The sequence below is a fragment of the Cylas formicarius genome, unplaced genomic scaffold (genome assembly GCF_029955315.1).
Source record: "Cylas formicarius isolate icCylForm1 unplaced genomic scaffold, icCylForm1.1 PGA_scaffold_10__41_contigs__length_53128322, whole genome shotgun sequence".
NCBI classification, from domain to species: domain Eukaryota; kingdom Metazoa; phylum Arthropoda; class Insecta; order Coleoptera; family Brentidae; genus Cylas; species Cylas formicarius.
Genome location: NW_026844214.1, coordinates 37,949,971 through 38,092,054, shown reverse-complemented (window position 1 = coordinate 38,092,054; position 142,084 = coordinate 37,949,971). Strand labels below are relative to the sequence as shown.

Below are 142,084 nucleotides of genomic sequence, written 5' to 3'. Positions count from 1 at the left end.
GGCTCCAAGTTAATAATTGTTTACAGGTTTCGAAGCTTTCTAGGAATTCTTTATCATGAACGACTTTTGCGTTCTTTTTAAGACATTTAGTTAATGGCTTTGTTATTTTAGAGAAATCTTTGGGGAATTTTCGATAGTATCCTAATAGTCCTAAAAATTGTTTGATTTCAGTTTGGGTTTTTGGCACTGTAATTTTTTTTATTACTTTTATTTTTTCTAGGTTAGGTTTCACACCCTTTGGGTCATGTCCTAAATATTGCACGTTTTTTTGAAGAAATTCTGACTTGTCAAATTGAATTTTAAAATTACTAGTCTATCAAATACTTGTTCAATACGCTCTAAATGTTCTTGTAATGAAGTATTAAATATTATTATATCGTCTAAGTAGACTAAACATGTTTCATTTTGTAAACCTCGTAACACATTATCCACTGCGCATTGGAATGTTGAAGGCGCGTTCTTTAATCCAAAAGGCATTCAAAACAAATAACTAAAATTTCAGATTTTCACGAAATTATATATTTTTTCATGTCAGAATATATAATTTTACGAAAATCTGAACTTTTAGTTCTTGTTTATTTTGATAAATGAATTTTCATCAAGTAAAAGCCACCTCAGTTCAATTTTTAAAAGGCATTCGTTTAAATTCGAAATGTCCTCCTGTTGAAAAAGCTGTTTTAGAGACGTCTTGAGGATCTACCTCAATTTGATGGAACCTTAAGGTCTAATGTAGTAAAATAATTTGCTTTCCCTAATTTGTCTAAAATATTGGTGATGTTCGGAATTGGATATACTAACTAACTAATAACTAATCTCCATTTCTTTTTTCCGCTAGCAACTAATTTTTTTGGAACTATCTAAATTGGACTATACCATGGTGAAAAGTTTTATTGAATTATTTCTTGATTTTAGCATATTAGAAATTTGTGTTTTTACTTTTTGTTTATGAATATCGGGAAAACAGAATTTCGGGAAACGTTTTTGTAAAAATTGGGGATTCATTTTCTAATTTAATTTTATGAGTTATTTGATTAGTAAAACTTAATAGTATTCCTTCACGATAAAAAACGTCTCTATATTCATAACAGATTTTCTTAATTGCGTCTTTTTTTGGTTACAATTACTGATTTTTAAATTTTGTTTTAAGAGAGTGTCGGTGGTTATTTTTTGATAGTCGCAATCGATTTTCTCACACCTGTTTACGTCTAATAGGTTTATTAGGTCAACTTCGATGGGTTCAGAGAAGTGAATTTTCTACTCCATTTTCGAAGTTTAGATAGTTTAAAATTCCTACTCCGTTTTTCTTATTTACTGGGATTTTTACAACTTGTTGTGTTGTTGGTAATATGGTTAAAGTGTAATTAAGATTCTTTGCATTCACATTCCTCTTCCTTTTCGAAAGTTATAGGAATTTTAGCAAAAGGGGTTATTAACAATTTATTCGTTAGATTTATTGAAGCGCTCAGTTGATTTAAAAGATCAATACCAATTAAGCCGTCGTATTTTGTACTGAATTTAAATAAGTAAAACTTGAATTTTAAAAATGTCAAATAAAAGGATTTCTACAACTTCGTCATGATAAGTAATATTATGAGCTGTTTGAATATTAAAATTTTCTTTGTATATATATGGATAGTAAAATTTATAAGCAATTTCGGGATTAATTAAACTTTTTGAACTACCTGTATCAATTAGAAATTTTGCATTTATTTGACGAATAAAAATATAGGGTAGAGCATTTAATACTATATTTTGTCCGATGTATTCTGGTCCGATTAAAAATTTGAATTTTCATTAAATTCTAAGTTTTTTCGTTCACTTGCGTTTCGGAATAACTGGACGTATTTGGATATGGGTTTTCATAATCTACAGGGTTTTCTAGAAGATGGTTGTCAGGGTAGTCGGAATATTGGTAGTTTTCAAAATTATCGTCAATTTTATAAAGGTGACTTTGATAATAATCGTAAAGATGTGGACATTCGTTTGTGAATATACGTTGGGCATGATTGTTTAATTAGGTATTACCTGAAGATGTGTCCATTAGAGACAGTATTTGGGTTATTAATAAAATTAGGGTTTCGGAACAAATTACTCCTTTGAGTAAAATTTGGTCTTTGGTATAAGCTCTATGGTAAATTCATAGGTCTTTGATTTTGATTTTGGAATAGGGGTGCCCTATTTTGAAAAAGTGGCGGTCTTTGTTGTAATAGATTCGGGTTATTAAATTGGAGAGGTTTTTGGAAAATATTTTGTTGAGTATTCGTAAATGGTCTCATAAGAAAAGTTGGTCTTTGCTGGAAAATGTTTGGTCTTTGAAAAATGTTTGGTTTTTGTAAAAAAGTTTGCGGTTTTTGTATAGTTATAGGAATTTGTTTTTCCTGTGGTTTACAATGCATTTGCGCATTTAAGTTATGTGTTCTCTGAAGAAATTTTCTTGTTCGATTACCAGACTCATTGCATCCTCAAGGGATGTTGGTGAACGTAATCTGATCATAGTTTGTAAATGTTTTTAAAGCGAGATCTTAATAGCTATGTCGTTTAACTTCTTTTACAGCTTCGTCGAATTCGTCTATGGGAATTGTGTTTAATTTTGTTAAAAGCAGACTTCTTGCATCCTGACAACGAATTCCGAAATTATAGGGCGATTCATCTCTACGTGGGGATAAAATTATTAAATCTTGAATAAGGCAATCAATACTACGTTGGTCTCCGAATGTTAGGTTTAATAAATCTTTTATTTCATTTCAAGTTTTTAAATCTGTACGTGAACCGATTAGAATCAAAGCCCTATTAAATTTGACAATAACGCTCTACAGATAAAACTACTTGTAGTTGTATGGGAATTATTAGTGATGAATTCTAAGATCAAGCTATCACAAGAGGATAGAAAAATGTTGAGAGTATGCGGATTTCCGTCATAAAAAGGAGTAGATTCTAAACATAGCCTCAAAAGTTGATAATCTGCGGGTGGCATATTTGTTTCGGATAATTCGTCAATATCGCTATCTGGTAAATTTGGTAAATTTTCGTTTTCGTTTTCGAAATGTAGACTCATAAAATTTTACGTATGAAAATTGATAGAGGTATGAAAAATATATAACTACTAACACTTAAAATAACATTTAGAATATTGGGGAAAGGGTTGTTTAATTTTTTTTAAAGGGATTTACGAGCTAAAACTTACAGTAAAATGGTTTTCATGTTCTGTTACTTGATTGTTGATTCTTCGTTTTCTATTTTCTTAATGCTACGGTGCCTATAGGATCGGAGCATTTTTGTTCCTTCCCAGGTCTTCCTATTCTAACGGTAACTCGAACTGTTATTTCTTCTGCCTCTGCGTGGTGTCCTTTTTCGAAAGTTTTTCGTTTCACGATCCGATGTTCCCTCGAACCGTTACACTACTTTCAAGGTGCATTTCCCGATAGACCGTTGACAGGGAATTTAAATGTTCGACATACTTAACTCGGAAAAAATCGTAACGACTGCGCCAGTTAAAGGTTAAAAGTTAAAGCAACTTCATTCGGTCACTGGAACCTTACAATTGTGCGATACAACATAAGAGTCTAACAAATATTACGGGGCTCATATTTATATATTAAAAGTGATTATACAGCACAGAGATTAATAAATACAATATAGTCATTTATAGGCATATAACTAGCGTGCGGGAAGCGTCACTTTCCCACATCTGTTTCGTTTCGCACTTGGAACATTTCCGGGGTTTTACCGCACGGGTTTGAGAGCAATCGGATGTTTTCCACGCTTTGAATTTTGACGTTTGTCAATTCTGTACCCAATGTACCCAAAAACTAACGGTCGTAAAAAATGTATAGTATGCAACACGTTCGGTAAACTTTTTTAGTCACTCGTTTATTAAACACTCGCTCCACTAGTGTCAAATAAATTCGTGAGTCAAATGCCGTTTACAGCACTTGTTACATAATATACTATTTTCTACGACCGATAGTTTTCAGTCAGAATTGACAAAAGTCAAAATTCAAGGAATGGGAAATATCTCCGAAAACATCCGATTACTCCCAAACACGTGCAGTAAACTCCCGGAAATATCCGAAGTGAGTTAGATTCGTGGGAAACGAAACTGACGTGGTAAAGTGACGCTTCCCGTACGCTAGATCGCTGTGTAACTAGGTATTTTAGAGAGAGGAGTAGAAAAAAAATCATTTCCGCGATATTAGTGTAGTGGATTTGGGAGCAACCAGATATTTTCGGAGATTTTACCGCACGGCTTGATTTTTGACCTCTGTCAATTCTGACAGTCATGTCAGTGAATGTATCTGTGTTGTTTTTCAAAAATGTATCCAAAAACTAAGGGTCGTAGAAAAAGTGTAGCATGCAACACGTTCGGTAAACTTTTTATTAAACACTCGCTTGTTGCATGATATACTATTGTACCAAATTATTCCTCCTTACTCTAACGTACAACTTTACACGCGATTTTTTTTATTATGTAATCAGCCACCTTCCATACCTAAACACTAACTCTAACAAGAAAAACTTCGTTTGCACATAGTGTATAACGTAATGAAATTAATTAATTTAAATTATTATTTTATATAAAATTGTCATTATTATTCTATCTTCCATATTTAGCTAACACGATTTCGGAATATTAATTACTGTGTTCCATAAAACTGACAATTCTTATGCAATAAATGTAAGGGTTATTGCCTGTATTATTTCAACGACACAAAAGAAAATTGTTAAATATTCCTATACACGGAATCTCCAAGAAAGTGAAAATATTAGATTACTGTAAGTATAAAAATGTTGTAACATCGCGTATTGTCTATTGTCTGTGCTTAAGTATGTGTAAAGTATATAAAATATAAATGAAATTGTCATCAATATCGTGTACCAGTCGTGTTCAGACCGCAAAACTGTTATTTTTTCAAAATGAAATCGAACATTTTTGTCCTAACCTGTTGGGGCTTCATTTTTGGTGTGATCGGTTCGCCCAAAATTCATTCGGCGGCAGAAGGGTGAGTACATTGAAAATTTCCGATAATTTTTTTTAATTTTTGTTCGTGCGTTAGGTGCTCAGCAGTAATGTTTTTCTATGCAAACTTATTTGCATTTTTTCGTCAGTATTGAAGAATAATTTAACAAAAATTTTACAATAAATTTAATTTAATTAATTGAAACTTAATTGTATAAACACGTCTTTTTTTCTCAATATCTCTTTGGCTATTGGGACAAAATAATTAAGAACCTAACGAAAATAAAATTATGATAGTGTCTACTTTTATTTGTATTGACAATAATCGATCGCCTGGAAAAGTTCATTTTCAAAATTTTATCAAAAAAATATTTTATACAACCTTACTTTCAACGTCATTACAATAATCGCGGGTCAGTACAGAATAGGTACACCATGTGCCAAAGAAAAACGATCTAGAAACCTATAGGAGATACGAAATAAAGTTTCGTACAAAAGTTTCTTGGACTCTCTCGAAGACTTAAAATATTATAATAAAGGGTGCCGCAAAAGTGCCCCACCCCCCGACATCAACTTTGTTATTTTAAATGGAACACTCTGTATATTTCTACATTTTTGGACTCCTTGGTTAAAATAAAGGCCACTTTGTTAAGAAATTCCTATTCGAATTTTGCTGACAGGTCCGCATCAGCTTATACAGGGTGTACTAAATAAGTGGTGTGGTATTGATGAATCCAATTAACAAAATCTCAAGGTTTTCAAATGGGACACACTATATTTTTATTGAGATATTAATTCCAGGACAAAAAATAAGATAAGTTTGTAATTTATGTTATATTTAAATTTGACTTACTTTTTGAGATATTCGAGGTTTAAAATAACACCCATATAAATTCTTGTTAAATTTAAAACTGATCCCCACATTAGGTCACTTGTTGACAATAATAGGTATTTTTTAAATAGCAACTTCTTTTTCAAAAATATAATACTCCAGATATACGAATAAAACCTATTGCTAACAATACAGGGTGTCCATTAATACGTGAAAATTTTGAAAAAGATCGACTCTATACTACACGCTTTAACAGATTTAATAAATCTTTGGAATTCATATTTAAAGACACATTTAATAGTTAATTATCTAACTTGAATGAAAATACCTAATAAATAAATAATTAAACTTTATAGGCTAACTAAAGGTAAAAACTTTGTATAAATAAATCTATAAAACAAAAACTGAACTAAAAAGAGTTCGTTAATTCGATCCATAAAGTTTAGTTAAAAATGTTCACCTTAAAATGCTCCTTTCATCTGGCATCAAAACAACAAAGAAATATTAAAATATTTCAAAATGTAGTTGGCTAGGACATCACAATCTTTTTTTGAGGCATTAAGGTATAAAAAAACTTTGACATTTCTGTTTGTTTTTGTTGTTTTTGATATTTGTTTTTTAATAGTATGGAGTATTATATGTTTAAAAGAAGTAGTATCATGTCTTTGCTATTAAAAAAATACTTAATATCGCCAACAAGTAATGTGGGCAGCTTTAAATGCAACAAGAATTTATACCTCGAATATCTCCAAAAATAATTAACATTTTTGTCAAATGAAAGTTTCAGTTTTGCTAGAGGCTATAATAGGTACATTCCACAACGTCTTGTCACTTGTAGAGGACTAATCAAGGATGTAGGGGACCAAATTACGGAAGAGGATTTTTACTCAGAAGCGGTAGCTTATACAGGAGAAGGATCCCGGGCCAGGTCGATTAAGATATTAAATGTAAAAAGAGTCTTAAGAAGGAAGAAAATACTTGCTATTTCTGGCGAAACAGTAATGAAAACCATCCCCACAAACGATTATATTGTAACATTTGAAGGCAAATCATTACCCCAAACTGTAAATATTTTTAATAATGAAAGAGAAGTGGAAAAATATGTTAACACGGTTATAATGTGCGTCAATTGTTGCAGATTTGGACATGTCGAAAATAATTGTAGAGGCAAGCCTCGTTGCGGTTTTTGTACAGAAGATCATCTTATGTTTGTTTGTGAAAAAAGAGAGCAAGCAATAAAAAAAATGAAATGCCCTGCAGATCAATCTGACTAAAACGTGTAAAATTCCAAATTGTGAAGTAAATCCAAAACCAAGCTGCGTAAATTGCAAGGGACACCACACTGCTACTGATTGGGGATGTCCCGAATACAAACGGCAAAAATAAATTAACGAAACCATGAGCTTCTACAACCTTTCTTTTTGTGAAGCAGCTAAACTGCATCCACGGCAAATTAATGCAAAACAAGGCTTTACCCGAAAACCAGAAGATTTTCCTAGTTTAAATAAAAAAACTCAGAATAAAACTCCTCATCCAACAAGTCCTCGGGGCTGTTCCTCATATACATCAGTACTTAAAAGAAAACGGCCTGACACCCAATTTATTAAAGGGTACGATGAAGTGCAAGAAGAAAAGTCTCATCTATACAAGTAGGTGAAAACTCGACATCAGAGTCGGAAACGGAAGTAACTCCTGTAGGAAATGGCTGGGAAGAAGTATGCAACAAGTTTGAAGCTTTCAAAAAAGACGTTATGTCAATAAAGGGTATAGATGAAAATTGTGTCAACAATATCAAACAATATTTTGGTTCATTTGACCTACGGAGGGGGGGGCGGCTGCGATGGCAGCGGTTGACCTACAGGAGTTAGAAAAAGAAAAGGTAATCTTATCACTAGTTTTAATCTAACAGTAGTTTTTACGTAACAAAACTAAGTTTAAGTTTTAGTCACAAGCGTTTTATAGTTGAGCTATAATGAATATCGTTCATTGGAACATTTGCGGGGCTGAAAAAAATGAAGATGCTATCATTAGAGTTATAAGGGATTTTAAGGACGTTCGCCAAACTGGTTTCAGAAAGGATAAGGGAACTTTCGACAATCTTGCAGTTATCTCCTCAGAGGTCCTCTGCCGTTTGGCTCGCAATCAACTAGCAGCAATGGTGACTCTGGACATATCCAATGCCTACGATAATATAAATGTTGACTTATTGACCTCGGTGTTGGCCAAAATTGGAATCGCCAGAGATTTGACTTTGCTCATTAAAGATTTTCTCACGAACAGGAAGATACAAGTTAAAGATCCATCTACTAATACATTTGTGTCAGGCAGAACCACCAGCAAGGGAGTTCCCCAAGGTTCCCCTCTTTCTCCACTACTATTTAATATTTACATCAATTCAATTAAAGAAACAATTTCTGAGAACATAACACTTTTACAGTTTGCGGACGATACCGCCTTGCTGAGTACTGGTACTGATGCCCAAACAATAGTGAACAATTTGAATAGAACTTTGCAAAATATACATATTTAGTCTTTGAATGTAGGACTTGAGATTAACCCCAATAAATCTGCAGCTATATTTTTTTCCAGAAAGAATTACAAGGTTAATTATCTCCCCAGACTTCACCTCAACACTCGAACCATAGCATGGAGAAATTCCATCACATATCTAGGAGTGATTTTTGATCCAAAACTGTCATGGGAGCCACAAATTAGAAATATGATACATAAAGCTTCAGGTGGGTTGAATATGATGCGATTTATAAGTAGAATCTGGTGGGGGGGCACATCCCTCTACCCTTCTAACTTTTTACAAAGCTTATGTCAGACCCCATTTGGACTCTTTTTTGGGTGGTAGCTCAAGAAAGTCTATTGCTCAACTTAACAAAATTCAATTTGAGGCACTGAGAATAGCTCTGGGATATATGAAGTCCACACCTACTAACATACTGCTAGGGGAAGCAAGTGAAATGGATTTAGAACACAGAAGATACATGCTAGCGGCTAAATCATTATTGAAAGTTGCCAGTTTAGTGGACAGTGAAACCTTAGCTGCGGTTAGATGGTTATATCACCTATAATGAACACTATTACTTTTTTCGGAAAAAGAGTATTCCTGCATTTGTGGATGCTTTTGAAAGAGTTGATTCACTGTTAGATACACTCTACAGGAGTTTATCCCTGTTTCTCTTGTCCACTGCCGAACCTTTTAAGCTCTGTTCAAATCCAAGACTTAAAACTAAAGAAAGATAATAATAACTCCAAATTATTTGAAATTAAGAAGAGCGAGACTTGGACCCCTGATTTTCATTTAATTTTTACAGACGCCTCAAAAGATAAAGAAGGCCGTGTAGGTTTTGGCGTTTACAACTACAATACGAACCTTAAAATGGGACAAGGCCTACCAAGTGAACTATACATTTGCTCTGCTGAGATTTATGCTATTGGTCAAGCTCTTGATTGGATTGAATTCAAGGACATCAACAGAGCAGTCATCCTTTCAGACTCCAAAAGTGCCCTCGAAGATATCAATAAAACTGGGATGGATGCAAAGTCTAGCTACCTAACCTTGCAGGTTAAGAATAAACTTTTTACCTTAATAAAAACGCAAAATAAGGACATCCAATTATGCTGGATACCAAGCCATACCAGTATAAAAGAAAACGATATTGCGAACCAGATCGCCAATGCTGCACGCCTAGAACCACAGGAAAATATAAAATTGAGCTTTAGGGAATTCTTCCCTAAATTAAAGCATAACATCTGGAATGCTAGGAGCGACAGATGGAGACATATAAGATTAGGGAAAGGAATTAATTTCACCTCACATTATTCTACTCCGCCAACTAAACCCTGGTTTCATAAGCTCGACCTGAATAGAAGAGAAATCACAACTATGTGTAGACTGAGAAGCAACCATTGCTGTTCTCCGGCTCACCTAAATAGAATCAAAGTCAAACTCTCCGGAGACTGTGAATGTGGAGAACTGGAGAAAAATCACAACAGTTGTATGAGTCACTCATTAGTGCTAATTTTCCTTCGCCTCTGCATATTAATTCCATTTTATTTCACCGCACTCAGTTGGATTTTGCTGCTAGAATTGTTTGCCGCTTTTTAGATGCATGTGGATTAAAACTTTGAATATTGTTTTCACATTTTCTAATTCTTTCGTCCATTTTTTTTCCTGTATAGCCGTCCAGTAGGATGATGGTATCACCCAGACCCTCTTCACGGAGGCATCCTCCATGGAAATAGTTTATTGCACACCACTACCGAGAAGCTGGCCGAATTGCCTTGGCAGCAGTGGCCAAACAAAGCGTAATTAAAAAAAAAACCAAGGCTTCCAAAAATGCCAAAATATGCAGGATGTTCGATTGAAAATAACAAAGTTGATGTCGGGGCGAACACTTTTGGGACACCCTGTATCACAAAATTATAATATTTTAAATCTTCAGAGGAATCCAGGAAACTTTTGTACGAAACTTTTTTTGGTTAGTTGTTGGTTTACTGGGTACACGGTGTACATTTTTAACCAGAAATCTTGATAACCTAAATACATAAAATTTAAGCAAAATACACAAGTCCGTTGATGTCAACGAGTTTTCATATTACTTTTTATGTAAACTGTACGTAGAATGAACATTATAACAATTTTGGTGTATTGCATTGCAGCAATTTTTAGCCATTCCTAAAACGATTTTTTTTGTGTGGGGTGAGTAAGTGCAAGATGCTTTTTCATGGTTAATAAAATAAATATTATCGATTAATATTACCATTTAGATATTAGTCATTTTGTTAAATTGTAGTACTTAAATGCTTATTAACGAAATGTTTTTAGGGGATTCACACCAAGTCACCGATATTACGAATCGGACATCCTTACTTTCGACAAACCATACAACACAACTAATGGTAACAAACGTCATGCAGTCACCGAACCAAAAAAAGAACCGAAAGAATCTAGATTTGGGGTAATTTCTTATGGTAATTCACCCACGGGTGGTTACGACAACGGACTGAGCATGCCATTGAAAGTCGACTTAAGTGGTGTTGTAATTGGGGTGTTTATAGGCTTGGGTGCAGTTTTACTGATACCAAAAATTGCTCATCTATTAGCCGGAGGTGGAGGCTTTGGCAGAAGTAAGGAGGATTTTGAAATAAGATAGTTCTAATTTATATCAATGGTGTTTTTTTAGGTATAGATCACGATATATCCTCAGTCACGAACGTATTGTCACGAATCGACAACTCATTAGCTGCACATGACATAGACAGTACGTCTTGTGCGCAAAGAATTATGTGCACGTTCGTAAGCGATGCGATGAAAAATAAACACGGCGGCGAGTCTCGAACAATCGACGAACTGATACTTGGATTTACTAGGTAAGTCATCGAAATATATGTAATAAGCAAAAACACTATGATTGGGATTTACGACCGATACGTCTTGAAACGTGAAAATTCACTCTTATTCGATCTTAATAAATAAAATAAAAAGTTATAATTATGCACAATCTCATTGAAGACTTTACCGAACTAGCAAAACCTTGTACCCAATTATATATCCAGTTTTACGTGTATAAGATTTGACGGCTAAGGCTATCTGGTCCATTTTATCAATACAAATATTTCTTAAACGGACTTTAATTAATGAAGGTGAATGTTACAACAATACCAATATTTTCAAAATCGTGAGAATTATAGGAAAACAGACAGAAACTATCAATTTTATTAAAAATTATATCGTCTTTTTATCTGTAGTAATGGAGAATTTTAGCATTATTTATTGAATCGTCAATGTTTCTAATAAGACCTTTATTTTTAGTAATCCATTATTTTCTTATATGTTGAATGGCACGGGGATTAAAGATGCAGTAGACGTCGGAAAGCTTCAAGAGGTGGAGAAATGTTTATCGACCTATTCGAAATGTCCACTAAACAAAGAAAACGTCTTGAAAATCATTTCCAGCTTGCTACCAGCCCGTTAAAAAATTGATGGAAACATAATTTGTAATTCGCATAGGTACCTATGCTTTTTTGTAATTGTGTTTTTAATGTAATTAATTGATAAGCAATTCAATAAAATATTATTACATACATATTTCTTTATGAGATCTTCTACTGGGTAATACATTAGTGCGTTGAACATTTATAGCGCCCTTATTTACAACAGTAGAAAAAAATTAATACAATAACGTATATATATATATATATATATATATATATATATATATATATATATATATATATATATATATATATATATATATATGATGATGATGATGATGACACTATATTCCGGGATATCATCCGTTCGCTTGTTGAACTAGGACTGGAATCCTGCAGACGTTTCGCCAAAATCTCACTTCGCATCTTCAATGCTCGCGCTCCGAAAACACTCCGAACATTGTGTTCGCAATGTAATCTTGGTATGTCTGTCGCATGTATTGACTTCCCTTTGAATCTCCGCGGTAAACCATACGTTAGGACCTCACAGTATGTTTAGTTGTAGTACTTTATGGCTTCCTACGAGGTAGTAAAATGGCAACGTAGCATTTTTTGCGTATTTCAAGGCCGTTATTTTAGGCGCACAATATACTGAAAAGGATTCATTTCGACCGTATTTGCGGGTAACGGACCAAATTTTGTGACTTCCCTTAAAAATGAATGGAGTACTAAATTAATGCCTTCTCTGGTTTTGGATAAAAACAAGAAAATGTTGAAAAAGATATGATGAAGATATTATAAACACAATTTGAATATTGGCAGTTTCATTATTTTTCTGTCTTTAATAATAATAAAGGACTTTTATTATACAAAATAAACAAATATAATTTTGAAAAATTTTCTTCCGCTTGTTCGCCTTGACAAGTTTATTTATACACAAAAGCTGCTTAGGCACATTAACTTCAATAAAATAAATGAATTAAAAGGAAGGAAGGAAGGAAGGAAGGAAATATCATAGATTTTGCGAGATCAATTAAATAATTAAATGCTGATAAAGGTTATTTTCAGACATTGTTTATTTGTATTGGTTCATTTTCAGTTCTTAATTTATACTAGAGTTTAAATATATTACTGCTCTTTTAATTTAATGAAATAATTTTTTTAAAAACAAATTCATTTTTTGATTGTAGTATTTTAGCCGGAAATTTATGAACTATTTTTGAATAGTTCAAAATAGTGTTATAATATAGCCCGAAAACGACGGTTTGACGTATATACATCTAAGCTAAAATGCAGTCTTTGCTGCAAATACTTTGGAATATGGTTTTCTATAATTATGAAAAATAAGGTCGCAGAGTGCAAATATCGTGTAAGATGTTGAGATACCTTATGTTAGTCTTAATCAATAGTTCTGCAGTTCTGGATTTTTGTTTGCACTTTCTTGCTAAAATGTAATAATCACTTTTTATCATTTTATCTTTCTAAAAATTGTCAAGAAATTATTATTTTTTTGTTATCTACACCATACTGCTCTTAAATTGACAAAACCGCTTTTCAATATTTTTATTAGAAATACTTTATTTTTTCATTTTAAAAACACCGCATAATGCTTTTATATGGGAGTATCTTATGTCAATATAAAAAAAGGTATAGAGACATTCAATTTTCTGTGAAATAAAATTTTTTAATTTGGACACAACATTTTAGGGGTAACGGGCCACTGTGTTCCTGTAAAAGAAAATTTATGAAATGTATTGGTTCCTGTAAATGTGTAAAATCAATATGTAGCAATAAGCGAGACAAAAATGATCCCTGACCAACACGAAGGGTTTTTTTTTAGATTAACTTTTTACTTCTACTTAATTTTAGTTGTTATTATGGATAAAATTTTAATTTTTATTCTAGCTTCCATGTACACTTATGTACTATTGGTTTAATATGCAATGTTGCAATGTTAAAAATAACAAAACAGTATCATCCCTATCAAGAAATTCGACTATGAGGGCAAATACGTATCACATTCGCTACGAAATGAATGAATAGTTCAAAATAGTGTTATAATATAGCCCGAAAACGACGGTTTGACGTATATACATCTATGCTAAAACGCGGTCTTTGCTGCAAATACTTTGGAATATGGATTTTTATAATTATGAAAAATAAGGTCGCAGAGTGCAAATATCGAGTAAGATGTTCGGATACCTTATGTTAGTCTTGGGCAATAGTTCTGTAATCGCTGAACTCTGTTAAAGTTAGTTTGCTTTAAACACTCACAGCAATTTACTTGTCACAGGAGGACTGAAAGCCCACAAGACTTTTTTCTACATGTGTCTGAATTTGATGCTTTATGAAGTTTTTCAAAATTGTGGACAGAGTTTGCAAAATGTTTAGTGGAGTTGATTAAAAAAGTCTGAGTTGTTTGCTTTATTTAATAAATCCTGGAACTTAACATAAAGGAGCCATTGAAGCAGTAGTGCATCACACTAAAACGGAAACGTCCAACTATTTATCCTTTGGTCCGCCAGGAATGACGAAGATTTGCCAAAATATTAAAATGGAAATAATTGGCATACAGAATGCAGAATTTAAAAATTAAGGATTACAAAAAGCAAATAATTTATATTTTTTAACTAGTCATCTTGTCTCCAGCGAAACATGTAATGCCAGCAAAGAAACGGAAATACTTAATATTTGTCAAGCGATCATCTTTGCAAGTTCAAATGGAAAAAAATATTAATATATATATATATATATATATATATATATATATATATATATATATATATATATATATATATATATATATATATATATATATATATATATATATATATATATATATATATATATATATATATATATATATATATATATAAAGAACTTGTTGAAACCATGCACGTTTGTGGTCACTCAATATCTTACACGGACAAGCGTCGCTCGAGAAGAAATTCAAATTTATTTAGAAAGCGATTACGTAACTGTCTCTAGACAATTGACGGTGAGTTGGAAAATTTAACATGTACTGATTACCGAAGCAATATTACAAGAGTATACCTCAGTTCTAAACACCTGTCGATGTAAAAAAAGGCAGAGACATTCAATTTTCTGTTAAATAAGATTTTTTAATTTAGGCAAAACATTTCAGGCGTAACGAACCTGTTGTTCCTGTAAAAGAAAATTTATGAAATGTATTGGTTCCTGTAAATGTGTGAAATCAATATGTAGCAATAAGCGAGACAAAAATGATCCCTGACTAACACTAAATATCTCTAATTTATCGGTCACTGAAACAAATTCAGACTGAATGAAGAGTAAAAAACGAAATGACAATTTTCTTTATAAATCAAAAACCTATTATTTTTGCCGAAGATATACGCTAATATTGGATTGGAATGGGAAGAAGGATTTTTTTTAAGATTAACTTTTCACTTCTACTTAATTTTAGGCGTTATCATAGATATAATTTTAGTTTTTATTCTAGCTTCTATGTACACTTATGTATTATTAGTTTAATATGAAGTGTTGCCAATAAAATATAATACAAATAATTACTAATGTCAAATATAATAAAACGGTACCATCCTTATGTAACAAGTAATTAATCAAAAAATTCAACTACGAGAAAAATACGCGTATCATATTCGCTACGAAAGAAGGTCTACAAGCAAAAACGATCCTAAGCGCTCTCCGGAACCGCTAAGTCGTTTATTGCTTGACCGTCCTCGCAAATCTGACCCTTTCTAGCTGCTTCGCTGGTGGCCTTGATATTGACGACATAGCTTTACATTCTAATAATTAAAAAAAAACGGTCCATCCGATTGAGGTTTTTGAAAAAGTAACAGATTCCAAATAGTTTTCATGTTACACCGAGGTAAACGATAAAATAAAAATGAGTTTTCAAGGCAAGCGTTGATTCGTGTGTGTAACTAATACCTTGAGCAATAAGCTGGGACTTCCGCTACGTGAAGCGGGCGGCCTAACATCCACTATTTTCGGGACGTATATTATAAAACTTTCGATGTATATATGATGAAGGGTGCTTAAATATATGGTTTCGCATAAGAGGGGTAATTATTTTTCTTTTCAAAATTATTGGACATCAGAAACTCTTTCTCACTTCTGCCATATACGACTCCGCGATGATGCCAAGTTTCTCATATATACAAGAAGTGACAAGGTATGTTTTACTGTTAGACTGTATATTAAGGAAGTCAAAATGAGTAAAGAGTTTCGGCTGTATATAGAATTCGCTCGATATTGCAAACGTGGTTCACCCAAAACTAAATCCGTTGAACGTTTGCACGTCACGAATGGCTCCGAGTGCGTTTAAATTTAATTTGCTGGCGGTCGCTTTGTGACGTGCCGCGGATTTAATTTTAGAGGAGCTACATATTTTTTAAAAAGATGTCAACTTTTGCTAAGATTTTATGAGAATAGGACAGAACAGTAATAATTCTGACTGAGTTTGCAATGAATTTTAGAAATCAATTAGTACCAAACCTTTTTTAATATTTTTTGAGTATTATTTTGGTTTATTTAAATTTTTATTATCTAAAGCTAAATAAAAAGGATGAGTATAATTAAAAACTCTCTTTTTTATTGGTCGAGGTATTAGTTACACACACGAATAAACGCTTGCCCTGAAAACTCATTTTTATTTTATCGTTTACCTCGGTGTAACATGAAAACTATTTGGAATCTGTTACTTTTTCAAAAACCCCAATCGGATGGACCGTTTTTTTTTAATTATCAGAATGTAAAGCTATGTCGTCAATATCAAGGCCACCAGCGAAGCAGCTAGAAAGGGTCAGATTTGCGAGGACGGTCAAGCAATAAACGACTTAGCGGTTCCGGAGAGCGCTTAGGATCGTTTTTGCTTGTAGACCCTCTTTCGTAGCGAATATGATACGCGTATTTTTCTCGTAGTTGAATTTTTTGATTAATTACTTGTTACATAAGGATGGTACCGTTTTATTATATTTGACATTAGTAATTATTTGTATTATATTTTATTGGCAACACTTCATATTAAACTAATAATACATAATTGTACATAGAAGCTAGAATAAAAACTAAAATTATATCTATGATAACACCTAAAATTAAGTAGAAGTGAAAAGTTAATCTTAAAAAAAAATCCTTCTTCCCATTCCAATCCAATATTAGCGTATATCTTCGGCAAAAATAATAGGTTTTTGATTTATAAAGAAAATTGTCATTTCGTTTTTTACTCTTCATTCAGTCTGAATTTGTTTCAGTGACCGATAAATTAGAGATATTTAGTGTTAGTCAGGGATCATTTTTGTCTCGCTTATTGCTACATATTGATTTCACACATTTACAGGAACCAATACATTTCATAAATTTTCTTTTACAGGAACAACAGGTTCGTTACGCCTGAAATGTTTTGCCTAAATTAAAAAATCTTATTTAACAGAAAATTGAATGTCTCTGCCTTTTTGTACATCGACAGGTGTTTAGAACTGAGGTATACTCTTGTAATATTGCTTCGGTTATCAGTACATGTGAAATTTTCCAACTCACCGTCAATTGTCTAGAGACAGTTTCGTAATCGCTTTCTAAATAAATTTGAATTTCTTCTCGAGCGACGCTTATCCGTGTAAGATATTGAGTGAACACAAACGTGCATGGTTTCAACAAGTTTTTTATATATATATAAATATTTTTTTCCATTTGAACTTGCAAAGATGATCGCTTGACAAATATTAAGTATTTCCGTTTCTTTGCTGGCATTACATGTTTCGCTGGAGACAAGAAGACTAGTTAAAAAATATAAATTATTTGCTTTTTGTAATCCTTAATTTTTAAATTCTGCATTCTGTATGCCAATTATTTCCATTTTAATATTTTGGCAAATCTTCGTCATTCCTGGCGGACCAAAGGATAAATAGTTGGACGTTTCCGTTTTAGTGTGATGTAATACTGCTTCAATGGCTTGCTCCTTTATGTTAAGTTCCAGGGTTTATTAAATAAAGCAAACAACTCAGACTCTTTTAATCAACTCCACTAAACATTTTGCAAACTCTGTCCACAATCTTGAAACACTTTATAAAGCATCAAATTCAGTCACATGTAGAAAAAAGTCTTGTGGGTTTCAGTCGTCCTGTGACAAGTAAATTGCTGTGAGTGTTTAAAGCAAACTAACTTTAACAGAGTTCAGCGATTACAGAACTATTGCCCAAGACTAACCTAAGGTATCCGAACATCTTACACGATATTTGCACTCTGCGACCTTATTTTTCATAATTATAAAAAACCATATTCCAAAGTATTTGCAGCAAAGACTGCATTTTAGCATAGATGTATATACGTCAAACCGTCGTTTCGGGCTATATTATAACACTATTTTGAACTATTCAAAAGATCCTCCTCTTATATAATTGTAAATATAGTTCATAAATTTCCGGCTAAAATACTACAATGAAAAAATTAATTTACCTTTAAACAAAATTATTTCATTCTTTAATAAAAGAGCAGTAATATATTTAATTAAGCTCTAGTATAAATTAAGAACTGAAAATGAACCAATACAAATAAACAATGCCTGAAAATAACCTTTATCAGCATTTACCTATTTAATTGATCTCGCGAATTCTACGATATTTCAGGCTTCTTACTCTTTATTTTATGTTTTCCTATTAATTCATTTATTTCCTTGACGTTAATGTGCCTAAGCACCTTTTGTGTATAAATAAACTTGTCAAGGTGAACAAGCGGAAGATTATATTTGTTTATTTTCTATAATAAAAGTCCTTTATTATTATTAAAGACAGAAAAATAATTAAGTGACAAGGTGTGCCTTATAGTGAGATTATATATTCGGGAAGTCAGGATGACCAAAGAGCTTCTAGTATATATAAATTTCGCTGAATATATGAAACATGTTCAAAAAAAATTAAATCCGTTGCATGTCATGAATGACTTCGGGTGCGTTTAAACGTAATTTTCTTGTAGCCGCCTCGTCACTTGCAAGGGGCTCACTTTTTGATGATCTGCATATTTTTTAAAAAGATGTAAACTTTTGCTTCATGAAAAAATTACATAACAGTAATAATTATTACTGCACTGAAGTGCACTGAATGTGTTGTAGCCAAAAAGTAACAAATCTTTTATAACATATGGTATTGTTTGGGATATATTTAATTTTTTCATAACTAAAAAGAACTTACTTATATTAAATAGCAGCCGCTAGTAAGCTAAATAAAAAGTTTGAGTATCTTCAAAATACTTTTTTTGGAAAGAGGCATAAACTTCTATAATTTGATGTCAAGATAAAAATTTTAGAAAGAAATTTTACAAATTTTAGAATCTTAATTCATACTTCCTTTTAAATAATGCGATCAAAAATATTGATATTCATTTGATTGCGTCAACGTAAACAAAACGCAAACAATCATTTCAAACTGAAATTGTTTTAATATATATTTTTGACTCTTATAATGAATTCGTAGACACATTTTTAAAAAATTATTTTATAATAGTTCCACCCCTAAAAAATTCATTTGAACTCTCTGTATATTATTAAAAACCTTACAAAAATTACGAGATCTACAAAAACTTCATTAAAAGGGCTAGATTACATTTGTGTTTTTGATTTAACTTTAATCAAAAACTCTGGAGTTCTACAGGCTGGTCTGAGTGATTATTTTCCTATTTTAAAAACATAAATGTGTAGCAATTTTACACTGTCCCTAAGAATGCAAAACCAACTGGTCGTACAAAAATCGTATGGTGCAGGGGGTGGTGGGAGTGAATTTTATAATAAAAATGACAAAAAAATATTATTATGTTGTTGTTATGTTGTTTGTATGTTGTTACAACATACAGCCATTAAACTGATAAAACCGCTTTTCAATATTTTTATTAGAAATCTTTTTTTTTCATTTTAAAAACACACCGCATAATATCTTTAACGAATACACGCTTGCCCTGAAAACTCATTTTTATGTTATCGTTTACCTCGCTGTAACTTGATAACTATTTGGTTTATCAAAAAAATGCTTTTTATAAATCATATGCATTGAAGATCAACGAATCAGCTACTTTTTCAAAAACTATAATCGGATGGATCGTTTATTTTTAATTAGCAAAATATGAAGCCCTGTCGTGAACATCACGGCCGCCAGCGAAGCAGAGAGAAAGGGTCAAATTCGCAAAGACGGTCGGGTAATAAAAGACTTGCGGTTGCGGCGGCCGCTTAAGATCGTTTTTGTTTGTATACCCTCTTTCCTAGCGAATGTGATACGTATTTGCCCTCATAGTCGAATTTTTTGATAGGGATGATACTGTTTTGTTATTTTTGACATTGCAACATTGCATATTAAAAAAATAGTACATAAGTGTACATAGAAGCTAGAATAAAAATTAAAATTATATCCATAATAACAACTAAAATTAAGTAGAAGTAAAAAGTTAATCTAAAAAAAAAACCTTCGTGTTGGTCAGGGATCATTTTTGTCTCGCTTATTGCTACATATTGATTTTACACATTTACAGGAACCCATACATTTCATAAATTTTCTTTTACAGGAACACAATGGCCCGTTACCCCTAAAATGTTGTGTCTAAATTAAAAAATCTTATTTCACAGAAAATTGAATGTCTCTATACCTTTTTTTATATTGACAGGTGTATAGAACTGATGTATACTCTTGTAATATTGCTTCGGTTATCAGTACATGTGAAATTTTTCATTGAATTTTACATTATATGGCAAAAGTTTAAAGTTTCCAGGTATAGTTTCATTTATTGAAATTTGTGTGTAAGATACTGTGTGACAACAAGCGTGGCTGGTTTCAACCATTTTTTATGAGTTGGTCTCCTAATAGGTTAAGAGTCCCAAACCAATAAGCTTAGGGGTATATTCTTTTTTCATTTAAACTCATCATCTTGACAAATATTAAGTATTTCCGTTTCTTTCCTGGCATTACATGTTTCGCTGGAGCCAAGAAGACTTGTTAAAAAATATAAATTATTTGGAATATGCGTTTTGTAATCCTTAATTTTCAAATTTTTAAATTTAAATTATGCCATTTATTTCCGTTTTAATATTTTGGCAAATCTTCGTCATTGCTGACGAAGCAAAGGATAAATAGTTGGACGCTTCCGTCTTAGTGTGATGCACTACTACTTCAATGACTTGCTCCTTAGAAATCCGTTTCAAAAAATTTCTAGGTTCTTCTAGGTATAGATTTCTTCTTGGAGAATTCACTAATTCGATCCACAAAGTTGCCTTTAACTTTTTTAACCAAAAATCCCAATGTGCGAGCTTATTTATTGTTTTACGTGATTCTGTCAAATAGCATGAAGCATTTAATTTCGTATTTCTTCGAGTTTTAATTTTGTTTTTGAATATTAGTCATGACTTGTCAGAGCTTTTGATTTTTTCTGGCAAAATACGCAATTTAAAACTCGTATAGGTTTTGTAACAGTTTTTATGTTTTTAATTTTTGTTTGGATATTTGTTTTGACGTTATGAGCTTTCCGCCTTATTGACAAGGTACCCATAATTGGAAGTTAAAAACTTTTCCTTTAGTGTTAGCAGGTTTTTTCGTTAAATGCTTTAATTTGATTGTTGAATCAAGTTCGCAATTAGAACATGTACTGATTTTAATATCCATTTGGATGAAAATTATAACTAATGCGTTATTATTTATCATTCTCACGCAAAAATAAATATATTTTAGTCACATTAAAAACTACTTCACTCCCTCCAAGAAAACTATTTTGACACTTAAAACGTAGACATAAAAAATAAATAAAATCATCCTCGTTGCGAAAGTGGTTGTACAAGTGCACGTCAGAAGCGCAAAGTCTATTGCCGTCCTTGCAAATCTGACCCTTCTTCGCTGCTTCGCTGGCTTCCGTGATATTCACGACATGGTTTCACATTTTGCTAATTAAAAACAAAAACTATCCATCAGATTGGGGTTTTTAAAAAAATAACGGATTCGTTGACCTTCAATGCATATCGTTTATAGGAAACACTTTTTTGATAAACCAAATAGTTTTCAAGTTACAGCGAGGTAAACGATAACATAAACAAGAGATTTCACAGCAAGCTTTTATTCATAAGATACTCCCATATAAAAGCATTATGCGGTGTTTTTAAAATGAAAAAATAAAGTATTTCTAATAAAAATATTGAAAGGCGGTTTTGTCAATTTAAGAGCAGTATGGTGTAGATAACAAAAAAATAATAATTTCTTGACAATTTTTAGAAAATTCACTCCCACCACCCAATGAACAGCACGATTTTTATACGACCAATTGATGATGCATTCTTAGTGTACAAGAAATGATAAATAGTGATTATTACATTTTAGCAAGAAAGTGCAAACGAAAATCCAGAACTGCAGAACTATTGACTAAGACTAACATAAGGTATCCCAACATCTTACACGATATTTACAGTCTGCGACCTTATTTTTCATAATTATAAAAAACCATATTCCAAAGTATTTCTAGCAAAGACTGCATTTTAGCATAGATGTATATAAGTCAAACCGTCGTTTTCGGGCTATATTATAAGACTATTTTGAACTATTCAAAAATAGTTCATAAATTTCCGGCTAAAATACTACAATCAAAAAATGAATTTATTTTTAAAAAAATTATTTAATTAAATAAAAAGAGAATATATTTAAACTCTAGTATAAATTAAGGGGTGTAGGGGTTATGTCGGAGAGGTAGTACCTTTTGTTGGGGACGGTCACTCCAAGCGTCGTAAGACGAGCGGAGGTCTCAGACAACTGGTCCTCACGAGACACCCAACTCTCACTTGTTGGCTCCAAGCGCCACACCCCGGCACACTGTGTTGACCCACAGACTAAACCAAGTGAGGGTAGCCAGATATGGTGAAACTGCAGCGTCTGACCCAGAATGGGCGGCTGCAGACAGCGTCTGTTCCTCATGTTAGGGGCGGCTGATAAAAAAATCCTGGAAAGCAACGGGAAACTACCTGGATCATATATATTCCCCAAGACATCACAAAGGATATACAAAAACAAGCAACGGCCCTCAGTCCCGGGCACCCCTTAAGTGGGGAGAGGGTGCGAAGAATCCCCCGGTTTTCCAATGATGTCCTAAGAATAAACAAAGAGAAGAGAATTGGCACGTGGAATGTGCAGAGCATGTACCAGGCTGGGAAGGCGGCAAATATAGTGAAAGAGGTGAAACGGCTACAAATCGACATACTGGGGTGCAGTGAGACACGATGGCCGGACTCGGGACACTGCACTATAGATGAACACCATATATATTTCTCCGGAGACCATACTACCAGAAATAGAAACGGAGTAGCAATAATCCTGAACAAGCAAACCAACGAAGCTGTAAAAGGATTTATCCCCATCTCGAGCAGAGTTGCAGTGATAAAAATCAAATCAAAACCATTCGATTTGAATATCATACAGTCATCATACGCACCTACGACCGAGAGCAGTGAACAAAAGATGGAAGAATTCTACGAACAGCTTAGAACTGCCCTCAAACATACGAGGAGAGAAGAAGTTAATATGATGTTGCGAGACATGAAAGGAAAGGTTGAGGATGTGGTAGGCGAATTCGGGCTGGGGGTGAGAAATGAGTGGGGAGAACGCTTAATAGAATTCTGCGAGGAAATGAACTTTACTATTATGAACACCTTTTTCAAACTGCCCTCGAGAAGACTGTACACCTGGAAATCCCCAGCGGATAGCAGCCACAGAATCATAAGAAACCAAATTGACTTTATAATGATAAACCGAAGATATCGCAACACAGTTGTATCCTGTAAAACCTACCCAGGCGCAGACATACAATCTGTTGTTGGCACGCACTAAACTCCGATTAAAGAAAATCGTCAAAAAAAGGCACTCAAGACGCATTAACGTACGGAAACTCCAACAAGAAAACATACTACAGCGAACCAGAGATAAAATTAACTAACTAGGCAATATCTCACAAACAAGCAATCACGGAACAGAAATAGAAGACCTTTGGAATAGAATAAAAACATCCATAGTCTCCGTCACGGAAGAAGAGCTGAGGCAGGATAAACAGGCGAAGAGACAGGAATGTATGACGGATGCTATACTGGAATATAGAAACAGGGATACGGAAAAATACCGAGAAGTGCATCGGAGAGTTCTGAGAAAGATCAAAGAGACCAAGGAACAGTGGCTGCAAGAAAAATGTGCTGAAATTGAGATACTGCAGGCAAAACACGATAGTTTTAACCTCCACAAGAAAATAAAAGAAGCAGCAGGACGATTCCAAATACGGAATACAGGAGTTCTCCTCGACTCAGACAACAACACCATCACCGAAGTCGACAAAAAACTAGCAAGATGGAAAGAATATATGCAGAAACTCTTTGGAGAGGAAAACGTAGACAATGTGGCTGCAACGGTTAACACTGAAGGACCTACCATCACACAAGAAGAAGTGGAAGCAGCTATCAAAAGGTTAAAAAACAACAAAAGCCCTGGACCAGATCAAATACATGGAGAAGTCCTGAAGCTACTGGACTCCGAACAAATAAAACTGATAACCACCTTTTTTAACAAAATCTATATAGATGGCCAACTGCCAAAAGACTGGCTGATGTCAACATTTATCCCGCTACCCAAGAAAGCGAACGCAACTAAATGCTCAGAGTACAGAATTATAAGCCTGATGAGTCATGCTTTAAAGGCCTTCCTCAATATAATACAAGCACGAATTTACAAACGACTCGACGAGAACATAAGTGCTAATCAGTTTGGCTTCAGGAAAGGACTTGGCACTAGAGAAGCCTTGTTCGCCATACAAGTGCTGATCCAATGAGCACGGGACGTCAATACAGACGTTTTTACTTGTTTCATAGACTTCGAGAGGGCTTTCGACAGGGTTCGGCACGATAAGCTCATCGCAATGCTACGAGAATCAGGAATGGACAACAGAAACACGGAGATCCTAGCAAAACTATACTTACAACAAAAGGCTATGATTCGAGTAGAAAACACAACGTCAGCAGAATTTAGCGTTGGAAGGGGAGTGCGCCAGGGCTGCATACTGTCGCCTCTCCTGTTTAACGTGTATTCAGAACATCTATTCAAGGAAGCATTGGATGATACAGCGGACGGACTTGTAGTAAATGGTCGAATTATAAACAACTTGAGATATGCGGATGATACCGTTCTTGTGGCCGACACTGTCGAGGGGCTTCAGAGATTTGTGGAGCGGGTGGCGACTGCATGCGAAGGATACGGTATGAAGATAAACTGTAAAAAAACACAAATATTAATTATCAGTAAAAACGATATTGGAAACCTACAGTTTACTGCAAACAACGAAGCCATCAAAACAGCAGAGACAGTTACATACCTGGGCTGTACTTTGAACAAAGATTGGGACCACTCTCGAGAAATAAAGTGCCGAATCGAAAAAGCAAGAAGCACATTTAACAAAATGAGAAACATACTCTGTAACCTATCCCTCAGCGTCCGCACTAGAATAAGGGTCCTGAACTGTTATGTTCTCTCGGTCCTCCTTTATGGGACAGAAGCATGGACCCTTACCGATGCCTCGTGCAAACGTATAGATGCCTTCGAGATGTGGTGCTACCGCCGCATCCTCAGAATTTCGTGGGTACATCATGTGACAAATAAAACGGTCATTGAGCGCATCGGAGGAGAAATGGAATTCCCAGAAAACATCAAACGCAGAAAACTGGAATACTTTGGACACATTATGCGCAATGAGAAATACCACCTACTCCAACTCATCTTACAGGCGAAAATAGAGGGTCGACGATCGGCAGGACGCAGACGAATATCGTGGCTGCGGAACCTATGTGCATGGACTGGAATGACATCAACAGCCCTATTCAGATCCGCAGTAAACAAAGTAATATGGACCAACGTGATAGCCAACGTCCACAGAAGACCGGCACTTTAAGAAGAAGATAAATTAAGAACTGAAAATGAACCAATACAAATAAACAATGTCTGAAAATAACCTTTATCAGCATTTAATTATTTAATTGATCTCGCGAAATCTACGATATTTCAGGCTTCTTACTTTTTATTTTATATTTTACTTTTAATTCATTTATTTTATTGAAGTTAATGTGCCTAAGCAGCTTTTGTGTATAAATAAACTTGCCAAGGCGAACAAGCCGAAGAAAATTTTTCAAAATTATATTTGTTTATTTTGTATAATAAAAGTCCTTTATTATTATTAAAGACAGAAAAATAATTAAACTGCCAATATTCAAATTTTGTTTATCATATCTTCATCATATCTTTTTGAACATTTTCTTGTTTTTATCCAAATCCAGAGAAGGCATTAATTTAGTACTCCATTCATTTTTAAGGGAAGTCACAAAATTTCGTTCGTTACCCGCAAATACGCCGCAAATACGGTCGAAATGAATCCTTTTCAGTATATTGTGCGCCTAAAACAACGGCCTTGAAATACGCAAAAAATGCTACGTTGCCATTTTACTACCTCGTAGGAAGCCATAAAGTACTACAACTAAACATACTGTGAAGTCCTGACGTATGGTTTACCGCGGAGATTCAAAGGGAAGTCAATACATGCGACAGACATACCAAGATTACATTGCGAATTGCGCCAACGATCCACGCCTGAACTAAAATTGATAATGTACGGATAAATGGTCGACCTTGGGGCTTCATTAGAAAATTTTGCAGGAACGTTGCTAAGGCCCTCAAGGTCATACATAGGAAACGTTGTGACTTCCGAAATCGGAAGTCTCCACGTTGTAGATGAAGTCACATCGTTAATTGAGTATGTATTTTGGAAGTTGTAGAGTACGTTTCTCAAAATATATATATTTATATATATATATATATATATATATATATATATATATATATATATATATATATATATATATATATATATATATATATATATATATATATATATATACATACATATTAAACGACTTTATCAAGCCCAAAATCGCATATCTCGCATCTATTGCGAAGCCGGACAAATTTTTGCGTGGCCTAAAACGGGCGTCGTAAATTTTCGTGTGTATAACTAAAAATACCAAGATATAGTGACATCTATTAAAATAGCAACTAGGCTATGGGATTGAATTTAGTGTTGTCTACACAATGCAGAAACCTGTTTGCCTGAATGCTCAACCCGAAGCCATATATTTAAAGTTATTTAAACAAGGCATGGGCTTCCTAATGGTGTTACACATCTCAAAATATACACGTGTAGTTCACAGAGATCGCCACCAGGTGGTGCTTCCAAATATACACGTGTATATTTGGATCGCCCGATGTATATAAATGTCCTCGCTTCTGCGAAGCCAGGAAAAACGGCAACATTGCCAATTTCTTTGGGTTGAATCAAACGTGATGTTATAATTTCGATGAAATCAAAAATTATTCGTCGTCTTTAGATAAAATCAAAAAATATGATCAATCTTTATTTTTTAGTGGCATTGAAAAAAAAAACATTAATAAATCATTTTGCATATTAGTCTCATCATCATTAACTTTTGATATACTAATTTTGGCCAAAGAAGAAATTGTTTACTCACTGACATTCAGATTGGATTGCAGCAATTAACGTAAAATTAATGAAAATCAAATTCGTTGAATACAGGTTTATTTATCTTAAGGTGAAAGACAATTTTTGTTTCAATTGTTGATCACTTTGTATCTAAAAGTATTATAAACCAAAGTTTTTATCTTTACCCAGTCAGTAATTGTTATATTATTCCGATATTTAGCAACATACTCTTCGCACTCGTGTTTCTTGGGAGTTATTTTTTCTTCTAAATGACTTTTAAAATAGTTCAATACTAACTTTTTCTCTTTGCTGTTCCATTTAGCGCGACCTTTATTTTGAGATGATTTTTCCGGTACGTGTAAAACGTCTTCTGCACAATTAGTTTTTTCGGTTTCGTGATTACTTTGTTGTATGTCTTCTGAAGACATAATAAATGTTGGTACGTTATATATTTGTTCAGATGATTGGGGTTTCTGATTTATTTGTGTAATTGATGATTCAGTATGTTTTTTAGTTGGTGCGTCATCGTCACTAGATTCTAAAATAGAAGCTTCTTCTTCAATTTCAATTTCACTTAAGCATTTTCCTTTAAACACTTTTCCTTTCCCTTTTTCTAGCAAAAGGAGAACTTTTGCGACTTTAGCAGTCTGAAAAATGTCTTGAGGCAACCTTAAATTAAAAAAAATATATATTGAACTGATGTGGCTTTTACTTGATGAATATCTATTAAACACGATTAAATTAGAACAAAAAATGTTGAGATTTTCACAGTTAATTATTACCTTAAGACAGCTGTAACGACAACACCGTTCCTTTTTCAAATACAAAATATGACGATACTCTGACAACTATATAAACAATAAATTAGTAATAAATTCTTAATTACCGGTGTGTATGACTGGATTTAAGTGAATTTCATACGTTCGTTAATCCGTTTCTTAAATGTTCTACCTGTTTATCCGATATAACATGATCCACATATCAACTTGTAGACTCCGGACTTTAGAGTTTTCCGTGATTTCGTATGAACCCTCTTTGATACATAAGATTATAACAAAAAACAGTTTCAAATAACTCGGAACTCTATCTATCTCTTATTAAATGCCGAACCCAAAACAATAAAATAAAATTAAAATATATATATATATATATATATATATATATATATATATATATATATATATATATATATATATATATATATATATATATATATATATATATATATATATATATATATATATATATATATATATATATATATATATATATATATATATATCGGACAAATAGGTAGAACATTTACGAAACGAATTAACGAACATAAAAGAGCGTATAAAAAAGTTCCGATTCTAACTATGCCATTCATTTAAATTTAAACAAAAAGTAAAAAACTAAATTTCATGGAAGCTATGGAGATTAATAAAATGCGATATTCGAATTTATTACTTAATGACCAAATGGATTTAAATGCGTGTCCGTTGTTAAATTTTAAATTTATAACCCTACACCGGTAATTAAGAATCTATTACTATCTGATTATATATATATAGGTGTCAGAATGTTGTTATATTTGTATTTGATGCACGCGACACGGTGTCAACAGCTGTCATAAAGCAATACATTGTCTGAAAGTTTTTTGTTCTAATTTAATTGTGACAAAAAAAATGCAGACACAGAATTAGGCATAGAATAGAAAGAAGTTGGTTTAAAGTAAATAATTATGTTTGCATTTGATTATATTTTAGTTAAAAAAGTTATTTTTAAAATTAAGTTGCTATAAAATCTCAATTACTTTGAGAATAAAAAAATGTATGGACATCAATAATCACTCACTGAGAGAGATTGAATGAAACAATCAACCTATGTTCAATATGATCACGATTTTAACAACCACTAAAAAGTTTTATTAAATAACTCACCTATAAAACTGAGCATGAGTTTTTCGCGTGTGTCCCATAAAGGTTGCTACTTGCTCTATTTGATGCAGCTGCATTGTCATTAATTGCAAAGTCGTAGCAATATGTTTTCTAAATCGCGTGGAGGTGAGAAGTTGAGGGTGTTTAGCTCCACATTTTATAGCTAAGCGTCTAATGACATTTGCTCCAGAAATCCATTTTTTAGAACCAGGAACTGCGAATATATATGGGTTTGATTTTGGAATAAAATCGGTCATATCCCTATTTTTTAAAAGGCAGGATATATATTTTTGTGTTCGTTTTGAGAAAAGGATAGGAACAGGTCTCGATCCTTTACCTCCTGTTACCACTCTTTTAAATTGTTTGGATATAATTTTTTCCACGGTTGTTAAGGATTCGGTAAATGCTTCCTGATCTAAGTGGTTATCATCCTTCATATACGTTTCTACTTCTCAATAGATGCGAAATATGCGATTTTGGGCTTGATAAAGTCGTTTAATATGTGTATATATATATATATATATATATATATATATATATATATATATATATATATATATATATATATATATATATATATATATATATATATATATATATATATATATATATATATATATATATATATATATATATATATATATATATATATATATATATATATATATATATACAGCAAATGATTTTGACATCCAGTTTCTTGTAAGTGGAAGGATGCTACGAATGCCCGACGCACTAATGCAAAACCCTGGATATTTTGTAATTATTGATTTCCAGCTTAAGTTAATTTTCAATAGATTTGTACCAAAAACGTTAAAAGTTGCTAAACAGATATACCTAAAAACCCCTAAAATGAAAAGTAATTTATGGTGCGAAAGACTAAAATAATTTCGCCAATTGACTGCCATTTACTGCGGTTTTCCCGAGGACTTGTGGTGATTTATGGTGATGTGCCCAGGATTTAAAAAAGATATTTATTATATAACTTTTGGGTTCACATAACATATAGAATCAGTGAGAAATGAATTGAACATTTCCCCTTCTTAAGATATAATACACGTAGGAAGAAACAATCTAAAGAAAATAAATTTATAGAAAACTAACTTTATTAGCAAATTAAAAAAAAACTAACTACTGCTCCTAACATAATCAAGCCGCCAAGGAATACTCCCATTTCCATTAAAGTATGTTTTCAAATACTCTCGGAAGCTAAATGCCTCATTGGTAAAATTTCTATTACCGAATCGTAAATTGATAGTGCCTAATGCACAATCTCGTGGAATTTCTTTCCTCCAGAGACCAGGGGTAATGATTCCATCCACCTCTCTGTCAACAAATTCATGGCCGCAATAAATTAGTGTGTCACTTTCTTGTAGCTTAATAAAATTATGTAGACAGGCAGTTGCCTTTACTATAGCATCAACAGTTTCAGGATCTGCATTAATCACACGGTGATATATTCTAAATCTAGCAGTTAAGATACCCAGCGTGTTTTCAATTATTCTTATTCCTCTAGACAATCTGTAACATATGATATTTAGAACAGTTTCTCAAAACTCTACAATTCTCAATGAAATTCAGTAAAACACACAAAAGTTAATTGAGAACTACTAACCTATAATTAAACACCAACTGGTCTTCTGGCATCTTGAGTTTTCTCTTTTTACTATATGGCCTCATTAAATGAACTTGCAAGGGAAAAGCTTCATTGCCAACAAAGAAAAATGGGACATCATCATTTGCATTTGGGAGTTTTTGCAGATTAGGTATATTCAAAGTTCCATTTTGAAGAAGTTGACCAAATTCAGACTTTTTTAGCACCCCACCATCACACTGTGACTTATAAGCACCAACATTTATGTGTGTAAGAAAATATTTTGAATCGCAAACAGCTAAAAGCACAATAGCAAAATTATTTTTATAATGCAAGTATTGACTTCCAGTGTGGGATGGTGCTTTTATATGTACATTCTTTCCATCAATGCCCCCCAAGCAGTTGGGCAAATGCCACAAATTATTGAAATCTTCTGCTATTGATAGCCACTCTTGTGTAATAGGTAATTTTAAAACCCTTGGTGAGAGTACTTGCCATAAAATATTACAGGTTTCAAAAATTATTTTACAAATTGTTGACGGTGCAATTTTGAAAGTATATCCTAAACTAGGGTAGCTATCTCCAGTCACAAGAAACCTTAATGTTACCATCAACCTGGTAGCTGGGGCTATTGCTTCCCTCTGTGAGTGTTTTACTAAATAAGACCCACAAAGAGATAACAAATATTCAAAAGTAGAGGCAGTCATCCTAGAAAAATTAAAAAACAATTCTGTATTGCTTAACCCCAATTCCTTAACTAAATTATCAAAAAGCACGTGTGGTTTTCGCTTCAAATATATATCTCGCACCCACATTCTCCTTTTATTTCGCGTTTCATTGTATCTATATTTTCTAGATAAAACATATGCCACAACTGAAGCACCCCCGAAAACAGTAATCTTTTTACTATTATCGTCCATTTTTTGTAAATAATATTGGTCTTACAAATATCACAGAACACAAATACTAAATTGATTATAATCTTATCATGGACTAACACAAATGATTCGTATTATAAAAAGATATTTTTCTATTTACCTGCAACATAGTCGCATATACCGCTACTATTGCAATACTTCTAGACTAAAAATGCTCGATTTCTTTATTAATGTCTTACTATTAATTGTGTCCATTTTGAACCACATTTCGCAAGACCGAAATTGGGTAAGTAGTTGCAGCTGCTTGCCTAGCTGAGAAAAGAAGTTTCACATCTATTTCCGACTGTATATAAATTGCTTGTCAAAATACGTGGCTGAAAGGTTTAAGAATTTTTTTGTTGGGCGTCAGTGATCTGTAAATAAATATACACAAGTATCCTATGTTTTAAATTGTATCAATATCAATATGGGACTTTGTAAATGCCCTAAACGTCGTGTAACGAACCAGTTCTGCTTTGAACACAGAGTGTGCGTTTGTGAAAATTGTATGGTAACAAATCATCCAACTGTAAGTACATAATACTCAGAAGAACTCAAAAAATATCGAATGTGTATTGTTATAGTGTGTGGTACAATCCTACCTCCAGTGGTTGCAAGATAGTGACTACAATTCAATTTGCGAACTGTGTAGTAAACAACTTAATGTGGAAGACTGTATAAGATTAACCTGTTATCGTAACCAGCCATCTAGATTGGTACATTTTTGAAGCATTCATATTACATATTTTTAGATGTATTCCACTGGTCTTGTTTGGATCATTACTCAAGACAGTTGCCTGCTACAACAGCACCAAGAGGTTATACATGTCCTTCATGTAAAAGCCCATTGTTTCCACCCCCAAACCTAGTAAGCCCTGTTGCAGATGTACTGAAGGAAAAGCTGGCAGGAGTAAATTGGGCTAGAGCTGGTTTAGGACTGCCCCTGGTAAGAAAGCAAAACCACAATCAAGGACAATTAATGCACAAAACACACATTTAGTTATCAGAAGACAGAGAAATAAAAACCAATATCAGCCATATTAACTCATCACTCTCACCAAGTTCAAGAATAGCAACTAGTCCATCACATTCAATAGTTAATGTAGATGAACATGGACCATTTAATAGGACAGAAAACTATCACAACTCTTCTAGCCGGAAATCTTTTCGTGATATCCGGGAAGCAAAATCTATGGGCTTTGATCATGATGATGATAAATATAAAAGAAGGCCAATTTTAGAACTCATTAGTACTTGGTGGAAGTAAGTACCAACAAGATGTGTATATATATATATATATATATATATATATATATATATATATATATATATATATATATATATATATATATATATATATATATATATATATATATATATATATATATATATATATATATATATATATATATATATATATATATATATATATATATATATATATATATATGTATAATTATATATATATATATATATATATATATATATATATATATATATATATATATATATATATATATGTATAATTATATATATATATATATATATATATATATATATATATATATATATATATATATATATATATATATATATATAATTTTTTTTAATATTTTTAGGATAACATTTGGTGCTCCATTAAGATCAAGAGCGGGAAGGTCAATATATAGACGGTACTGTTTGTTGGGAACTATAATAGTAATAGGAGTAATTTTGTTTTTGTATATGATGTCAAAACTTGGAAGGTACTCCACTGAAAATGATCCCAATTTAGATGTAAACCAAAATTCATTTATTGCAGTCAAGGATAGCTAAAATATGTTAATTTTAAGTTATAAATAGTGTATAGGTAAGTGTAATGTTATTTAATTTTTTGCTGTATCACTACATAAATTAAAAAGTTTCCTTTAGTGGAAGAAAAGCAGCTAGCATACCTAAAAAACAGTTTTTAGACTTTCTGTATCTAATAATAATGACATTAACATTGCTAGTTTTTTTTAATAAAGGATGTGGTAACAGTACTATTTTTTTGGATCCGGCTGCAAACTTATAACACACATCTGCCAGGGTTTAACCAAAATATTTTTTCATAAGCAAATAGAAAAATAACTTGAAATAGTGTTAATACACTTTTTGAGTTGCCCATCTGAACAAATGATACTGATGAAATAAAATGTCTAGAAATCTGCCGCCAACATAAGTAAATAATTAAGGTGATACTAGTCACTATGCTGTCTATTAGATTATTTCACACACCAGATAGTGTAAAAGCCATGTAGTTACTATCCCGACCCATGCTGATAATTTTTGAGGCTACCATGAAAACAAAACCATTTCAACCAAGAAGATCTAAGAGTTCAAACAAACCAGTAAGATCTTGCGACGTTCCACAATGAACACGGCCGATGGCGAGTTCATTAATAAAAAGGTTTTCCCTTTGGATATGGCATTTTTTCTGCAGAATTTTGTCAAAATATGGCCCGATTCCAAATTTTCAGGATAAAAACCAGTTAAGTTTGTGAAGATCGCTGTTTAGAAAGAAAAAGGCGCCAAGTGCAGATTAGTGTTAGATACATTCGCGAAAAATCATTTCCTTTTTTACAAAAATGTCATAGCCACTCTTGCATTCTAGATATATTGTTCGTAATTAACTTCAAACATAAATCACTTCCCTGAGGTATAGAAGAAATATATCAGAATGTAAACACATCATGGAATTTTTAAACTGAGTAATGACAATTTAGCGCATTCTACCTAAATAAATTAATATCTCTCAAAAGTACTCTTGTTTTTAGTTATAGAGATCGCGAACATTTTCCACAAGCAAAGTAGCACGTTTAGGTTACTAGGTACAAAATTTCAATTCTACAACTGACAAGGATTAATTTTTACCGGTAACATATGACACTGACAGATTAGAATAATTTTAAAATCGAAATTACCTTTTTTTTCCAAAATTGAGTTTAAAATGTTTGATAGTGTAAAAATGGAATAGAGCGAGAAACGACTCGAAGACTCAAAAAAAAACAAGCAAAAGTACTATACCCTGTGAAATTACGTTTGAAATGCCAAGTTTGTAAGCCATTTCATATTTTAATGTTGGGTTTGTGGTGGAAGTAACATTTTATTTTTTAAATCAAGATATCGCAGTTCACACGCTACAGAAACTTGCACAGCTAGTCCAAAGTGTTCCCATGACAGAGAAAAATTTCCCTATAAAGAATTTCCCCCTCCTGCTCCACCAGGAGGCGAAAATGCGTGGGATCTGCAATTTTGTAGATGGTGGGGATGGAATTGGGTACGCAAGAAGAAAAGTGGAACCTCACTGGAGAATACTGATCAAACAACTAATAATGAAGCAGAAACCAGCGATAGACGTTTCCAAAAAAGCAGTTTATTTCAATCGCAATTCCAATCCAAACACAAAAGGTTAATAAGGTGCACAATAGAATAGGAAGGGACGTCAAAAGCTGTATTACTATAAAAATAACTTTACCAAAAAAAAGAACGGCAGTGAAACCCGCACCTTTCTATTTGCAATTAATAACCAAGATACGCCACTGTAAAAATGCCCTGTCTCAGCGTATTACCCCAAGAGACCTCAGCAAAATTTAGTTATGTTTTATAGCTCAACTTTTTTATTTTCAGTATTTTTCAGTTCAGTTTTCAGTTTCTTTAAATTGAATGAAAAAAAAAATTCAGTTTAGAAACAAATTTTGGTCAACAATTTTTTAAAACATCGCCATTAGAAGATTATTGTGGGAATAACACTGGAGTTTAATGTCTTTGACAATTGCTAGTTTACATCTTAAGGCCGCCCAATGGTTTTTACTAGTGCGGTAATTTGAAATACAAATTTATGCAAAACAACACACTATTAATCGGATCAGAAGATTGAAAGTAATTTGCTAACTTGCTATACATGATTTCGGAATCCTAACTAAATTCTTTACATAGAACTAATATTATAGCAGCTCCAAATCATAGATATTAACAATTTAACTATGTATATTTAAAATACCATAGGCTAATTTCTCGAAAACGCAACGGCGCAACAATGTACGTACACTTCTGCGAAATATTCCTTTAGGCAGAAAAAATCTATACCACGCGTACCACCTTTACCAATTGGCCAAGAACATGATAGGAACAACAACTGTCGATGCCACCAACATAGGAATCAACTGTCTGGCCGTGTAACACCGCTCCCGACAAAGCGTGAATTGAAAGAATTATGCAAATGTCTCGTGTTCAAAAAACCATCCGGAATTCTACCTTCACCCGATATGCAACATTTATACAATACACCGTCCAACAGCGTGCTTGCTATAAGAAAGCGCACTTATACCATGGATGACCAACAAATAAAATCGTCTGTGGACAAACAACTTTACATTGATCATAAAAAAAGAAAGGTAAATAATATTTAATAAAAAATAACTACTGTATACATTGAAGAAATTTATATTTATTGCAAAACGGTAATAGATGCACAAAAGATATATGAAATAGTATACAGGGTGAGTCAAGAGTTATCTTGTTGGTTTCAAAAAGTTATGTGAAAATGGTTAATAAAAAAGTTAAATAAAATCAAGTAAATAAAATAAAAATTAAATTTTGTTTTGAATATTTTAATTTGTTTTAAAAAAATAGTTTTTGTCACACCTGCAAAAAATTACGATCGCATCATTACGTTTGAAGCTTGATCACTCATATTTGATATTAGCGTTTGGATATATTATGTTTTCTAAAAAATCTTACAAAAACTTACTTACAACTTTTATTAATTTTTAATACTTTGCGATTTATTTTACCTTTATTATATTTATTTCTGTCTCAGACTATTGCTATAATATTAGTTGAATATGAAAAACGGAAAGTGGTAGGTAAATCGAAATACGAAAATGAATTCAAAATTTTGCTTGCAAGTTCAAAATAATCCCCAGGTCAGTAGCCGTCAAGTAGCTAGCTTATGTGATACATCCCAATGTACCGTTAATCGCATAGAGATTAAGAGGCCGCTCCAAATATATATAATTATATAATTAGTAATATTATAGATAAAAGATTCAAGATATTCTTACAGATGGATCATATCGCCAACTTAAAAAAGATCCTGTCACCCTTCATGACTCTAAAATTCACAATCCATTATTACCCCTTTGACCTATTGTTAGCACCATCAGTTCTCCAATATTCTCTAGCAAAATTTCTAGCTTTGCAGAGAAAACTGATAGTTTCGTACTTAGTTCCTTTCACTTCATTGAACAATTAAAAAGCATTACACTAGGTACACAATATATTCTGGTTAATTTCGACTTAGAATCCATTTTTACTAAAACTCTCAACATTTCAGATACATTAAAATCCGGGAGCCTAGGACCAAACCTTCTCATCTTAATTGAAAAATGCTTGTCTGGAACATATTTTTCTTATAACGGTCAAATTTTTGAACAAATGTCGGGAACAGCTTTCCATTATTATCGGTCATCGCGAATATATTTATGGAAGGCTTTGAAACGAAAGCTCTCGACACCTTCAATCTAAAACCAAAATTATGGGAACGCTACGTCGATAATACTTTTCTTATTTCGCATCATGGTCAAGAAACCCTAGTAGATTTTCTTAGACATTTAAACTCTATATACCCTAACATACATTTTACAATTGAATCAGAAACAAATAATAACCTCCCATTCTGAGATTTTCTTATCAATAGAAAAGCAGACCTAACATTGTCACATCACCATCCGTCCCAAAAATCATCGGTATCAACCCTGTTGTTTACAGAGTTGTAAAACAGCCCGAGTCACTGAACCCAGAATTAATTTCCACATTAAAGATATTAAGCGTTCCGCCACAAAATACACTTGACCACAACGATCCAATAGCAATAAGGCCAAAAGCAATCTCACACTGTTGTCCTTTCTTACATTCAAAACATCACTTGCCACATATCTAAAATTCTAAAGAAATATAAAGTGAAACCCAGATTTACCACTTGTCCAGAAATCTCTCAACATCTTCGATCCGTCAAAGTCAAAATTGAATTTAAGATGCCAGGAGTTCACAGCATTCCATGCATATGTGGCAAAAATACATTGTTGAGACCGGACGCAAAATATCAACTAGGCTCAAAGAACACGAAAGAGCCTTAAAACTAAGACAAATAAACTCTTCAGAAGTTGCCGAACACAATCACGAGACCGAACATCAAATGTTATTTGACAAAACTAAAATTCTTCCATGTAATCAATTCTTCTACCAACGAAAAATCGGAGAGTCTATAGAAATCTATAAGCAACCTAACAATCTTAACCGCGACTCAGGTCTTTACATGTCACCAATATGGGAATCAGTCATCCGAGACGGAGTTTATGCCTCTGATTTACCTCCGTCCCCCTCAAACAATATATAAGAAGGTACAGAGTAAAATGCGAGTCCGTTTCAGTTAAGCTCTGAAGAAGCCAACATGGTGATTGGCGAAACATCAGCGAGTTTGTTTCAACAAAAACAAAAAAACTAAAAAAAGTTGAAGAATTTCAAAACGAATTCAAAACAAAATTTCATTTTGTACGTCACGCTTTTTTTAAATATTTTCTCATAACTTTTGAAACCAATGAGATAATGAACCTTACTCTATCGCTGACTTGTACAGAGGATTCAATTTTAACAACTGTTCATGTTAAAGCAAATACAATTCAATAGAGGAATCTCGCCTAGACAGTAATAACCATAAATAAATTAGACAATTTGTATTTTACAGATGGTTTTAACATTAACTTTACCTTTAATTTAAAGACAGCCTAAAAAACTTTATTTGAATATCAATTGAAACTAAATTCATTAAAATTTCATTTTATTACAATTACCTACCTACACAGCAAGAATTTTGAAAGTGCAAATTAAAAAATTTGAGTTTTAGATGCGTTCATGGAATAAAAATGGTCATACCAGCTCAAGTGAGGAGGTTATTGCCGGGCCGACCTCAATTTACCGTCCACACTCCAGTACCGAAGACAGCGTTGAATACTTGACCGTAAAGCTCCAACAGATCAAGTCGAACATATGTTGTCCTTGTCGCGAATATTCCTCAAAAAGGGAACAGGAACCGGTAAAACACACCACCGAAATGCAAACATTACGAGAAGCACAAGAAGATAAAGCAATACAGACAATTAATAGTGAGCAACATAATACCGTAGAAAAGGTTTTGAAATATAATGGGAAAAAGAAAAAAACAATTTGTATAATGCTGTGCTGTTGTGGAAGTTGTTTACAAGCTCAAGGCGACAACAAAATAAAGTCCAACAAATCAAAAGAAGATGCATTCATTACGGATGTTAGAAAAACATCTTGCGAAATTGGCAAGGGATGCACAAATCATATGTGGACAAAAAAATGTGTATCGGATGAAGCAACAACTCCATTTTATAACAAAGATTACTATGAAAGTCCTCTTACTGGAAAAACTTACAGCCTGGGGCCAGTAATCTTGAACAACAATGAAGAGCTTAAACTGCCAGAACTAGTTGATGTTAACGAAGATTTGGAGTGTTTAAAAAAACTAAAATCAGTTGCAAAATCTGAAGAGGAACATCGTGTGATGTTAGACGCTGTATGCGATGCTATACTTTCAGAACACTCACAAGCAAAATACAACCCGTATAAATTATTCAATGAATTAATATGCGAAGACAGTCAGACGATTCTAAAACAAGACCTAAAAAATGATGAACACAGTGATTTTAAGAAAAAAAAAATAAATTTGATTTTAAATGGGTCCCCACGACTTAGAAAACCATCTTATGGGATACCAACACTTAGAGAGCTTAGCGATGAGAACAATAACAGAGAAAATAAGGAGAATAAAATTCAATTCCCAGAGTTTCAATTCAAAGTTACAGATCAAAATTCAATCTATGAAAAACATGATTTTGGATCAACTAGTCCGGTCTATACCACGCCAATGCATGGAGCGTCGACCAGTTTTGCATATCAAGGGCCCGATCAAACCGAAGTAAAAATAAAAAAACAAACTCCTTCCAAATATCGCGTCCCAAGGTGGAGCATAACCTGTCCAAAAATTGAAAATGAAATTGGAAAACATAATACCACGGGCGACCAAGATATTGCTGTTCAACGTATTGACCACAGTGCATTAGAAGTGACAATAAAAAAATTATATAAAATGTCCTCAAATTCGTTTGAACTAGATTCGAACGTTAACGACACTCATGAGCGAAAAAATTATAGTATATTTTCGGATATGAACACGCCTTTGCAACTTGGAAACAAAGATGATGAAGACAGTTCAATGATTAATAAAGAGTTTCTAACACAACAAAATAAGAAGTCAGGATGTAATGCCCAGAAATCTAATACGAGAACCAAATCCGCAAATACATTGGCAGGAATCTCAAGACATTATACAGGATCATCCTTGATTCCAGTGCGAAAAAAAAGTAGTATGATAACGAATAAAAAATCTATATTGAAATGGTCTTAGTGTATGAATTCGAACCAAATGAACAAATAAATGTGAAAACGTTAGCGAAAACAGATTTTATTTATATAAAAGAAAACAAATAACTGTATTTATCCATACAACTAAGTACAAACTTGAGCAATAACTTTTTACACAAATTCCCTTTTACTTTTTATGTGACAAGTATGAACTATTAACTCTTCAGAACTTAAAAGTCGGGCTTTAAGACAATTTAAAACTTTGTACAAGCTATATAATAATACACTTAATACAATCAGGTTTATGTTATTAACAACGAAATTAAATTTAATCATAAAATCGCGAGTAAACTGATAAATATATCACTCTGTGGCAATTTGACCTAAGACAATATAAAAAAAAGCCATTTTTGGGCACTTTTAATGTGTTAATTAGTTACTTGTAAGCACGCAAACTTGAATGTATTTCTTACGATATACACCTCATCCATTTGAGTCTCGAATAAAAGGTTATAGAATATAAGTTACCTCTCTTTAGATCTAATTTCGGTCTTAGTTCAAAGAACGCCTCAATCTCAAATACGTTCTTAACAGTGCAATGGATGTTAAATGTTATCGATGACCCAAAAAACATCAGGCGGCTCAGATATCTTTAAACGGCCGAATCTAATGGGAGGTTTTAAAAAACTTGAGCTTTTTACATTTCAAATATAATTTTCTAAGTGTTGCGCTCTGAATTTAATTCTTTTACTCTACAAATGTTTAAATCTTGTTTGGCAAATGACAAACAAAAGTAAATTTGGACTATTGTATATAATAGTATGAATTAATTGAAAGGAAAACTTTCACAAAGAAACGTAAAAGGAACAGTTGAGAAATATTGTTTTAATATTTGTCCAATATTTTCATGATATGGCAACTGCCTAAATTTACTAAAAAATATATCATCCAACACATACATACTCATATATTTGAAAATGGATAATCGTGTACATTATTACATTTTGAGATTCTGAGTGAAATTTCAAACAGATTTTATGTATAATGTCCTATACCTATACCTATGTGTGCCTGTTTTGAACTATTTACCCTTAATTTTTTTCTTGCAAAATTGTACATTTTGTAATTTCTAAAAATTAGATCCTCATATTTGGCAAAATGTTAAAAGAGGCTAAAGCTCATGTTTTTGTTATTGGTGCTGTCTACTTGTATACAAGTTACCCAAAATTAGACCACAAACATTCACATTTTCAAAGTAGCAATACTCGGGTTTTTCAAATGGGACATCCTGTAACTTTAAGTGTTATCAAGTCTGGAACTTATTTCTCTATCAAACTACAATAGGGTCACCTATACCTATTCCAAATAATATTAGAAATAATTAGGTTTTTTGATAAGTATCGTATTTGTTCGTCTGAACATTATTCTTTCACGTACTTGGCTATGCGAAAAAATATTATTTCTATACTAATTAATAGTTAGTTGTGATGTTTGACAAGAGAACATAATAATTGTTTTAACCATAACCAAGTACGTGAAGGTAAAATGTTCAACAGAACAAATACGATACTCTCAAAAAACATTTTTAATATGTTTCGGAATAGATACAGGTAACTCTAATGCAGTTTAATAGAGAAATAAGTACTGGACTTAGCAGAAGTAAGGTAAAATTTTTCGCAGATTTAAAAAAGGAAAGTGAACTAGAATAGTAATTAATTATGCAGTTAGGATTTAGGGGCCGTGCCGACTGATGCGGCGTTTCCCAGATTTATCCTTAGTGGGGGAGGCAACCAACCTCCCCTAGGCCTAACTTATAATACATTTAATATCGAACACCATAAATATAGAGATACAGGACCTTTTTGATTATATTAGAAAGTATGTACCCCAGTAAAAACAGTGTTAACTTACAACCAATAAAAATAGGTAGGGAACTTAAAAAACAACGAGGGTATGTGAGCCCAGTTGCACAATGCAAAAATTGTTTTCGCTATGGTCATTTTGACACAACGTGCCGAAACAAAAAAATACGTGCAAGATGCCAAGATGAACACAAAGAGTGCGATTGCACAGCTAACGTGCCCAGAGGTACGTTCTGCGAGCAACATCTAACCACTGATAGGACATTCACATAGATCCAAAGGCGAAATGCCATCAAGGAAGTTATGGCTTTAAAAAACTTACCCTACTTTGAAGCAAGGAAAAGATGCGCCCAAACACTCAAGGAATAAATATAGTGCACATAATACTAGATTTATAAGAAGTAGCGAAGAGTTTCCAGCAATTAGATTTAATTCAAATGGACACAAAAATCAGGTTGAACGACGACAGTCCGGCAATAAAAGTCCAACACAGAAATCTTCGTACAGTTATATCATAAAACCGCCTAAACGCAAGCCAACATTGTCGCAATCCACCCAATTGGAAAAAAATGATGAGGGAGCTAACATTGCCATCACAACACAGAGCACTGTTTTCGACTATATAAAAAGTAATAATGACACATAAAGGTCAGGTACAAATAATAGGGATAGCAGAGAAAATTCAGTGAAATCTATAGCCCTCCTGGAATTCGTAAAGCAAGTTTTAAGCTAAACCAATCTAGTAGAAGAAAATAATGTGCAAGCATTTCAGAAAATAGATTAAGTAGTACCTCCGTTTTCGAAGTAAACTTCTATATAAAAAAAAAGATGACAATCGCTATAGTACCATGGAATATTAATGGCATTAAAAGGAAAATAATGCACCTACAAATTCTAGTTAATGAAATTAAACCAGAACTAATTTTATTAAATGAAACACACCTTAAGGAAACAGTCAGCCTAAATTTCAAGAATTACACGATCATACAACAGGATCGAGCAGACGGATATGGTGGTATATGCGTACTTATCAATGAGAATTTTTCATACAAGAAAATTAAACATACTCTTAGACGCTCCAGCAAATACACAGCTACAAGTTATAGAAATAGGAAACTATAATACAGTCAATCAATATATTTCAAATATTATACCATCGGTAATAAATTTTGTAAACTGCTGAAGCTAACTGAACATCCATCACTCATAAAATAAATAATTTGAATGCACAACATACAATCAGTAATCAAGCAAATAGGACGAAATTTGTTGGAAGCTTTGGAATACAGCGATGGCAACAGAATATGGCTAACACCAAAAGAAAGTAGTTGTAGTTTGGAAGTAGTAATAGTAGTGGTAGGAAATTACCCAAATCTCACAAGACGCGGCAAACAATTGTAACTGGAAACAATCCCGTTCAACCCACAATTAAACCAATTAATAAGCATACAAACACGGAAATGGGACACAAAATTCGCAGACTGGAAAAACTATAAACAACTTATAGAACAACAAAACACAAGAAAACTATGAAGAATAGTTAGATACAACAAACAGGGCAGCCACACAGTCAATTCCAAAGATACACAGACAACACGGTCAAACTAAATATCTTAAGAAACCAGTTTGGTGGGATGATACCTGCGAACAACAAATCAGAGCAAGTATGTTTTAAGACATAGAAGGATTGCCGCACAAACAAGAAGAGCACTTAAAAGAAAGAAAAAACAAGAGTTTATCAATTTCTTTGGAGATTTAGATCAGACAGCCCCATAAAAACCATATGGTCAACAGTAAGTAAATTCTCTAATAACTACACAAGCCCCACACATAGGCTAGAGTCGAACAATGAACGACTTGCTGCTGCAATTGAGAGAAACAGACTAGTAAGAAGAATGCAAAACATGGAATGCCGCAACAAAGAACCAGTATACAAAATTAATACTGAGGAACTCAGAGTAATATTGCATTGATATTATTATTTTTTTAAATTTACCCGACTACCACCTTGAAAAACTATGCACAATCTACAACAAAATATTGCAAGCAGAAAGGGATATCCCAACTCAAGTGATTGCACCAATTCTAATACACAAATAATGATCCAAATAACCATACCAGCTACAGACCTATAATGCTGGAGTAACGTAAATTAAGAGAATGCAATTCAAAATAGCATAGACCGGGACTAGGACCGTTAGAGGATTGTATATATTTACAGAAATATATAAAGCATTTACAGTCGGTGAAAAAGTGATAGTAGTTTTCTTGGATATTAATCAGCTTTCGCTAGGACAGTTCGTCCTATTTTACTGAGCTATCTTGATGAACTACACAAAAATGAAAATATAATCAAATACATAAAAAATTTACTAAAAAAGAGGAGAGTGTTAAACAAATCACCAACAACGTATGTACAGAATCTAGATGCACACAAGCAGAGGTTTAACACAGGGGGTCCCCGTCGAGTCCCTTATTGTTTACTTTATATGTGGCGCCGTTAATACCACTAACAATATACCAGGTATGACTAGACACATAAACAAATTAAATAAAGTGAATATGTGGCTAAAAACTTGGGGATCATCTTTGCTAGGCAACTCAAATGGACAGCACACGTGGATCGCTGCACAACAAAGGCACAAAGGCACAAACCTTACCAGAGTTTGATGGGGAGGAGACCCAAAAACACTATTATTGATATAAGGGAATTGTTAGAAATCATTTAGAGTTCGGAGTGCAGTGCATATTTCAAACATCAAAAGGAAACTGGAACAAATTCAATTGAAAAACACTATTATTGATATATAAGGGAATTGTTAGAAAACATTTAGAGTTCGGAGTTGCTGTGCATATTTCAAACATCAAAAGGAAACTGGAACAAACTCAATTGAGTACAATATCAAACTTTAAGAATAGCTTTAGGTTGTATGTGGTCCACACAGATAAAGCTAATCTTATCAGAAGCAGGAGAGACCCCTTTGGAACTAATAAGAATATGGCTTGCAGCAAAGTTTTCAGCCAAAAAATAGCAGCAGAACTTTGGTCATTCTACGAGATCTACTGATGCCTGAGCCGTCCCTACTGGAACAATCATCAAACACCTGCGTTACTGGAATGGCTTAATTTAATTTTCAATAAGTATGAGTATATTCATAAAAGTTAAGTATTACCATGTTTCCAATGTCCAATTATAGACCGAACATCCTAAATTAAAATTTTAAAAACAAACTTCAATAAAGAAACCAGTTAATAAACAAATATTTAAACAGTTTATTGAAGAAAATTTAGAAGGATTTACATTAGCTTATACCCACACATCAGTGAAACTGGAGGACAACTCTTGTGGAATAGAAATATCCTGCAAGCATCCCAGAACAAACATATTGAGGAAACTTAACAAATATACACCGATATGCTCAACAGAAATACTTGCTATAAGGGAAGCAGTAAAAGAAGAAGTAAGAAGAAGTATCAAATACTTTGAATAAATTAGCAGTGATTTCTGATTTATGGAGTGCTATCCAAGCAATAGCAATCAATGATATTTCCGGACGCAGTGCTTACATAATGTTACGCACACGACAAGAAATTATGTCCAATAGGAATAAGTGCGATATCAGGCTAGTGTGAATACCTAGCAATAAAGCAATAAAGGGCAATGATATGGCGACAGACTAGCAAACAAAAGTATGTTAGATCAGAACGTGCAACAACTCAACAATAATATGCTATGCAACAAGTGCGGTAAACGGCAACGTGTTGCATACTATACTTTTTCTACGACCGTTAGTTTTAAGGTACATTTTTGCAAAACAACACAAATACATTCACTGATATCACCGTCACAAATCTCCGAAAGCCTTCGATTGTTCCCAAGCCCGTGCGAAAATATCCCGGAAATGTCCGAAGGGACTCGGATCCGTGGGACAAGAAACTCACGTGGTAAAGTGACGCTTTCTGCACGCTAGATCGGTATTTTACAGAAGGGAGTAGAAAAATTTCCTTTGTCTCGATTTATAACTCACATAAAATAGACATGTACCAAAACTGGTCACAAAACAAAGGCAAAGGTTATGGGAGAATCCAAACCACTCCGCAAAAAATAATAAGACGAGAACCAACCATTGCTGTATACCCGTTCACCTTCATAAAATCGGAATGAAAGAAACACCTAACTGCAACCATGGACATGAAACTGGAGATTTATACCAGGTTATATTAGGTTGCCTGTGGAAGAGGGACAACAAGTATTATTAATTAAATTAAATTAAGAAAAACACCAGGATCTATCAACATAGAACATATGTTTACAAATCCAGCATCTAAGAATAAAATATGTAATGAGAAATAACTTAAAAATTTAATTAACTAGCAGGAAATTCACTTAGCTTGTAAATAATCGCAACTTGTAGTAGCTTATACTTGAATATAATTAAAAATGAATATACATGTATAATAATAATATTTAGACATAGCTTATACAGCTTAGAAGGTAACCCAACTCCATTGTCCTGGCTTATCCTGTGTGTAATGGCTGGATTGCCACAAGGTGAGAAAAGTTTTATCGTAACCCTTACACCTATTCCTTTATTAGCCGCACCATGAGAGGCACCTATGATACACCTAACATCGAGAAAAAAACTGGGCACCCCCCACGAAGAAGAAGTTGACTTGATACCTAATTCTTACAGTTAAAAAATGAAAAAACAAGTTTCGCGAATTTGAAAATGTTTTTTGGACATCCTGTATTCAACTAGACAGCAAGAACAACAACAATTTCTTACTTACATACTCTTGCTTAGTTATTTAGTCTCTTTTTAACATTTTACCAAATTTGAGGATCAAATTTTCAAAAAGTTATAAAAATATGCATTTTCAAAGTTGGTTACACTGGAGAAAAAAAAATTCAATATATGTAGCGTTTCACACAGAATCTCAAAATGAATAAGAATGAAACGAAATTGTCTTTTTGTTAGTTTGTTTACACTGAGTAATAATATTTATCATTGAATTGTGCCAAAAATTTATATTCCACTGAACATTAATTCCTATTTATAAAAACATTCTGTAATTAAACAATGCATTTCCATTTTACTTGATTAATGACAAAAAGAACTAAACAGGAAAAGAAGGATCTACTCTCTGTCGACACTTGAAGTTGGATCAACCAGTTATCAGATTTATTTTTTATTTTGGATGCTTTGAAACATATAAAAATGCTAAGGAAGAGTAGAAAAAGAGAAACGCGAAGATCGGGAGCTTATTGTCTTGTTTATGTTCTTAGTGACAGTAAACCCGCTATTTTTACAACATTTTGCACTAACAAGATTTGTTAAAAAGAATAAAATTAATCAACAGCTTTTTAATTTATTTAAAAACAAAAAAAACTTTCTGTTAGCTTCAGACAATTTGATTTATCTTTCGTAAAAATTAGATCAATAGAGAACTAGCGTTATTGTTAAAATTAATTATCAGCTATCAACTTAGTTTGGTCAGAATATGACCTATTGTACTTAAGATGACTTTTTACTAGTTGCCCATTCGCCAGTGCCGCCATCAGGGACAGTTCACCGGCTAACACCGCCCCACATACAATTCTAGCTAACTGCTTAGCATTGTCACCCGGATTCTCCATGTGAGGTCCTTTGACTCCCAACATTTCAAGACACGCTGATTGGGCTGGAAGAACTGTACCTACAAACAACATTTATTTATTATTGGAAAATTTTTTATGCACTGTGATTGTCAATTGAAAAACTTACCTCCTCCAATAGTTCCTATTTCAACAGATGGCATTGTACAAGAAATGAAAAGATCATTTCCTTTCTCTCCACATGGTTCCATAATCGTCATACAATTGCTGCTAGCTACATTCTGTGCAGCATCCTGTCCAGTTGCAATAAACACTGCTGTTACTATGTTTGCTGCATGGGCGTTATATCCTCCTGAAGTTATTAATGGCTTAACTTTAATTATTACTGGAGAAACTGTTACATTAAGCAACTCAAACATTTATGATAACAGGCGTTATAATAATCATCAAGTTAGTATATTCCAGTCAACAAAACATGCAATATACTTAAGTTAATACTAGTATTAAAACATGAAATTCATAAATCTTATCATAAAAAAGTACAAATTAAAAAAAGAATTAATAATTATTAAAATATAAGAAATAACAAACAAAAATTACCCAATTAATGTTATTCTTTTATGATATTTCATTATCATGAGAAAACAGAATATCATTGTAAAAATGATTTTTTTGAAATTTTTATGAACAACTTCGTTAAGCAAAATTATTCTAATTATCAATTAAATTTTACCTACCAAATGGTATATAAACTAACCTATACTTCCAGCTATAGCTGACCCAACCATGTTTTTGGATATGTTTAAGTCTATGAGTACCGCTGTTGTTGTTTTAAGTACAGAAGACACAACGTCCGCGGAAATGACTGCTTGACATACTACACTTTTTCCACGACCCTCGATCCAATTGATCGCTGCAGGTTTTTTGTCTGTGCAAACATTACCACTTAGACTTAATATTTCCATTTCTGGAAATTCTGTTTGCAAAAGCTGTAGTGCTTCTTCCGTACCTGGAATTTAATATTTTAAAGGAGTTTGCTTATGCAAATACTAATACTACTATTATAGCTTATTAAAAAACTGATAGTAACCCTTAGATATCATATTCATTCCCATAGCATCACCGGTTGTGGCAATAAATCTTATAAACAAGTATCGTCCCGCAATATGAGGTGAAAGTTTTGCCAATTTAGCATAACGACTAGTAGAATCAAAATTTTGCTTGATCAAGTTGAAGTTCTCCGGTTTTCTAAGCCAATGAATTGCTTCAGTTGCTCTGGTCACAGATTGAAATCTCACTACTGGAGCCCTGGTCATGCCATCAGCGACAATACTACTTCTCACCCCACATTTTTCCAGAGCTCGGCAGCCTAAAACAAAAGGTATAAGAATTTATCCTGTACAATATATTTTGTTGATATGTTATTACGAAGACCTTACTGAAGTCGAAACTTAACATAACACCAAAAATTAACCACGATCAGGATCACCGAGAATTATTTACTATGTGAAGAATGAATATTGCCAATATTCCAAACTTGTCGCAATGTCGCCTGTTACCTCGCGCTATATTTTGGCTCATTTTTTTATGCGATATATACACCAGCATGAGAACTTAATAAAATAAAATTTATTTCCTGGTTTCTTTAATACAAATAACAATAATAAATATTGTTTTTATGAGTATGCAATAACATGATAACATAATATAACGTTCTCTTAATATTTTATTTTTAATTATTTGATTGAAAAACAGTTTAGAAAATAAATGCAAATGTTTAATTTCACAATTGGCTAGCTTTCAATTTTTTTTTAATTTGAGATTTTTTATGATGAATATGTAATCTAATTTAATATTGTTGTCTCTGTATTTACAGGAGGCACGTTTAAACCACCCAATTGTTCAGTTTGTAAAGTTTGTACTTATTTCAATCTTAGCAGTATGAAGCAAAGGTACTACTTTGGGTCCTAGCAACTCAATTGATTCAGTAAATGAGCTGGTAAAAGCTTTTTAAGGAATGTACAGGTCACAAATTTTTATTGGAATATAATATTGTTACTGCATTAAATTTGCAGCGCGATTACAGTTCTCACATCCACAAAATCAAATATCAACACTTCAACACGCAACATACCATTTTAACAAAAAGATCGCCCACTGCACAATTTAATATGCAACACCACCTTAAAATTTAAACACAATGAAAGAATGGACCCCTTATACTTGATAGATAGGGGATACACTCTACATAAAGTGCCAAAACTGCTATAAAGAGTATGGTAGTGTAGATAGGGATATCAGCAATGTTTAAGGGCAGATGGAGTCCGCCGCTCTGATTATCGTCGATAATGTTCAGAATTATACCTGACAATCCATCCATCAAATTATAAAGTCGTATGAACAAAAACATTAAGTCCTGCTTAGAACTATAATTAGTCAAATGGTAATCAACTCCAGCTACAAGTTTTGAACAATATAAAAAGATTAAATTATAAGTAATGTTTAATAAAAAAAATTATAAAGTTATGGTCAAGATTATACTTATTTCTCAAGCACTCCTATGATCGACTACAAAAAAGACAAGTTAAACAAGACAAGGCATTTTCTGAGGAACAACTATAAACTTAACCTTTGCCTTTGCTGAAAGTTGTGAAATTTGAAATTCATAAATTGGGTATGCTTAAAAACTAATTTAAAGGATATTACCCCTATTTGTACTGGCAACTAAACATCCTTCAGTTGTAGCCATTGGAATGTAATATAATTTATCATCCAATAATAAAGGTCCGGCAATTCCCAATGGAACTGGGACATAGCCTACAACATTTTCACAGCAGGCCCCCATCACTTTGCTGTAGTCATAATTCTTATATGGCAAAGAAAAAAATACACCATCCATCTTCATTTGGTGGGTAATAATCTTTCTTCTCAACTTCACTCCTCTTTCAGGATTTTCAATGGCCTTTTCTAAATTGTAGGCTGGTATGTGTTTTGTATCTACCAACATCATAATTTCTCTATCCGAAAGCTCCCTAGCGCCAACTGTACGATAAATCTCCAAACAATCTCTCAGATTCCGACTTAAATTTGCTTCATCATTATTATCATCATATAAATTTTGCAACTCTTCCGTTTGAGATTCTGCGTGCAGAGACACGGTTCTAATGTGTCTTCTATTGGGTAAATCTTTTTGTAATTCAAAAAGAATGTCATGGCCAAACTGTTCTTTTAAACTGTCCTTGGGTTCCAAAAATATGAACTTAATCATCAATGTTATTAAGAGAATAAGAATTACTATGTGATCTGCACTTAAAACAAATTGTCTCATAATGGTTGCAAATAAAGAAGGGTCTTGAGCACAATTTAAAGAATCATCTATGCTATTAACTGATTTCCGATATTTGTTGTCAATGGACCAGCGACTATGAATATGCACAGCAAGTAAACCAAAGGACATAATCAATTTTACCCGTTGCACTGCAGGATTGGCTTTCTCATTCTCTTCTAAGAGCTTTTTTTTCACCATTTGTTGATTTTCCCCATAAAAATTAGATATTCGTGCTAATTCCAACATTAAAGACAAACATGCTGGATAGAATGTCATAAAAATTGCATAATTAACAATTGCCGAAAGACAAGCAAAATATGAGAGCATTTCTAACCTTCTTACCCCTGATAAAGTACCCACTCCAATAACCAATGTCTCTACTATAGTGTCCAATGTTATTGTAGGACCTAAAATTGATACACCACTAGCAATCTGCTTACTTATATCTTGTTGATTTGAAGCTGTGAGGGCAAATTGAGCAAGAGTCGCAGCTTTTGATAAGTCGATGAGAAGTAAAAAGAAAAACAAAGCATCTTTTAAATCAACAAAATCAATCCGAAGGAAGTTTAAGACAGTTGAAGTAAAAACAAAGCTTGAAAAAACCACAAACAATCCAGCAATTCCCAAAATATATTTTGAGCCCAACTTTTGCAAATTTCTAAATTGATGATAGCTGTAGAGTATGGCAAGGCATCGAATTATTGTCATCACAATCAAATCTGCTGCCTGAAACTGTTCATCATAGCATCCTACACAGTTTGTTGTCTTTTTTAGTACATTTGGAACTTGCTTTTCCAAAGCTAAAAAGTAAGTTGTCAAAGTTATAACCGCCACTATTACTTCCCATGGATGTGTAGCACACAATTCTCCGTAAAGGAGAAACACGTTGGACATTTTTTACACAAAACTTTTTCACAACTGGTGGCTAATATTTAATAATTAATCGATTAAAAAAAAACATTATAGATAATGAACATTATGTAAAATATAACATTTATATAATCTACTTTCGGTTTAGAACTTTCACTCGCACTTTCACTTAATTTAAATAAAATATTCAAAATCATAATATTTCAATTAAAAGTGACATCTTCTTCTTCGAAGAGCTTGGCATAAACTCGGTAGAAAATAACAACCAGCCAGCTCACGTAGATTAAATATTCTTTTCTACTCTAATTCTAGGTTGGTTACCCAATTATGCGCAGATTAGGCCTACGGATATTTGCGGTGCTTTAGTCACTGGGTTTTGGATGGATCGAATGTATGTAATGTATGTATGTATGTATGTATGTAAATTTTAGCTATGGAAGGTGTTTTGACGTTTGTCGATTCTGATGACGCGTTACTCAGTAAATATATTCCTGTTGTAGGTAAACTTTTTCAGTCACTCGTGTATTAAGCAACCTATCCACAGCACTCCGCCCTTGTCAAATTAAACTCGTGCCTAAAATGGCGTTTATCAAAATTGTTGCATAATATACTATTTGGCTTACAAAAAAAAAAACACATTTTAAATTTAAATCTTAAACACGGATTATTTAATTTCATATTTTCAGAGACGCATAATCAAGAGGTTGTGGGTTAGAGCAACTATAGTTTCCCTTTCATTAAGCGATACTTTAGTTGCTCTATGGGGTTAATAAATAGCATAGCGTCAGGAAATAGACAATTCCAACATAGCGTAGCGCAGACTATTTCATTAATTAAATTTTTAAGTCTCATTAAAATTGACTTTTCCAGTTTTTTATTTTGATTGTTAACTTTTTACCATGTTGACCTGCGATTAGCTTTTAGCTTGTCATTAGTCTGCAAATAGAGATTATCATCTTCATCTATATTCGTACAAATAAATTTCTTCATCATGCCTTAACCTCGGAGTCGTAGACAATGGCTGTATTGTCAAAATCCTTGCGAATAAGCTTCGAAATTGTAAATGAATTGTATACGGCAGTGGGATCTGGTGTCTTGGGAATATTAATTCTAATACAGCATGGATTTAGAACTTGTGAGCCTCTTAAAACCTTGTCTGTAGTAGGCCTGACAGCCGCAAGCTTGATATTCGTCTTTAGTAGAGATAGAGAGAAACTGGAGCCTAACAAGCAGAAAGTTATTTTTATAACAGGCTGCGATTCTGGGATTGGTTTTTCCATAGCACAACACGCAAGTGAGTGTGGATTTACAGTTATAGCTGGATTTTTGAGTCTTGAATCTAAAGGCTCCAAAGAAATTAGGAAACTATATGGAGGTGACATTATACAAATTCAACTGGACATCACAGATAGATCTAGCATTTATTCTGCTGTGCAAACGTTAGAGCATTACTTCAATAAATATAGGAATTCAGGTGACATTTATTTAGTTTTTTCAGTCATTAATAAATAATTTTACGATTTTTACAATAAACTTTCACAGGCTACTGTAATGCTATTTGGAATTCTTCTGGGCTTCTCCTGTGTTGGTTGTTGATAAATCGAACTTGCTGACATTTCACCAATCATCCTGTTGGCTTCTTCAGCGCTTAACTGAAACTGGCTTTTATTCTACTCTGTACCTGCTTATATACATTGATAAGGAGGTGAAGCTAAAAGAAAGGCATGAATATTGTCCATGACTGATTGCCATATTGATCAAAGATCTGAGTTGCTGTTTATTTGGTTGTTCATAGATGTCTATGGATTCTCGATTTTTCTTTGCTAGAAGAATTGATTAAACTCAAGAATATTAGTCTTATCGAATAAGATTTGGTGATATGTTTCGTGATTGTGTACAGCAACTGCTGAGGAGTTTATTTGTCATAGTATTAAGGCTCTTTCATGCTCTCTTAGCCTAGTTGACATTTTTCCTCTTGTTTCTCCAATCGACAACCAAAGCAGCAGGAATCCAGAACATTTGCAAATAGTAATTTTTTTTACTAGAAATTTGAGGTTTTGGGATCAAACCTATTATAATATTCTAAAATTGTTTGGACAGGTTTGCATGCTATAGTAAACAATGCTGGTGTTATGGTATTTGGGGAATTTGAATGGCAAACAGAGAGACTGATAGAGGAGCAAGTAAATGTAAATTTACTTGGTACATTTAAAACTACCAAAGCCTTTTGTCCCCTTCTAAGAAAACATAAAGGTAGTAAGTAATTGAAAATATTAAATTTTTCATTAAGCAAGTTGCTTTTATTGACAGCTCGACTAATAATAGTTTCTAGTCATTGTGCACTGGCAAATCTGCCTGGCTTGGCAGTTTATGGAGCAACCAAAGCAGCTTTATCTTCTTGGAGCGATGGCTTACGGGTAGAACTTGAAAAATATGGCATTAAAGTACTCACTTTTATTCCGGGTTCATTTGCTAGTCAAAGTAACCTTATGTCAAGACAATTAGAACATATCCAAGAAATGCATGATGCTTTTACCCCAGAACAACACATATTTTATAGTGACTATTTTAAAAGATACAACATGTATTTGTCTTGCATTGCTTCACCCACAGATCCAAAGAAAATTGAAGATAATAAATTATATAAGGTGTTTGAAAACTCTTTATTAGATCTACATCCAAAAGCAGTTTATAAAAATGAACCTTTAAGGTATAAAATTTACCATTTCTTATTTAAATATAGTCCAACTTTTATAAGAGACTATTTTGTTATTAAATTTATGACAATGCCAAAATACTATCCACCAAGTACAAATGTGGATGATTATGATCTGATTGATGATATTTAGTTTTCTTACAGCAATGTCGAAAATATGTGTATCCAAAAATTGTACAAATAAAATGTATCATCTACCTTATGTGATTTTTTCCAAAATTAAAATTACCAACACCTTAAAAACCACATAAGTTTTTCTCATTGTGTAATTTTTTTGTCCATTACATTTGTGCGTGTTACAAAAACATATGTGGTGACTAGGACTAATAAAGTGGCAACCACTTTTGAGTACAGTTGGAGGAATATTGTAATCTGTGGCACCCACACATCCTCTTGTGATATTACCAGTTCCAACCTGCAGCTTGTAACAAAATGCGTTCCGACTTGGAGGGCATAGAAAAAGGAATTTTTTTTTGTCTTCAGATTTGGCGAAATTAAATATATTCCCACACAAAGGTAAGATATCCAAGTCCCTAGAGCGGCACTGATAACAAACCAAACTTTTGGCAAATGTAGTGTTGGGTCTAAAACTGTCTTTGGCACTTCTGTCATGTAGAACTAACAAATAAATGAGACTTTGACACAGAACATTACGGATTTGTAGCATATTTTACTAGCAATACTGATTGATTATGTATAGATCGTAATTTTTGTCATGTTTGACACTTAACAATAGTTTGTTACTACTTACTGTGTCACTTATCTCCACATAACTTCAAGTTGGTGTGGTGGGTGGGTGGTGTTTGTATTGACAAACTTTTTTGAAACAACATGTTTATTTAATAATGTGTACTATCAGGGTACATTCTGTTAAATAAAAAAAAAAATACAATTTTTCGTGACGCGGAGACATTATCTCAAAATATTTTACAGCAATACAGCACCTTGGCTCAATCTATAACATACAAGATACTAAATGAAAGTTAGATCTGGTCTACATGTCAGCAAGAAAAAAAGAGTATTTTTACATTGCGTTCCATGCATGTTTAAAGCAGTTTTGTTCAATGTGTTAACTGTTTATGTGATTATTTGAATTTGTAATAAAAATGAGACTTAAGATAAAAAAAAAATTATGTTCCTGAAGATATATAAAAAAGCAATAGAGCTAGCTATGTTTGAACGTCTTTTTTTCGGCTTCTAAAATAAGGTCATCTATTTCTTCTAATGAAAAAATTTTTTTCTTTGTGGGTTTATTTGGTACGGCTGCCTTATCCTAAAAACATAATTATTTAAATCCAATTTTAGGGCTGATAAATTAAAGTTATATACCCAAAACTGTATATATTCCGGAGATGTTGATTCAAGCAATAGTAGGCGGTCTTCCAACAATTTTAATCTTTTGTAAACATTCTTAGGAACAGCTGTGTTTAAACTTAATTGACATTCTAAATTTTGAAGTCTTTCTTCTATACCATTAGGAGGTATGTATTTCATTAAGTAATTGGAGCTTTTTTGATCTCTGTTTTGATAACTGTTAAAAACTCGCTTCACTAAAAAAAGATATTGTAGAACTAAAACTTTACCACATTTCAGGTTGCTATTGGAATAAACTGACCTTCCAAGTGACTTTTAGAATCCTTTCTTTTATAAAGTTGGGCATCAGTTCTAGCGCAACTATATTCATAATTTCTGTTTGGTGGAAAGAATTCAGTAATGTTGTGCTCATCAATTTCTGCACGTTTTCTTGTCATAAATTTCTCAATTCTATTATTCAGTTCTTCATTTGTGGCTTTTATTTGAATTAAATGTGGCGGCACATATGGTACTTTTACTTCTTGCTTGAATTCAAATTTTAATTTTTTATGTTTTGGGGAATAGGTCTGAGCTAAAATAAAACAATAAAGCAGTTAAAAAGCACTTTATAATATGTTAAAAGCAATAACAATTCCAACAAGGATATATTGCAGCATTTTCACAACCTTCAGATTTGTATAATTTATGATATTTTTTGAATAAAATCGACAAAATAGAAATAACAATATAATATTACTTTGTTTGATTTCTTTGGTGATAAAAAATTATTTTTTAAATTTATTTCTTTAACTTGTTTTCACTATTTTGCTTATTGATGAAAAAAATCTATCTGAAAAATGTCCTAGGACTTTGTTTATGATTTGACAGAAGTACCAGTAGTAGACCAGGCACATTCTTTATTTTCCTTCCAAATTGCCTCAGAGTTGGAGTACACTTCCTTTTTCCAAATTGGAACTGACTTTTTGATATTATTGATGCACCATTCTGTTGCTTCTATGGAATCTTTCCGATGAGGAGATGATACAGCAATTATTACACTAGCTTCTTTGATAGGCACCACACCTAATCTGTAAAAAATATTGACTAATACCTATTGAGTATTTATTTATCTTAGAAATACTAGTGTACCTATGGTATATTGCTATATTTTCAACATTTGGCCAATGTGTTCTTAATTCCACACATATCTTTTCCACTGCTTTCTGAGCCATAGATTCATAAGCTTCATATTCTAGGTTAACTACACATTTCCCTTCAAAGTTGTCTCGCGTTGTTCCCATAAATACCGAAATTGCTCCACAAGATGGTGCAACTACTAAATTTGTTACTTCATCTATTACAAGCTTTTCACGAGGAAATTTAATAAAATCCATTTTTACCCTCCACTTATGGGCGGAATTATTGCAATTTCATCACTGTCTTTTAAATTCAATATATCATTTAAATTATGCAGTTCTTGATTAACAGCCAACAATATATTATTTCCTATTTCTTGTAGTGAAAACTCATTTACTAACGTTTGCACTAGTTCCAAATAGGAAATGGGAGACTGAATTTCAAAATAGCTCAAATTTGTACCTGCTAATTCTTTTGCTCTTGCAAAAAACAAAACACGGATTTTAACTAACATAATCTTTCAACTTTTACATTATTTGTAAACATGTGATTACCCTAACTTTTAAAATCCATTCGTGTTAATTATCTAACATTAATATTGACACTGCCTTTAAAATAAAAACTTCAAAGTATAAATCTTATCTTACCTACATTATTCAAATATAACCTAAATATATTTTAAATTAGAAAAAAAAGATTAAAATTCAAGTTCAATTATGCGTTTCACAAAAAAATGTTGGGCTCGACTGCTAGGATCATTCGCCCATTGCCGACTTCCGTCGAGGATCTTCGCTTTTGGTCATGGACCAACACGTACAAAGAAGACATAACCAATATTTGCTCAACTAGCAAAAAACAATTTTGACCGATACCAAAAAAACCGACACCCCCCCGCTTCCACCCCGGACCATCCGGGCCCATCCGGTCTCCATACCGGCGTGAACGGTTAAAACAACGGGGCCGGCGGAACTTTTACACTTAAAACAAACACCAAACACTGCCGAAACAGAGTCACACAAATTGAAGACCGATACCAAAGGTTTTTCGAACGAATTCAGCGGATTCTGCTAGGAGCGGACGGAGGTTAGACCGCCGCGTGCAATGCTCCACCACCAAAAAAAAAGATTAAGTCAAGTCAAGTCAATTATGCGTTTAACAAAAAATGTTGGGCACGACTGCTAGGATCATTTGCCCATTGCCGACTTCCGTCGAGGATTTTTGCTTCTGGTCAATTGACCACCACGTACAAAGAAGAAAAATAACCAATAATTTGCTCAGCTAGCAAAAAACGATTCTGACCGATACCAAAAAAAATCGGCTTCCCCCCGCTTCCACCACGGACCATCCGGCCTCCATACCGGCGTGAACGGAGAAAAACGACGGGGCCGACGACGATTATCACTTTAAGACGTACACTGAACACTCAGAACACTAAATCCACACCGTGGAAACCGATATCAAACTTTTTGGGACGAATACATAGGATTCTGTCGGGAGTGAACGGAGGTTAAACCGCCGCGTGTAATGCTCCACCACAGAATCAAAAAAAAAAAAAAGATTCAAAGTTCAAGTTCAATGATGCGTTTCACAGAAAACTGTTGGGCTCGACTGCTAGGATCATTCGCCCATTGCCGACTTCCGTCGAGGATCTTCGCTTGTGGTCATGGACCAACACGTACAAAGAAGACATATATTTGCTCAACTAGCAAAAAACAATTTTGACCGATACCAAAAAAAAAACCGACACCCCCCGCTTCCGCCACGGACCATCCGGGCCCATCCGGCCTCCATACCGGCGTGAACGGGGAATAACGAAGGGATCGGCGACGATTATCACTTTACAACGTTCACAAAACACTGAAAACACTAAATCCACTCAGTGGAGACCGATTTCAAAATTTTTGGACGATTACAAAGGATTATGTAGGGAACGAACGGAGGTTAAACCGCAGCGTGCAATGTTCCACCACAGAATCCAAAAAAAAAAAAGATTCAATTCATTCAATTCAATTATGCGTTTCACAAAAAAATGTTGGGCTCGACTGCTAGGATCATTCGCCCATTGCCGACTTCCGTCGAGGATTTTCGCTTCTGGTCAATGACCACCACGTACAAAGAAGAAAAATAGCCAATAATTTGCTCAGCTAGCAAAAAACGATTCTGACCGATACCAAAAAAATCGGCTTCCCCCCGCTTCCACCGCGGACCATCCGGGCCCATCCGGCCTCCATACCGGCGTGAACAGGGAAAAACGACGGGGCCGACGACAATTATCACTTTAAAACGTACACTGAACACTCAAAACACTAAATCCACACCGTGGAAACCGATATCAAACTTGTTGGGACGAATACAAGGGATTCTGTTGGGAGCGAACGGAGGTTAAACCGCCGTGTGCAATGCTCCCACCACAGAATCCAAAAAAAAAGATTACAAGTACAAGTAAAATAATGATAATAGGATACCTGATAACTCAACTGCCAGGATCATTTGCCCATTGCCGACTTCCGTCGAGGATTTTCGCTTTTGGTCAATGACACGTACAAAAAACAAATATAACCAATATTTGCTCAGCTAGCAAAAAACGATTTTGAATGATATCGAAAAAACCGGCATTGCCCCGCTACCACTCCGGACTATCTGGGCCCATCCGACCACCATACCGGCGTGAACGGTCAAAACAGCGGGCTCGGTAGAACTTAAACACTTAAAAACGATCACCAAACACTTACGAAACAGAACCACACGAAAAAAGATCGATATCAAGGTTTTTGGGACGAATACAACGGATTCTGGTAGGAGCGAGCGACGGTTAAAAAAAGAAGAATTACATTTGCTTTCGTTCGTTATTTAAATAAACAATGATCATTCCCATGGACACACATAAAAATTACAAACAAAAAAAATCATAAACTAATTGTTAAAATTCATACTTTGTAGTTTTTTTTTTCTTAATTTTTATCACTATTCTTAATTAACGCCAACATCCATAGTTATGTTGGAGTACAAATCGGCAAATGTAACTAGTAGGTGGACGGTTGCCCCTTACTTGTTGCTTTCTATCAAGAAGAAGAGAGTCTATGGGATAACTCTATTGTGCCCAACAGTTTTTTGTGAAACGCATCATTGAATTGAATTCGATAACTCTATTCAGTGGTTTCTTGTTTTTGAATTTTAAATATTTAAAAATGAATAATTTAACCTGACGGTTATTTCTATCCATTGGTAGTTTTTTCGTTTAGACGGTGCATCATTTCCATGTTAAAGCCAACGTGAGTGAAAAAGAATGTTTTACCAGTTTTTTTAGGCTTCAGGACCATCCGTGGGCACTGACACTTTTGCAAAACATTCAGGACACAACGCAGAAATATTTCTTGAATTGGTGCAAGATTGTTTTAAAACTTGGTTTAAACTCTGACTGTGTGCAAAAGTGGAGCCAAATATGTTGACCGAAATAGTGGATCTGCAAACAAAAACTATTAATAAAATAGAACATTTACTCTCGAGAAGCTCTGTTTAGACTTAAATGAACAACTACCCCCAAGAATTGGTGCTGATGGCTTAGGTTTATTTGAGGAACAAAAACAACTACAAAAGAAATTTTTACAAATGATCAAATTATCAATTTGTCATTCCCTTTTTCGCTAGAAAAATAAACTTTAATGAAAATGTTGATTTTGATATTGAGTCACAAATTTGTACTGTTGAGCTTTCCCTTAATATTACTGATAAGAAAAAACAGCAAATTCGAAAGTTGTTTAATAAAAAGCCTTTTGGAGAAAGGGTGGCCCATAAGCATCAGAAGCTGTCCAGAAAGTGTCTAGTTCTATTACAGATTTAAAGAAGAAATTTCTTGTATCAATCAACTTATTTTTAAGGGCCATAAATTGTTGCTCAAGTCCTACGCAAAAACTCCATCATAGCCATTTAGGTTATAAAAAATGTTTGGATATAGCTAACTTGTCATTTTTCTGGCCAGGGATGCGAAAACAAATTGAAGACATGATAACATCTTGCAGTGCATGTCACATGTATCAGAGATCTCAGGGGTCCGAGCCTTTGAGGCCTCACGACATTCCCAGATTGCCTTGGCAAAAGATAGCTGCAGATATTTTTCAATTTTAATCAGAGTGTGACCTCTTAATTGTTGATTACTATTCAAAATTTGTGGAAGTTGTTAATTTGAATCAAAATTTAACCTCTCAAAATTTAATTAATAAATTCAAATCAATTTTTTCACGTTTTGGTATTCCCAAAATTTTAATAACAGATAATGCAAGCAATTTTTGTAGCTTAGAATTTAAGAATTTTTCAAAAAATTGGGAGTTTCAACATGTTACTTCTTCTCCTTTGTATCCTCAGTCAAATGGACAAGTCGAAAGGACGGTACAATCTGTTAAAAATTTACTTAAAAAGTGCCTTTTCAATAATTAAGATCCATATTTAGCTTTACTAAACTTTCGAAATACACCTTTGGATGGTGAGAACTCTACAGCAAATGCTCTTATGAATCGAAACTTAAGATCTGTAGATTTTCAAAAAATTTCAACAAGAAAAAGTTTAATTCTCACATAACAAAAAACCAGCAAAATCAAAAGAAATATTATAACAAACATAAACAAGCTTTAGCACCTTTAAAAAACAACTCTTTAGTAAAAATTCAAATAAAGCCTAAAACACCATGGCAAAATGGTAAAATTTTAAGAAAAGTAGCTTTTAGATCTTATTTGGTACAGCTGGAGAATGGTCCTATTTTTAGACGCAACAGAAAATTCTTAAAAGAGCTCAAAACATTCAAAGATTTTCCATCTCGAAGCTCGGCAGAGCCGAGGAGTTTTCCTGACTTATTTTCAGAAAATAGTTTTAATAATAATAGATATTTTTTGAAAATAGTCAATAATTCAAACAACAAAGAAAAGTCCATTTCTGCAGAAAATTCTCCTAGACAGACTGATTCTGATAGAGAATATATACAGGCTGATCCTGATGTAAGCAACAACTCTGGTAGCAACTTAAATGTAAATAGCTGTAGTGACAATGACAGTCTTGTGAGCTCTTTTGACAACTATCAATTGGAAAATGTAGAGAATAAAAAACTTTTAGATGATGCTAGTTTAACAAATAAAAAAATTTATTGTTAAACTCAGACATACCCAGCACTTCTAAGGAAACTCAATTTTTCTTTAAAAACTCTAAAGAAGGGGAGGAGAGCACTAGTCGTAGAACTAGATCTGGACGAAGTGTGAAAATTCCACAGAAACTTTCTATGTCGTGGACACTAGTCCAGAGTCTTAAAAAATTATATATATATATATATATATATATATATATATATATATATATATATATATATATATATATATATATATATGTATATTCTCACGTATTGATTCACGGATGGAAAAATGTGATGACACTACATTCCGGGACATCATCCGTTCGCTCGTTGAACTCCGACTGGAATCCTGCAAATCTTGCATCCGACTGGAATCCTGCAGACGCTTCGCCAAAATCCCACTTGGCACCCTCAATGCTCGCGCTATATATATATATATATATATATATATATATATATATATATATATATATATATATATATATATATATATATATATATATATATATATATATATATGCTTATACAACTTTTGTACTCTCACTGTACAAAAATCAAAAAACAAATTTTAAATTTAAAATAAAATCACTGCAGCTATAAATTTGTCTGTCTACAGTTTTGTCCATGTATGTAAATTGACCATAAAAGTGATAGAATATTGTGATATTAGATATAAGGTAACGATATCAATAACATTAAATAAATTAAATAAGATTTTAAATTGGTGGCGCAATCATTACTTTGAATTGTTCATTAAACTGAGTCTGGTTTCCAACTTACTTATTATGTTTTCATCATACATTTTGACTTTATTAACTCTATTTGTAGAAAGTTAAACTTTTAAAATTTTATTGTAAAAAGGGGGATGTCACATGATCTTATTGTATCAATCCTATATACCGTGCTGGCTTTATATTTTAGTTTTATACTATGCTGTACTTTTGGATCACATGATCTAAGGAAACTATGTCAAATAAAAAAGACTTCGTTACCGGGTTGTGCTACGACCAGACGTGTTTCTTTTTTAACCTCTAACCTCCTCTAAGTAAAATAGAAGTTAAACAATAAAATAAACACTTAACGAATACGATTATTACTGTAATTACCACCCAAACTACGAAAATGTGGAACAATTCGAAGAGGAAAATAGTATAATTGATCAATTAGAAAATTTTCAGTCGGTAGCCTCGGACGAAGCAAACACTGTTTAGCCCTAAATAGTTTTCAAATAAATCAGTTACCCTACATCGGAATCCCAAACCATTTCATGAATATTTTAATGGTATTTTAGAAATTAAAGATCTTTGTAAACTAAATCTAAACATTGATTTAAAGAATGCAAAGTTAAAAAACCAATATATGGAAATTCCCTTTCAATATATAAAAAAATTACGTAGTAGAAATTCCCCCAAAAACTGTACAAAAAGCAACACTTAGGACTAATCTACCGAATAATACGACATGGATAATGCCCTACTATCGTGACAATGAAGTTGAAATACAAGCAACCATTGTTCAGATTATAAATAATTCCTATACTATTGATATATTTAACCACTCAGAAAAATAAATTGTCATCGATGGTAGCGTTAATAACAACTTATCTTTAGAACCATTCGAACATAACTCCGAAATATTTAATTTAGAAACACCAGTTCTCAATTGTCCAATGATAGAAAACCGAACATTTCAAAAAAATGATATTGGAAATTTAATACGACACGATCATCTAAATTCGGAAGAGAAGGGACGGCTTTTTAAATTCATAAGAAAATTCGAAAATGTTTTAGGTAAACCCGGAGATATTTTAACTTTTGCAAATAAAGTAAAACCCACAATTAAAACTAGTGACGAAATTCCCGTACATTCGAAATTATATAGGTATCCGTATGTCCATAAACAAGAAGTCGATAGGCAAATAGAAGAAATGTTACAAGAATGAATAATTGAACCCTCAAGTTCCCCTTGGAGTTCACCAGTGTGGACAGTGTGGATTATACCAAAGAAAGCAGACGCATTTGGACGTAGGAAATGGAGACTCGCAATAGATTACAGATTACCCAATACCTAATATAACTGATATACTGGTTAAACTAAGACGATGCCAATATTTCACAACGTTGGACCTCGCCAGTGGATTCCACCAAATCGAAATGAATCCTGAAAGCATCCCGAAAACAGCATTTAACGTAGAGCGAATATACATGTATGCCATTTAGTCTTAAAAATGCAGCCTCTACATTTCAGCGCGTAATGGACAATGTATTGCGTGGATTACAAGGAAAATATGTCTTGTGTACATGGACGACATCATTATATACTCGACCAGTCTTAAAGAACACATGGACTCGTTAAAATTAGTCTTTGAACCACTTGCATCCTTCAATATGAAGATACAATTGGATAAATCTGAATTCCTAAAGAAAACCAAACCCTAGAAAAATTGAAGCCATTAAAAATTTTAAAATTTCCATCACTCCTAAAGAAATGAAATCTTTCCTTGGTCTTGTCGGATATTACAGGAAATTCATAAAAAAAAATTGCTAAAATTACTAAACCATTGACGCATTGCTTAAAGAAAAACGTTAAAATAACCCTTCATTTTAACAACAGGAACCATTGGAACTGATCTACCGATAGCATACGCTAGCCGAACACTTAATCCTGTAGAGCTTAACTACTCTACAATAGAAAAAAACCTTGCCATCGTGTGGGCTACAAAGTACTTTGGACCTTATCTATTTGGTAGAAAATTCACTATAGTAACGGATCATAAACCTTTACAATGGCTCTTCTCCATTAAAGAACTTAATTCAAAATTAGTCAGGTGGAAACTAAAACTTCAGGAATATAAAAATACTATTCAATACAAAAAAGGCAAACATAATGTTAATGCTGACACCCTCTCAGGACCACCAAAAGAAATACACCCCGTAGACCTAGTAAAACCCCCACTAACACGTATGTCAGTTGTATGTGAAGAAAACGAGGAAAAGGATGACCAATATTTATGGCATGAAAAAATTAAACACTTCTTCGAATCACAGGAAAACCTGTTTGAAAAACTGCAAAAAGCTCTGAATGAATTTGAAAAATTTGAACAAAATTGGAAATAAATCGAACACTCGGAAATAATTAAAGAAATTCAAGCAAATCTTTTTGATCAACAAAATTATTCGTTAGCGCACTGTGTCGCTGCTGATTTAAAAATGAACAAGGCATTGTTGTAGATTTCAAACAAAAATTTAATAACCTACAATATCTTATCGATCAGACAATAAGAATAACCGTTTTATTTATTATCTAGTTACTAAAGAAATTAAAAAAATAATTGAAAATTAAGAAATTAATATGAAAAAAACATGCAAGAATCAAGTTACACGAATAGCGATTCCTAAACTAGGATGTGGACTGGACCAATTGGATTGGTTAAAGGTAAAATCAATGATTAATCACCTATTTCAAAATCAAGATATTGATATACTAGTATGTCACTGGCCGAAAAAGGAACCCAAAATTAGGATAATTTTGCATATTCAAATAAAATCTCCAAATACAGTACATTAAAACCCGAAAGACTAGAAGAACAAAACAATCCATCTACAAGTAAAGAATCTCGAGAAAAGGTAGACAACTCTGAAACGGACACGGTACATTCATCTATGAAAAATCCAATTATAGGACTCCAAATGTCAATAAAGCTCTTAATACCTTTAAAAACCAGATTGTATTTAATTAAATAACAGAAAGATTATTTGACACCATGAAAAGACTGGTGATGTACACTAACAAAAACCCAACAATAGAAGAAATCCAAAAACTTCTACGAGACAATGCACCTCCAGACACTTACTGTTTACTTTTCCCTAATAAAGAACTAGAACCAGTAATTATAAAGACCTTTCAGGAAATCTTTAAAAATAATGCATTTAAACTCGTCATTTCTAATACGTTGCTTGAAGATGTAAAGGATCCAACAGAGATTCGAAGAAATAAAGGAACTGACTTGGGAAGAAGACCACAAGCCCATATTTGAGAAAATTGATAGATCCTGTGCCAACCACGAGAGGAAGCTCCTCAAATTTGCAAAAACGCCAACAACCAGAAAACACTAAAGCGGACAATAGTAAATCTATCTTCAAGAAATCTATCCAGTACTGAAGAGCAAATATTGAGCAACGGACTCAACTTCGCCCTTGCCCCCCAAAAGGCACCAACGTTGGATATTATAAGCTCCATAGAAACGGTGCGACTGGAAGGACCCGACTACGGTGGAAAGTTAGGACATTTCTTGAGAAAACAAGAAAACAGACGAGGAATATAACCAAAAAGGAACAAGGAGCCATTAAGAACTTGCAGAAGGATAGAAACATCACCATCCTCCCAGCAGATAAGGGCAATGCCACAGTTATAATGAATACGCAGCAATATGATCAAAAAATCGAGGAGACGCTTAGTAAAGGAAAATACAGACTACTGTCTAGTGACCCTACTAAGACGATTGAAGGAAAAATCTACCGATCTCTCCATAAATACAGACGCTATATTGCGGATAGCATTAGAACCAAGTTAACTCCACATCACACCGAACCACCACATCTTTATGGACTTTCAAAAATCCATAAAGATAATATACCACTCAGACCAATCACTAGTTCAAGAGATTCTGCAACCAGCAGCTTCAGTAGATTTCTCCTTCAAATCGTCCAGCCACTTGTAGGTAAAACTTCTTCGTTTGTAAAAACTCCGGGCACTTTGTAGATATTCTAAAAAATGGGAAACTAGATCCTTCAGACCAGTTTATTAGCTTTGACGTTGAAAGTCTATATACCAACGTGCCTTTGGAGGAGTCGTTAAGTATCATCTAGGCTAGACGAAGGAATGATACAACCCTATCAGAGAGAACTTCGCTGCCACTTGAGGGAGTGTTGAAGCTTCTGAGATGCTGTCTGCATAATTCTTGCTTTCAAATCAAAAATAAGTTTTACGCACAAGATGATGCCCTGCCGATGGGTTCTCCTCTCTCTCCAGTGATAGCGAACATATACATGGAGTGGTTCGAAACTCATGCCATAAACACTGCAACTATTAAACCTAAGATCTGGCTTCGATATGTCGACGATACCTTCATTATCTGGAGTGGAACCGATAGACAGCTAGACTCACAAATGCCTAACAAATAGGGTGTTATTACGGGACTCTTATGCTATGAATAAATTAAAAATACTGTTAATTAGACGGGGCATCTTAAATGCCGGAAGTATTTGTGAATCGACTTCAAAGTTAACCATTCCGCTGCAAGGGTTGGATCTTTTAGATGTTGCTTGCGGTGGAGGTATATTCTCAGAGCCTCTGACAAAACTTGGTGGGCGAGTTATGGCAATAGATGCTGCTCACGAAGCCATTGATATTGCTAAGAAACACGCGGAACACAATTGTCTTAGAATAAATTATTTATGTAGGGGTGAAGGGGGAAGTGTAGAACAGAGGTACTTTTGAATTAATGGATTTACGAACACATCATTTGCCTTTCCTAACCTCCAACGTCAATGTCAGTGTCAAACAGAAAAATTTGTCGGTACTTTACGGAAACGAAACCAAACATTTTTATTTTTTATTGTAAACGGATTACTGAAAGCGTAACTATTATTTTCGAGTTTTGATTATTTCATAGTGTTGTGCATATTATAGCAAGTGTATTACCAATATAAGTTAATTAAATACAAGTTTCTTGGTCATCTAATAATTTTGTTTCTGAAGGATGATATTGGGGCAAATTTGGTGGTGCAGTTATGAATAAAATGTTCAAAAGTGCCCCCTGCTATTTGAACAAATGATGTTTATTTATGTTTTAAAATAATTGATAAATATAATTAAATTAGTTTATTTTATATTCTTTTACAGTTGTGAATCACAATGGTAAGAAATTACTTATAGAAAAAAGAAAATGATGTTAACGAAGAAGACGCTGTATTGTGTGTTGTCAATGATAGCATGAAACTGAGGACCGCTGCTGCTATATATAATATAAAACCAACCACTTTGTACTATAAAGTAAAGCAATATAAAGAGAATGTAATGCAAAAAAATATAAACTATAGCAGCAAACACTGTGCCTCAAGTTTTCACTAATGATGAGAAACTTATGCTGGAAAGGTACTAAAAATTTGCAAAATGAATTATGGTCTTACCTACTTACAAAGTCAAAAATTGGCATATCAATATGTGTCGTGAAAAATGGTTAGATAACAAGAGTGCTAGCATTGAATGGATGACAAACTTTACGAAAAGGCACCCAATATTATCTTTGCAAAAACCTGAGATTAAGAACAATACCTATAAAAAAAAAACCGTTGTCAAAATATCAGTCAAACTCAAAATCTGACGGAAATATATCTTTTCATGATGATTCTGATATGGATTTAACAGATGGCCAAAAGAATACTGAGTCTCATAATCTACTTTATAAAAGGGAATCTAATGAGACAAAAATGAGAATTTCAATGAAAATGACTATATATTGGTAAAGTGTCACTCTGCCAAAATAGAACCACAAATGTATTTCATAGCTTTTATTAAACATAAAGATCAAAATATGTTTCTAGCTTCTTTTTTAAAAAAGAAATTGGGTTTTAAATTTTTGTTCCCTGATAAAAAATACCAATCCTGCACCTATCACTGATATTGTAAGGAAACTTCCAAAGTCATGGTCTGCTCCAGGAACTTCTCGTACAGCTGTTCTATTAATTTTCAAATTTGATTTTAGTAAATTTAAAATAGGTTAAGTATTATTACCAAAATTTTGAATATTTACTTTTATGTTGGCCAATTAGGCAATTTGGATTGATTACATAATTTAACTACATGATTCTTTTTTAAATTATAAAGATAATACAAAGACAAAGACTTTAATTGCAATATGTAACTAGAACTCATATATTAAAATAATAACTTACTTACACTTGTTCAAGACTGCCCCAGGCTGTTAATAGTTTTATAAAGTTTATTTGAGCAATACTGAGTGTACGAAGTTAGTGGCAATACACAATTATAATATAAGATTTGTATGTCTTAAATAAAGTATTGATTATATTCTGTTACGTTGTTTTCTTGTTATCATGGTATTTCAAAACTGCCTCTGAGGCTATCAAATGTGCTCCTTGCCAAGGGCGCATTTGAACGAAAATATGTTTTTGAAAAATAATGTTACTTTAATAAGTAAAAACAAGTAAATTTAATTTTTAATTTTGTAGCACAAATAGCATATCTAATCATAAAAAAGTATATACTTTGATATGTAGCACAATATGACAAATATACTATTTTATTTCAAAAATGTTCAATTGCTCCAAAAATGAAGGGAAACATGATGTTATGGCATCAGAAATTTTAGAACATGTAACAGAAAAGGAAATGTTTATTAAAGCTTGCCTCAAATGCCTTAAGGCATCTGGTTCAATATTAATTTCAACAATGAATAACGGGAATAGATTCTGCTCCTTGCTATTGATATATTGATATTGCTCAACAACTGAAGAGAAAAATGATGTTCATGACTGCTTTTAAACTAAAACATCAAAGCAAAAATTTTATCTTATCTATCTTATGCAAATATAAAGTGAAGAAATTTTAATTTTAGGAAGAAAACTTTATTACAAACCACGATCAATTGGCGTATGGACACAATTTATAAACAAAACAAAAATTTATAAAACTAGTTGTTAAAATTCACTGCTGCACTGCTTCTGAGCAATTTTGGTTGGCCCTTAATCACCTAAATTACTTGTTTCGTTTTATAAGAAGATGTGATTCCAAGGGATACCTTTATTCAGTGGTTAATCCTGGTAGTCGTGCCCAACAGTTTTTTGTGAAACGCATCATTGAATTGAATTATTCCGTGGTTTTATGTCCTTGAATTTTAAATATTTGATTTAAGGTGACGGTTACATCCATTGGTAATATTTTTGTTCGGTCGGTGCATCATTTCGTTGTTAAAGATAATCTACCAACATGAGTGAAAAAGAATGTTCTGAAAGTATAAATTGTAAATTGTCGATCAACGATTTAGAAGAATTAGATACGTCAATGTAAGATTTTCACTTTTTTTAACATATATTTTTTACCAGTTTTTTTAGGCTTCAGGACCATCCGTGGGCACTGACACTTTTGCAAAACATTCAGGACACAACGCAGAAATATTTCTTGAATTGGTGCAAGATTGTTTTCAAACTTGGTTTAAACTCTGACTGTGTGAAAAAGTGGAGCCAAATTTATGTGGAGCAGATTGAAGGAACATATTCGGATATGTTGATGGAAATAGTGGATCTGCAAACAAAAACTATTAATAAAATAGAACATTTACTCTGCCAGCTCGAGAAGCTCTGTTTAGACTTAAATGAAAAACTACCCCCAAGAATTGGTGCTGATGGCTTAGGTTTATTTGAGGAACAAAAACAACTACAAAAGAAAATAGATGAGTAAGTGAAGAAAGCTTTCGAATTTTTTACAAATTATTTTTGCAACATCCTTCTTGGTATTATCAATTTGTCATTCTCTTTTTCGCTAGGTATTCATGGAACTTAACTTACGACTGGGCAGTTTTCATATTAGTTTTCATGTGGATTAATAAAATAGGCAGTTGCCCTGAGATAAAAAACAAACCATGTTCAGATTTTCATAAATTATTTATTGATTTGATTGATTGTATTTGGTAAAGGCAGATTGTGAAAGCAGCTCCAATTCCACCAATATATAATTTGTTAAAATCTGAACATCATTATTCTAATTTAACTTGTTAAATGAATTTTCATCAAGTAAAAGTCACTTCAAGTCGCTGTTTTTATTTTCCCATTATTTTTTAGATATCAAAGTATAATGGAAGCCAGGAAAAAGGAACTGGATGATCTTCGCAATAAACAACTTGAATTTTGCAAGAGTCTTGGAAAGGAACCAAAAATAATTTTGCAATATCCTCCTTTGCCAACTCAATCTAAAATAGAAGAATTTCAGAGACACATTGATCAACTTCAATTAGAAATATTTGAAAGACACGAAAGGTTCTTTAAATTAAAAGAGGAAATTATCAAGATGGTGTCAGAATTAAATTATAAGCCCAACTCTGATTTTGAACAACAAACTCTTTTGTCTGACACTTTTTTGGTGACTAAAGAGAACATGCAAAATTTAGAGTATTTCCACAATTCTCTGAAGGAACTTTTGAAAAGCACAGATGAAGAAGTTGCTCATCTCAGACTAAGGATTGAAGAATTGTGGAGAATGTTAGAGATTGACATGATAGATCAGGATGAGTTCAGAACTCATTATACGGGCAGATCTTTGGATACTTTGAAAGCACTAAGACTTGAAGTAAAAAGGTGTGAAGAATTGAGGAAAGCTAACTTAAAGGTAACTTCTATTATCGAGGAAATTATGTTAGTCATACCTAACCTATTTAATATGCATAATGCCTCTCCTCAACATTTGACAATTTTTCCTTAATTAACTATTTTAATTTCTAAAAAATTATGGTATATTCACCGCCTCAAGGAATATGTGTCTATTGTAATTGAGTAAACTGCATTTCTATGAACATCGACAATTATAATTATTGTAAATTTAAACAGTTTTTTTTATTATCTCAAAAATTTAATTTTGGCGACACCCCCTTTGGCATTTTCACTCCTCAATTACAGATTCAGTAGTAGTATTCATTTAATTTTTGCTGTTAATGCGGCAATGATCACTTTTCAAGAATCACTATTCAATTTATATTTTTGTTACATATTATTTAAACAAATTAATAAAGAAAAAATATTTCTATTAACTTAATAATTTTAAGCTTAGTAGCAGTGACCATGTGACCAGTGTGGTTGATATCAAATTAAATTAAAACTATGCATAGAGATCATTATATTGAAGATTATCTGGTTATTGTATTGTCATACTTTTTTTAATATTTACAAAATTAAACAACATTACAAATGTACAATTGATATTATAATAATTGAATAACAGAGCCTGGTACAATCTTTAGCGGTTGGCGCTAAGTTCCGCTTTACAAGCAAGTAATCTTTTGCGGTTGGTAATATTTAAGAGCGAAATATTGTGGCGTGTTTAAATTATTATTCATCAAAATATGTATATTGTCAATTGTTGCAGGTGTTTGTAGATAAGCTTCGTGATGACTTAAAAGAAATATGGGAAAAATGTCATTGCTCGTCAGAAGAAAGGGGTAACTTTCACTACCTTAACAGTGATTGTTATACGGAGGATCTCTTGGAGTTGCATGATTTGGAGATTTGTAAATGGAGAAGTTATTATGAAGAAAACAAGAGACTTCTAAGTCTTATAGAAAAACATAAGGAATTATGGGAAAGGGTTAGTTATGATTGATGGCAAAATCTCTTTATTTTATAAAATAAAGTTGTGGCAAGTAAATGCAAACATTTTTCTTAGGTAGTTGAATTGGAAGATAATGCCACTGGGCCTGATAGATACAAAAATAGGGGCGGAAGATTATTGCAAGAAGAGAAAGAACGTAATAAACTTTCAAAAATGATTCCGAAAATTGAAGAAGAAATTGCAGAACTTGCAGACAATTACCAATCGCGAAATAATGGTACAGAATTTAGAACTTATGGTTCTACCGTACAAAATTATATATCAAATATTCATACTGAAAGAGAAAATGTAAGTAACCAAGAAATTTGTTTTAAATTTTCCTTGGTGTACCATTTTTATTGTCGCTAAACAAAGATCGGTAATTGTAGGTACTCGCGATACTTTTTTTTGTGCTATTGTGAGTGTTTTAATTCCTTCGCATCTTTCTTACAACAACATTAAAATCATATCACTTAAATAAAAGAAGGAAAGTAGTTTGTACAGTTATATGTCCACTTATGATGAGTATGTTAATAAAAGACATGCTTACAACTACATTAAAATCATAATATTCACATGAATTAAGGTAGGCACCAAATGGACTCACGTAATGCACAAATAAAATTTATTTGATGTTAACAGAAGAATAACATTAAAATTAATAAATTTATAGTGATTTACAAAAGGATTTTAGTAAAGTCAAATACAAACAAATTTTATGCATGTGAGTTCACTAATAAACCATTTAACTTTGTACTCTAAATTTTAAATTTGTGTTAATGAATATCTGCGTCAGTTCACTAAATTATATCTTGGTGGCTAATCCCACCTCTCAGAATAGATCTATCTAAAATGGCAGTGATTCCTGCAGGGCCACATAGTCCAGTTTTAGCTCATGTAGCTGAAAGCTACAAGGAGAAACTAATTTTTACATTATAAAAAGTCCCTTTTAGAAAAATTTTTAAAAAGTTAAATTTTGGTTGCAAAAATAGAATTAAAAAAAATGGATCTCTAATGACCCATGTGGAATATCTTGTAAACCCTTTCAACGTTTTTTATTTTTTTATTATCAATTTCTTTTAATACTAAAATTGTTTGTTACTATCTATATATAATATCCAAAACCTAAGTTAGATAATTAAAAAAATGGTGGTTCCAAAATTCATTAACTATAAACGAATTATGAAATAACAAGGCTATCGTAAAATTTTTGCTACTTAACACTAATAAATTTTCACTGTCAAGTAATAAGCAAAGTGTTCCATGGAAAAAAAAAGTTAGGATAGCCTATATGAAAATTTGTGGTGTTTCAGCAAAAAGTGGATTTGTGATTTTACTTAATATTGCAGCTCAAGAAGCAAAAATTAAGTGCCCGAAAACTTAATCGTGAAAATACGATGACGACTTGCGTGACTCCTGGTAAATCTGCTGTCAACTTGTTCCCTTCAACAAGCACTGCCATTACACCAATGTCGTCATGTAAACGCAAAATTTTAGTGACACCCAATACTGATATTAAGAAACCGAAATTACAAAACACTCCTAAAACGCAGAACAGTTGTCAGAAGCATAGTAAGTAACTAGGGTTTGGTTATTGTTGTGGTTTTTATTGTGTTTTGGGTCTTGCAGAAATACCAAGTATTAAAATTACGTATGCAATAACGTCTAGTCGTCAAAAGCGTCAATCGAACGAGAAAAAAAGGAGGATAAGTGGCCTAAGGAGAAAGTCCAGAAACTCTCTAAACCGAGCTGTTAATAAAATTAAAACATCTGAAACCACAGCTAACACCACTTATAGTGAATTTCAGGTATATTTCAGGTCTATTGTTTTTTTTTCTACCAGCTAATAAAATCCATAATTCGTATTCTTTTTCTTTCTTTTAAAGTTAATGTTTAAAATATGAATCATTAATGTTCATCGTGACCAAAAAAAAAAAATCCAAAGGAAAGCATCCTTCAAAGATCAATAATAATAAATAAATAAAATTCGATTAACTAACTGGTTCAAAACTGACGTGGTTAGCAAAGTACTTGTTTATACTGATTTTTGATGAATATTTTGTTCTTCATAAGCAGTCGATCTTCAACTTACCTATTCTTATTATTTATTTAGGGTTGCTAGTTTTTAGAACAATAAGATGCAGATAATGTCAAAAATTTCTTTCTAAGTTGACTTAAAATAGATTAAGGTTCTATTAAGAAAGTGAATGCTAATCTTTTGGTAGTGATGTTGTATTTTTATTATTTATTTCTTAGCAACCTTAAATAAAATCAGCTAATTAATCCTATTAATAAGTTAATTAGATTTAAAGAAAGGAAGGAGAGATCAAGGGCTAGGATTTACTAAATGAAATGAGTGCTTTGAGTGGTCATTAATAAATTTTTCTAGAATATTATTACGAAAATTTTTTCAAAATTATTTTATTTTCTAGGAAAAATCGTACAGGATTTTCCAGAAAATTACCCCTTACGCTTCGCGTCTATTGATGATTTTTAAAAAGCTTAACCAATTTTGATTGGTTAAAAATTACTGTTGTGACATTTCCGTAAAAATGTTTTCATTCTACTTAAGATACCTAAACAATGTATAAACAACCCCATATTCTATTCATAAACAAAAGGTAGGGACCGTGCTTCCGAATTATTTGCGGCCACTTCATATTTAAACACTACTATTAAATTTGGTGCCAAAATATGCACTAATATTGCCAAGAAAATTAACAAATAGTTTTTTGCAGTGCGAGGCCTTAGCTTACAGCTCTGTGTGTTCACCTATTGAGGAGGGTCAGTATTTTTACTTTTGTTTTTGTTCATAATCATATCACATTTTCTATCATATTTCTTTTCCATCGCCAACTTGTTATTGACAATCTGTTCATGCAATACTTGACTGTGAATGTGATGTTGACTATGCTCAATCTTGATAATGGAGAGAATAAAATATTAATTTTGGTTTGAATACTAATACTAATATTAAAATTTTTTTTGATGGTTTGCCATTTTTTATAGTACATACATAAGTCTTGTTTTGACTTGTCTCTGTAGCTTGCCATTCTTATTACTTGCAAAACAAGCAAGAAAAAATTTTATTTCAACTAGGAGTGAAAGTGTCTATTTTAAACACCATGTTGATATTTATTTTATTTCTAGAAAAATTGTATTTTATATTTTTTGCATACAGTGGTTATTTAAGTGCTCAGCATTGCAAACTCAAATAATAAAAAGACATTTTTGAAAAATCTTTGTTTTTGTGGACAGAGAACATTTTTAAGAATTTAAATAAAATGCTAATGGTCATAAATAAAAAGTTCGTTTTACAAAACTTCTGGTTCCTCCTGCGTCGGTTTTTGCTGAGTTGAACTTGCTGACGTTTCGTCATTCATCCTGTTGGCTTCTTCAGAGCTTGACTGTGGAAGGTTCTTTGAAAAATTAATATAAAAAGTTATTAAAATTTCCGTTAAATGTTCTCACTGCCGTTTTAATAATAGTCTTATTGGGAACTGGGGAAGGCATGATGTTGGTAAGAGTACCTTGTTTGTTACCATCATGGTGAACTCGGATCAAGTGAACGCAAAAGTCATAAGATATACTGCAAATGGAAATGTTTCTAAAAATAATTTTCAATACAAAATTTAACAGTTTTAAAAATGATGTTTCTATTTGTTTCGGTTTGAAAGTGACTGAATTAAACTTTTATTATCTAATGGGCATTTTTTTTATGTTGTTATACATTCGCGACGTTTTATGGTATTTTTTACAGAACGACCTGTCGAGTAGCGATAGAAAACGAAGCACCATTCTTCCTGAAGAACTGCTAGCCCAACCAGGATGTTCTAAAAAATTTGATACTCCACGTAAGACACCGTTAAGAGTTCCTTTAAATAACAATGGTCAGCAACATGTTACTCCAAAAAGTCCCCATGGCACTGTAAAATTAAGTGCTTGCAGAAGTAATTTAAATTTATTTTTTTGAACATCGAAATCTAAAAAAATATTCTAGGATTCTTTTATTTAATTATTCTCATTAAAAGGAGTTTTTCTATGGAATTGAGTAAGTAATTAAAATATCACTGCTTTTAATTGTCGCCATTGAAGATAATATTTTCTTGATTGCCAAATATGAATTCTGTTTTTTTTTTTTCATAGTACTTCTGAAGAAAATTTTTGTTCTTCCAATGAGGTCGCTCCCATATAAAAAAAAATAAAAATAAATTTTGTGTTGCAATATTGCTGTGGTATGTATGTATATTGTATATTTTGATGTTTTGTATTTTGTTAGTTTTTTACATTTAAAATATCACAATCAAATGGTAATATGCTTACGTAACGCACTGTAAATTAAAGTAGAGTGTATACCTGTTTATTTTAAGTCAGTATTTTATTTTCTAACAATATCTAATAAATATTTTTAATAATACGCTTTGTGGTTGAGGTGCGTTTTTTTTTAATCTGATGATGTTAATTATTCGTGTCTAACACGCTTTCAGACTGCCATGTTGTTTAATAAATTAGTATTTACAGAATAAGTAGTCTGTGTTTCACTGCTCACACTGGTTTGTTTCTTTAAAAGAAAAAATCTGTAACCATGCCAGCACACTAGTTGATGGGAAAGAGAAGCAAGATTTGATTTTGCCCTAACTTATAAATAGGCTTGAATTATTGACAGGTGAAAATTCTGCGGTTGGCAGTAAAAATATTATTTTCTATTAGTTTTCAGTATCTTTCATTAGTTTTTTTTTAATGAAAATATTTTAAAAAATCTATAATTCTGTTATTCACTACCTAATTCAATATTTCAACAATTAAGCAAGCCAATGAAAAAAAATAAAAAATCCTAAAATCTAGTGCAATCCAATCCGAAAGGGAGAGCGACAGGGTTGTCAAACTAGTCGTTTCAAATTTCAAAGAGTAAAATGGTTAATAATACAAAAACTAAATAACTAAGCCAATTTCAGTAACTTTTTTATAAACAAGTTTATAATTTATTTTTGCAAAGAACCCTGATAATATATTAAATGAAACGAGTGTGCCAACCGGACGTGCGTGATTTGACTTTCCACTGGACTTGTAAATTGAATTGTGGGATTTAAATATGTCAGTTATTTTGGTTATTTTTTATTAAAATATTGATTCAGGTAGTACACTAAAGATCTTTTTACTAGAATTCACTCCGTAATTAAATTCCGTATGAAAGAATTTGATTTTCGTCAGTCTGAACTAAGTTTAATTTTTCTTTTCCTTTCGGAATCGATAAATAGATAATTAGAAATAAATTAATCACAAAGCGCTAGGCTAAATTGTTAAAATCATTCGCCCAATGCCGTCGAAAATTTATAATTCAACAACTGATTCATATAACTTTAAGCTGCTTTCTTTTGGGAAAATAAACTTAAAGTTGCCCAGCCACGAAAATGATCGAAGGCAAGTAAATGCACACTAAATGTTAATTATTGGCGTAAGTAAGGAATACAAGACTAAACAATTACAGTTCGTTATAAACATTGGTCGCATTCAGTGGACGTAGAATGGCGCTCCCGATACGTAGCGGTAGCGACTGGCAGGTGTATGTAGAGGTTTGTTTGGGTGTTGTACATCAGAAATTAGTAGAAACTGACGTTATGGACTTTTTAATTCAAAACGAAATGACCGAGGATAATTTGGTGAAATGGCTTTGGAATTCCCAGAACCAATTCGAATATTTGAGGATAATAGATGTGATAGGTGTCCAATACCAAAAAATCAGAAGTATTATGAAGACTGTAAGGAGTTATCCAGGGAACTTATTAGGATATTTTCGAGGCCTACATTTGTAAATTTATTAAGGTCTACTTTAGAATTTACCACATCTAGCACATTTCGGAGCAGTGAGACATTTGATATGTTTAGAAGAGGAGTTACCACACCTGGAAGTAGATATTGCAGATGAGGGTAGAAATAAAGAGGAACCAAATAGCAAATATGCTTTTATAACAAATATTGCCCTTTTTTTGTCATTCACATAAGTGCAAAATTTTATTTCTTTCCTCCTGGATTTTCTTGCTTCTTTCAATGGCATTTGGTAAGAGGTTAATTTCTTGTACTCAAGGTTCCTCGATATTTATCAGCTTCCTTCGTAGATAAAACATTCCACTCAACTTCTAAAATTAAAACATGTTATAAGCCTTTAATTTTTTTAATTATACCAGTAAAAAAATTGTTGAAACTTAACCTGCAGGCGTTGCTCTGGTTGGAGTGGTTTCCATCTGAGAAGTCACTGGGATCGCGGGTGGTTCCTTCCTATTTTCCGCAAAGGGCTTTTTTCTTTTTTCTTATAACAGGAACTGCTGTTGGGGTTAACCTGGTGATAATATTCCTAGTAAATTCTACCCCATCCAGTTTTCCCTATATTGTCTTTCATGGCTGTGTAGGTTTTTTTCAGGTTTCTCCATTTTCTATCCAATATTTCTTCGGTTTAGTGAAAATACATTCTGCAAATAACTTAAAATTGCATCTCTATTTCATGCGAGTGTAATTTGCGTTTAAAAAAGATTACTGTTTGTTTGAAAATACGATCTTCGAAAGCTTGAGAAGTTTTCGAGAAAACTTTCCCGTTGGGACCCTGAAAAAATTTTTGTAAATACTAATAATAATATAAATAATAACAAAATATATTTATTATGATGGAATTTCCTACTCACCATCACTGTCCAATACACCCTAACCAAAGTCCTCTTTCAAGACCAAATTCTACCAATACCGTTCGCTTCTCTACCGCTACCTAGCACAAAATAAACTCCACGGGACTTTTCCACTTTTCCGCTACGGCTTTGTAAATTCAAATGTCCAACACGCTCCCAATCGCTACCGCTACGTATCGGCAGCGCTTTGCTACGTCCGCTCAATGCGAGCATTGATTGAGAGTCGTCTTGATACCAAAGTTGAGTATTTTGCTGTTTGGTTTTGGTAACGTTTAATTAAGAGTCGCCTTGATACCAAAATGGAGTATTTTGCTGTTTAATTTTGGTTACGTTTAAGTCAAGTCAAATGATCTGTCCATCCACCAACCCACGAACGCAAACGGATGCCGGTAATAGGCTGTTGACGTTAACTAATATGCCCAAGTTCGTCAATTAATTCTTAGTTTTCTGAAATATAGTTTGATTTTTGCCCAATTTTTTTTAAATAATTATTTTGCTGACTTAGGGTTTAAGTATGCTTCGTAAATCAATTTCCAAACATTACACCATATCAACAGTGGACTTACAAGAGATTGACTCCTTCCAGAAATTTTCTTCAGAATGGTGGGATAAATATGGTTTTATGAAAGGACTACATGCTATGAATAAATTAAGAATACCATTAATTCGTCAGGGTCTTTTAAATGCCGGAAATATTTGTGAATCGACTTCAAAATCACCCACCCCGCTTCAAGGCTTGGATGTTTTAGATGTTGGTTGCGGTGGAGGAATATTGTCAGAGCCTCTGGCAAAACTTGGTGGGCGAGTTACGGGAATAGATGCTGCTAATGAAGCTATTGATATCGCTAAGAAACACGCGGAACACAATTCTCTTAGAATAAATTATTTATGTACATCTATAGATAATTATTGCTCAACAAATGAAGAGAAACATGATGTTGTTGTGGCATCAGAAATTTTAGAACATGTAACAGAAAAGGAAAAGTTTATTAAAGCTTGCCTCAGATGCCTTAAGCCATATGGTTCAATATTTATTACAACAATAAATAAAACATTTTTATCACAATTTGTTGCAATTTACCTGGCAGAAAATATTCTACAACTGGTTCCTAAAGGAACCCATCATTACAGTAAATTTTATGAGCCTCATAAATTGCAAAACTTATTGAGCAATAATGGTATAAGAACTTTACTTGTGCATGGTATGTGCTGGAATATTTGGACAAACACTTGGCATTGGTGTTCTGATACTTCTGTTAATTATGTACTACATGGAGTGAAAACATTGTAGCAAAAAAATAGGTATTCAACTATTTTTCTTTCAGTTATGTTGTTTTAAACTAAAATTATTACAAATTAGATTTTTTTAAAAGTTGGATATTAAATGAAAAATCTATTTAACTTCACTGCATAAGACATTTATTCAAAGACTATCCCAAAATAATTTCTAAATAAACAGAAATTGCATAAATGTTAGTTTTGGAATTGTTATATTACAGTAGTAAATAATAATAAAAATAATAGTAATGTATCAACATAATTTCAACTTTCCTGACCTTTTTGAACTAATCAAAACAATATATTAACAGGACTACTACAAATATATCACATTATTTATAGAAAAGTACAAAATGTTGCATCTTTCTACATCTCTTAATTTATTGGGCATCATTCATTACAAAAAAAACTCATGCTCTAAGGCGTTTGGATACACCCAAGGACTATTTATTGTTAAATTATTTTTTTTCAATTTTTTATTCTACCAGCATTTAATTGTCTATTTAAAAAATATAATTGAAAAATAAATTAAACTTTACATGTCACTACTTTCCGCCACATCATCAACATCTACCACACAATCTTCTATTGCATTCTGCAAATCATTGTTTGGATAATACATTTTGAAAGGAAACTCATCTGCACAAAACTGTCCAGGATTTACAACAATACAGTTTTTATATATGCCTTGGTAGGATTCAGACCTATCACCAACCACAATTAAGTCTGGGAGTGGATACACCGAAAGGCAATAATCAAAGTCCCAATGTACAGTTAGCGCATTTAAAGCCATAGGGCTCAAGTGACCTTGACTTATCAGAGTTTTGGCCAAGTTATTTCCAATTTCCTGTTTTCTGGGTTTATTTAATGTCCCTTGCATAAATTTTGGGACTAAATCTGCTCTAAAAATCACAATTTCTTTTGTGCAATACTGAATCCTGCAAGGGTTTGTAGCAAATATTGCATTTGGCAAAATCTTTTGCATGTCTTCTGTGACATAGGTCGGTAGTTCAAGCCTTGGAACTATATGTGGAGTACATGGATCTAGCAACCCTGGAATGAAAACAAATTGACTTAACGCAACAATGTTGGGAAATTTGGAAATAAGTTCAGCAAACTTTTTAAAAAGTTTTTTCAGCACATCCAATGATTCATTTCCTTGAGATTCAGCCATGAAGTTCCCCATGAAGACAAAGGCTATTGGTTGTGCAAACTGTTCTGTTTTCATAAAGAGCTTTTCTAATTTATCAAAGATTAAGTTGTTGTCCAGCCACACATCAGAAAAGAACATAAACATGGCATTTTTGTTCTCTAGTAAGTGCCGTTTTAGTGTTTTCGAATCCCTTAAGGGAACATCTGAATTTCCCCCAAAATAGTTTATATTGCCGAAACTAGGTCTGGAATCTTGATATTCTTCTCCAGGCGGTAATGCTATTGTTGATACACATAAAATTCTATCTTCATAATAACCATTTACTAAAACAAAAACATTTTCGACAAAAAATCCTGTATGATAATTGGCGTGGCTTAAATCTAATTGGACAATGCCAGTGGGATCTTCCAGAAAGTATTTATTTTCTGCAACTTGTAACAAACTTCCCAAAATAAGTGTGTGATCTAGTTTTGCTTCAGAAAGAGTCAATAGGTAGTCCACCGTTTGTAACTTCAAGTGGTTTTTTTCAGCACCAAGAAGAGAGTGTGAAAAGCTGCGTTTGGTTCTTTGAAGAATTGAGGAATAACGCTCAAAAAACAATTTGATTTTGGCATCCGCCACTGGCAATAACTTGCTACTTTCAACATCTTTGGAATAAATCTTTCTTGTTGTATTGTAACATAATTTTGGAAAGTCAAAAGCATTTATCACATTAAAAACTGTTTCATTGCGATCATAACCAGATTTCAAACACATCTCGATTGTGGTTTCAATGTTCGCTTTTTCTATGCTATGACCTGCCAAACTCTGAGTTTCTAAACTGGAACATATAGATTTCACATTTTCCTCAAAATCAGATTCTAGGTTTTTGTTCGATTCTTGAAACTTTTTTACAATCAAATAACAATATTCCCGTCTTACGTTAAATCCACTTAATTTTAAGGCATGTTGTACTTTTTTTGAAAGCTTTTCCATCAATAGAGCATTCATTTTAAAGTGTACGCTATAAAACGTTCCATAAATTAAAAATATGTTGTTCCGATATTGGTGCTGAAAGAGTTAGTTTTCTGCACCGATTGCTAATGTTAATTTTAAATTTAAAAATTAACAAATCAACCAATAAAATCTGTGATTGTTATGAGGTTAGAACTACATTTCAATGGTTCACACCATAACGAAAACTAAAAAAAGATTAGTTTTGATTAGTTAGTGTAATTAAATGTAGTTTGCTCTATAGACGCGTTTCAGTTGATACGCTTAACAGTGGGAGCATACAGTTTTTTACACTTTCCTGTTATTATTGGCGTTAACGTTCTGGTAACGGTTTACCATATTTGTTAAGTTTCCATCAACAATCGCATCGATTAATCGCAACGTGACAACAAAATAATCAAAAACAAAAACATAACCTAAATTAGACAATGTTATTGCTCGGTAAACACTTCACTTTCTCCACTAGTTTATTTCGGTTGTCACAGTGCACTCTTGTGACGTCATAGTTACTCTATTATCGATCTGATTGCTCCGTGGAGCGAACTGAAAGCTGCAAAGTATTTCAAATAATTTATTTTTCTCGACGAGTATTGTAAAAATCTACTGAAAGTGAACGAAAAACGAAAGTGCCCTGAAAAGGCAAGACAAACAAAAACTTTTATTTTAACTTCAAAACTTTGTAAAAATGTTTAAAGCAGTGACCTTTCCATTTGGTTTGTGAACTACATATGTTTCTTAATAATTAGAATGCTTAGTTTTAAAGGTATTAAATATTTTAAGTCATAGACTATATGCCGCAATTAAGGCGATGTTGGCCATTTTCAACATTTTCTTTGATGTTAATTTTGTAGTGTGTGACGAAAAGCTCCAAAAAATAAATGCTCATAAAAATATGTTTTGGCAATTTTTCATGGTTATTATTTTTTCGTTAGAAAACAATGTGAAAATAAGTGAGCGAAAAAAGTTGTTCTTTTTGTGGCTTATTTCAAGTAAATAACAAAAAAATATCAAAAAGTAATAGCATTGCAATTCACAATTTTATGAGATTATAAATTATAACAAAATCGAATCCGTATCTTGGAAATTAAGCATTTCCGGAGCTACGTTTATAGGACCTTTTTTTCTTGTTTTTTATGACGATTGTGCGAGCGTTAGCTCGAAAGATACTGTACATAATGTAAATAGTTGTTGCTCTAAATAGAGCAAAATGTGTTGATCCTTTTTTGTTTAATTTTTTCCCACCATTTTCAATAAATGAAGCGCGTTACAGGTGTGGCGATTAGTACATAGGTATCTATATAAGATAATGAGAATGAGCCTAATGTGCTCGTGATTGATTTATACAATCGGCGCGCAGTTAGACGGCTGCGACCATGCCAAACCTTTATTCGTTGTTTGTTGGCGTTGAAGCAGTGTAAAATTTTTAATTCGCTAAATGTTAAAAAATAGGGTGTCGTATTTACAAAACCAGTTTGTTATTATTAATTTTTTTTTAAAATCGGATTTTCGGAAATATCGGCATTGTAAAAAACAAGTATTTTGATTTATATGCGTTTAAACCAAGAAACAAAATCAAGCTGTTGGCTCCCTTCGGTAGATCACGAAGAATAAGAAAAAATCTCTACACCTTCCATCTATAACCAAAATTATGGAAACGCTACGTCGATGATAGTTTTGTTATTTGCCCTCATAGTCAAGAATCCCTAGTAGAATTTCTTATACATTTAAATTCTACGTTTTACCATTGAATTAGAAACTAATAATAAGCTCCAATTCTTAGATATTCTTATCAATAGAAAATCAGACCTAACATTGGTCATTGTGTTTACTGAAAAATACGCACACAGACCGATACCTTCATGCATTGTCACATCACCATCCGGCCCAAAAATCATCGGTTATCAACTCTCTTGTTTACAGAGCTGTAAAACTATCTCAGCCCATGCCACGGAACCCAGAATTAAAACACCTTGACTCTGCTCTTCTCTCTAATAATTTCCACATTAAAGATAGTAAGCGTTCTATCACAAAATACACCTCACCACAACCTTGCAATAGCAATAAGGCCGAAAGCAATTCTACACTTGCCACTGTTGTCCTTCCTTTCATTCAAAACATCACTGACCACATATCAAAAGTTATAAAGAAATATAACGTCAAAACCAGATTCACCACTTGTGCGAAACTCTTCCATTTGAGATGCCAGGAGTTTACAGTATTCCATGGATATGCGACAAAGAATACATTGGCAAGACCGGACGAAAAATATCAACTAGGCTCAAAGAACATGAAAGAGCCCTAAGACTAAGATAAATAAACTCATCAGCAGTTGACGAATCAAATCAAATTTGATTCGAATAAACTAAAATTCTTGCATGTAATTAATTCCTGTACCAACGAAAAATCGGAGAGTCTATAGAAATCTATAAACAACCTAACAATCTTAACCGCGACTGAGGTCTTTACCTGTCACCAATATGGGGAATTAGTCATCCGAGACGGTGTTTATACCTCTCATTTACCTCCGTCATCCTCATACAATATATAAGAAGGTACAGAGTAAAATGCGAGTCCATTTCAGTTAAGCTCTGAAGAAGCCAACAGGATGATTGGCGAAACGTCAGCAAGTTTGTTTCAACAAAAACCGACGCAGGAGGAATCCAGAAGTTTTGTGAAAAGTATTACAGTAATCTGTGGAAGTTCTTTGAAAAACTAAAAAAAGTTGAAGAATTTCAAAACGAATTCACAACAAAATTTAATTTTGTTCGTCACGCTTTTTTTGAGACACTTTAAAATAATTTTAAATTGTGCATGCTAACAATTTTTAGAACTTTTGTATTAATTATTTTCTCATAACTTTTGAAACCAATGAGATAATGAACTTATCCGAGACGGTATTTATGCCCCTGACTTAGCTCCGCCCCACTCAAACAATATATAAGCAGGTACAGAGTAAAATGCGAGTCAGTTTCAGTCAAGCTCTGAAGAAGCCAACAGGATGATTCGCGAAACGTTAGCAAGTTCGACTCAGCAAAAACTGACGCAGGAGGAATACAGAAGTTTTGTAAAAAGTACCCCATAGAATTGGTATCGGCGCAAGTAAATGGGTTTGTAGCAAAGCAAAACACCACTTTTAAAATGAGAGGCGCTAAAACCCTCTTACAGGAGGGAATAAAAACATTTTGAAAAATGCAGTAAGTGCATCGAAGATGAAATAGAAAAATGAATGTGAGAAGCTAATAATTACATGCTACAAAACACTGTATATCCCTTAATTATTTCTCTGGACTTCAATTTGGAACACGATGACTAAAATTTACAAATGAACTGGTATTGTAAATAGTAGAATTTTTTCAATATGTGTAATATATATGTATTTATATTAATTAAAATCTCAATTTTCTGTTAATCTCTATAATCATATAAAATGTATAATTATTTTTATTATACAATATAGTAGCGCATTAATCAATCAATTTGGTTCGCCGCAGATTGAAAAAGCACTGTTGTTGAAACAAAGTTCCAAGGTTCTTTAACCAAGAAATTCTCATTGCAAATTTACGTTTTATAACTCTCTCGCATTAAGAAACACAGCATAGCACAGTGAAAACTCCCTATAGCGAAAGTCTGTATAACGAATTTCTCACTCTCTATACCGAAAGAAATAAGTCACATCAGGTAACAAAGTAATGAATGTAGGCCGACTTGTAATTAATAGAGTCTCTTACCTTTTCAAAATTTCTTATCCTAATAATCTAATTACCGTGAACCTGGCCGTCCTAATTGTTTTTCTCGTAATGAGCGATTATGTTATTGCTTTTCTAAGCATGCATAAAAGCACACCATTTTTGCAATAAGTTCTAACTTGACTTAGTGAATAGAACGAACATGGCGGATGAGCGAAAAATTTAATCTCTAGATAATAAAGTTGTTTTAATTCGGGAGATAGAACGGAGAGAAAAGAAAAGTGATGTGGACGTCGATACGGACTTATACCGTCCACGATTTGGAGGTGCAAAGAAGATATCACATCTACAGTCTTACTGATGTTGAGGACATGGTCGAGTTCTTTAATGAAAGGATAAGTTACAAAACCCCCAGCTCCTTGGCTCCTTGGATATTGCTTATGCCAAATTTAAACAGACCAGGACGGATGAGCACCGGGAACACTACAAGACTCTCAGCAACCATAGTGCTAGTATTATGAAGAGAGGAAACAAGAGGTATATCCAACAAGTCTTGTTTCACAGTAACAGTGGCTCCGCTTGGAGTGTGTTGCGCAATATGCAAATTTTGAGCGATTCGACTGGTACTACTTTGCCTGAGCACGTCACTGATCTTGGCTCTATTAACAGTTATTTTATAAGTACCCCCACCACAGTCAAAAATTGGAAAAAATTATGAAGGAACAAATCTCTGATTATGGCTTTCAAAGTAATATAGTTTCAAGTGCTTAGTCTGACTTTAAACAGAATTTTCGCACTACAACGCCCCTGATTAAGATCGTGGATTTACTGTGCGCTGTGGACAGCGAGGAAGTGACTAGTTTGATTCTGCTTGACTGTAGTAAAGCTTTTGATAAGGTGGATCATTGCATGTTGTGTAATAAATTGGGCTACTACGGTTTTCACCCATCGTCCGTTGGTTTGATTGGGGATTATTTGAGAGATCGGCAACAGGTGTTCTCATATGAGAGTAAGTTGTCGGCTGCAATAAGAGTGCTGCAGGCAGTTCCTCAGGGATCTATGCTTGGGCAACCACTATTTTCGATTTATATTGCTGACTTCTACGCCTACGTCGACACCTGTCGACGTCGATACTCAGATTTATTTGTCATATCACGTACCAGAAACTCATTCAGCTAATCAAAAAATAAATAAGGACTTGACGCCAATTGTCGCGTTTTCTTCAGCGCATAATCTTAGTTTTAACGCGTCTAAATCAGCGGTCATGTTTTTTGGACCTGAGGCTCTGCAAAGAACACCGTAAAACTTGCGATTAGGAATGAGATCCTTCCCACGGTCGATGAGGCCAGGAACTTGGGGTTGTGGCTTCACAGTATGTTGCGCTTCACCAACATGTGAATTACACAAGTCAAACTACTCTATCAAAATAAGAATATTATGCCACCAGAGTTAAAGTTGCACTTGTGTGAGAGTTTAATTCTTTCTAGAGTGTCTTACTGCGATTCTGTGTATGGACCGGCACTGTTGCGTAGGGATTGCGATAGGCTACAGACGATTCAGAATTCCTGCTATCATTTCTCCTACGGCATCAGGAAGTTCGATAGAATCAGTTACAAAATTGCCTAGTCGGGTGGATTAAAACTGAAACTTGAAATTGGCCACAATTGAGAACATCAGTTCTTATCATACCCGCAACAGTAGGTTGTTGATAATCCCGCGGAACACCTGTTCAAGGTTTAGGCGGTCATTTTCTTATGAGGCTCCCAGTCTTTACAATAAATTGTCAATGGACTATCATAACGACACAATCAAAACTTTTAAAAAGAGACTCAAGAATCAGTTGTTATCTGAGAGTGACAATCGGTAATTACATAGCAACGTTGTTTTTCTTTAGGATTATCGATACGGTTTAGTATAAATCATTGTTGTTTCGGTGGGGTTAAGCTTAAAAACGTCCATTAGGGTGACGCTTCACCTTTTGACCATGTAATGTAATTGTTATATATAATTTATGGTGAATAAAGACGTTAATAAATAACAAATAAATGAAATCATTCAGACTGAAGCGGCAGGCAGTTCTAGTAAAAAACTAAGAAAGCGAAAATTTGAAGATTTGGATCGAACAATATTGCAGTGGTTAAAGCTAGCACTGTCTGGACCTAAAAAACTAAAAGCAGAAGAATTTGCTGAACGGTTTGGCATTATCGATTTCAGGGCCTCGGAAGGATGGTTGGGGAAGCTTTTGGATTTGCCTACAACAGCAGACTTGACAGATAAAGCAAGAATGTGTGGGGACCATTCAACAATATTCAATTAAGCTGCTAGAATTGTTTTTTTGTCTCATGGGGAAGATGCCCCGCTCGAAGAGATGTCGAAAATACAAGCCGAAGTACGAGCTGTGTATTGGCATATTAAAAAAATGCAGCAGAAAATTAATGTAATGTAAATGTAGTCTTTAAATATTCATATAAAATATTCCTAAGTAGAGGTTAAAATAGGTATATAAAATAATTAAATATTACTTATTACAAACACGTATTGTTATTTTTCGAGTGCACTATATAGAGTTACACGTAGTAGTTAGTGTTAGCGATTTGTAAAAGACGCTTATTCTTATTAGCCTCTCTTCAACCCCGAATCGTCCCGATAAAGGTTGTTCTGGCCGGTTTTTACTACCATCCCTAACTTCAGTAGCGTCGGCGCGGTTTACAGCGCCGGGACGGAGGCGCGGCGGTTTTCAGTGCCAACACCGCCGTCGCCTTTATTTGCAACAAAATCGACCGCGCAATTGCCTGCAGTCAGAGTTGAGTCAGTGCCTGCGGTGTTGCGTTATGTTCTGGGCATTCGAAAAATATTATTGACATTAACCGCCGTCGGTTGATTCATCGCCACTCGTTTAGAAAATAATTCAAGACAAATATGTGTACAATGCGATAAGGATTTTATATGCGAGGGTTCTTCGAATAAAGGGAGCATATAGGCAACCCGGCGTGACATTTATACCACGCTCAAATTAACGGAAAACATAAATAACATATGATATAAATGTGTCGATGAGAATTTGATCATCGGTGAGTAAAAACATTAAGTATAATGTGCTTATGCTTATACTTATTTTATTTGCGGTCTAGTTTAAAATGCAAATGTCTTTTTTATCTCACAAAGAATGGTGTCTAGGTTGTGTTTATGCCTTTGGTTATCGATGCGTTAAAAGTGCTATAAAAAGTGGAGTAGCCAATCGTTTTCGGAGAATGGGATTTTAATAGACGTAACTTGGCTCCATAAGGGCGGACACTTATTTTTGCTTTATTCTTAATCGTAAAAATTACTTTTTCATTGTTTGCCAATAGATTAGCTTTGAACCCGTGTACTGGAACATCAATCTCATCATAATCACAACTCATACCGCATTCACTATGTGCGACTGGAACTGATTTAAAATAAAATAACCAGACTGCACGATCAGTTGGCCGGCGCTATTGGAAAAAATATTAATCATTTTTTCTGATCAGTTCAAAGGTGCATCTCATCATAAACGAAAATAAAGTATTCCGTAGACGTCGCAATCTAGAAAAAGACCACGATACATACCGGGTGACACATGAAATTGACAACACTATAACTTTTAAACGGCTTGAGTTAGCGATAATAAATGCACACCTACAATTTTTTGGGTCCATTCTACGTAGGATAGGACGGTTTTTCTTATTATTTTTGTTTTTTTTTTTTAATTTTTATTTAATCTTTGAAAATTGTGCCTAGGAGGCTCTGACCATAAATATTATTTACCGGGTCACCAGATCATGGGAAAAATTGTAAATGAAACTTTTCTTTACTTGTCTAATGGCAAATAGCATTTAATGTAATGAACTATTAATTTTTTAGGATAACCTAGTTTTTCAAATACCACCCTAGTGAGAATAAAAACTTTTTAAAACCGGTACTTTTTTTGCAACATTTTGACACAATGTTTCCAAAATCCGTTAAAAAATAAGAGTTTCTTCTGAGATTCATCGATTACAATTTTTTGTTGAGTGTTTTATTATGGTAAAAAGTTGATATGCTTTTGGAATACGGGGACACAGTTAAAAACTAACGTAAGTATTGTATGTACGTCATAAGTTACAAGCAGTTTTTACCGGAAACTCAGAAGAACAAGAGAATAGAAATATTTTTTTTCTTTTCAAATCTGTCACTTTTTGGGATAATTCAACACAATATTTTGAGAATCTAAAAAATAATACCTCAACAATGTCGCTGAATCGATTTGAAAGTGGTATACCAACGTGTGTTACTGCAAGACAAGTTTTACATTGACACAAAATATCACATTCTTTTATATTGGAACTGGAGTTTTGTATTCATTTGAATTAAATAAGTGCGATAGATATTTACTTAATAAAAAATTGATTTTAAGATGGAACTTTCATAGAATGTTTTCAAAATGTCCTCCTTCTTGTATTTTACACTCCCTGGCTCTAGAACTGACATTCGCTGTAACCCTTCCTAACATTTCTGGAGTTATACTATATCAGATCCGTCCGATATTATCCGCTGAAATTCGACAAAATCGATCAGATAAAAATGTACAAACTGTCAGAATTTTCGATCATGATGATGAATAGAAACAAAGCCACCTAAGTAATATTTTGTTTTTATATAAAAAAAATACTTATCTGGTTTTTTTCTTCCTGTGAGCTTATTTTTTAACGGATTTTGAAAATGTTGGTGTCAAAATGCTGAAAAAAAACTACCGGTTCTAAAAAGTTTTTGTTTCCATTAGGGTGCTATTTGAAAAAATATAGTTTATCCTAAAGAATTAATAGTTTATTACATTAAATGCTATTTGCCATTAGACAAGTAAAGAAGAGTTTCATTCACAATTTTTCCCATAATTAAGTGACCCGGTAAATAGTTTTTTTCATGGTCACAGCCTCCTAGACAGAATTTTCGAAAATTTAAAAAAACAAAAAAGAAACGAGAAAAACCGTCTTACCGTACGTAGAATGATCTCCTGAATACAAAAATGCAAAAAAAAAATAGATTGTGCTATTTATAATTTGAAAGTTACAGTCGTTTCCGCTCAAACCGGAAGTGCAACCATTGACTATATATTGTCAAAAATTGGACATTCAGCCTATATTAACCGTTCCAAATTTCAAATTGCTATCTCAAGCCGTTTAAAAGGTATAGAGTATTCTCACTTTGTTGTGCCACCCGGTATATCGATGATAGGTTTCTTCTGTTGTAGTTTCAATTAAGTTTTAGTTCGTCGAAACAGCTATATCTGTAAGTGTTGGTACAATACTTACTAAAAATTAACACGGATTAACACTTCGATGGAAAGTTCTTTTTTCCTCTAATTGAAGTTTAAATACGACACAATTTTACTTTTAACCTGTAAAATATCACATACAAATTTCCTTAATAAATGACACCAATATTAAAGCCACGTTTCACTTCAAATGTATTGTTTTACATTTATTCCATTTGCTTATTAATAGCTGGCAAATATAAATATTACTTTGGCATGATATAAAGTAATGCAAAAACAAAACACTAGTTAACAATAATTCATTTGCCAAAGTTCTTTTTTGTTTTTTCTCACTGTTACCACAATTTTTAAATTAGCTATAATTTTTACAAATACTAAATATCAAAAAGATAATATTTAGAGTAATATAACGTTTTTTAGCAACTACATAAATAAATAAAATAATAATACAATAACAATAAATGAAATAATGAAAAAAGTTGAGAAAACGTTAAATCAATGTCTAATAACATTTTTAGGTGAGAGGAATATAAACAGGAATGCCTTTTTAGCGTTTTAATATCGCAAACAAAACATTATAATTGTACTAGATGATTTTAATATCCGCGTAACAAAATTCTAAAAATATTCAGGGTTTTCCAACTAAAAATGATCATAATCGTAATTATAACTTCTTTTTTATGAGGTTTTTGCAAAAAAAAATCATGTCTTAAAAATGAAACTAAAATCAGGGTGTCCGAACAGTGTGTCAAAATAATATATCTAATTTATTATTTGTTTTAGAAAAATGTTTTCAATACAAGAGTTATAGATAAGACTAAAAGAATATATATACATTGTGATTCATAAATATGTGGGAATCCAAACTTATATATATTTTATTGAAACACCCTATATATTATTGGATTAGTTGATACTCACCGAATGTAGGGTTGTTATGGTCTATATCCAGTGCTTTCGCATTTATGTCCATTTTTTCGTCAAAAATGCCCTCTGTTTAACACTCTTTATTATGCCAACAATTTTATAAAGTAGTGGAGTTATTTAAAAATATTTATTTTCGTGAAAAAATCAAATTACTCCTATTAATGCTCTTCCAATTTTATTAAGCATTCCTTATACCTAAACTTAGTATTTTTTGAAGTATACACATTTTGACGAACAAAAGTTCGAAAATTTGTCAAATTACGAGAAAATGTCGGAATAAGCTATGAAAAATAAAAATAAGTAAGTAAATTTTTTATTTTTTGCAAAAAATGTTTCTTCTCTTGCCATTAATTTACAAATTCTGTCTTTCTTAAAGCCCAAAATGTTATTGAACTATAAATAATGTTTTCCGATCGTGTCCTTTAAATCTAAGTATAAAATGAGCAAGTTTACTTAGACCTTTTAGAGCAGAGGTGGCAGAATATGTTAAGAACTATTCCAAACGAAGTGCACACCATGCCTATGAAGTTACGAACTACTAAAAAAATTTATTCCCCAACGGTGGTCACCTAGATCGGACAAAGATGGACTATTTTCTGAGGGGATATGAAAAAGACCAGGTGTATAAAACTGCCCCCATAATAAAAGAGGACATGAAACAGAAGATAAGACAAGCCTTTCAAAGTGTTAGTCATGAAATGCTAGGGAATACTGCTCAATCGTTTAAAGACCGAGTTGGAGCGTGTATCGAAGTCGGTGGTTCGTGCAATAAATAAACTGAAACAGTTCCTTTTTGTTTTGCAGTTTTGTTCTTACTTTTTAAGTGTTCTTGCTGGAACTATTACAAATATTAATATTGAATTTTTTTATTCTATCCCTAGCGTGAAATACTGTTTGAATTGGTTTTCCAATATTGCGCAATTCATAATTTTATTTTTGCTTAAATCTCGGATTTAATAAACTCTTATACTTTATATTATTATTATACTTAATTCGCCTCTTGAGACTTTTCACGTTTAGGTCGTATTTATTTTGTTCTCAGTCTTTCGTGATATTTTCGCAGTTTGTTAATTTTCTGCATTTTGTTCTTAAAAATGTGTATACCTCAAAAAATACTCGGTTTGGGTATTAATTAAAATTAAAAGAGCATTAATAGAAGTAATTAATGGAAGTATAATATACAGTCTTTGTTTTTTGTTTTTTTTTTTCATGAAAATTAATATTTTTCATTTTGACTCACCCTATATAAAAGATTCGAAATAACTTCAAGACGTGTATAAGATAAATAACTGCCACTTTATAAAATTGTTGGCAGCACAAACTATAACATCCCTACAGTGGGCGATTGAGTTTAATTGAATTGCATAATATAGAGGGTTTTCAATTTTAATAAATAGTTTGGGTTTTCCACACACTTATAAATCTCCCATATTTGAAAATAATTTCAAATTGTTTCTTTTAGTCTCATCTATAACTTTTGAATTTAACATTCTCCTCTAAAACAAATGATAAAGGAGATATATCACTTTGACACACTATTTGCACACCCTGTAGATAACACTATTCCGGGAACAATTGAAAATCTTATTTTACTGGGTCCAGCCTGCCTTCTCAGATGATAACGCATTATGTCTACGTACATCTTTCCAATTAGTTATTTGTACTAAAAGCAGCTATTTTACAAAATTGAAAAATTACATTTTGTATTTATAATCCTATGGATCCCTGCCATCCGCATGAACAAATTATGTTTCACTTACTATCAGTTTTAACATTTTGTTTGCAAAATAAATATTTTAGGGAAAAAAGGACCTAGATATATAGATATCATATTTGATAACATTAAAATTTCATTGAAACAATTAAATTTAAAAATTGCAAACAATTACAAACACACTTATAACACTTGATGTAGTGAAACCGGGTACATTCTGCTTTACTATTCACTTGCTACTATTAATTTGTCAATGGCCAAAAATTAAAATCTTGTTAAGTAGATTGCGACTAAGAATCTAAAATTGAAGATTTTTTTTACGACCTTCTCTAAAATACCCAATTATTCCCCCTATTTACCACATCGGATACTTCGGACATTTCTAGGATATTACCCATGGGTTTGGGTGCAATCGGAGGTTTTTGGAGATATTACCCACCGCTTGAATTTTGACGTTTGTGAATTCTGACGTCATGTCATGTGTTGTTTTGCAAAAACTAATGCGACAAGTTTGGTCAACTTTTTAAGTCAAATGCCGTTTACCACACTTGTTGTTTAATATGCTATAAATTTGATGAAGTTTTTATAGTCCAGCAGGTTTGGATTCAGTGTAAAAATAGTGGTGATGATGTTCACCCCTTGTTGCTGCTTGCTGCTAAACTAGTTTGAAACGCGAGTAGTGAGTAGTTATGATCGTATGTTTGATTATTATTTTTGAATATTTCCCAAAATTTGTTTATGTAGAAAGTTTTCAGAATTAGAATCGTCACAAGAATTATAAAAAAAACTGAATTTTCACTGACAAATGTTTCCCGTAAGGCAGTGAAATTTCATTTCAGCAAATTAAATCATGATACTAACAATAGGGCTGAAACAGAAGTTCTTCACTACTTGATCAAGAGTGATGTGAGAACAATAACCAAATCAATATAATATATGTGCGTGTTAAAGAATTTTATACGTTGCTTTGTCGAACATATTCTTTATTTCCCCCTTAATCTAATATGTTCCTAAGGGAATGATTTTAGTTTGCCTGAGAGAACGAAAATCAATATTGCGTGATCATTGTTACGTAAGTACTCATTTTTCCCGCTTCTATCCGCCTGTTCGAACCATTACGTAGGGGTCGTATTCATTAACTCTAAAGTGCAGAAGTCAATTCAATAAATTCAACTTGCAGCAAGATGATGACAAATTTGTTAGGTTTTGTTGAAAAACCGAGCTTTGTTATAATAGCGTGGGCAGATAAAAAACCATAGGACGTAACCTTATTGCAGCTGTAGTTCCCAACCAATTTATACGTTAATTAAATTTGTGTTTGTACATAATTCATATTAATTTTGAAATAATAAATAAACGCAGTCGGCATTGACTTCAATGCGAAACATAACAAATGCAATTTTGGTAAAATCTTTTTGTTGCGCTTCGAGCTATATCGGAAATTGCGCATGGTTCAATATGGTAACTCCGGAAGACTTGACTCACGACGTATTCTTTAAATAGCGTAATAATTGAACTCAAAATTCATATTCAAACAATCAGTTTGAAATATATATATATATATATATATATATATATATATATATATATATATATATATATATATATATATATATATATATATATATATATATATATATATAGCATTGAAGATGCCAAGTGAGATTTTGGCGAAACGTCTGCAGGATTCCAGTCGGATGCAGGATTTGCAGGATTCCAGTCGGATGCAGGATTCCAGTCGGAGTTCAACGAGCGAACGGATGATATCCCGGAGTATAGTGTCATCACATTTTTCCATCCGTGAATCAATACGTGAGAATATATATATATATATATATATATATATATATATATATATATATATATATATATATATATATATATATATATATATATATATATATATATATATATATATATATATTCTCACGTATTGATTCACAGATGGAAAAATGTGATGACACTATATTCCGGGATATCATCCGTTCGCTCGTTGAACTCCGACTGGAATCCGAAGTGTTCGAAGTGTTTTCGAAGCGCGAGCATTGAAGATGCCAAGTGAGATTTTGGCGAAACGTCTGCAGGATTCCAGTCGGATGCAGGATTCCAGCCGGAGTTCAACGAGCGAACGGATGATATCCCGGAATATAGTGTCATCACATTTTTCCATCATATATATATATATATATATATATATATATATATATATATATATATATATATATATATATATATATATATATATATATATATATATATGTATATATATATATATATATATATATATATATATATATATATATAATATTGTGAACTACTTATATACTTATATTTTACCACACCTCTTCTTCTCCCGAACTATCGTCAACAAATTTATTAAGCTCTTTTTTTTTACAAGCCTTTCGGTACAAACATATTTTCGGTTTTCCTTAATTAATATCTCGAAAAGCGCTAGAGATAGGTTACAAACATGATCAGCAGCAGTCCCATTTACAAAATCAAGGTTGTTGCTTCTATTCCATACAAACGGCAACACTGCCTGACTGAACATATTTTAGGGACGGGTTCGGGTTAGCGCTCAGAGCGTCACGTTCTGATTTTCCAAAACGGCTAATGTTCCATCAACCATGAGGCACCCTGTATTAGACACCTACACAACAGCTGGTTATTGTGTCGCAAACCCGCTGGACCATCTCTGCGGGGGTTACCTAAGCCTGTCGCATTTCTTATTTGAAGTTATTTTATTCAATTTATCTATTATTATTTATTTATTGTACTAAAAACGCTTTCATACTACCTAACTCTTTAAAAAAGGTAAAATTTGAATTTAATTGGTCCTTGAATTGGTAGTGTCAGGAAGCTCTTAGAAGCTTATTGCGTACTTTTTTCAGTGTGCGTGTGTATACAATGCAATGATACATTTGTTATCTCACTCACTTTTCCGTTCATTCATGATAACCGACTTGAATCTTATGAATTATAACCAAAACACACTTATTGTTGTCTTGAAAGCGTTGTTTCATTTTTTTATAATCGAATTGGGTTTTATCGGGTCGACATTTTTGAAATAAACTTTTCATATGTTGACCAAGTCCGTCAATAGCAGATTTGCGCTCACCTTCTTTATTGAGCCACAATCAAATGACAGACAATTATGTAAACGGTTAATATATCTACATATCTGCAAAAGAGATATTTGGACTGGTATATATAACTTAAAAACACTTCTGTAAGCATGTGGCATAATTATATTAGCGTTTATTTTCCAATTGAGTATCTACCAGTTTATGAAATGAGATATTCTGGCCTTCCATTGTCTTTATTATTTCCATAAAATTTCAAGTAGTCTCCATTTGTCTTTAGGCGAAAACTGTATTATCACCTAAACTGTATTATCACCTAAAGACGACAATTTCGTTCGATTATAGGGTCAATATTAGAGTCACTTCTTTAATTCGGTATAAAAAAGAATTATAAAAGGGAAACTTAGAATTAATTTCATTTGAATTCTTTGTTTCTAGTCAGCGAATTGCCGTAGATTAACGGGTCCAACAAGATGAAATATGATGTTGTGGATCCCTGCTTACTTAATAATCTTCATAGCCTTTCCAAGTATTGTCGCCAAACCAGCCATGGATAGCCCAAATTTGCGATACGAGGAATATGTTGTGGAACACGATATTTCAGCCACGCAGGCTAGAAACGTGGCACTCAGTACAAACTATAATGAAGGTAAGTCTTATCAACCTGGTGAATAATAAGCATCGTCGAAGGGAATTTGACTAAAGTTTTTAATTATTGTTCAAGGCTATTTAAGTATCAACTTGATTGTAATACTAAAAACATGCAAAAAAACAATGATTGAAAGCATATATCTATGCGTATGACTTGGTGGCGATTTAATAGGTCATAAACCTGATTGCGAGAAAAAGGCGAGGTGTGATTTTACGTGCGTTAACTGTCGTCCATCATCTAATTGATTGCGAACAATATTCCGAACACAACCTGAATGCGTCAGCCATTTCCGCAATTCAAAGGGGTTAAGGTTAAGGAACTACGTGCATGTTTGGTAACGTATCTAACTGATTGACCATTCAGTGAGTTGTATAGAGTTTTTCAATAATTAAAAAAAAAACACTTTTAGCACAATTAAATGTAGTTAAAAGTCCTAAACAAAATATTAAATAGGTTGGATCTTTTTAAATTGTTTTTACATTTATAGTTTTATTTTAATCAGAATGGTGTAATGAAATTAATATTTTCAATAAAGCGATAAGTATAAGTATCATAAGGAATAATACTACAAATATAATATGAAATAGTAATGAATAATAAAGAAATCACAACAAATCAATAACATAAAAATGTATTAGAATAAAAAGAAACCGCTGCGTTTTATTGCAATAATTATTTTTCAATTTCAAAAAAGAAGTAGTACCCAACTCATAATGCAAGTGCAAATACTTTCTGAAAACAAATGTCGTAATAGGTAAAATATACAAGTTTCACCGTGTATTTAGACAAAATATTTTTTTCCCTAGAAAACAGTTATGACCATTGGTGAATAAATTATTTCTTGATATATAAATTTCAAATCAATATCAAAAATGACAAAGTTAGTTTCCAATCTTCTAAAATTCATCCGACATATTTAACGGCGCTTGTCGAACTTTAACGATTTGGTTAATCCCAAATTATTTAGAAATAAGCTATCGGGAGTAATCAATTTTTCAAAACAGTTTCCAAGCTAATAGGCAACCAAAAATGTTTCGATTTGTTCGCTAAAAAAGTCGTTTGGCTTAATAATACTATTTAGTTTTCAACATCTTGTAATATGAAATCAATTATTTCATAAACATTTATAATTCCGTTAACAATATCTTTAATAAAATACACATTTTATCGATATATTGTTGTTTGAACAATATGACTAACCCGATTTAATTTTCTTTCGATATTTTTCATTTTGATTTAGTTGATGAATATTTACTGCAATTGTTCAAATTTCTCTCCATTTCAGCCGTTGCTGTTGGCTGCTGAGTTTTTATCGACACGAATTTTATATACTTAAAATACTTAAATGTGTACCTACCTACCTACTACAATTTACGATTTAATTTTTAAGTTGCATGTGAAAACAACAGAATGAGTCGTCCTTTGGCCTCCATGAATACATAAAAAATACATTATCCGGGAAAAACAGCAGGTAATATGGCTTTAATAAGCTAAAATTTATACAATTAAATTGAATAATACCAATAATTTGCTTCAACGGACTATTGTTCGCTTAACAAGCGTTTTTGACACCGCTTACACCCACGCGCAACAAAATTAGAGTCGATTTCTCTGCTATTTCAAGAAGAAAAACTATGTATTCTGGATAACTATCTTATTTACCTAGTATCATCGGTCATTGTTAGTTTACTTTATTTTTTTTATAATAATCTTAATCTAAGCTAAAGTTAGAGAAATAGTCTGGTTTTTATTTATTATTTACATACAGTGTGGCGCATTAAACATGAAGACATCCCTATATTTTGACTACCTAAAGAAATACAGATTTGAAGTTTTGCACACTCATACAGGTTGATGGTTCACAGTTTTTAAGATACTCACCCGAAATTTAAATTTTAAACGTGAATTAACTGACTTGATCGATTTTTATAAAGAAGATTACAACATAAATATTTTCAACTGACTTTCCGATTGTTAAATGTTGCGAGTCTTGCACACTCAGCAGGTTCTCAGGAACAATTGAACTACACCTGGTGAGAGGTAGTTCAATTGTCGGATTTACTTCTTCCGTCTTCTTCGTTCCGAAACATCCTTTGGTGATCAAATGCTTGTAGGCTACATAAACAAAGGCTATAACTAAAACAACATTTCCTGTAGATAGAAACTTAAGTTAAGGACAGGAAGATTCGGAGGCGTATAATCAAAATCGGGAAAAATGATAGGCAGGGTTTTGGTAACTTCTGGATGCCCTTCTTGGCCTTCATAGTTTAACTTTCCGGTTTACTTTTAGGCAAAATCAATATCCATATGTTGGAATTATCCAGTCAGTTTATTATTGGTCTCCTTACAGTGACGTAGATCTGTTCGCAGGAAGTAGGTTTTGATGATGCAGTAACTGAACTTCGTAACGACAGTTTCTTTCTATTAATATTTCCTTGCTGGCATAGGTAAATTGACGTCGTCATGTATTCGCTGGGACTTCTTTGGTATATGTAGTGTAATTGATTTTTAATTAAATATTTATTACGCGGTATAACATATCATGAAGAGACTCTGATGTTTAATAGGGACAGAATAGAAATGAAAATATTTAAAATCATTTGGATTTATAACTGAAATATGCAATAAATTAGTTAATCTATTATTTAGAATTAAGCTATCGAGAGTAATCAATTTTTCAAAACAGTTTCCAAGCTAATATGCAACCAAAAATTTTTCGATTTGTTTAAGTCGTTTGGCTTAATAATACTATTTAGTTTTCAACATCTTGCAATATCAAATCAATTATTTCGTAAACATTTATAATTTCGTTAACAATATATTTAATAAAGTACACATTTTATCGATATATTGTTGTTTGAACAATATGACTAACCCGATTTAATTTTCTTTCGATATTTTTCATTTTGATTTATTTGTTGAATAATAGAGTTAAATTTGAGCTTTGATTTCTAATATTCCTTTCTAACTTATGACGATTTAATTCAAGATTTCGTATTAGTTACTCATAACATTCACCATCTGATGCGTCCAAATTACCGGTTATTGACTTAAACACAGAACCTAAAATATTTACTAATCCACGCTTAGTTCTGTGGGCATCGGAAATAATTTCATTAATTCTATGTTCTACTCTATCCCTAATTAATTTAAAAAATTTTAAATAGCCCGATGCTTTGGCATAATAGTCATGTTAGTTAGTTATGTTATTAGATCGCAACCTTAATTTATTAATTTCAATTAGTGTCGCATTTAGACCGTAGTGATATATGAGGGGGTAGCGTGCGGGAAGCGTCACTTTCTCACGTCGGTTTCGTTTCCCACGGATACGAGTCAAATAAACTCGTAAGTCAAATGCCATTTCGCACTTGTCGTAGTGGTGGTTTCAAATTGTTCATATGGATTTTAGCTTAAAATTGCGTTTTTACAGTTTTGCGTGCTTTATTTACCACATCTGTCTACGTAGGTTTTAAAAATTTATCAGGGAGTTTTTGTCCAACATGCTTTTTAACATATGTTTCCAAGTTAGGTTGGAATAGGTCAAGTCCATGTCTGCTTTCATTTAATTTGGATGTTATTTTTTGTTTATTTTCTAGTAACCTTTTATTAATATCCGAATATAATAGTTTTGCTTTTTCTTTGAGTGTATTTATATAGTCACTTAAGAAAAGCTGATCTAATTTAATATCAAAAAGATGACTTGGTGATATAAGACCATTTAATATATCGATCGGTTTCAATATAGTAGAGAAATGAATAAAATGATTACAGGCCAATATAGCGTAAATATTTTTTTTTCAACAGGTGTTTGTTTGTTTAATAGTCCAATGTGCTGCGTTAAAGTGGAATCGAGTCTTTCAATCATTCCGTCAGATGATTGGGCGAGCAAAAATGAGTTTTAATTTTGTGTAAATTTTAAAGTTCTCTTACAAAAGTATTATTAACTTGTTATGGTATAGTATGATGAGAGAAAAATGGAAGTAATTTATCAACAATTTCGGTCGCAGATATGGAATTTCGTGCGTATGACTGTGCATATTTCGAAAAACTATCGATTATGGTCAGAAATTTGGTTTGTTCAAGATTATATCTAAGTGAATAATCTCGATCCTGTAGAGGTAACACTAATGGACTGGACGACGTTCGTATTTGCTTTTCTGACAGATTTAGCAATTATTAATGTAAGCCTGTATAGAATTTTTCTGGCTAGGTCAATAATGTTTTTCTTAATTTTTCAAAGAACCTTCTACAGGCTACCGTAATACTTTTTAAAAAAACTTCTGGATTCCTCCTGCGTCGGTTTTTGTTGAGTCGAAAAAATGTTTTAGTCAAGCTCTCAAGAAGTCAACAGGATGATTGGCGAAACGTCAGCAATTTCGACTCAGCAAAAACCGACGCAGGAGAAATCCAGAAGTTTTGTAAAAAGTAATATTTTTCCTTAATTTTTGCTAAAGTTTCGTCAATACCAATCGGTCACATCAATTAATTTCTTAAGACTTGGTTTAAATTCTAAAGACGACCATTTAAATGTTTTCCTTATTACTTCAAAGAAAGGTTCATATAATTCTGGTTTTTCAAAATAAATTATATTCGGATATTATTCGGATTAGCGATATCGTAAAAATCATCGATTAACAATTGACATGTTGCTAAGTAATTGGGTTACCGTCAAAATTTGGTACGCAATTTAAATATTCTGGTGTAAAATGAGCTATTTTATTGTTGTTAGTTGGATTTGTAGATAATGTTTTTGGATTTGTTGAAGTTGAAGATCTACTTAAACACGAATTGCCTACCTAATTCGCAAGTTATGTCGTCGACACTTGTCATTAAATTATTAATGACACTTACATTAAGATCAATAGGTCAACTCTGGTCATGCTTCTTTATAAGGATTCGACTTCTGGAGACGATTTGGTTAATGTTAAATGTGTGCGTTGATTGACTAGGTGATTACAGTCCACAGATCTTCGATAGATTGGAAGATTTTTGATATTCGGAAAAACTCCACACTGCTTCGAATAGATTCACTAGTGTTACAACAGTTCTTTTTTTCCCGGTTAATTCGATTGAAACGATACAAATCGAACACGTTTGATACTTACTTATAGAGTCGCGAAAATCCGTTCCGACTGCGCCAATTAACATGGTTGCCGATTTAAAAAAAAACTTATTTTCGAATTACAAGCTTACCAGATTACATGATATTTGCACACTCAGCAGGTACTCACGGCGTATGGTAACATAACTCGCAGCCTACTACGAATCCATAAACATGGTCGGTTTTCGATATTTTGCTTCGCGACTGATGTAACAGCTTCTGATTTCATCTTTACTAATATTCAGCTGAGATAACTCCAAGGATCATGGGTGGATTTGCTAGATTTACCGTAGATCGTATCAGGATGCGAGAATTTAAACTGACATAAATTTCAGTTGAGCATCTTAAAAAATGTGAACTATCAACCTGTATGACTGGGCAAGACTTCAAATCTGTATTTATTTTGATAGTCAAAATATGAAAAATCTTAAAATTGATCAAAAGTTACTTAGCAAATTAGGTAGATGCCCTTTTAAAATTATAGATATATTATATCGTTCATCGTATTTGAATTTGAACTTTAAAAAGTTCTCATAAACTTTTAATATAACGGTCAACACCGTAGCACTCAATAAATGTAGAATAAATCCCCAAGATTCTTAAAATAAAAAATATTACGTAAATTAATGATCCATAAAACATCGGTATACGAATGTTTAGAATATTTTAGTCTCCTTAATGCTGTTTAGAAGACATTGGAGACTGTTTCAAGGTTGCTAAATATTTTTCCAAAACAAAAAAATCCAATGCCACACATGATTGGTTTAGTAGAACAAGTTTCAAAACGATCGTAGTAACTTTAAATAAAAACGCAATCAATTTTTTTGTAATATTGATTCAGTTTTAAAAAAATAAGTAATTTGTTTAACGACTATGTTGTTTTTATCGTAAAAATGTTTTTGTTTATATTATCGATACACATTGATCACCTAATATTTTTCTGGAAATTCCGATATTAGCAAATTATGGTCGGTAGCTTCAAATCTTTATGTCGTTCATTAAACTATTTGTTTCGTTTAAATGTACTTAAAAAGTTTATTAATAAATATTTTTGCATTTGGTTTACCAAACAGCTTTTGAATGTAATTGATCCTGTGAACGGTGTACAGGGTGAAACGTTTATTATAAGATGATTCCTTATTTCAGAGTTTGCAAAAAATATTTAAAAAAAAGATAAAGATTGTTTGGATTTGCCTATACTCTTAAAATATTATAATGCTATGTATACATCGTATTTCCGCGAAAAAGTAATTTTTTAAATTCCTCGCAACTATCAGACATGTTTTGTATATAATAACGTATACCTAACTAAGTCTTACCTTTTCTGGCATATTTTAAAAAAGTTATAAATCTATTTGCAAAATAGATAAATATAAGACCACTAAATAGAATTCAAAATATTTCAGAAGCAGCAAGACTTAGATATAGGAAATTATACATGAAATAAGTGTAGAAATTTTCGAATAATTCAAAAATTATTTAACATACAGGCTGGTCCATTTAAAACAAGAAAGTTTTTAATTGCCTAGAAACACCCTGTTCATATAATAATAATTTTTTAAAAGTATAAATGAATCCTGTAGATTATTTTTGATAATATGAAAAATATTAGCAGCGATTATTTTCTAATAATTTTTTCAAAGATTTGTTTTCAGACTAAGTTAATTCTTAACGGCGTCGTATAAATTTAAACGGAAATAAATGATCTCAAAGCACTTAAGCGAATGCAGCAATTTCTTTTTTCAAGTGGAATAATTAGATCTTCATTTCAAAGCGTAAATATTTTGAAATATGATCGAAACGCTTCCACTCTTAAAAGGTATTTATCTAATTTTAATTAAAGATGCCGCTGGAAATAAATGGATCTGCAGTATTTTTTAGTTCAAACACTATACGGCGTGAAATGCTCTAGGCAAAAAACCTTTATGGATTGTATGATCAAAATGAGTGTGTGGTACCAAAAACCATTACTCCATTTTATCAAAAATCGAACCTAACTAACCAAATAGCGAAGTAGTATATTCCATTTACGTATTGTAAGTTACGTAGAAGAATTTCACAATAAATGGTATTTTATATCCTAATTGTAATAAGCTATTTATCTTATGCATGGTGTCCACACTTTAATGTAATAAGACACGAATTATATTAAATGTGGGATGTAGGTATCATTAATTTTACATTTTAATTACCGACCGAATGGTATTAGGATATCCTATAGGCATTCACTTAGCCTAATGGACATTTAGAAGTATCATATAATCTATTTAACCCCTCAGTGAGCAAAACAAAAGCAAAATCTATTTGATCCCAATACTTTCCTTGTATGTATTTGAGTATATGAGCATTAGGATTGTGAAGTCAATAAACAATTTTGGTTACATTCTGAAAGGATAAAAAACATCCTCGTTTTAAAACAAACTAACCAACCAACAAACAAACAAAACAACTAAACAAAACTAATCAACCAAATTAAATTTTATATTTTTAAAAAAAGTTTTGATACTTTCATACCTAACATTTTTGAAAACTTGGTATTTAAAAATATGATTTTTCATTTCAGTGACTCCTCTAGCAGGATGTCAAGAATGTACCAAAGAAGAAATACACTATTGTTTGGGTTCGGACCTTATCAGCGACCACTGCTGTTGTGATAAACGTTACCATGGTAAGTACTGACTTCATATCGACCCATTTCTCATGACATTTTCCGATTATGTTAAACTGGTGCTTAAACGGAAATCCATTTCGGGAAAGGGCACATTTTCAGACCCCGAAAGGTTAGTTTATAAAAAAATAAAACAATATTATTTAACTATTGCAAACGAAAATTAAAGGATTGATAAATGCTGCAAAAACATATTCTTGGATGTGTTATTAACGCGTTTAAATTGAAATAAAATTCTGAGTGCAAAGGTTTTTGTTTTTATACAAAATCGTCATATCTGCTCGTGTCGTTATATTAACTGCATAAACGACAATGAGACAAACGTTTAATTGGTTTTAATAGTTAATTAAGGTTAATAACTATTCCGAATTCTCGAGTAGCAACTAGAGAAATCAGCCTGTTAATACCTATGTGTATTTATACCGATATAAATTGTAATTTTGCAAGTACCGATCGCCTTTCTATCGCATTTAATGAAAGGAGGAATGCCGATGATGTTTGGAATTGTTAATGACTCTAACAGTGTTTGATTGCTTTATTGATTACATGTATTTGTGTTATCACATTCCAATTTTATTACACTTTTTCGTCTGAATAGACTTTTCAAAACAAACAAATTTCAAATTTCAATTAATCAGGAGCTACGTCAATTTCTCAGGAATGCTTTACCAAACTTCGGAAAATTTTTAAAATATCAGAATTGAATTATTGTATATTTTTGACATTTTCACCACAGATTTTATCATGATAAAATACGTTCTATTATCAAAAAATGGGAAGGTATCAATTATTGGACTGACTGCAGATTTCTAGTTATTTAATTATTGATTTATAACTATCACGAAATTAATAACTAAACCTAATGATGAACTATTTGTTGATAATGCGTGAATTTAAAGACACGCGCTGAGGTACAAAGTTCAGAAGTTTAGATTTCACCAGCTTTGGCAGAATACGAATGATTAAACAGTATTTCTTGCTTAATATTGCAAATTCATATCAACAATTGTTTTCAGAGGTACTGCCTTTCATACCACATACTTGTTACTTCGGGACTCAATTGTGCAGTCCAGTACAGTCAGATTGTGCTAAATACACCCGAGTAAGAACTTGCTGCTGTGATAGATATTTACTTCAAAAATGTAAGTTTTTGTTTTAGTATTGTATTAGTATTTATCTACGTTTTCTAATGTTTTTTTAGTTGCAGATATTCTGTTTGCGTCCGTGATTGATTGTATAATATTATTGTTCTAGGGAAGGAAAAACTAAGTGCGAGCAGTAACCGAAGTAAAGTACCAGCTTTTTTATGCTTCTTAGTTTTGGTCGTACAAATCTTTATACTGTGACTCACAATGAAATACGTATTCAATATAATTGTGTGTAGAAATGTATGCATTGTTTCTAAAAAGGAACACATTTAATTATGTAGGTACAGGCAGTACTTTATTTATTTTTGCTAATTTTATATTTGCACCAGTATTATTAAACTTGTTGATTTTGTTTAAAATAAATGACAATAATATCACAAAGATTTTTATTTCCAAAATAAAAGCATAACACTCAAAGACTAGATTCAATTCAAATGGAACTTATTGTATAAAGTGAGATCAGCTTAAACCAAACCTCAATTGAAGAAAAGCTGTGAAAAATTCCATTCCAAATTTATGGCTGTTAAGATGGTGAATCTTAAAAGCTACAAGCTACGAAGCATGATAAAGCTGCAAGAATTGCGTATTTCGTGAAAAATTATTGTTCCTTCTACTCATGTTCACAAGAAAAGACTAGGAGTGGATGCTGCACAACAGTAAATACGTGATTTCATCCAATATTTATTTTAACAACAACAGTGCATCATATATTCAAAGTCAATACAAAGTTTGTGAGTATTCAGCGGGCATACTATCGAGTTTGAACATCCTACTGGTAAAACGTCTGAAAACAAAACTGATAGTAGAATCAAGAAAATTCTATTTTTCGCAACATAGTAAGGATACAAGTATTTTTACCTCTAAGTCTTGCACATCCGCAGCAGTAGCCAAAAATGATACTCCTGTCATCGTTGCAATAACGATTGGAACATCCCGTGCACGAAGGACCCAACCCAATCATCTTTTCGAAATCTGAATTTAAAATTTAGGTAGTTCACCCAAACCGTTTATTAAAGTTTAACTAGACACAAAAGCTTATTATAGTTCGTTAGTTAGCCACAACTTTGACATCTTGGAGTTAAAAATGGAAACTTTAATTACAGTTATTGCAATAAATTAAAATTCTCGACAAAATAAAAGCAAATTATACAATTTATTATACAACAAATGATGAAGCTGAATGGTAATGTTTTATATTATGTATAATTTCTTCAAATTCCTCGGAATTCCTATCACATTCCGTCATTATACAGAATAACCTCTCAATGGCGGACACATGATATTTATATGTGGGAAAAACCCGTCAAAACATTAAAATTAAAAAAGGTAAGTAAAAGCACAAACTAAATGGATGTCGAAGTAATCAACAATGCTTGAATTCTCGACTGCTTCTAATCCACATATCATTATATATTTGTTTCGCATTTTTGAAAACTAATTTATTAAAAACTGCATCATCAAAACCATAATAGATCGGAAAATTTATTTTTTGTGCTTATCCGTTTTACGGAGGAGTCCGAAAAGAATTTTACGGTACGAACTTTGCTCTGTAGCAGTTTTTTATATTAAGAAAATTGAGAATTTTTCAAAGAAACTTCCACAGGCTACTGTAATACTCTTTATAAAACTTCTGGATTCCTCCAGCGTCGGTTTTTGTTGACTCGAACTAGCTAATGTTTCGCCAATCACCTTGTTGGCTTCTTCAGAGCTTGACTGAAACTGGCTCGCATTTTACTCTGTACCTGCTGTTATATTGTTTTATGGGCCGGAGCTAAATCAGGGGTATAAACACCGTCTCGGATGACTGATTACCATATTGGTGACAGGTAAAAACCTGAGTCGCGGTTAAGATTGTTACGTAAACAATTCTTCTACCAACGAAAAATAATAGAGTCTATAGAAATCTATAAACAACCTAACAATCTTAACCGCGACTCAGGTCTTTACCTGTTACCAATATGGGAATCAGTCATCCGATACGGTGTTTATGCCAGTCATTTAGCTCCGCCCCCATCAACCAATATAAAATCAGGTACAGAGTAAAATGCGAGCCAGTTTCAGTCAAGCTCTGAAGAAGGCAACAGAATGATTGCCGAAATGTTAGCTAGCTCGACACAACAAAAACCGACGCAGGAGGAATCCTGAAGTTTTATAAAAAGTAAGAAATTTGCAGTCACAAAACAAAATCTGTTTGCGCGTTCTGTTGCATTTTTTTGTTTAATATTTTTATTAAATATTGTAACTCGTCCAACTCCACTTCACTTAGGTAAATATGTATTTTACACATATATTTTTACAACACATATTCTTCATATACATGAAAGGGAATAGTTTAAAAATTCTTAAACTGATGAAATTACCCTCGCTTACCTTCCACGTAACCTTACTTACCCCTCGACATTTGAAGAAACCCTGAACACACTGTCGTATAGAAAAGTAGTAAACATGAAAGTGTAATTTTAGTTTTGCACATCTTTAAAAAGTTTTGTTTTACAATGCAGTTTTCAATTTAGCAAAACGCATACTTAACATGGGCTCGATTACAATGGCGCCGTTGGCAGTTTGATCGCAGTCTCATGCGCTATTTCAGGTGAAAACATTTCAACAAGTAACTCTTTTTTGTTGAATTTATTGGGGACAACGCATAATGGTCGTCCTTCCGATTTGCAATTACATTCTGTTACATAAAGTGTATCTGCTATACGCGTCTGATTTGTACAGGGTGTTCGCTTGAATTTTCACGAACAAATTTTATTAGTTTATAAATTGCCAGTCATTGCGATGTGTTTTTTATAGAAAAAAATTGATAAAATCTTGAATTCAATCTTAATAACCGTTATTCGATTAAATTTCTGTCCCGAAGAATATACTGGAAGACATAGTCGTCGAAACTTGTTTATTTTAGTGCAGTGAAGTATACGATTAATGCCGAAATTCCACGGAATATTTAAAAATTTCATTTCATTTTAAAAAAGCCTTTATTAATAGATTACTGTATAAATTATACAAGATAGAAGAACTTAGCAATTATACTTGAAAAGCCGCGAGTAACAAAGATTTAATAATATCATAAGAAATAGATGTAGGTCCTTAAACTTTTGTTTGCATAAAATGATTCAAAAGTGCAGGTTAGTGGCTGAAATGTAGCGTAATGCGCATATCTACGAAAATATTATACCCTCTAAAGGCGTATCAATTTTTTCCGTGCTAGAGCCACTGTATTTTATCTCTAGCTCAATGAAATTGTTAATACCGGAGTCCACGACCTGCAACGATTTTTTAAAATGCGGTTTTTCTGTTAATTTTTTTCCTTTATGTAACGAAGTTTTTCTTTCCTTTTTTAAGATTAAAGTCCAATTTTAAATTATGTTAAATTGGCTAGAATAACTTCAGTAAGTTAGATTTTGACGTTTTTTGGCTGTTTACTTTTCCAGCATACCTAAAGTAAACACAGATAAAGAGAGCACAAAAAATATATACAGTGTGTCCCAGCTTAAATTGCTATCATAAAATTTATTTTATATTATTTTTGAGTTAAATTTTAATTTTTTGGGGTTTAGCGTTGCCTAGTTAGTTTAACACTGATTGCTTAAACGGCAAACAAAAGGATATTAAAAAAAGTTAACAATCGTCGACCATACTTATTACTAACAGGTAGGTAAAAAAAATATTTATATCAAATTTGAAAATCCATGGAAAATTTGTCCTTGCTATAGGTAATTTCTACATATCTGTTAGAAAAGAGCTAATACTGCCAAAAAAATTGAAGTGATATTAATTGGTTGTGGATTTTGAGATTTGTCGTGTGGAATTAGATTCCAATTTTACACTACTTTTACCCCACTGTACACCAGAGAAAATAAAAGCAATTTAAATACATTTTTATAAAAAATATTCCTTATTCCTTCACTTAGTTGTTTATGTTCACTCTTAGTCACTTTTCCAACTTTTTCAAATATCTTATCGAAAGAGATAAAAAATTATGAAAATTCGTATTTCGGCGTTTCAGGGTGCAAACGTCTACAGAGTTGTCACAATGTTGAAAAAGGCGACACAATTTTCGTGAAAAGTAAAACTTTTGCCAAATTTGAAGTACACAAAAATTCCAAAAAATGTGGATTGGCGATAAGAAAAATGAATGTCATGTGTTTTCAAAATAACAAAAATTTGCTGTAACCTTCCGCAATGAAAAACCCTCCGCAAATGTTTAAACCTTTTTTTTATACCATTTTTAGGTTCGATAAAGGAACTGTATTCAAAGTTTCAGATTTATTTATCTTTTTTTATTTTCAAATTGCTTTTTTCTCAATGTTTTCATCCTTATGATTTTAAAAACGTATCTTCGTAGTCGTAATTACTTTTACATCATTAAGTCTAATGTCGTTTGACCTTTTTTTGTATGAATTCTAAAAATATATTATAGAATGTGGCAATATATGCTTTAAGGAGCTTTTACCTTAAACATAATTAAGCGATTGCTACGCCAATGCCGAAATAAAACGAAAAAGAAGTTACAATAAAAGCCGGCGTTCGATATTCGAAAATACAGTTAGATGATATGCAAATTCTTCGAGGAAGGATTGAAACGGCGTTTCTCATTTCATCTTAGATCATTGACAACATACACACACATCAAAAATTTCAAAATGTTTAAGAATTTTATTTTTTGTTTTTGTTCCTTAGTGGTTTTTGGTGGCTTGGTGGTTACAGTGGTTGAATCTACAGGCAAGTATAAGTTCATTCAACTATTTGGATAGCGTAGAGTATTTTTCGTTGTTTTGCTTCGTTATCGTTTTGTACGCTATGATCCTATGTAATGTCGCCCCTGGACTTTTGCGAAATATATAAGATAGAAATATGACATTTTCACAGCAGCAATTATCTACTAATATAGGCTGCTCGAAACATAAAAATAAAATTCAAAAGGTTTGTTTTAATATTGCATATTACATTTTTTATATTTGCGATTTTATATGTTATAAATTTAACGGGCTCAAAATCGTATTCATTTTCAAAATGTTTCTTTCGATCTAATAAAATGCGATTTTTTAAAAGTAATTTGTTTTATTAGCTAAAATCAAGTTAAGAAATTGCTTTTTGCTAAATTACTTAAATTCCAATACCTACATTATATTATTATTATCAACAGAGTATTCAAAATTTTGCAAAACAGTAAATAAGTAAAAAAATAAGGAAAATCTAAGATTAGCAGATGCGATTTTATAAAAATAAGATATTACTTAGGAGGATTTGCTTCTGTGCATCGAGAAGTTTTCAAATTCTGATTTGAAATCGAATGGAGAAAAAGGTGATATATGCTTCGCATATATCCGTTGGCCTGTTGTATAGTTTTTATCGTGGTCCTACGAGAAAAAATGTAGGGTGTGTCATTTAAAATTCAAAAGTCACCGTCATTTCCGCTCAAACCGCAAGTGCACACACTGACTTCATATTATTAAAAAATCGCACATTTTGTATATATTAGGCTACCCAAATTTCATATCGCTATGTCGAGCCGTTTAAAACTCATACACATTTTTTTGTCACGCGGTATATAGTTCCTATATTAACGTTATTCACATATATGGTATGATCAACGAAAGTGTGAGTTAATCCTAGTGACAACGAAAATTATTTTAATTAAGCAATTACGCCGGTGTGTACCAACTTTTCTAAACACTCTGTGAACACATGTAGCAACGTTAAGACCCTTAGTTACTGATTATATTTTTATATGTTTTCAGCACTTTACTCCAATTCAATCGCCTCGCAGTTCAACCAACAACCAAATTTTAATTCCCTATCTACACCATACAGCAACAATTTGCTAAAAAGAAGATGTCCGATTTGCGACTCTTCCGTCTTTAGTTATTGCAGTGATAAACTATTTCACGATTCTTGCTGCTGTCACGATCCAAACAATCCGTACGGTAATAATTATAAGTGGTCGTCCAAATTAATAGATAGTTATAACTATTATTTTCAGACCGCTTACCGTTCCAATGCCAGTTTGCAGACTGCAGTTTCTTGCATGCGAACTCTTGCCACGAACACCAGTTGATAACCGCCTGCTGCTGTACGAAATTTATGTTTTACCGAAAATAACGCTGATTAAGTATATATCTACGTACTTTATAAGAATGTTTGCAGTTCTCGTATTGGGTAATTTTTAATTTTTAGTTATTTATTTTATAGATTTAAGTAACGAAATTTTTCATTAAATAATTACTAAATCAACGTGTAACATTATTTGTCAGTGCTTTTTTCTGCTCCCATCTGTAAAATGCCTAATTACACACCGATCTAGCGAGCGGGAAGCGTCGTTTTATCACGTCAGTTTCGTTTCCCACGGATCCGAGCCACTTCGGACATTTCCAGGATTTTACCGCACGGGTTTGGGAGCAATCGGATGTTTTCGGAGGTATTTCCCACGCATTGAATTGTCAATTCTGAAGATCATGTCAGTGAACGTATTCATGTTGTTTGGCGAAAATGTGCCCACGAACTAATGGTCGTCGAAAAAGTACAGTATGCGAGACGTTTGGTAAACTTTTTTAAGTCAGTCGTTTATTAAACACTCGTTCCGCTTGTGTCAAATAAACGCGTGAGTCAAATGCCGTTTACCGCACTTGTTGCATAATAGTATATTAAAATCAAAATTCAAAGCGTGGGAAATATCTCCGAAAACATCCGATTGCTCCCAAACCCGTGTGGTAAAATCCCGGAAATATCCGAAGTGGCTCGAATTCGTGGGAAACGAAACTGACGTGACACTTCCCGCACGCTACATCGGTGCGTAATTAGGTATTTTACAGATGTACTATTTTCTACTCTCTACTGTCATTTTGCTACGTCTGTTTCATTTCTCACAGATCAGAGCCACTTCGGACATTTCCGGGATATTACCGCACGGGTTTGAGAACAATCGGATGTTCTCGGAGATATTACCGCACAGCTTGAATGTTAACAGTTGTAAATTCTGACAGTCATGTCAGTGAATTTATTTGTGTTGTTTTGCAAAAATGTATCCAAAAACTAACGGTTGTAGAAAAAGTATGGTATGCAACACGTTTGGTAAACTTTTTGTCATTCATTTATTGAACACTCGCTCCGCTCGTGACAAATAAACTCGTGGCTGAAAGGCGGTTTATTGCACTTGTTGCATAATAAACTAATGCCTAATAACATAAAAATTAGCTTAAAGCTTATTTCTAACGAGTTATTCATATCCATCCATATAGCTAGTAGACTATATTTCACACATAGAACCCATAACATTTAACTAGATCTAGACATATTTTGAGAAAATACTGCCGCAAACAAGTCGCATCCAAACGTACTGTCATCGGCCAAGTTGGTTTTTGAATGAGGCATTCATTGGTTAAAAACGAGGTTTTTATATCTCGCGCATGCGTATGCTGAACGGACCTGCTCGTTTTTTTTATAGTTCAAGTTCATGTGTTATCAGCATTAGGCGGGGCCTGTTTATCTCTAGTAGCTATATAGTTCCACCAATGCTATTAATACAGGCACTTGTGCTTGTCATTGTAAGGATATTCTCTTCGTTTTCGATTTGAAACACAATTTATAAACAGTACATTCTATATTGGGTAAATGGTTATTGTAGACATGCCTATGGGAGACCACAGAAGTTCTGCTGAACTGACATTTTTTTCTATCATCAATGCCGTGAGTCCTCCATTGTGTAATTTGAAGTGTGCAGGTTATGTTTAACAAATAACAGAAAGCGTTTATAAATTTTATAAAATAACAAAAAAGCAAAATGTCTTCAAAGGAAAATAAACGTGATTTTAAAACTCCTTCTGGGAGCAAGTATGAACAATCTGCGCGTCACAGAGACAAGTCAAAACAATATTTAGATAGGAATGAAAGAAACCATAAATCTGAAGATACAGCCAACAAACCAAGGGAAAGAAAATCTGCGGACATGTTAACATCAAAAACAGGAGGTGCCTACATTCCTCCAGCTAAGTTACGAATGATGCAAGCCGAAATAACTGACAAATCATCAGTAGCATTTCAAAGAATTGCTTGGGAAGCGCTCAAGAAGTCAATTCATGGATATATTAATAAAGTAAATACTTCTAATATTGGAATTATAGCTAGGGAGTTGTTGCATGAAAATATTATTAGAGGAAGAGGATTGCTTTGTAAATCAATCATACAAGCACAAGCAGCTTCCCCAACATTTACCAATGTTTATGCTGCATTGGTGGCAGTTATTAATTCTAAATTTCCAAATGTAGGAGAGCTTTTGTTAAAAAGATTGGTTTTGCAATTTAAGAGAGGCTTTAAGCAAAACAATAAAACCATATGCATATCTGCTTCTATTTTTGTTGCACATTTGGTCAATCAGTCTGTTGCTCATGAAATTTTGGCTTTAGAAATACTAACATTACTTATTGAAACACCAACAGATGATTCTGTTGAAGTTGCTATAGCATTTTTGAAAGAGTGTGGACAAAAGTTATCAGAAGTGTCTAGCAGAGGAATTAATGCAATTTTTGAAATGTTAAGAAATATTCTTCATGAGGGTAAATTGGAAAAAAGGATTCAATACATGATTGAAGTAATGTTTCAAATAAGAAAAGATGGGTTTAAGGATCATGCAGCAATAATCGAAGAATTGGATATTGTTGAAGAAGATGATCAGTTTACGCATTTGATTAAACTTGATGATGCAGTACAGTCAGATGCAGAAGAAATTTTAAATGTATTTAAATTTGATGACAGTTATGAACAAAATGAAAGTAAATATAAGTTGCTTAGTAAGGAGATTTTACAGAGTGATAGTAGCGCCTCTTCCGCTGAGTCTGACGACTCGGAGGAGTCTGATGATGAAAGTGATAAAGATGAAGAAGTGAAAGAACAAAGTGGAATTATTGACAATACTGAAACTAATTTAATAGTTTTGCGAAGAACTATTTACTTAACAATTCAGTCAAGTTTAGATTTTGAAGAATGTGCTCACAAACTTTTAAAAATGGAGTTAAAACCGGGGCAAGAAATTGAATTGTGTCATATGTTTTTGGATTGTTGTGCAGAACAGCGAACATATGAAAAATTCTATGGGTTGCTTGCACAAAGGTTTTGTCAAATAAATAAAACCTATATAGAACCATTTCAGCAAATTTTTAAAGATACTTACTCTACAACCCATAGACTGGATGCTAACAGGCTAAGGAATGTAAGCAAATTTTTTGCACATCTCCTATTTACAGATGCCATAGGCTGGGAAGTCTTAGAAATAATGAAAATGAATGAAGAAGATACAAATAGTTCAAGTAGAATTTTTATCAAAATATTATTCCAGGAACTTGCTGAATATATGGGTCTTGGAAAGCTAAATGCGCGTCTGAAAGATCCTACAATGCAGCAGCAATTTGCTGGTTTGTTTCCTAGGGATAATCCCAAAAATACAAGGTTTTCAATAAATTTTTTCACTTCTATTGGATTAGGAGGATTAACTGATGAATTGAGAGAACATTTAAAAAATATTCCTAAAACTGTTCCTACCATGAAGAAATCTGATAGTAGTAGCAGTTCATCTGAGTCATCAAGCGAGGATTCATCATCAGAATCATCCAGTTCCTCCAGTTCAGGAATAGAAAGGCATCAAAAAAAGAAAAAAAAGTTTAGACAGGAAATACTTAATGACAAGAAATATTCTAAAGAAAAGGAGCATCACAACAGAGATGACCAGAATGGTAAGAAAAAGTATATTGATGACCACTCTAGAAACAAGAGAAAAAGACATTCAGTTGAATCTGAACATCAACAGACTAAAAAATATTCAAAGGATAAAAAAGATTATGAATGGGTAAAAAGTAGACATGAAGATAACGTATCCCAACTTAAAAATACAAAAAAAGTATTTGAAAGATCAAAATCACAAGAAAAGATCATAAAGAAGAACTTGAAGAAAAAACGATAAATAAGCTGTAGGATTTGTATTATAGTAAATAAGTAATTGTGTATTTTTTGTTAAATAAATATTTTATATAACTGTTGGATGTTTCTTGCTTTTTTTACATTAGGACAATATCTTGCAACGGTAATCTTAAGATCTTTTAGGCGTTAACATAACAGAAAATAAACAAACCATAATTAAACATAGTTTATTCGAACTTTTTCTTGCAAAACAATTCTAACATACTAAATGAGTTGAGATTTTTCAACCTCCTTGACTTTTTAAAAAGTATATTTGATTTTAATATATTTATACAGGGATTTTACATTTTTAAATGTAAAACCAGTTTTTTCTAAAAAAAATCTTGTTCCAAAAATAAAATAAAAAATTGAAGCTAATTGCAAACATTTGCGGTAAAGCAATCTATATTTTATTTTACTTTTTCCTCAGTTATTTCAAAAATGCGTATGTTCAATACGTATGTAATTGAATCATTTGACGGAGATCCGTGTTGCGTTATGGAAGTTTTATCGTATACATTTAGAAACTATATCTAACGTGCAAAATTCATTGTGCCAATTCTACAAAGTGACAAAATCTAATTACTATCTTTTGCGTTTGGTGTTTACACCAAGCGTAGTAAATTTGCAGGCGAAATTTGAAATCTACGTTAAATAGGTATTACAAATTAGCATTTTATTAATAAAAATAAAAATATATTGTAATTAAATCATTCTAATACGGAAAAAAAATTACAATTTACGCGCAGCTTCAAGTGATATGGTGTGCCCATATATTTACTACACATATAGTGCGTCGCTCAAAACTCTAGAGAAGGGAAATTCGCGCATGTGCGAGTCATTTCAAAATTTGTTTTTCACCAATAACACCTGTTATTTAAAATCTCACTTTGAATCAACAAGTAATCCATTAAAATTTCAAAGAAAAGTTGAAGTAAGCGAGTGAAGATCGCTGTTTTAAAAGAAACAGGTGCAAGGTGCAAATTGGTGTGTGAAATTTAGGGGTATGAACGGACGATTCTTTATGAAAATGCCATTGGGGTTTGAGATGCATCAATTTTAGGGTATTTACGGCCCCAATATCATCTAATAACTATATGGGTGCTCTTTCTTACATTTTGAATTTTAAAAACTTTTAATTGGTCTCTAATATAAGTTCAAAACTATGTAGGATAGTGTCTTAACCATTAAATGTATTCACAGCGCTCATAATTCAAAAACCTTACTTATTTCTCTCTTTTGATTGTGGCCCACCCCATATCTTTTCGGAAATATACAACTTTTTAAAGCAATTTGCGCATATACATTCACATTGAAAAAACATTTTGTGTTTTGAAGACACCATAAATTTTGGTACGAAAGGTACAATAAATAGTTTGAAAGCATTTTTTCTACTAATCCAATGCAATTTTATGCAACTGACAATATGTACAGCTATTACTAGGAAAGGCAGTAGTGATTGTGCATTTGTTATGCAAAATACTAAACATACGCAAAACAAAAAGTGGTGTTAACTATAATAAATTGAAAACCACTATAGATTAGATTTGTAAATTTCATAAAACGTCTGCAGAAATTCATATTTATTATTTTCCAACATTTTCGTTCAGTAGCTTACATAATGTTATTGACAAGGTTCATTGGTATCACAGCAACAATATTAACTTAAAAGCATCTAAAAAACAGATTCTTCTGTTTTAAATATACATACTCGAAAATCACTAAACATTCAATTCATGAACAGCAAATTTATTTTTTATGAGAGGAAAGAAAGTTTATTATTTTGACATCTTATTAATGACATTTTCTAAAAATATCACAAGCACATCACAAAACATTGACTAAAACCGGAATGAAATTCTGGAGGTAGGTTCGGCTTGTTTACTGCGTGTACTTCGTCACTCCGTATACACTCTATTCGTTCGGGTTTTGCTTTTTGACGTAGAGTGACTCCGTTTGTGTTCGGTTATACAGGGGTTTTACATACACTGCAGGATTTTAAGAGCAAGCATGCGCTAAAGTGTGAAACTGGCGAATTTGCCTGTTTGTTCTATGACGCTTATTGCTTGTTATAGTAACAACTTAAGATACCAAATATTTGTTAGGTGGTTTCAGTTTCGTTTAGAAATTAATTTTATTTATTAATATAGGGAATTTTTTCAATATTTGTGTTGGATACTAGGTAGTAATAAAAAACTTTAAAGAAGTACATCAGCGACAATTTATGTTTGAAATATATATATTTTTAGATATATCAATCATATCCCGGTTTTTGAAACTGTTTACTATTAAAAAGGGGCACCTGACGTCTGCAGTTTCCACTTTTTTCAATTAGATTGACTTATTCATTATCCTCGTCGTTCAGATTTTTTTTTAACTAAACAGAGACGCAAATATTAAATTATTTTTCAATACTAATAAAAATGAATGATAAAGATAAACACACAAAAAACTAGTTCTGCCCGAAAAGTATTAAAACAATAACAAACTAAAACAGCTGTTTGACAGTTATGTTTGACGTTCTGCTCCAAAATCCAGGGGCGTTCGGATATACAGTTTATTATCTCCAAACTCGCGTGACAAAAAACTATTCTTGCACCGCTCCAGCAGTTTTTATTAGCCGAACCCACCTTGGAGAACTTAGTTACACTTATTGTGTCAATATATACAGTCTGTCTCTGTGATTTTGGGAAAAATAAACAGTTGTGCATACTGCAAAATCTCAAACGCAATATGTCAATTAAATTACTTTGGACAATTAAAAGTTATTATGAAGAATAGTTTCAAACAGTCAAAAATGCAACATTGTTTATTGACTATAAAAATTTTAAGAAATTTTGAAAACAAGTGGGCACATAACATTTTATGACGTTCATCATATATGACAGCGATTTCGGTTTTAGAATATGCACGACTTTTTCCTAAACCAAATAATAGAATAGTTTTCCATATGACCTATATTGTTTGTTTCTAACACGACCATACTAATTCTATCTAAAGTTTCCAGGCCTTGAAAAGTACCTACAGACCAATTAATTAGTGGAAAAAAAATAATAAGTGTTTATAACCACTACAACAAAATTTTTATACAAATACATCTAACAAGAGAAGCTGTGTCTATTCTCAAGACTAACGTTTACATATTAATAAATCGACTCATAGGGACCCTACAAAATACGATTGATTATTGACATACCAATGCTAGGATGACAGCTTCGATTCAGTTTTATGACCATTACTTGTCTGTCCATTTAAAAATGAAAATCCTACAAAAATATTTTTTACTCTTATGCTGTAAAACTTGAAGCGACTTGTCGACAAAATTGCACCTGATGTTTTTGTATGTTCGATAGGTACATACATTTTGTTTTTATTTTTTGATTATTCCTATTGGTTATATTGTTCGGCGCTATTTAATATATATAAAGAAGGACCAAAATTACAAAGAAAACAATAAATGTGAAGCAAATTAAATTTCATCATTTAATTTAATCACTGCTATTATAAATCGATAAATGTATATGATCAGGTATTAGAAAATTTTAGATTTTAAATTCACGACATGCCTGACAAGCTATCTTAGAACGTAGACATGGGTGTTAGGAAGGTACCTAGTTGAAATACGTATGTCAAACAGTACACGAATTATTCGATAATTAATTTATTAATTGCGAAAGTTATAATTGCTATGTGCTATCCACAAGTAGCTACAAGACAGCACAAAAAGTAGTCACTTTGTATAGAATCATAGAATCTTAGCAGCAATTCCTGTTAATCCCAAATTCACTGCTGTTCAAATTGATTTTAAAAGCTATGTTTTAAAGGCACAAATGGATACGGAAACTAGAAAAAATATTCCTGATTCACAATTCCTTTCTTTTAAACTCTTTGGATAACAAAAAAACAAACGGAATTAGGGTATGTCCTAACGTTCCTGCGTTAAAAATAAGAAAATCTTAGATCTTTGTAGTATTATTTTGACCTTTGAAATCACTTTTATTTATAGGCTAGGCAATAAACTACTCAAAAGTTTCTGTATATGGCCTCAGAAAATTTTTTGGTGTTTATGGGGCACACAAAACTGATACTTTTAATTTATGTATTTGTGATCTTTGTTGGGTTAAAATTTATTTAGATATTTGTTATCCTTTTTTGTGATTTATTTAGATATTTTTTATTCATTTCTGTGATTTATGACAGTAAATATATCAGAAAGCCTAAAAAACATTGTTCATTTATAGCTTGATTTTTTTTAATTGCGCATGCCTCAAGGATTGTCCCCTAAAGGTTATCAATGAAACTCATTTCCTGCCATATAAAGTCACCACAAATTTAGTCAATTAAAATATATGTAATGTCTTGTAAATTGTTACTAAACAACAATCAGTTATTTTTTATAAATACCATTTTGCATTGTGATAAATATTTTTAATGGGTGAATATTCATCAAGCGCTATAATTTGTTTTTATCTCTCTCTGCTTATTGCAGTATAAATAATTTCTTATACATTTCTATAAATGCCATAGATGATGAGATAACAAAGTCATAGTGAATTGAACCCTGATGAAAACTTTAAATTAGGAGAACTTAAACCATGAAAATTTTTGTTATAATGTTGCTAGAGCCATTTATATGCGTGTGTAAATGCGGCTTTAGTTATAAATTCAGAATCAGATTTTTTTTTCCATCTGATCCTTAAAACGCATAATGAGGTGAACACCTATTTTATTTCCATTCTTATCAAAAGTTTGATAAGAATAGTTCAATTAAATACGATTACTATTAGAGCAAGATGTTCCAGATGGATTAATTTTTATTTAAAAAAAAAAAAATCTCGGGCGCATCACAACCAAGTTACTCATATACTAAAACTTTATGAACCTGTATTATTGCTAACAGTTTCACTATGTCTTGAAACAGGAAGTGGTTTAGATATACCCAATTTTACTATGCCTGGCAAAGTGCCTTTCAGAACCTGAACCGCCTGATCTAATGTAAAATTTTTTATAACTGTACCATTAACACTTATAAGCCTATCGCCGGGTGTAATTCGGCCATCAATTTCAGCTGGACCATTGGGAACTAAACTTCTGATTACAATAATTGTTGAATGAACATCGAGGGGGTCTTGATAGTCAAGGATTGAAAAGCCAAGCCCTCGGTCAGCTTTTTGCAATTCCAAAAATTCAATATCTTCACTCCACAATGCTACATTAGTCATTTCCAATGAATGTGACTTTGCTTTTTGCAAATTAACTGGTTCCTCTGAAACTGTTAGAAAAATTTATATTATAGATACTTCTATTTAAATATGGGGTCTGTAAATACCTGTAATGGTGCTTGATGTATGAAGACTTGTATCACTTAAGGCTTTGACCAAACGTTGCTCTGGATGTGGTAACAAATTCTTTAAACTGCCCCCCAGGATATTCCTTTGTTCAAATGCTTTTAAATCTTGGGAAGTGTTTATAACTCTGTTATCCATTTCTTTTCTAGAACACACTAGTCTAACTGTAGTGGGTAACTCCCTGAGTAATTTTACAACTTCCACATGGCTGAGACCAAGTAACTTTTGGCCGTTTACTTCCAACAGCTCATCACCAGGACTAAGTTTACCATTTTGACCAACTGGTCCTTCTGGAAGAATGGAACGAATGAAGTGACGTGGACGAAGTTCTACTCCTCCTTCCACGTCGACCGTACCTTCCAAGCTTATACCCAATCCTAGAAAAAAAAAAACATTGACCCACATAAAATCATAAATAAAACAATTTTACCCTTCAACTTAGTTAAATTGGCTACAACAACATTCGCTTCCTCTCCTAAAATCCCTTCCCACTTCTGTTTTATACTACTCTCAAGGTCATCCTGAGGATTTGCTTCAAAATTTTCTTCTATAAATATTTCTTTTGTTTCGGGAAATTGTTCAAAGATGTCACTATTTACAGATTGTACTGATACACCTTCCGCTTCAATTGGCTCCTAACAAAAATACAAGATCTGTTGAACTGAATAAACAAAACGCCATATCGAGGGGCCTTACGCAACCAAAGTACAAAAGCTATTTCACGCAATAAACGATTATTTGACGTGTTCTGTACAAACGGGAATTAAAATTCTGGGGATGATTATGATATTTTTAGGGCTTTTACAAAAATTTGTATAAGAAAATAAATTTAAAATATCACTCTATATGCCAAAAAAAGTTTTCCAGTAATACACGGAGCTTAGTAGCATATAATAAAATACCATACCATAAGTTAGTCAATATAGTAAAATTTGGAAAATTCTAATACATACCTCAACATTTTCAATTGGTATCCAACTTAAAGTAGTAACAGATGGAGAAGATGGATTGAGATCTTTCGGTTCATGACTCGCCAAAACTTCACGCAGCTGTTCAAATTTTGGACCCCTTAAGTACCTCTCAAAAGTCAAATACACAGATTCCCCTGTTTCTTTTAATTTTTTCACAGCTTCATGGTTTGTCAGTTCCAGTAAAGACTGACCATTGACTTCAATGATCCGATCATTTATATTTATTTCACCAGATTTGTAAGCTTCAGATCCTTCAGTTAAGTTTTTGACAAATAATCCATTCAAATCTTCGCGCTCACAAACGTAACCTGCCACTGTTATGCCTAAGCCAAATTCATTCTTTTTCAAAACTACAGAGAATCTTTTAGTCTCAGGAAGAGCATATTCTATATCTACTGGGGTAACAAGAGTCTGACTCGCACTAATTGGTGATTGGCAATCGCCAGGAGAACAGCAGTTTGGAGTATAGTTATTGTTAATGTTTATTTCATTTGCATCAACTCCATTAACCTTATCATGTTTTTCATCTGGTGTATTTTCATCACTATTACAAATCTGATGGTGCAAATTAAAGAAAGTCGAGTATCCATTTTGAAGTAATTGTCGATCAAGTTCTTCTGTATTTGTGAGGATTTTTGTAGGTACTATTGGTGCTGTGCAAGCATATGATTGGATATCTGCTGATGTGGGCTCTATAGGACGAGCAACAACCATTCTAACCTATAAAAAAAATCTCAATTAAAAAATTTCTTTAATAAATATTCAAACAATTGCAAAATATAATGGAGACAATTTTGCACCAGAATATGATTTCGTAAATGTTAAATTCATAATTTTAACAATTTGTTTATATATAGATAAATAGAGTGAATAGAAGCAATTACCTGAGATCCAGCTTGTCTTAATACTGTAGCCACTTGATCAGCAGATAGTCCCCTCAAATTTATATCACCAATTTGTAAAATGTGATCACCACTTTGTAATCTACTATCTTTATCTGCTATTCCACCTGGAAGAATTGATTTTATCACAACTCCTGTACTTCGGCCACCGACTATACCAAAACCAAGACCAGAACCATCATTAACCAAGTCAATCACCTCGACCTGAGACCACTCTGTACTTAAAACCATTATGTTGAGTGATAAGAATCATTTCTTAACATTGGTTTTAAAATCTGGCCAATATTTGAACACAAAAATTTACCCTGGTTAATCGATTGTTTATTAATTCTGTTTTGATTGTGTTTTCCTTACATTCACTGAACATTTTTGTCGAAAATTTTCATAGATCAATGTTATAGGTGTAAAATTTTGATTGTTCGTACACATATTTAGTCCAACCGCAGTCTGTGAACCCAGTTGAATAAAAAACAATCTTACAGAAAAATTTACTTAACCCTCTCTCAGCATGTATAAGCTGTTCGTTGCGTGTTGGAATGATAACTTTCCTGTCCTTTTCTCTTTCGTTTTACATTACGCATGTCTCTTTAAAAACTTATTAGCTTTAAATATAGCAAAATCACGCAACATGAATACGCTATTACAATTTTGTAAATCAATATCACCCAAACATGTCCTTTATTTCCAATATTTAATGTCTACACACTTTTTTGCGCAGATATGGTTTGGACTATTTTTCAAATGTGAAAAATTTCAATATTGGTTCAACGAATATTTAGGTCTTCTACCCTTAAAAAGAGATTCGGGCTACAACCTATGTGTTCATTTCTTTAAAAAAATATAACTAAGATAAAAGCAAGCATTTTACCGGTGACAAATAATTTATTGTATTGTAAAAAAGTCCATAAAAACATTGATCTTTTGATTTATACTTTTTCTATTTATTAATGCATGATCCTGTAGGTTTTGCTCAAGAATATACATGTCGGTTGTTCTTTGAGAAATAATAATCGCTGTATGGCATGCACATAAAACATATAAATTTTTAGGTTTTTTCTGCTTTTATAGTTTAGGTTAGCCAAAATTTAAAATTCCTATTTGGGGGTGGACCAGTAAATCAGAATAGACTTGAGTAAAATCAGTTGACCGATTTAAAAAGAATCGCGCTCAACATTCAATGAACGAGTGAAACGCATAAGTAATCCTATGAAGTGGTGGGTCGGAACAAAGGGGTATTCGCCAGTTATCCTTTAGTCTGAAATTAGTAGCGCTGTGTACTTGGTCTCATCCTTTTGATCGAACGCCCAAAAAAGGAAGCTATGAATTTTAATTTGAAGAATTCAGAAATCTGCTGTGTGTTATTTGACTTAGACAACACCTTAATTGAAACAAGAAAAGCAGATGCTAAGGCTTGTAGTAAGGTAATTTTTTATATGCAGAATAATTATTAATGCAAAAATGTTGGTTCGTTTTCGGGAATATATTATCACCTTTATTTTTAGAAACATTAAATATTATTTTTGCCAGCATGTTACGTCTCCGTCGCTGGTCGATCAGCTGTTGTTGATGACGTCACGCGAAAGGCCATGTTGAAAATTGATAACCTATCATACAATAATTAATAATTATTAATTTTCATGAAAGTACATTTAGCAATATATTTCGCTTACGCACAGCAATAAATATTTTTCGCTAATATCTCGTGGTCATAATACGCTATTGGTTAATTAAAGTCACACAAATATATTTAATCTAATGCGAAAAAGCTATATGTATAAAAACGGGGGTTATTTTGACATTGAATCCGTGGCTTTTTGATTCTCTCTTCTTAAATTTTAAAGAATGGAGTCAACGACTGATGCTAAAAATACGTAAGACGATACCAGACTCTAGAAATTGCCGAATATAGAAACTCTGTATGGGCCCGTTGCTAAATATAACATTTACGCTAGGTTGCAAGGCTCCGCAGTATCTTTTCGATATTCCACCGGTTTAGAACGTATATTGTTAATTATGGCGGGAGAAGTGTCGGAGGCGGTGAAAAAATGTTGCAATATTTTAAAGAATTCATCAAGTGATACCGAGAAGTTTGCAGCACTGTTTATGGTGACAAAGTTGGTGAAGGGTAAACATGCTACACCTGCTGCAAGAATAGCTATTTTTGAAGCCATTGGATTTGATTTTCTTAAACGACTTTTGCTTACTACAGATGTTCCTGTTGATTGTCCTCCATCCATTTATAAATCAGTTGCCTTAACAATAATCTCTGTATTTTGTACAGAAGAACAATTGGTTACAAAAAAGGAAATGTTAGAGTTAATTCCTGTTTTCCTAGATATTGTTGAGTCAGCAGATGATAGTGACAATGATGATAATTTAATGGCAATAGGTGAAGCTTACAATTGTTTAAAAGGTATTGCATTATTTTCTGCTGGTCAGAAAGCATTAATTGATGTTGGAGCTATAGATAGATTAAGCAAAGTCTATTCTTCAGCTAGTTTTCAATCTGACGAAGCTCTTAGTGTTATGGGTTTATTAGTGGCCAAAAAAGGTGCCTTGTCCTGGGATCCTAAAGATCCAAAAGCATTTCATGCTTTGGTTAATAAAATTGCCCTAGATTTTTCAACAGATCAAGACAAAAGAAAATTTGAATTAGCAGAATGCCTTAATGCTATAATTTTTAATTGTCCCAGAAAAGTTGTTTCAGAATCAGCTACAAGTGAAAGTTGGCCGTTGAGTATTTATAAGGGATTAAGTGACATATTACAAAGTAAAATTGGGCCTGCCCAACGAAACCCAGCCCTGATTTTGGCTTCTAGTATGGTAGATTTGCTTGGTGTGGAATGGATACTTTCTGATGAAGATAAAGGAAAACAAATGTTTCTACTTTTGGTTCAGTTAGCTGCAATTGAAGTCCGTATGCAGCTTGATGGAAAAACATTAAAAGGCACCCAACAAAATCAAAATCTTATTACTGGTTGTTACATAATTCTCGAATTGTCCTTAACATTTATTGCTCAGGATACTATAGATTTGGATCAAAAAGAAAGGCAAAGTCTATATACTGCACTTAAGGGGGCTTTTACAGCGGTGGTAAATTTGTTGGTAAAAGTTGCTCAAGAGAAGAATAAGCCCGCCGGGGAAGATAAATTATTTGTTTGTGCTACAATCAGAGTGTTGGCATCTTGGATAGCTCAAGAAACTACATCTATGAGACCTCAAGTATACCAGTTGTTGCCATTTATGTTAGAGTTGGCATTTGAAACATTTTATGCCTACCGATCTAGGAGGATTGCTGAAAAAGCGGGCACACCTATAGAGTCTGATCCATTAAGCAGTACAGATATTCTAAGGGTTATGCTACCTGCCCTTTGTCATTTAGCCGTGGAAGATGAATCCAGAGCTATTATGCTAAAGTGCCACTGTGATCAAGTTCTTGTTGAAGTTATTGAATTTCATTGGACAATTGTGAATCACAAACGACCACCTGTCCCACGTGCGGAAAGATTGAAAGCTTTAAGTCAACCAAAACCCGAGTTGACTCCCGAAATTTTGGAAGACATGAAAGATTCAAGAAGTGCCATGATAAGTACATGTAATGTTCTAATGAACTTAACGGTTTTAGAAAATAAATATGTGGAAAATTCACCGATATTTAACAATTTAATGAAATTTATATTTGATAGCCTACCTGAATTAAAGGATATTCCTGAAAATTTAGTACTACATGGTAATCTTGCTGTGCTAGGATTACTTTTGCTTAAACAATTGTCAAATAAAGTTAAGAAAAATGACTTTTCGATTTGTCGATATATACAGGCAACTATTCGTTTTCTTTGGAATGCCTATACTATTGATGAGTCAAATGATCCCACAGCTTTGGTTGTTGCAATGGCTTATAAAGAAAATTGGATGGAGATGGTAGAATTATGGTTCCTGGGAATGCAAACTATGTCTAGTGTTATAGCTCAGATTCCCTGGATCTCGGAATTTGCCATCGAAAGTGGTTGGGCAGAGGGAATTGTGCAAACATTGAAAAAGGTAAAAATTGGAACCCTGCCTGCAAATGTTAAAGCAGCCTATGAAGATTTTTTGTGCCGCCTTGTTGATGCGAATGAAGGTGTTGTTGAAGTTCTAAAAAAATCTGAAGCTTTAAGGGTGTGCAGAAATCACAGGTTGATGGAATTAGGCAAAAAATTGTTTGGAGATTAGGGTGCGCATTTTATTATTTTATTTTACATTTTTCTGCTGTAATAAGCTTCAAAGTTTTTTGTAGTTTTTTTATACAGCACATTTTTTATTGAATGAGTGATTTGTAATTTGTAATATATAATTTATTTGACGACTTCTTGTGTTACTTCTTGATATTTATACCCAAGCCTAATATTGTTTTGGCACCAGTCGAGTTTGTTGGTCATTTTCCAAAATTATGTTAATTTCGAATGTGGTTAAATATAGAGTTAGCGTAATGTTTTATTACGGAACTTCTGGGAAAATATTAAGTAAGTTCTAGTATGTTCTGCTACAAATCGATTGGTATCCCTTCATTTTTCTGTTTAATAAAACCCCAAAATGACAAATGTTGGTATATTCTACTAAACGTTCTTTGTTGTTGCTTTGTTAGTGTTTTTTTATTACTGTTTAATCTAACCGCAAAACAATCTAAGCTACTTTCTAGGTAAAAAAAATTATATTAATAAAAAAATGATTAGCGTCCTTTAAATTAACAGTAACATCGATAAATGAAAAAAATGCATTTTTTAAATAATAATTTTCAAATTTTGTACTGACAGGGGCTAATTTAATCCGAAAAAGTACATTAGGTTGAAAAATAGGGGTTAAAAATCTCTATTCGTTCTTAAAAAGTCATTGGCACATTTTGTTCTTCAGAAATCTTTATCTTCGTCTCTACACTCAATAATTTTAATCGAGTTAGTGCGAAATATTACACACTTATAATATATTTAGTAAGTTATTAATTCTAAAATTATCTAAGAAATCATGTTCTCCAAAAATTATTTCATTAATTAGTTACATGCATATTTAGCCATATTTCAACATCGAGAACTTTAGTATAGGTATATGGATAGTATTTTACATTATAGTAACGGCAACAAAATTTTTTGTTTCTATTATCTATCTTTTTAATGTCTTTAACACTCCTAGATTACACAAAAGTTGATTGGTAAATACGGTTTTCAACAAGATTGTGCCTCCACAGCCACCAGCACCTTTCTTAAAAGTTTTAGAAGGTGTCCTGATAATCCTGACGCCGACCTAGACTCTTGGAGAACTCTTCTTTGGGAAAAGGCACTTGGCGCTCAGTATTCTAACATATCAGGTAAATGTTGTATACTTCGTTATTGAAATCGTTTATTAAAGACTTTTTCCCGATTTATTATTAAAGTGAAATCGTCGTTACATTACGTGTTTCGATTCAAACAGCCGCAGGCCGCAGGAAATATTGAATGAATTATTTTGAAAAAATATGCAATATTATTATTTAAAAGAAAACTAATTCACTTTATCTACCGCATGGTAAATAATTGACTATAAGACACATATCCAGAATTATATATATTTTTTAAATTTTAGAGGTGTAAAATTAAAATAATATATTTTTTCTTGGCCAGTGACACGATTTGTTTTTTAATTGACTCTTTCGAAGAGCAGTGTAGTTTTGGTAAGTTTGTAAATTGCAATGACAAGTCTTTCAACGATTATCGGCAATGGGCAAATGGCTCCGCAAAATATTCTAAGATAATTGGAAAAAAGAAGAGCACGAGTGTGGTGATAACATAGTCCTTCAGTGCTGTGGTGGAGCATTGCACGCGGCGGTTTAACCTCCGTTCGCTCCCGACAGAATCCCTTGTATTCGTCCTCAAAACTTTGATATCGGTTTCCACTGTGTGGACTTAGTGTTTTTAGTGTTCAGTGCATGTTTTAAAGTGATAATCGTCGTCGGCCCCGTCGTTTTTCCCTGTTCACGCCGGTATGGAGGCCGGATGGGCCCGGATGGTCCGCGGTGGAAGCGGGGGGAAGCCGATTTTTTTGGTATCGGTCAGAATCGTTTTTTGCTAGCTGAGCAAATTATTGGTTATTTTTCTTCTTTGTACGTGGTGGTCATTTACCAGAAGCGAAAATCCTCGACGGAAGTCGGCAATGGGCGAATGATCCTAGCAATCGAGCCCAACATTTTTTTGTGAAACGCATAATTGAATTGAATTGAATAGTCCCTCAGTGATTCTGTGGTGGATTCTGTGGTGGAACATTGCACGCGGCGGTTTAACCTCCGTTCGTTCCCTACAGAATCCTTTGTAATCGTCCAAAAATTTTGAAATCGGTCTCCACTGAGTGGATTTAGTGTTGTCGGTGTTTTGTGAACGTTGTAAAGTGTTAATCGTCGCCGATCCCTTCGTTTTTCCCCGTTCACGCCGGTATGGAGGCCGGATGGGCCCGGATGGTCCGGGGCGGAAGCGGGGGGTGTCGGTTTTTTTTGGTATCGGTCAAATTTGTTGTTTTGCTAGTTGAGCAAATATTGGTTATATGTCTTCTTTGTACGTGTTGGTCAATGATCAAAAGCGAAGATCCTCGACGGAAGTCGGCAATGGGCGAATGATCCTAGCAGTCGAGCCCAACATTTTTTGTGAAACGCATACTTGAATTGAATTGAATTGATTCTGTGGTGGAGCATTGCACGCGGCGGTTTAACCTCTGTCCGCTCCCGACAGAATCCCATGTATTCGTCCCAAAAAGTTTGATATCGGTTTCCACGGTGTGGATTTAGTGTTTTGAGTGTTCAGTGTACGTCTTAAAGTGATAATCGTCGTCGGCCCCGTCGTTTTTCCCCGTTCACGCCGGTATGGAGGCCGGATGGGCCCGGATGGTCCGCGGGGGAAGCCGATTTTTTTGGTATCGGTCAGAATCATTTTTTGCTAGTTGAGCAAATTATTGGTTATTTTCCTTCTTTGTACTTGGTGGTCATTGACCAGAAGCGAAAATCCTCGACAGAAGTCGGCAATGGGCGAATGATCCTAGCAGTCGAGCCCAACATTTTTTTGTGAAACGCTTAATTGGATGGTTGGATAGTCCTTCAGTATTAGATCTATGGATGGTAGAATAGGATGAATAACCTTTTTCATTGCTGTCAATAAAAACAAAAAGTTTTTTTACACTGAGTTAGCCTGTTCGAAGTTTTTTGTAATTTTGCATTGAATTTTGGTCATATTTATCGGCATTATGGGCAAGATGTCGAAAGATAAGCGGGATATATACTATCGTAAAGCCAAAGAACAGGGCTGGAGAGCACGAAGCGCTTTCAAACTGATTCAGATCGACGAGAAATTTAATATTTTTGAAGGTGTTAGCAAAGCAGTTGATTTATGTGCTGCGCCTGGAAGTTGGTCTCAAGTTTTATCGAGAAAATTATATTTGGGGGATACCATTACTATAAAAGATGAAACTCGCTTATTTTACACAGATACTTTGCTGGATTCACAAACACCAAAGAAAGAAAGTGCATCAACCAGTGGTAAAGAAAATTCAGTTCAGAAAAATAATGTTAAAATTATTGCCGTAGATTTGCAACCCATGTCACCATTGCCAGGTGTAGTTCAAATTCAAGGAGATATAACTAAATATTCTACTGCTTTAGAAATAATTAGCCACTTTGAAGGTGACCATGCAGACTTAGTAGTTTGTGATGGTGCTCCTGATGTCACTGGACTTCATTGTATGGATATATACATTCAAGCCCAGTTACTGTTAGGTGCACTTCATATTGCCTGCAATGTTTTAAAATCTGGAGGAACATTTATTGCAAAGATATTTCGAGGGAAGGATAATGATTTGCTAACTAACCAGTTATTGACATTATTTAAAGAAGTGCATGTAGCAAAGCCTAGAAGTTCAAGAAATTCAAGTATTGAAGCTTTTGTTGTCTGTCAAAATTACTGTCCTCCAGAACAATTTGATGCCAAACTTATAACACCTTATTTAGATGTATCAAACAAAGATTTTAGTTCCCTCACAGGCGTTAATCGAGTACTCATTCCATTTATTGTTTGTGGAGATGTAAGTGCATTTGATTCAGATACTTCATATCCATTACAATTGCAAGGGGAGGCACCATATCAATATAGACCTCCAGTTCAGCCACCAATTGCTCCTCCATATGCTTTTAAACCAACAGAAATAGATGATTTTTTGAAGAAAATTGATGAAGCGGCAAAACGTGTAGGAATTGGTCTAGAAGCAGATTTGGAAGATTTGGATTTAAATATAAAAGCACTCAATCTCATGGATGATAGTTCAAATTCAAAAAATTCCATTGAATTGCCAGAAGAGTTTTGTAAAGATGACAAAGAGACCAAGGAATTATTTGAGAATGGTCCATATTTTAATCTAATTTCAAAGGTGGATGCTCTTAAGGGTGAGGAATGTGGAGATATTCTTGATACAGACCTAAGAAATGCCACAGAACTTCAGTTTTTATATGAAGATGAACATACTGATCCACAAATCATTGCGCAATTGTTACAACACATGCAGTTAAGCAATATGAATCCTACATGTACTTGCTCAGAATAAGTTTCAAATATTATAAATGTTGGTTGTATAAAAATGTATGTTTAAGAATTTTCTTTGTAACTAAACTATTCTCCTAAATATAGAACAAAAGTAAAATCCTTTTTTAATTGCTTTTCCATTTGTTATAAAATATATTGTGTATAGATTCTATTAAAAAATTTACACACATATATAATAGTTCTCAAACAAGGGAAAAAGTTAAGTCAAGGGCTTAAAAAGTGAATAATGCAGTGATTAAAATTTTAATTTTTTTGACTTTATTTTTGCCACTCATTTAAGATCTAATAAATATATAATATATATTATAATATATATATTTAAAATGAGTGTGTGTAAAATTTGCTGACTGAAAGTGTTTCATTTTTTTTATAATTTGATTTTGGCGTGGTTTTGGATTAAAATTTTCAACAAAAATATTCTCTAATGTTGGAAAAATTTGTCACAGCATTTTAACAGCCAAATTGTTAATTTTGTCAGCTTAAACATACATCGCATACAACTTTTTTTTTGGGAATTGAATTTGTGTATTTATGGGTATACATGAATCTTAAAGCGTTTCAACTGTTAATTTCAACGAGATTACAGTTTCCAGAAACTATACAGCATTTAGTGTACACAGCACCCAGTCCCGAAACAGTCGATATCCCTGATGCGCGATATGGTCAATGTTTCACGGGTCGGACAGCGAGTAATGTCGTCTTATCCGTTGACCTAATATTGCTATTACTATTTTTAAAAGCAAAAAATTTCCCCAAGGAATGTTTCTGTATAACTTTGTTTTTGTAATTTTTTTAATCAGTTTTCTGTATTATTTTAGAGGGTTTATTAATTTCTATGATAATAGACCTACTTCGAACGTCGAATTGAAAGATAGTATACACCTACGCTGTGGTGGCTATTCGCAAAGTAAAATTATTTCTTAAAATTTTTGGAAATAGGTAAACTAAGATTAATTATTTTATTAATTGGACATTGGCCATAGTTTGATAGGTAGCAAAAGACGATTTGCGTCGACTGGAGGCAGATATATATTTACATTTCTATTTCAAAAAAAATGTATATAAAATCTTCTCCCTCCCCTTAGTGCTACCACTAAATGAAGTGTTGTACCCGGTTTCAGTTTGTAGTTGCTTATTGTTTTATCGTCCTTAAGTTGCTTTCCTTGAAAAATAAGCCTTTGTTGTTGAGGCGGAATGCCTTCTCTCTCTTCTATCTTCTCTTTAAGTGCAAGGATTTTATCTGATGGTTCGACGTCAATCAGGCGCGCATCCCCAGTCAGCGTGATGATTTTGATTATCATTGATTTTGCGAAATGTGGAATTACGTTGTGCTATCCATCGAAACGTTCGAACTACCAAGTAAATGAAATTGGATCATCAGAAACATGAAATAAACGCCAAAATTAGACAAATGGCTTGTTCACAGTATACTAACTAAATATAGTTAGTTACCGGAGCTTTCCCGCGCGTTCCTAATAAAAATGGGACATGTAAGAGATGGCGCTGCGGACACCATTTTTCAATGCGTGAGCAAAGATTATTGACTTATGAAAAATAAATAAAATTAACCTTACCAATATTATTTGAATCTGCATTGCCGTTTGCTAATTTGCCATTGCGTAGGTAAGTCCTGCGTACCAATCACTGAACTCTTCGGATGTTGTTCTTGCTTTGGTTTTTATCTGCTTCTCAAAGCTTTTACCATTTGCAATAATGTTCCATTTTTAAGCCGGTAGGTCTCTATGGTTTTTTCGTCTTTTAATAATTTTCCCTTGTATATTAGTCTTTGCTGATCCGTTTCGGTTCCTTCTAGTTCCTTCAGTTTTTGTTTGATAACAATTATCGTATCAGTCGGTTGTACCTCTATAACTTGTTCTTGTCCTAATAACGGCTTTATTCTCAGAATCATTTAACAACATGTGAATTTGCGTAGATTGAGTGATTATTTCTACTACAAATTTTATGGAAACTTTTGAACTTGAAATTTTGCCGCAAAAAGTCAAACTTTTGACACTATGCAGTTGGTTTTTTTTGTCACCGAATTCAGTTTGCATCCTGACTTTAAAGTTCGTTTTTATTTTTATTAATTTATATTTTTCTTGTGGAAACTATTTCCTGGTTTATATATAAATTTTATATTATGATTGTATAATTGGTGCATATATTACATTGCATAGGGGCATATACATCACGACCGAGTTGCCTCTGTATCTTCCGGTATATATATACGTATCACAAAAAAATTTTCATAAAAAATGTTTGTTTCACGAACAGTTGAAAATAATATTGAACAATGGGAGAGATAGCGCTGGCGAGAGCACTTTGTAATCGACGCAGCATCATGAACCAAAAGCCTCCAATTATTGACTTATTCAACTTAAATTGTTTTTGAGTTGTGCCCATGAAACTTTTACTTATGGTTATGCTGTAGGTCGTGCACAAAAATTGGCCGAACAAGTTATGGCGAGAAAGAGTTCTCAGTAATTTTTGACAATGGAAGAAGATATCTACAGAAAATGCGTCGTTTGTGATTCTTATTTCATTGCAAGTGATATCCTATGAGGAGAAAGAGATTCATTAAATCAACACCAGTTTCCTGTTTGCTTCTAATAAATTTAACTCCGGAACAAGAATTTGCAAAGTATACTTTTCTTGGGTCGTAAATTTAGGCTTAGGCTTTAAAGAACATCTTAAGCTATACAAAATGAAGAATTTGTTAATTTAAATTTGTTGCAAAATAGTAATCCAAAATCAGATCGCATAAAAACGAAAACGTTTGTCTAAAGATACAACTGTTACACATTTGTAAAAAAAATATTAATATTTATGTAAATGGTAAAATATAACATTTTTTCTTTTTCGTGTGCCTCGTTGGTTTTTTTTGACACTGACTGACTGTTGTCAATTCAAACCACTGGCGTAAGTCGTCGACCAACTAATGTGTTCTCTTTCCCTCGACCATTAGCCGCAATAAATAAAATAAATAATTTTATAATAAATAAAAGTTTTTTAGTTAGTAATGTATTGTGTAAAGTGTAATGAGTTTGTTTTTGATCTAGATTAAATATTAAGAAAAACGGTTACTGTGTTATAGTATATACGGCTGGATATATATGGATATTATGGAACTTACCTACATACCGGTCTTATTTTAACAAAATAATTCGGTGGAATAGAGGCAAATAATTAGTTAGTAAATAGGTATACTAGATGACGCGCGAAAGAGTAATAGAATGAAAGTTTGCCTCGCGCTTTTTAAATATCTATCCTGCCATGTTGACCAACAGAATATCGTTCATTAACCTAAGTTTCGGATAATAGATATTCCTTGCTTTTTTTAATTGCTCTCAAATATATTTGTTTTGGAACGAAATCATCCTTTTTCATTCAGACATTATTTTTTCCAAGGTAGATACGGTATTTCTTTTTTTAAGTAAAACGGGTGTATTATTCTTCTGATGACACCCTCTTCATTCACATCTATTACAGTTACTTTTCGTTCTGTACTTCTTTTTGGAGACCTGATGGGCCTGGTTTATCCTCGTGCACAAGTTCGTTTTTTGCCGACTGTCCAACTTCATTCCTATTCGAACACATTTCCAAGTCCGAATGTTGAGTTTTGGTGGCGAAAAGCTTCAAACTCATTGGAGAATAATAATTTTCCCATTTTTAGAAAGCGCAGTTTTATTAATTCAGGGACACCAGCCATTTTCAAGAGCGAACTTTGCCGGAAAGTAACTACAAACTGAAACACTGAGACACAGGTAGTTCAACGACCTGTCCGTCTACCTGCCACTGCCACAATACTACCCTATGGAATACAGTTAAGACAATATTCGTATACAACATTCTATTCGAAGTAACTATACGTTCTCGGTGATCCTTCGTATACAAAAGGCGAAGTGGAGTAACGATCCTACTTATATAAAAACTTCCGTAAGGGCAAGTAAAACATTTACCCAACACCCACGTATTGAACTGTTTGATTTAGCAGTAACAAGAGAATAACCTGTAATACTGTGATACTATTTACAAAACTTCTGGATTCCTCCTGCGTCGGTTTTTGTTGACTCGAACTAGCTAATGTTTCGTCAATCATCCTGTTGCCTTCTTCAGAGCCTGACTGAAACTGGCACGAACTTTACTCTGTACATGCTTATATATTGTTGAGGGGCATAAACATCGTCTCGGATGACTGATTCCCATATTGGTGACAGGTAGAGACCTGAGTCGCGGTTAAGATTGTTGGGTTGTTTAAAAATTTCTATAACTTCTCGGATTTTTCGTTGGTAGAAGAATTGATTACATGCAATATTGAATAAAATTGTATGTCCTGTTTCGTAACTGTGTTCGGCAACTGTTGATGAGTTTTTTTGTCTTAGTCTGAAGGCTGTTTCATGTTCTTTGGGGCTAGTTGATATTTTTCGTCCGGTTTCTCCAATGTATTTTTGCCACATATGCATGGAATGCTTTAAACTCCTAGCATCTGGAATTTTCGAAATTGGCGGATCGAAGATATTGAGAGATTTTTGGACAAGTGGTAAATTAGGTTTTGACGTTATATTTCTTAAGAACTTTTGATGTGTGTGGTTATAATGAAGGACAACAGTGGCAAGTAGAGGATTGTTTTCAGATTCATTGCTATTGAAAGGTAGTTGGGAAATGTATTTTGTGATGGGACGCTTAATATGTTTAATGTGGAAATTATTAGAGAGAAGAGCAGAGCAAAGATGTTTTAAGTCTGGGTACAGTGACTCAGGTTGTAAATAAGAGGGTTAATAACCGGTGATTTTTGTTACAATGATCCAATGTCAGGTCTGCTTATCTAAGAATGGGAGGTTATTGCTAGTTTCTAATTCAATGGTAAAACGTATATTAGGGTGTATAGAGTTTAAATGCATAAGTCTATTAGAGATTCTTGACCATGAGACCAAAAATAAAAGTATCATCGACGTAAAGTTCCCATAATTTTGATTTAAGATGGAAGGTGTCGAGAGCTTTTTTTTCAAAGGCTTCCATAAATATATTCGCGATGACTGATGATAATGGAAAGCCCATAACTGTTCCCGACTCTCGTTCAAAAATTTGACCGTTATAAGAAAAATATGTTCCAAACAAGCATTTTTCAATTAAGGTGAGGAAGTTGGGTTCCAGATTCTCGGAGGTTTTAATGTTTTAAGAATATTTGCGGTTTCAAATCAAATTTCATTAACTGTTTGAGATTGCAGTTTATTTAGGATAGATTCGACATTTGCAATGATTTCCTCTTTTGGGATAATACGTGGAGCAAGGACAAAGTTTCAACCTTTTGTAAGAACTGATTTTTCCGTGTCCGAAAGTTGGTGCGATGATATTACAGTGTTTGGTAGTTGAGAAAAGTTTGATTGTTTCACTAGTGTTGACATAAGTTTTTCAAATTTCTGAATGTGATTTTGTGTAGAAGATTTGTCATGAATCATGTTTGGAAGGGTATAGAAGCAATATGATGAATTCTTTCTCGAAGTAAAGCAAAACTAGATTTTTTTGATAAGCGGATCAGTTTCAGTTCAGCTCTGAAGAAGCCAATAAGATGATTGGCGGAACATTAGCAAGTTCGACGATTTCTTTTTGAAAAAAAAAGAATGCCATGTAATTTGTTTTCTTTTCAGAAAAGGTCTATAAAGAATGGCTGCAGTACCGTTACAAATATCTCGCATTAACTTCGGATATAAAATCGCTTCTTCAAGACCTTCGTGAGCATTTTTTGCTCGGCCTGATCACGAACGGACCATCTGCATCGCAATGGGAGAAAGTTGACAAGTTAAACATCAGAAGCTACTTCGACGTCATTCTGGTGTCTGGCGATTTCCCGTGGGAGAAACCGCATTACAAAATTTTCCACAAGGCTTGTGATTATCTCGGCGTGCAGCCCCGCCAATGCATCATGGTGGGTGACAAGTTGGAAACCGATATTTTGGGCGGTTTGCAAGCGAACTTGGGCGGGACCGTGTGGATCCCGTTGTCTCGTTCCGAATTGGATCAGGGCCACCCTGTCCCTCATCATATTATCAAAAATATTGGCGAACTCGTAGATTTGTTACCTGAAGCTAAAACCAGGCGGCGCAGTTTTAGGGGCAAAACGGGCAATTCGCTGGCGTTTAACAAACTGTCGTTATGCGATATTGACGACGGCAATAGCAATAGCAGCGACGGTAGCTGATATTGGTTTTATTCGCGTGGCGTCTTCTGGTCTATGGGGTAGTATGTGAGGTGAATTTTCATTTCGTCTAGAAAACAGTGTTCTGAAGATTTTATTATTTCAGCGTAATGTGTTTGTATTCGTTAAACTTTACAAACGACTGGGTTGATTCTTGTTTTTTTCTTATCTATCTATTACTAAGAAACTAAATTCGTGACTATTATGCACTTGACTGGTACAATTACTTTTTGTACGAGTTTGGGGAACAATTGTCGGTTCATAGGTCAAATCTCCAGTGCAACAAAGATATGCCGAATTATTGAAATCAACGAGAAGGGTGAGAAATGATACATTGAAACACTGTAATCTGTTTAATTCATGATGATACATCCTTAATTATTTTATTTAATCAGCAATTATATTAAGAAATACGAAATATTTAATTTTTTTATTTAGGTTTCGTATTTAGAAATATCTGAAAATAGTTGGCAGGGTCATATTTAAGGGGGAAAGAACACGAAAAATGATAGGATTGTTGGGGTGTGGATCGAAACAGAAAGACTGTTTTCTTTAATATGCTATACATATGTCAGTACACATACAAAAGAAAATACAGAACTCGTGCCGCTCACTCTTCTTCAGAACACACACGATCCTCGCCGCTCCATGGACAGTGTGGCCACACATATTATGTACAATATACACAACATACATAATATGTTTCGGAATTTTTTAAACTTTTCCACAGCTAGCTTTTTGTAAAAATATCCGCAATATTTTAACCAGGATCCGCTTTAATTATATCTATAACATTTTTCTTCACTCATTCATGTACATAATGATAACGAACTTTTTTTTGGTTAATTTTTGGATTACAACTTCACATTTTTTCATTTTCAAAAAAATAGACATTCATTTTTTCCACATACTGTAGCTTTTCCGTCAAGCACCGGTATTGCAACTTCGTTTTTCGCCATTTTGTCACGCGTTTTCCTACGTACACGGGACTTTGAAGCTTGCTCGTAACAAATTACCAAAACCACGAACATCGCTACCATATTGGGGTGTGGAACAGAACGGAAAGACTGTTTTCTTTAATATACAATATATGTTAGTACATATACACAAAACGAAAATACAGAACTAATCACGCATCTTTACATTTCCACGGTGCTTCTCACTCTTCTTCTCTTGTCTCAGAATACACACCGTCGTTGCTGCTCCATGCACACTGTTGTCACACATATTATATAGAATATAAATGTATCGAATACTTAATAAGGATATTGGTTTGACGTAAATTATTACTTAAAATATTGGTTTATTTTAATGGGTCTAGTTAAGATCTTTAGCAAAAACAAATATAAGCAAAAGATTGTAATAGCCGTTTCACAAGTACAAGTGTCAAATGGGAAAGTTATTGATGTTGCAATAACGACTATAAAAGTTTATTTTGTAAAGTAAAAACAATAAGTATATAAAAAAGGCATTTTATTAGTTTCTTGATAAAATTAATTTGTTTTTGTTAATTAATTTTAAATGTGTTGTCTTTTTTCCATCCCCTAAATAAAATTTCAAAAGCAAATATTGCAGTGCATTAAGGCAACTTCTAGCAGCAGAACATGTCCCGATATTTGTCCACTCATTGTTAATCTATTAAAAGAACTTTTAAAATAACTTTAAACTTAAGCCAAATTATAAACATTCACAAAAAAATGCACTACCTCCCTGCCAGCGCCTTGCAAGCACTGTAAGATTTTCCATCTCTTTAACATTGCTTTAAAATCTTTGTCGCACTTGAGATTTCGTGTTTATATTTAGTTATTATGTTAGGATGGATACTTTTGAAATTCTCACCATAGGAAAACGAAAACAGTTACAGAATCGGTTAAATTAGAGAGAAAAGTTTCTTTCCGTTAAAAACTCTCATATGCATACAAATAAAAAATAAAAGTTCTTGTCGACATAAGAAGCTGGTGAAATCTTTTTTTCTTCGTAAAACAAAAAACAAATACTGTTGATTTCTTAACATAGTTAATGGTCGGATATCACAGTGGTGAGTACTTTAAAAGTGACTATCTTGTACAAAGGATGGTAAGAAAATAAGCATTTCTTTCCTGCCTGAGGTACCTACATGATGTATTTTTTCTGATAGATGTATAATCTGATATTAATATTAATTAATTATATTTATACAAAATTATTTTTAAATTTAAATTGGATTGGGAGATATTTTAACAAATTTCGAATAGTGGCACTTGGAACACTGTCAGTTAGTTTTAAGAAAAGACTGAAAGAAGTGACTAATAGATCTCATATTTTACTTACATTTTTCAGCTGTTGATATACTACACTATAAGCGAAAACAAGGAAAAAATACATTTAAATTATCTTAACTGAATGCCAAGGTGGAGTTAATTTCATTTTTGTTCACAATTAACTTGAACTGGGTTATAGGTTTAACTAAATGGTAATTTGGGTCGGAATATTAAAAATAATGTTTTTTTTTTGTTTTTGTATCAATTTGTTATTATTTTAGTGGAATAAGATAAATATTTTTTCTTTTTGTTTATAATTTATAATTAATATGTACAAACGTTGCCAGGGATCTTGTATGAAAAACTTTTGATGAGCTGCATCATAAATTTAAAAACGTACAAACAAAAAATATCGATGTAATAGGTGCTCGAAATAGTTCTTGTACCTGCTACTTATTTTATATTACTTTTCGCATAAATAATCTCTAAGACTAATATCTTGTGCCATTAAAGAATTTAAAAAAACATAAGTTCAATTTCTAACTAACGCGAATAGAAGTTGTGATACCGATCAAATAGCAGGACCAAAATCTAGTCCTTAGTATTTATTGGGAATGGATTAACTATGTTGTAGTACAACATTTTGTGAGTTTAATTGTTACGAGAAATTTTGAAAATGTAAATTTTAATTTTTGTTGCAATAAATTGTGTGGGGTATTTTGCTTTTGTTTTTGACATTTCCTTAAAGGTATTGTTTCGTAGTTATATCTCATATGATATGGCCCGGTTGTTCCGATATAAAAGGCATACATGTCAGTAAGTCAGTACCAGTGTTGCGCTTTCTTTTTGTTTTCCAAATTAATATATCTATCTACGGAACAATGATGATCAATTTGCAATAAAACCAAAACTAAAACTACAATAGATTTATCTAACTTTTTGCGCCTCGTCAAACCGCCTAAGTTTGAGTAAAGTTCTTCCAAAATTCCTTCCTCCCCATAACACCGTTTTAGATACGTTAATGAATGAAAATGTCAATTTTACAGGAGTTATTATTTATCAAC

At 32.8% G+C, this 142,084-nt stretch overlaps 19 protein-coding genes across 25 annotated transcripts; 13 read left to right on the top strand and 6 right to left on the bottom strand.

Annotated features, from left to right (window-relative positions):
• Positions 1-4,858: 4,858 nt before the first annotated feature.
• Positions 4,859-11,868, top strand: LOC132708156 (uncharacterized). The gene is made up of 4 exons (XM_060680295.1): positions 4,859-5,000; positions 10,627-10,928; positions 10,985-11,171; positions 11,614-11,868. The coding sequence occupies exons 1-4, from the start codon at positions 4,915-4,917 to the stop codon at positions 11,774-11,776; spliced, it is 738 nt and encodes a 245-aa protein (XP_060536278.1). The 5' UTR covers positions 4,859-4,914; the 3' UTR covers positions 11,777-11,868.
• A 10,565-nt stretch (positions 11,869-22,433) lies between these two features.
• On the top strand, positions 22,434-24,563 carry LOC132700119 (craniofacial development protein 2-like). The gene is made up of 4 exons (XM_060667284.1): positions 22,434-22,444; positions 22,497-22,669; positions 22,740-23,528; positions 23,689-24,563. Exons 1-4 carry the CDS (start codon positions 22,434-22,436, stop codon positions 24,561-24,563), a joined length of 1,848 nt encoding a protein of 615 aa, XP_060523267.1.
• Positions 24,564-27,313: 2,750 nt separating this feature from the next.
• On the bottom strand, positions 27,314-31,731 carry LOC132708148 (uncharacterized). The gene is made up of 4 exons (XM_060680285.1): positions 30,810-31,731; positions 30,435-30,715; positions 29,198-29,408; positions 27,314-27,944 (listed from the first exon to the last, which is right to left on the bottom strand). The coding sequence occupies exons 1-4, from the start codon at positions 31,706-31,708 to the stop codon at positions 27,404-27,406; spliced, it is 1,932 nt and encodes a 643-aa protein (XP_060536268.1). The 5' UTR covers positions 31,709-31,731; the 3' UTR covers positions 27,314-27,403.
• Positions 31,732-31,999: 268 nt separating this feature from the next.
• LOC132708150 (zinc finger protein-like 1) lies at positions 32,000-33,669 on the top strand. The gene is made up of 5 exons (XM_060680287.1): positions 32,000-32,234; positions 32,290-32,401; positions 32,458-32,651; positions 32,706-32,968; positions 33,325-33,669. The coding sequence occupies exons 1-5, from the start codon at positions 32,133-32,135 to the stop codon at positions 33,518-33,520; spliced, it is 867 nt and encodes a 288-aa protein (XP_060536270.1). The 5' UTR covers positions 32,000-32,132; the 3' UTR covers positions 33,521-33,669.
• Positions 33,670-33,850: 181 nt separating this feature from the next.
• On the top strand, positions 33,851-40,231 carry LOC132708147 (uncharacterized). Its single transcript, XM_060680284.1, has 4 exons — positions 33,851-34,781; positions 34,847-35,134; positions 35,796-36,120; positions 38,631-40,231. The coding sequence occupies exons 1-4, from the start codon at positions 34,771-34,773 to the stop codon at positions 40,212-40,214; spliced, it is 2,208 nt and encodes a 735-aa protein (XP_060536267.1). The 5' UTR covers positions 33,851-34,770; the 3' UTR covers positions 40,215-40,231.
• Positions 40,232-40,255: 24 nt separating this feature from the next.
• LOC132708146 (3-hydroxy-3-methylglutaryl-coenzyme A reductase-like) lies at positions 40,256-52,147 on the bottom strand. The gene is made up of 5 exons (XM_060680283.1): positions 50,336-52,147; positions 48,720-48,998; positions 48,387-48,638; positions 47,799-47,981; positions 40,256-47,730 (listed from the first exon to the last, which is right to left on the bottom strand). Exons 1-5 carry the CDS (start codon positions 51,849-51,851, stop codon positions 47,501-47,503), a joined length of 2,460 nt encoding a protein of 819 aa, XP_060536266.1. The 5' UTR covers positions 51,852-52,147; the 3' UTR covers positions 40,256-47,500.
• A 183-nt stretch (positions 52,148-52,330) lies between these two features.
• Positions 52,331-54,760, top strand: LOC132708149 (retinol dehydrogenase 7). The gene is made up of 3 exons (XM_060680286.1): positions 52,331-53,301; positions 53,928-54,080; positions 54,138-54,760. Exons 1-3 carry the CDS (start codon positions 52,845-52,847, stop codon positions 54,674-54,676), a joined length of 1,149 nt encoding a protein of 382 aa, XP_060536269.1. The 5' UTR covers positions 52,331-52,844; the 3' UTR covers positions 54,677-54,760.
• Positions 54,761-55,383: 623 nt separating this feature from the next.
• On the bottom strand, positions 55,384-69,929 carry LOC132697961 (molybdopterin synthase catalytic subunit). Of its 3 annotated transcripts, XM_060663761.1 has the most exons (5): positions 56,986-57,376; positions 56,731-56,924; positions 56,159-56,428; positions 55,873-56,093; positions 55,384-55,816 (listed from the first exon to the last, which is right to left on the bottom strand). In XM_060663761.1, exons 1-5 carry the CDS (start codon positions 57,228-57,230, stop codon positions 55,709-55,711), a joined length of 1,038 nt encoding a protein of 345 aa, XP_060519744.1. In that variant the 5' UTR covers positions 57,231-57,376; the 3' UTR covers positions 55,384-55,708. The 3 variants fall into 3 exon arrangements, 1 of the variants encoding a protein (XP_060519744.1); XR_009618325.1 differs by lacking the exons at positions 55,384-55,816; positions 55,873-56,093; positions 56,159-56,428 and adding an exon at positions 69,912-69,929 and having other exon boundaries at positions 56,782-56,919; positions 56,986-60,436; XR_009618324.1 differs by lacking the exons at positions 55,384-55,816; positions 55,873-56,093; positions 56,159-56,428 and having other exon boundaries at positions 56,782-56,919; positions 56,986-61,007.
• A 39-nt stretch (positions 69,930-69,968) lies between these two features.
• Positions 69,969-76,957, top strand: LOC132697950 (protein regulator of cytokinesis 1-like). 2 transcript variants are annotated; one of them, XM_060663749.1, is made up of 9 exons: positions 69,969-70,176; positions 70,225-70,566; positions 70,951-71,494; positions 72,248-72,466; positions 72,545-72,778; positions 73,819-74,041; positions 74,099-74,277; positions 75,208-75,253; positions 76,230-76,380. In XM_060663749.1, the coding sequence occupies exons 1-9, from the start codon at positions 70,100-70,102 to the stop codon at positions 76,244-76,246; spliced, it is 1,881 nt and encodes a 626-aa protein (XP_060519732.1). In that variant the 5' UTR covers positions 69,969-70,099; the 3' UTR covers positions 76,247-76,380. The 2 variants fall into 2 exon arrangements, with proteins under 2 accessions (XP_060519732.1, XP_060519726.1); XM_060663743.1 differs by lacking the exon at positions 75,208-75,253 and having other exon boundaries at positions 76,230-76,957.
• A 978-nt stretch (positions 76,958-77,935) lies between these two features.
• On the top strand, positions 77,936-80,702 carry LOC132705157 (ubiquinone biosynthesis O-methyltransferase, mitochondrial). Its single transcript, XM_060675598.1, has one exon. It carries the CDS (start codon positions 79,661-79,663, stop codon positions 80,435-80,437), a length of 777 nt encoding a protein of 258 aa, XP_060531581.1. The 5' UTR covers positions 77,936-79,660; the 3' UTR covers positions 80,438-80,702.
• Positions 80,703-80,773: 71 nt separating this feature from the next.
• LOC132705149 (DNA polymerase epsilon subunit 2) lies at positions 80,774-83,004 on the bottom strand. The gene has a single exon (XM_060675586.1). It carries the CDS (start codon positions 82,565-82,567, stop codon positions 80,960-80,962), a length of 1,608 nt encoding a protein of 535 aa, XP_060531569.1. The 5' UTR covers positions 82,568-83,004; the 3' UTR covers positions 80,774-80,959.
• Positions 83,005-88,996: 5,992 nt separating this feature from the next.
• LOC132705906 (uncharacterized) lies at positions 88,997-107,205 on the top strand. The gene is made up of 5 exons (XM_060676865.1): positions 88,997-89,327; positions 97,694-97,904; positions 105,572-105,676; positions 106,693-106,818; positions 106,931-107,205. Exons 2-5 carry the CDS (start codon positions 97,736-97,738, stop codon positions 107,020-107,022), a joined length of 492 nt encoding a protein of 163 aa, XP_060532848.1. The 5' UTR covers positions 88,997-89,327; positions 97,694-97,735; the 3' UTR covers positions 107,023-107,205.
• A 36-nt stretch (positions 107,206-107,241) lies between these two features.
• Positions 107,242-109,416, bottom strand: LOC132706090 (uncharacterized). Its single transcript, XM_060677186.1, has 3 exons — positions 109,216-109,416; positions 107,683-107,796; positions 107,242-107,608 (listed from the first exon to the last, which is right to left on the bottom strand). Exons 1-3 carry the CDS (start codon positions 109,295-109,297, stop codon positions 107,511-107,513), a joined length of 294 nt encoding a protein of 97 aa, XP_060533169.1. The 5' UTR covers positions 109,298-109,416; the 3' UTR covers positions 107,242-107,510.
• A 2,018-nt stretch (positions 109,417-111,434) lies between these two features.
• LOC132706084 (uncharacterized) lies at positions 111,435-112,946 on the top strand. Its single transcript, XM_060677172.1, has 3 exons — positions 111,435-111,549; positions 112,569-112,754; positions 112,811-112,946. The coding sequence occupies exons 1-3, from the start codon at positions 111,471-111,473 to the stop codon at positions 112,927-112,929; spliced, it is 384 nt and encodes a 127-aa protein (XP_060533155.1). The 5' UTR covers positions 111,435-111,470; the 3' UTR covers positions 112,930-112,946.
• A 1,579-nt stretch (positions 112,947-114,525) lies between these two features.
• LOC132700335 (pre-mRNA-splicing factor CWC22 homolog) lies at positions 114,526-116,855 on the top strand. The gene has a single exon (XM_060667572.1). The coding sequence runs from the start codon at positions 114,608-114,610 to the stop codon at positions 116,777-116,779; it is 2,172 nt and encodes a 723-aa protein (XP_060523555.1). The 5' UTR covers positions 114,526-114,607; the 3' UTR covers positions 116,780-116,855.
• A 94-nt stretch (positions 116,856-116,949) lies between these two features.
• On the bottom strand, positions 116,950-124,675 carry LOC132708399 (patj homolog). 4 transcript variants are annotated; one of them, XM_060680714.1, is made up of 6 exons: positions 124,494-124,675; positions 123,979-124,103; positions 123,077-123,814; positions 122,554-122,758; positions 122,105-122,500; positions 116,950-122,047 (listed from the first exon to the last, which is right to left on the bottom strand). In XM_060680714.1, exons 1-6 carry the CDS (start codon positions 124,504-124,506, stop codon positions 121,650-121,652), a joined length of 1,875 nt encoding a protein of 624 aa, XP_060536697.1. In that variant the 5' UTR covers positions 124,507-124,675; the 3' UTR covers positions 116,950-121,649. The 4 variants fall into 4 exon arrangements, with proteins under 4 accessions (XP_060536697.1, XP_060536695.1, XP_060536696.1 ...); XM_060680712.1 differs by having other exon boundaries at positions 124,155-124,672; XM_060680713.1 differs by having other exon boundaries at positions 124,351-124,671.
• A 1,317-nt stretch (positions 124,676-125,992) lies between these two features.
• LOC132708398 (neurochondrin homolog) lies at positions 125,993-128,338 on the top strand. Its single transcript, XM_060680709.1, has one exon. The coding sequence runs from the start codon at positions 126,010-126,012 to the stop codon at positions 128,206-128,208; it is 2,199 nt and encodes a 732-aa protein (XP_060536692.1). The 5' UTR covers positions 125,993-126,009; the 3' UTR covers positions 128,209-128,338.
• Positions 128,339-130,426: 2,088 nt separating this feature from the next.
• LOC132708401 (N-acylneuraminate-9-phosphatase) lies at positions 130,427-141,731 on the top strand. Its single transcript, XM_060680716.1, has 2 exons — positions 130,427-130,495; positions 138,233-141,731. The coding sequence occupies exons 1-2, from the start codon at positions 130,447-130,449 to the stop codon at positions 138,781-138,783; spliced, it is 600 nt and encodes a 199-aa protein (XP_060536699.1). The 5' UTR covers positions 130,427-130,446; the 3' UTR covers positions 138,784-141,731.
• Positions 130,522-132,805, top strand: LOC132708400 (tRNA (cytidine(32)/guanosine(34)-2'-O)-methyltransferase). Its single transcript, XM_060680715.1, has one exon. It carries the CDS (start codon positions 131,236-131,238, stop codon positions 132,583-132,585), a length of 1,350 nt encoding a protein of 449 aa, XP_060536698.1. The 5' UTR covers positions 130,522-131,235; the 3' UTR covers positions 132,586-132,805.
• Positions 141,732-142,084: the final 353 nt, after the last annotated feature.

Excerpts from the sequence above, each read along its gene's own strand:
- LOC132708156 (XM_060680295.1), top strand. The coding sequence starts at position 4,915 with ATGAAATCGAACATTTTTGTCCTAACCTGTTGGGGCTTCATTTTTGGT. Across the intron at positions 5,001-10,626 it reads ATTCATTCGGCGGCAGAAGG|GGGATTCACACCAAGTCACC; the intron begins GTGAGTACATTG and ends AAATGTTTTTAG. Across the intron at positions 10,929-10,984 it reads AGGTGGAGGCTTTGGCAGAA|GTATAGATCACGATATATCC; the intron begins GTAAGGAGGATT and ends GTGTTTTTTTAG.
- LOC132700119 (XM_060667284.1), top strand. Across the intron at positions 22,670-22,739 it reads AGACAGCGTCTGTTCCTCAT|ACATCACAAAGGATATACAA; the intron begins GTTAGGGGCGGC and ends ATATTCCCCAAG. Across the intron at positions 23,529-23,688 it reads TCGCAACACAGTTGTATCCT|GCAATATCTCACAAACAAGC; the intron begins GTAAAACCTACC and ends TTAACTAACTAG.
- LOC132708148 (XM_060680285.1), bottom strand. The coding sequence starts at position 31,708 with ATGGACGATAATAGTAAAAAGATTACTGTTTTCGGGGGTGCTTCAGTT. Across the intron at positions 30,716-30,809 it reads CAGTTGGTGTTTAATTATAG|ATTGTCTAGAGGAATAAGAA; the intron begins GTTAGTAGTTCT and ends CATATGTTACAG. Across the intron at positions 27,945-29,197 it reads ACTCATGCTCAGTTTTATAG|GTTGCCTCAAGACATTTTTC; the intron begins GTGAGTTATTTA and ends TTTTAATTTAAG.
- LOC132708150 (XM_060680287.1), top strand. The coding sequence starts at position 32,133 with ATGGGACTTTGTAAATGCCCTAAACGTCGTGTAACGAACCAGTTCTGC. Across the intron at positions 32,235-32,289 it reads TGGTAACAAATCATCCAACT|TGTGTGGTACAATCCTACCT; the intron begins GTAAGTACATAA and ends GTATTGTTATAG. Across the intron at positions 32,402-32,457 it reads TATAAGATTAACCTGTTATC|ATGTATTCCACTGGTCTTGT; the intron begins GTAACCAGCCAT and ends ACATATTTTTAG.
- LOC132708147 (XM_060680284.1), top strand. Across the intron at positions 35,135-35,795 it reads TTCCAATCCAAACACAAAAG|GCAGAAAAAATCTATACCAC; the intron begins GTTAATAAGGTG and ends ATATTCCTTTAG. Across the intron at positions 36,121-38,630 it reads TTGATCATAAAAAAAGAAAG|ATGCGTTCATGGAATAAAAA; the intron begins GTAAATAATATT and ends TTTGAGTTTTAG.
- LOC132708146 (XM_060680283.1), bottom strand. The coding sequence starts at position 51,851 with ATGTCCAACGTGTTTCTCCTTTACGGAGAATTGTGTGCTACACATCCA. Across the intron at positions 48,999-50,335 it reads AGTTGCCAGTACAAATAGGG|GCTGCCGAGCTCTGGAAAAA; the intron begins GTAATATCCTTT and ends CTTTTGTTTTAG. Across the intron at positions 47,982-48,386 it reads AGCTATAGCTGGAAGTATAG|GAGGATATAACGCCCATGCA; the intron begins GTTAGTTTATAT and ends TAATAACTTCAG.
- LOC132708149 (XM_060680286.1), top strand. The coding sequence starts at position 52,845 with ATGGCTGTATTGTCAAAATCCTTGCGAATAAGCTTCGAAATTGTAAAT. Across the intron at positions 53,302-53,927 it reads CAATAAATATAGGAATTCAG|GTTTGCATGCTATAGTAAAC; the intron begins GTGACATTTATT and ends TTGTTTGGACAG. Across the intron at positions 54,081-54,137 it reads CCTTCTAAGAAAACATAAAG|CTCGACTAATAATAGTTTCT; the intron begins GTAGTAAGTAAT and ends TTTTATTGACAG.
- LOC132697961 (XM_060663761.1), bottom strand. The coding sequence starts at position 57,230 with ATGGATTTTATTAAATTTCCTCGTGAAAAGCTTGTAATAGATGAAGTA. Across the intron at positions 56,925-56,985 it reads AATATAGCAATATACCATAG|ATTAGGTGTGGTGCCTATCA; the intron begins GTACACTAGTAT and ends TATTTTTTACAG. Across the intron at positions 55,817-55,872 it reads CGGAATATATACAGTTTTGG|GATAAGGCAGCCGTACCAAA; the intron begins GTATATAACTTT and ends TTATGTTTTTAG.
- LOC132697950 (XM_060663743.1), top strand. The coding sequence starts at position 70,100 with ATGAGTGAAAAAGAATGTTCTGAAAGTATAAATTGTAAATTGTCGATC. Across the intron at positions 70,567-70,950 it reads CTACAAAAGAAAATAGATGA|ATATCAAAGTATAATGGAAG; the intron begins GTAAGTGAAGAA and ends ATTATTTTTTAG. Across the intron at positions 71,495-72,247 it reads TGAGGAAAGCTAACTTAAAG|GTGTTTGTAGATAAGCTTCG; the intron begins GTAACTTCTATT and ends CAATTGTTGCAG.
- LOC132705157 (XM_060675598.1), top strand. The coding sequence starts at position 79,661 with ATGCTTCGTAAATCAATTTCCAAACATTACACCATATCAACAGTGGAC.
- LOC132705149 (XM_060675586.1), bottom strand. The coding sequence starts at position 82,567 with ATGAATGCTCTATTGATGGAAAAGCTTTCAAAAAAAGTACAACATGCC.
- LOC132705906 (XM_060676865.1), top strand. The coding sequence starts at position 97,736 with ATGATGTTGTGGATCCCTGCTTACTTAATAATCTTCATAGCCTTTCCA. Across the intron at positions 105,677-106,692 it reads TTGTGATAAACGTTACCATG|AGGTACTGCCTTTCATACCA; the intron begins GTAAGTACTGAC and ends AATTGTTTTCAG. Across the intron at positions 106,819-106,930 it reads TAGATATTTACTTCAAAAAT|GGAAGGAAAAACTAAGTGCG; the intron begins GTAAGTTTTTGT and ends TTATTGTTCTAG.
- LOC132706090 (XM_060677186.1), bottom strand. The coding sequence starts at position 109,297 with ATGTGCAAAACTAAAATTACACTTTCATGTTTACTACTTTTCTATACG. Across the intron at positions 107,797-109,215 it reads GTTTCTTCAAATGTCGAGGG|ATTTCGAAAAGATGATTGGG; the intron begins GTAAGTAAGGTT and ends TTTTAAATTCAG. Across the intron at positions 107,609-107,682 it reads CGGATGTGCAAGACTTAGAG|ACGTTTTACCAGTAGGATGT; the intron begins GTAAAAATACTT and ends TTTTGTTTTCAG.
- LOC132706084 (XM_060677172.1), top strand. The coding sequence starts at position 111,471 with ATGTTTAAGAATTTTATTTTTTGTTTTTGTTCCTTAGTGGTTTTTGGT. Across the intron at positions 111,550-112,568 it reads TACAGTGGTTGAATCTACAG|CACTTTACTCCAATTCAATC; the intron begins GCAAGTATAAGT and ends ATATGTTTTCAG. Across the intron at positions 112,755-112,810 it reads CGATCCAAACAATCCGTACG|ACCGCTTACCGTTCCAATGC; the intron begins GTAATAATTATA and ends TATTATTTTCAG.
- LOC132700335 (XM_060667572.1), top strand. The coding sequence starts at position 114,608 with ATGTCTTCAAAGGAAAATAAACGTGATTTTAAAACTCCTTCTGGGAGC.
- LOC132708399 (XM_060680711.1), bottom strand. The coding sequence starts at position 124,227 with ATGGTTTTAAGTACAGAGTGGTCTCAGGTCGAGGTGATTGACTTGGTT. Across the intron at positions 123,815-123,978 it reads TAAGACAAGCTGGATCTCAG|GTTAGAATGGTTGTTGCTCG; the intron begins GTAATTGCTTCT and ends TTTTTTTTATAG. Across the intron at positions 122,048-122,104 it reads TACATCAAGCACCATTACAG|TTTCAGAGGAACCAGTTAAT; the intron begins GTATTTACAGAC and ends TTTTTCTAACAG.
- LOC132708398 (XM_060680709.1), top strand. The coding sequence starts at position 126,010 with ATGGCGGGAGAAGTGTCGGAGGCGGTGAAAAAATGTTGCAATATTTTA.
- LOC132708401 (XM_060680716.1), top strand. The coding sequence starts at position 130,447 with ATGGGCCCGGATGGTCCGGGGCGGAAGCGGGGGGTGTCGGTTTTTTTT. Across the intron at positions 130,496-138,232 it reads GGGGGTGTCGGTTTTTTTTG|AAAAGGTCTATAAAGAATGG; the intron begins GTATCGGTCAAA and ends TTTTCTTTTCAG.
- LOC132708400 (XM_060680715.1), top strand. The coding sequence starts at position 131,236 with ATGGGCAAGATGTCGAAAGATAAGCGGGATATATACTATCGTAAAGCC.